Here is a 101,466-nt window from a genome sequence, read left to right as displayed (position 1 = left end):
CTTTTGATTAGAATAAAATGGGGTGTGGGTGATTTTCAAATGAAGGAAAAACTTTATGTTGGTATACTGCCCAAGTAAAGCATTTTTGTAATGTTTTCCTCTTGTAAAACAGAACTGATCCTCACTACACAGCATATAATATTTGTAAATTAAACCTCATCTGCATTTCCCTATTTATATCCTGTTTCCCACCATTTGCTAAAGTAAAATTACATTTCTTTTTGTTAGTATGTACTAGAGTACATCTAACGTACCATTTAGCCACAATGGCACATTGGTTAGAGTGCAGTACTGCAAGCTACTTCTGCTGGCTGCTGGCTACCTGCAATTTGGCAGTTCAAATCTCACCAGGGTCAAGGTTGACTCAGCCTTCCATCCTTCTGAGGTAGGTAAAATGAGGAGCCAAATTGATTGGGGCAATATGCTGACTCTATAAGCTGCTTATAGAGGGCTGTAAAGCACTGTAAGTCTAAGTGCTATTGCTAAGTGCATTTCATTTAATTTCCCCTTTCATAATGATACAACTATGTTATGTAACTATAACATGAGAATACACTACATACAACGATATTGACAAGAATTGATCATTGAGTGCTATCTAACAAAATGAAATTCAATAGTGAAAAAAGTAAGGTTCTACATTTAGGTAAGAAAAATCAAATGCACAGGTACAGTATAAGTGGTACCTCACTCAATCACTTAAATATGAGCCAGTAGTGTGCTGCAGCTGCCAAAAAAGCCAATACAGTTGTAGGCTGCATTAACAGAGGGATAGAATCAAGGTCTCATGAAGTGTTAATAACACTTTACAGTATAATGTCTTGGTAAGGTCACACTTGGAATACTGCATCCAGTTTTTATTGCAATGATATAAAAAAGATGTTGAGACTCTGGAAAGAGTACAGAGAAGAGCAACAAAGATGATTAGGAGACTGGAGGCTAAAACATATAAAGAACAGTAGCTGGAATTGGGTATGTCTAGTTTAATGAAGAAAAGGACTAGGGGCAACATGATAGCAATGTTCCAATATCTTGGGGGTTGCCACAGAGTGGAGGGAGTCGAGCTATTCTCCAAAGCACATGAAGGCAGGACAAGAAGCAATGGATGGAAACCAATCAAAGAGAGAAGCAACCTAGAACTAAGAAAAAAATTCCTGACAGAACAATTAAATCAGTGGGACAACTTGCCTCCAGAAGTCAAGAATGCTCCAACATTGGAAGTTTTTAAGAAAACATTGGACAACCATTTGTCTGAAATGGTAGAGTTTCCTGCCTGAGCAGGGGGTTGGACTAGAAGACCTCCAAAGTCCCTTCCAACTTTGTTTTTCTCTTCTCGCTCCTCCCCTCCCCTCTTCTTCCATCCTTCCAAGGTTGGTAGAATGAGGACCCAGACTGTTGGGGGCAATATATTGATTCTATAAACCACTTAGATAGGGCTGTAAAGTACTATGAAGCAGTATATAAGTCTAAGTGCTATTGCTATTGCTATTAAGACACTGGGCTTGACGATTGAAAGGTTGGCAGTTCAAGACCAAGTGTCAGGTGACAGAGTGAACTTCCATTACTTGCTCCAGCTCCTGCTAACCTAGGAGTTTGAAAGCATATAGATGCAGGTAGATAGATACCACTTCAGCGGGAAGGTAACAGTGTTCCATGCACATTTGGAATATAATGATGGCAGCCAAATGGTCATGGAAACAACTTCGGACAATGCTGGCTCTTCAGCTGTAAGATGAATGCCATCCCCTAGAGTCAGAAACAACTGGCAGGGGAAACATTTGCCTTTATAGGAAACTAAGTAGTGTCTGCTCTCTCTCTTTCTCTCCCCCCCCCTCACAACACACCCTGACATAAATTTCAGGAAGATTTTCTCACCTCTTACTCTTGGTGTGTGTACATATTTGCTCACAACTAAGAGCTATGCCAACAAAATTGACCTGAGGGCTCTGTCTCATTATAGGTGGCCTGCTTGGGCAGTTCAACCACCAAGCTCAGAAAGCAGCAAGGATCCCACTTTCTCCCACCTCCTCCCTCTTTCTCCTTTTTGTCCCCCCCCCCAAAGACTGCAAATGAAACCAGTGTTTTTCCCCCCTAACCCTAAGGACAGGAAAGACAAAGCCACTGGAATCAAAACCATCAAGGCATTGTGGGAAATTATAAAGGACAGTGCCAGGAAGCTCACAGAACCAACAGCCACATCACAATTACATAAACAACCAGGTATCACACAGAAACACACAAAATCTGGCAAAGCTGCCTTGCACCAACCTGGCCTGCCCATAGAAAAGAAGCCACCTTGAGACACATACCATACACCAACCTGTACACTTAAAAGCAACATATTGCATCATAAATAAAACATTTGCAAAAAGGAATAACATTTCTTGTAGTAAATATATTTTATAAACAATTAAAACATAAAAATTCCCAAACAATAATTTAAAAAAGATATTCTATAAATTAAAAAAAATCCTTAAAAACCATTGTTAAGTATTCCACCAGCAATAATTTATACTATAACTATTTTAAGGTATTGTACCAACTGTAACCATTATTCCACCAGCAATAATTTATACTGTAACCATTTCAAACTATTCCACACACAATAATTTAAAATGAAACCATTAAAAATATTCCATACTACAATTAAACAATTTAAAACAATTATATGCACAATACATTTTAAAGTATTGAGTATAGAATATTTTAAAATGGTTTATTTTAATTTATTTTGGATAGAATCTTTTTTTAAATAGTCTAAGACAATTTTAAGAAAAGAATCCACACACAATAAATTGAAGTAAACCATTTTAAAATATTCTACACTCAATACTTTTAAGTAAAATTATTTTAAAAAATTCTATGCACAATAAATAAAATATTATTTTAAAATACATTTAAAAAATAAAAGAAAAAAAGCCAGGTTACTTACCAGCAGGCAGAATCAGCAGCTCTCCGATGCGATGGATGGATGCAACAGGCAGCAGACAGGCAGAGAGGCAGCAGGACAGGTAAGAATGTTTAAGACTGCTTAGGGCTGGTGGGGGGTGGGGCTTTTGGCCTAGCCTCGCGGAGGCTTGCCACGCACGCCAGCCCGGTGCTTCGTATCGGAAAGGCCCAAAGGCCTTTCCGAGACGATGCAAAGTTCCGGGCGGATGCGCCGCCCACGCGAGCACGGCGCTTCATCTCTGAAAGGCCCGAAGACATTTCCGAGACGATGCAAAGCTCCGGGCGGCTGTGCTGCCCACGCGAGCACGGCGCTTCGTCTCGGAAAGGCCCGAAGGCATTTCCGAGACGATGCAAAGCTCCGGGCGGCTGCGCCGCCTACGAGAGCATGGCGCTTCGTCTCGGAAAGGCCCGAAGGCATTTCCGAGATGATGCAAAGCTCCGGGCGGCTGCGCCGCCTACGCGAGCACGGCGCTTCGTCTCGGAAAGGTCCGAAGGCATTTCCGAGACGATGCAAAGCTCCGGGCGGCTGCGCCGCCCACGCGAGCACGGCGCTTCGTCTCGGAAAGGCCCAGAGGCCTTTCCTCGGCCAAGCAAGCCTCCCGCCGGCCGTGCTGCCCACGCGAGCACGGCGCTTCGTCTCGGAAAGGCCCGAAGGCATTTCCGAGACGATGCAAAGCTCCGGGCGGCTGCGCCGCCTACGAGAGCACGCCGCTTCGTCTCGGAAAGGCCCGAAGGCATTTCCGAGACGATGCAAAGCTCCGGGCAGCTGCGCCGCTCACGCAAGCACGGCGCTTCGTCTCGGAAAGGCCCAGAGGCCTTTCCTCGGCGAAGCAAGCCTCCCGCCGGCGCCCCCTCGTGCTTAGTTGCTTACCTGAGGGAAGCAGCAAGCTCCCAGCAAAGAGAAGGGAGTTTTGAAATGGAGGACGACCCGCTTTTAAACGGGTCACCTCCAGCCCGCTCACTGATTGGCTGAACTCCAGCCAATCAATGAGCGGCTAGCTGGGCTAGCTAGCTTAGTGCGGACGGGCGGGGGAGCGAGCGAGCTCCGTTGGGATGGCAAGGGGGATAAAGTGACAGGACTGGTGCCGGTTCCCGGTTACTTCCGGGTCCGGTTACTTCCGGGTTCGGTCTTCAACCGGTTCGCGCGATCCGGTGCGAACCGGTAGGAACCCACCACTGTTATGATGTCTAAGAAGGCACAAGAGGGGATACAGAAAATATGGCATAATACAGTAAATGCTTTTTTTTAAGAGTGAAGATTTGAGGCAGGAAACATTTAACAAAGACTACTGAAACTTCACTTTATTGTTCCATAGTATATAACAGATTCTTGGATTTTAGAGAGATTTTCTCTCTCTAAATCTTTGCCCTCGGCCCCCAGCCAATAGACAAGAGAATCAAGGCATGGCAATCCCAAGAGTTTGTTTTTTGTTTTTCTTTTTTAGGGGCTAAACTTGAGCTTAATGCATTACTGCTTTTGCCTTGCTTCTTCAAATCTATCTTCATATTCCCCAGCGTTTTTCAACCTTAGCATCTTTGAGATATGTGGATTTCAACTCCCAGACTTGGATAGTCTGGATATCTGGCAGAGAATTGTGGGAGTTGAAATTCACAAATCATGAAGTTGCCGAGATGGAAGAACATTGGTCTACTCTATGCCATTATAGCAATTGTTTCTGAACTGAGAAAAAGAAGTGATATCTCCGACACTTTGGCATCATCTGCTACACAGGATAACAGATGGGTCTTCCTTGCTCTGACTAAGGAATTCAAGCTTTACTGCAATTTGTTTATCAATCTTCAGCTTTGACATCATGCTAACAATACAAACCATAGCACCTCCTTGCAAGAACATGTTACAATGGACTTAAAAAGCTAATGGTTAAATTTGAGCGGGCAATATGTTTTCTTTAGCCTGACTAGGTGGCTCAGTGGCTAAGACACTGAGCTTGTCAATCAGAAAGGTTGGCAGTTCGGCGGTTCAAATCCCTAGTACAGTCTCTTGCGTGAGCAGGGGGTTGGACTAGATGACCTCCAAGGTCCCTTCCAACTCTGTTACTGTTTAAGCTCAATGTCTTTCACAAATAAAGCACACATTGTCAGAAACAAGCACTGTCGAGTTTCACAGTTGCTTCCCGAAAATTCTCATAGAAATATAGCTATTCTCCTTCAGAGATTGACACCACCGGCAATTATTCCTGGGGCAGAAACCTTTGTCTTTCTGAGGAGACATGCTGGCTGAGGAATTCTGGGAGTTGAAGTTTTTAAAGCCTGAGACGGCAATAACTGAGGAGACGAAGATCCAACTAACTTTTATTAACAGAATGAGAACTGACTGGAACGAACAAACAACTAATTTGCTATTTATACACGTAACTGTCAGACGGGAAATCAATGGGTGACTTGTTAGTCCCCTAATCATCTTTGTTGCTCTTCTCTGCACTCTTTCTAGAGAAGAGCAACAAAGATGATTAGGGGACTGGAGACTAAAACATATGAAGAACGGTTGCAGGAACTGGGTATGTTTAGCTTAAGAGAAAGAAGGACTAGGGGAGACATGATAGCAGTGTTCCAATATCTCAGGGGTTGCCACAAAGAAGACGGAGTCAAACTATTCTCCAAGGCACCTGAGGGTAGAACAAGAAGCAATGGGTGGAAACTAATCAAGGAGAGAAGCAACTTAGAACTGAGGAGAAATTTCCTGACAGTGAGAACAATTAATCAGTGGAACAGCTTGCCTCCAGAAGTTGTGAATGCCCCAACACTGGAAGTCTTTAAGAAGATGTTGGATAGCTATTTGTCTGAAACGGTATAGGGTTTCCTGCCTAGGCAGGGGGTTGGACTAGAAGACCTCCAAGGTCCCTTCCAACTCTACTATTATATTGTATTGTATTGTTTTTCTCCCGCCGTCCGGCAGGCGCGCCTGGACTAATCAGAGGCATTTCTCCCAATGCCATCTGCTGGCCGTGCCTGGTGGAACATGTGTAGTCCCAGAGATATGCTGGACATCTGTGCACGCGCGGAGATCTTCTCTCCAGAGGTGGAGCCGTCACCGAAGGAGGAGGAGTGCTGGCCCCGTTGGGCTGGCGAATCGGCAGCGAGGGACGCGCTGAAGGCCCGGGCCCGAGAATGGTGCCAGCTTTCAAAGGTAAGGCAACTGGCGAGAACGTAACAGGTATCGCGGACTCGGAGCTAGTGTTTTTGAGTGTCTAGCCGGCAGGTGGCGTTGCCCAAATTTGCCAGGTAGTGCTGGAACTCTGCAGAGGTAAACTGGGGGCCATTGTCAGAGACGAGCACGTCAGGGAGACCGTGGGTTGTGAACAGGGAGTCTAGCACTTGAATGGTGGCCCCTGAGGTAGTGCTCTTCATGTGGAAGAACCCATTTAGACCAGGCGTCGACTACAATGAAGAAGGTGAGGCCGGCCATAGGTCCCATGAAGTCGACGTGAAGGCGACTCCAAGGGGCCATGGGCCATTTCCAGTCCCTGGAAGGCGCGGCGGGAGGCGCCGGCCCTACGTTTTGGCATGGCATGCAGCGCTGCACCCAGGCAGCGATGTCAGCATCCATGGAGGGCAACCAGACATAGCCACAGCCCAGACTTTTCATTCGTACAATGCCTGGGTGCCTTCATGGAGGCGGGTCAGAACAGCATGGTGAAGGGAGGTAGGAATTACGACATGATTGCCCCACAGAAGGCAGCCCTGAAGGACTGACAGCTCTGTGCAGCGGCGGAAGTAGGGAAGAAATTGGGCCTCTCTGGAAGTGGAAGGCCAGCCCCTGCGGACAGCGTTGGTGACATAGGAAAGGACGGGGTCTGTAAGAGAGGAGTGGACTATGTCCGATGCGAACATTGGCAGATGGAGGTCGTCAATGAGGCAGAGAGAGTTAGTGGGGGCAGGATCGGAAACGTCTATGGGCAGAGGGCAGCGGCTTAAGGCATCTGCATGGCCTATTTAGCCACCCGGTTTATGGATCAGGGAGTAAGTGTAAAAAGCGAAGAACTCTGCCCAGCGGGACATCCTGGGGGAAAGGATAGGGGGGGTAGGATGGTCCTCAGCAAGGATACCCAGGAGAGGCTTGTGATCAGTGACCAGAGAGAAGGGGCGGCCGTACAAGTAGTGATGGAAGCGTTTCACTCCCGCAACGGCGGCCAGCGCCTCCTTATCTAACTGGCTGTAGTTGCGCTCAGGTTTGGATAAGGTGCGGGAGTAAAATGCAATAGGGGCCTCTGAACCGTCAGGGTAGGAGTGGCTAAGGACGGCCCCGACGCCGAAGGGGGAAGCATCACAGGCAAGGACTAGAGGAAAGCGTTCATCGTATTGAGCCAATACGGGGGAGCAGTTAAGGAGCGCTTGACAGCCGCGAGCGTATGCGCCTCGCGGCTTATCCAGGCCCACGGAGTGGAGCTGTCCAGCAACCAGTGGAGAGGCTCTGCAAGAGAAGCCTTATGGGGAATGAAAGAGGAGTAAAAGTTGAGGAGACCTAAGAAGGCCTGTAATTCAACTTTATTAGTTGGGGTTGGTGTGGAAAGAATAGCGTCCACTTTGGAAGGGGAAGGGTGAATGCCGTGCTGGTCTATTAGGTAGCCCAGAATGGTAACGGCAGGAACACCCAATTGACATTTAGATTTTTTTAAGTGCAGGCCGGCGGCGCGGAACTGCAGCAAAATGGCCCAAAGTGTCTTGGTGAGTCCTGACCGGTCGTTGGCAGCGATCAGGACATCGTCAAAATAAGGGGTGACCCCAGGAATGCCATGGAGCAAGCACTCCATGAGTCCCTGGAAAATTCCTGGGGCCACACTGATGCCGAAATGTAAATGGCGGCATTTAAAAGCCCCGTGGTCCGTGACAATAGTCTGCGCAGTCGTTGTGGCTTCGTCGACAGGCAGCTGCTGGTACGCCTGCGCAAGGTCTAATTTAGCAAAAACCCTGCCCTGGCCCAAGGAGTGCAATACATGTTGCACTGCGGGCACAGGGTAAGGGTGGGATTGCAAGGCCTTGTTCACAATGGATTTAAAGTCCGTGCAGATCCTAATAGACTTGTCAGACTTTAAAGGAAGCACTATAGGGGTTTCTTAAGGGGAGAAGTCAACAGGTTCTAATATCCCCTGGGTGATGTGCTCGTCAAGCTCAGCGTCAACCTTCGCTTTCAAAGCGAGAGGCAGCCGCCTGGCTTTAAGGCGGATAGGGGCCACCATAGAGTCCAGATTGAGGGAAATGGGAGTACCAGTGTAGCAGCCTAAAGAAGTATTAAAGACATCCTCAAATTCAGAAAGGAGTGAGGTAAGGTCATCCCTGGGAGTAGAGGAACAATTAGTAGAGTGTATGCCAGAGATAGAGAGGCCTAGAGCCCTAAACCAATCGAGACCCAACAAGGAAGCCAAAGGGGTTTGGACTACTAGGAGGGGTAAGCGAGCTTGGAATGTGCCATAGCGGATGAGGAAATGGCCGCAGCCAAGCAAGGGTATGGGATTCCCCTGATAGTCTCTGAGGCGGCAGTTTGCGGGAGCTGGCTGGTGCTGGCGTAGTTGGGGCAGTAGGGAGTGTAATGTGTCCCAGGACATGATGGATCTGGCGGATCCTGTGTCCAGTTCCATAGAGCAGGGATGGCCTTCAGGAAGATGCGGAGATGCAGCTTACCCAGACCTCCCACAGTAGAAGAGGCAGAGTTGACAATCCATTCAGGGCAGGCATCGTCGGAGTCCCCAACGGAGAGGCAGTTTTGACAGCGAGTGGATGGAGTAGCGGCTGGGCAGGGGAAAAATGCAGGCAGCTGAGGAGTGTGAAGGTCGGCAGGGTTAGCGCGGCAGACGGAGGCCAAGTGGCCCTTCTTGCCGCATTTGCAGCACACAGCCGAGCGGTGTCTAGACAGGCTAAGGAGTGTGCTTGAGTTTCAGCCTGACTGCACGTAAACAGATTGTAATTATCTGTTTCTTGGGAATCTCTGGAAGAAGGAAACTAGACTGAGGTTTTTGATTACTGCAGTTTATAACATGCAGTTTAAAAGGAATTCTGACTCTTAAATCTGTTGCTAGCTGCTATCTTAATCATGTCTACTCGATGTTTGTTGGAAAGAGACGTATGATCTGGCTGAGAGTCTTGCGTTGGTTTCCCAGCTAGCAGTTTGAGCTTTGTACTTAAACACAGGTTGAGTGGCCAGAAGTCATGGGACCAAGTTCTAGCTCTTTGTTCAGCTGCCTTTGGCAGGCACACATGAATTGTAATTAATATTTTAACAGACTTTGGAAACCAACACGTACATCCTTTCTCATAAGTCAAAACACACTCTGTAAGTCTTGCAAATGGAAAAAAAGTGTCATCTGTTAAAAATAATATATGTCTTCGCATAGCTGAACATTTACGGACACAGAATATGAATTTATTTTAACCCATTAATCAAGATCACAATAATAAAGACTATTATTTACAATCAGTTTATTCATAATATGCTAGTAGTTGCTTACTTCTCAGTTATTTTGTATATGTGGGCCAATCCTCTGAAAAAACTGTTGAAGTTTGAAGGAATAGATGAGGAGTGAGGCAGCTGAGGTAACCGAACAGCAATTTATTAAGTAACAGCCACAGTCAACTATATACATTGAGAATTCAGCCCCTTGCCCTGCTTGACAGCTATTTATACGGAGCTGTCAAGCAGAACGACCAATAGAATTAGCCAATCAGGCACGGCTGGGCTGTTGCTGGCTGTCAATCGTAAGTCGAGGACCTGTGGCTGGTTGTAAGTCGAGGACTTTAGGACCGGTCGCAAGTCGAGGACTTAGCAGAAAGAAACCTCTATCTTCAAAATTGTTAGGAATTCTAAGCATATGGAGCCAGTAAACAGACTCTAGCGTGGACCCTCCCACAAAATGGCTCCTATGAGAATTCTCTGGTGACAAAATGGCTGCCATGGGCTGTGTGGCTTATCACAAAACACCTAATTTACTAGGGCTACTAGTTTTGATTGCACAAAATCAAGATAGCCACTAAATACCATCAATTGTGTTAGCATTTTGTGTGCAGATGGTGCTTGACTTATGACCATTCATTTAGTGACCTTTGAAATGTATTGAAAAAAATGACTTATGAGTCATTTTCATATTTATAACCATTGCAGCATCTCCGTGGTCATGTGATCAAACTTTGGGCACTTGCTAACTGGCATGGTTGCCTGGGTCATGTGACCACCATTTGCAAACTTGCCAGCTGGCTTCTGACCAGCAAAGTCAATGAGGGAAGCTAGATTTGCTTAATGATCACATGATTCACTCAAGTGAGGCAGTGATTTACTTAACAACTATAGCTAAAAAGATTGTAAAATGAAGTGCAAATCATTAACTGCCTCACTTAGCAACAGAAATTTTAGAACTTCTTTGCGCAACGGCAGCAAATAGCAGCCTTAAAGGGACAAACAGAGCGGGCGTGATTCCTGCCGCAGCCCAAACAGGCTTTTGCAGTGGCACAGCTGGCCGATTGCGGCGGCAGCCGTCTGGGTAGAGCTCTGAGGCGGTCTACCTGGTCCTCCTCCAGGTCATCCAGGGGAACCAGCTCATCAATGAGGCAGGTTCTCTGTGGAGGAGCGAGCAGTTGTTGGTAGCGGTGCATCTCAGCAGTTGATTGTTCAGAAAGCTCGGCAGCTCTAGCTTCTTCCACTGCCTGCTATAGGATGATGTCTGCCCGGGCGAGCAATCTCCGCTTCAGGAGGAGATCGTGAACCTCACAGACGAACTGCTCAACCAAGGAATCATTGAGGTCGACGAATTCGCATTGAACAGTCGCCGTTCTGAGAGACTGTAAGAATTGGCTTACAGTCTGTGTCTTTTTTGTACGCACTGCCTGAAAGCATACTGGCGGGCTATTCTACATGGAGTCGGGGCGTTGTGGTTTCTCAGCTTGCTGATTAGAGTGTCCCAGTTGAGCTCGTACACGGCCAAAGGCGAAGCGAGAGCCCTGGCCATGTTAAACATCTCGGGACCACACGAGCTTATGAAAAAACTGCATTTGCGGTCCAAGGGTAGTTGGTGATTATTATTTGCGATGAGGAAGCACTCAAATCACTCTAGGAAGCCAGCCCAGGATTTGCTCGCGGGCCTGAAGGGTGCAAAAGGCCGCAGCGAAGCCATAGCTGTAGCAAACTTGAGGTAAAAAAAAATCGTAGAAGGAAATTAATTGGGCTTCCTTTTCTCGTAGCTGTTCAGGCTGGAACCTTCAGCATCCCATCCTCATCACCAATGTTAAATTCGTAGTTAAATGAAGAGGCGTGAGGCAGCTGAGGTAAGTAGAACAGCTATTTATTCAATAGAACAGGCAACAACAACTATGTACAGAGATTCAGCACCTCGCCCTGCTTAGCTATTTATACTAGAGCTGTCAAGCAGGGCGACCAATAGGAATGCTTAGACAGCCCGTGCTCAGCCAGCCGGGTCTTAGCCAATCAGGTGTGGCTGAGCTGTTGCCGGCTGTCAGTCGTAAGTTGAGGACTTCCGGCCGGTCGTAAGTCGAGGACTTAGCAGTCATAAGTTGAGGAATACCTGTATAAGAGCCAGTTTAGTCCAGTCATTAAGGCACCAGGCTAGAAATCGGGAGACACTGAGTTTTCATCTGCTTTAGGCATAAAGGTAGCTGGGTGAACTTGGGCCAGTCACTCTCTCAGATGAACTTACTTCACAGGGTTGTTATGAGGAAAATAGGAGTATTAGATATGTTTGCTGATTTGTTTATAAAAACAATGAAGGTGGGATATAAAATAAATAAATAAATCTCTTTGCTGTCCTCTCGCAGTTTAGACGTTTTAAAAACCAGGGTCTGCCAGCCCTGCCTTTACTAGTAATTGACCCCTCTTCTAACAACCCTCAATAACCTGTAATGGAATACAGTTTCCTTCCTGAGCAAGGGGTTGGACTAGAAGACCTCCAAGGTCACTTCCAACTGTTATTCTGTGAAAAATGTATTCTGATACATAAATGATACTAAAAGCAGATCCTTGGCACTGCAGTATGCCTCATCCTTCTCTTCCTTTGTTCTTTTTAATTATAATAAAATAAAATGAGGCAGGAGGCTTGGCCAAGCATCAAAGCAGGTACCCACCAGTACCATGTTGTTCTCTCTCTGGGCTAATTGAAACAATGGTAGAGCAAATTGTCATAATGCCGATCTTCTGCTTTTGAAAACCTGATTGGCTGTAGGGTTCTTCTTCTCAGGCTACTAACCAAGGGACAAAAATCCCAATGCTGTCAGCTCATGTACATGACAATTTCAAGTCATCTTTAGTTGTCCTGGTGCTAAAATGGCATTTTCACCTTACGTTTACAGCAACCAGGTGGAATTTCAAGGTGTGACATGCTATTCACCTCAAGGGCCTATGCTGTTGGCAGCCTAGAGTGGATGAATCAGCCCGGTATCTCCTGGCTGTGTGTAGGTATGAGCCTATTCTTTTCACTGCCATTCTCTTTTTTTCTTTCTTTTCACCCTTCACATGGAAATGGATGGAGAGGCGTCATATTTCACAAGAGCACGATTGTCTGAAATGAATGTGGTTCTTGAAACTTCAATTCTGCAAGTCTAGGCAATACTGTTTAGCAGGCTCACCTGGAAACCATTTGAAAAAATTGTGTCATACTTCTGTAACTCTTGCATATGTTTATTTTTAAAGAAATGTGAAATGCACACTTTTCTGAGATTGAAAGCTTTCAAAGCTCTCTTTCAAAAGGCAGATTTCCCCTGGTCTGCTTAGATTTAACAGATTAACAGAGTTGGAAGGGACCTTGTAGGTCATCTAGTCCAATGCCTCACACAAGCAGGAGACACTACACTATTTCTGACAGATGGCAGTCCAGATACTACTGGTAATCTAGACCCATTTCAACCAGGGTTTAGCCATATTATGATAGCTAAGCCGCACCAGTCATTTTAGTAGCTTCGTGCAGAACTCCTGCTCTGAGGATGCAACTTGAATTCTTTAAGACTTCTTGATGCTCTCAACCAAGCTGGCTATCATCAACTATGGTATCCTTTTGGATTATCAAGAAGGGTTAAGCTTTGGGCACTGTTATGCAATTTTCTGGGTTATGTTAAGAATGGAACACGATATGTGGGGAGGGGGAACTACTATTAGTTATTAGCTTATTAGTTATTTGTTTATAAAACACATGTTTGGTTTTCCAAAGGTTTCCATTCTGTCCCCTGTATTATTCAACATTTGCATGAAACTGCTGGGGAGATCATTCAGAATTTTGGGGTGAGGTACCATAAATTATCTTCCTAGCGCTATTCCCACAGGTCACTTTTTCGATCAGCAAACACCATTTTGCACAATCACACAGCATCTGGGCCCAACTGGGCAACTTTCATGTCTGCTTTATGTCTTGCCATCTTTGCTTTGGCATTCCATGTGGGTGCTAGCCATCTGTGTTAAAGTGGAAGGTGATGCAGGCCACAGTCTAGGGTACTACTCATAGGACATGGTCATACCACTGTATGCATTTCTGTCACATTTTTTTCAGTATTGACACAACACCCATTTGTTGTCATACTGTATCATTGCTGACAAGGTCAAGAAGAAAAATACCTAACGACCAATGAAGCATGAACATCTCCATGGCATGTACATTTGGTGGTTGGCCAGCACTTGGTGCCACATAAAGCTACTGGACGTACCATTGTTTTCTATATCTTAGATTGGCATGCATCAATCGTAGAGCTATCCAAAGATCTCCTTTCATTGTAACCATGCTTTGTTCACTCTCATATGCACTTTGTCATTAACTGAGATTATAAATATATTAATAATATCTAATTATTCTGCTCCTTGCCATCTAAGCGTAAAAAACCAGTTGATATTTTTGAATATAGCCAAATCTAGTAAAGGATCAGATGAAAGAAGCTAAAATGAAACTGATTCCAGACAATACAGAGCTGCTTTTCTCAAGAAGTAACTTGATTTAGGATTCAAAAATCAGTGTGCTTTGGATGCATGGCATTTTCCTTGGAAGAATGGGCCTGAAGTTAAGTTTTTCTTGATTTTCTTCATCATCAGATTCTCAGATGGAGATAAAGATGGGGAATATGTTTGCCCAATTGTAGATAAACTAATGGCTGCTGGCTAATGGATCCTGAGCTAATTAGTTTGGGCAATGGCTATGGACACCATGGCTACATTCTCCCTCAACTACTGGAACATAATGTGTGTGCAGCTATTGTTGAAAAGCATCTGGAAATAAAAACGGGTGCTAAATTCAGCCACTAGACTAATTCATACAAAATAAAGGAATCAAACAATAATTGTATTAAACAATTATTTACTGGGCACAATTTTAGATGTTGGTATTAACCTTCAAGCACCCAAGTGGCTTAGAATCCAACCATGTGAGGGATTACCTCTCTAATTATGAACTTGCTTGGGCATTAAATTTTGAAAGAAAGGCCTACTAAAGAAGCTTCTGCTCTCCTGGCACACAGAGAAGATTTTTTCTTGCATTCCTCTCAGCCTGCAGAATGCAGTCCAGCAACACTCGTCTTTGTTCTCTACATTCAGAAGAGCAATCAAATCATATCTTTTTGCCCAGGTTTCTAGTTGCTAATTGAAGCATTCGTTTTATGTCTTTGATTTTTAATATTTCATATTTAACATTGTTCTGAGTGTAATCAGCTTTTGAGTGCTCAAATTTAATAGAAAGATAATACAGGTGAAACCCAAAAAATTAGAATATGGTGCAAAAGTTCATTTATTTCAGTAATGCAACTTAAAAGGTGAAACTAATATATGAGATAGACTCATTACATGCAAAGCAAGATAGTTCAAGCCGTGATTTGTCATCATTGTGATGATTATGGCTTATAGCTCACGAAAACGCCAAATCCACAATCTCAGAAAATTAGAATATTGTGAAAAGGTGCAATATTCTAGGCTCAAAGTGTCCCACTCTAATCAGCTGATTAAGCCATAACACCTGCAAAGGGTTCCTGAGCCTTTAAATGGTCTCTCGGTCTGGTTCAGTAGGAATCACAATCATGGGAAAGACTGCTGACCTGACAGTTGTGCAGAAAACCATCATTGACACCATCCATAAGGAGGGAAAGCCTCAAAAGATAATTGCAAAAGAAGTTGGATGTTCCCAAAGTGTTGTATCAAAGCACATTAATAGAAAGTTATGTGGAAGGGAAAACTGTGGAAGAAAAAGGTGCACAAGCAGCAGGGATGACCGCAGCCTGGAGAGGATTGTCAGGAAAAGGCCATTCAAAAGTGTTGGGGACTTTCACAAGGACTGGACTGAGGCTGGAGTCGGTGCATCAAGAGCCACCACACACAGACGGATCCTGGACATGGGCTTCAAATGTCATATTCCTCTTGTCAAGCCGCTCCTGAACAACAAACGTCAGCAGCTTCTTACCTGGGCTAAAGAAAAACTGACCTGGTCTGTTGCTCAGTGGTCCAAAGTCCTCTTTTCTGATGAGAGCAACTTTTGCATCTAATTTGGAAACCAAGGACCCAGAGTATGGAGGAAGAATGGAGAGGCACACACTGCAAGATGCTTGAAGTCCAGTGTGAAGTTTTCACAGTCTGTGTTGATTTGGGGAGCCATGTCATCTGCTGGTGTTGCTCCACTGTGCTTCATTAAGTCCAGGGTCAATGCAGCTGTTTACCAGGAGATTTTGGAGCACTTCATGCTTCCTTCCGCAGACGAGCTTTATGGGGATGCTGACTTCATTTTCCAGCAGGACTTGGCACCTGCACACACTGCCAAAAGCACCAAAACCTGGTTTAATGACTGTTGGATTACTGTGCTTGATTGGCCAGCAAACTTGCCTGACCTGAATCCCATAGAGAATCTATGCCAAGAGAAAGATGAGAGACATGAGACCGAACAATGCAGAAGAGCTGAAGGCCGCTATTGAAGCATCTTGGTCTTCCATAACACCTCAGCAATGCCACAGGCTGATAGCTTCCATGCCAAGCCGCATTAATACAATACAATAGTAGAGTTGGAAGGGACCTTGGAGGTCTTCTAGTCCAACCCCCTGCCTAGGCAGGAAACCCTATACCGTTTCAGGCAAATGGCTATCCAACATCTTCTTAAAGACTTTCAGTGTTGGGGCATTCACAACTTCTGGAGGCAAGCTGTTCCACTGATTAATTGTTCTAACTGTCAGGAAATTTCTCCTCAGTTCTAAGTTGCTTCTCTCCTTGATTAGTTTCCACCCATTGCTTCTTGTTCTACCCTCAGGTGCCTTGGAAAATAGTTTGACTCCCTCTTCTTTGTGGCAACCCCTGAGATATTGGAACACTGCTATCATGTCTCCCCTAGTCCTTCTTTCTCTTAAGCTAAACATACCCAGTTCCTGCAACCGTTCTTCATATGTTTTAGTCTCCAGTCCCCTAATCATCTTTGTTGCTCTTCTCTGCACTCTTTCTAGAGTCTCCACATCTTTTTTACATTGTGGCGACCAGAACTGAATGCAGTATTCCAAGTGTGGCCTCACCAAGGCATTATAAAGCGGCAATTACACTTCACGTGATCTTGATTCTATCCCTCTGTTGATGCAGCCTAGGACTGCGTTGGCTTTTTTGGCAGCTGCTGCACACTGCTGGCTCATATTTAAATGGTTGTCCACTAGGACTCCAAGATCCCTTTCACAGTTACTACTACTGAGCAAGGTACCACCTATACTGTACCTGTGCATTCCATTTTTGTTGCCTAAATGTAGAACCTTATTCTTTTCACCATTGAATTTCATTTTATTAGATAGTGCCCAATGTTCAAGTTTGTCAAGATCCTTCTGTATCTTAAGCCTATCTTCTGGAGTGTTGGCTATTCCTGCCAGCTTGGTGTCATCTGCAAATTTGATGAGTTCCCCATTTATTCCCTCATCCAAATCATTGATGAAGATGTTGAAGAGTACTGGGCCTAAAACAGAGCCTTGGGGTACTCCACTGCATACTTCCCTCCATGTAGATGCAGTTCCATTGAGGACTACACGTTGATTGCGGTTGGTAAGCCAGTTACGAATCCATCTGGTGGTGATGCTGTCTAACCCACTTTTTTCTACTTTATCTAGTAGTAGGTTATGGTCTACCTTATCAAAAGCCTTACTGAAGTCCAAGTAAACTATATCAACGGCATTCCTCTGGTCCACTGATTTTGCCACATTATCAAAGAATGCAATAAGATTAGTCTGTCATGATCTGTTTTTGACAAACCCATGTTGGCTTTTGGCTATTACTTTGTTTGCTTCTAGGTGTTCGCAAATTCGTTGCTTGATTATTTTTTCCAGAATCTTTCCTGGTATTGAGGTCAGGCTGACAGGTCTGTAATTTCCTGGATCTAATTTTTTCCCTTTTTTGAAGATGGGAACCACATCAGCTCTTTTCCAGTCCTCTGGTAGTTCCCCAGTGTTCCAGGATCTCTGAAAGATATAATTCAGTGGTTCTGAGATCTCGTCTGCTAGTTCCTTCAGAACCCTGGAGTGTAATCCATCCGGTCCTGGTGATTTGAACTCGTCTAGGGTAGACAGGTGCTCACTTACCATTTTCTTCCCTATTTCAATTTGTGTTCCTAATCTGATTTTTGTGGTGCTGCTTTTGATAGGTTGGACTGTTTTATCCCTTTGTGTAAAGACAGATGCAAAACATGACAGCATTGAGGCTGTAATTGCTGCAAAAGGGGCCCAAACCAAGTACTAAGTACATATGCATGCTTATACTTTTCAGAGATCCGATATTGTTCTATGTACAATCCTTGTTTTATTGATTTATTGATTTCACATAATATTCTAATTTTCTGAGATTGTGGATTTGGGGTTTTCATGAGCTGTAAGCTATAATCATCACAATTATGACAAATCACGACTTGAACTATCTTGCTTTGCATGTAATGAGTCTTATCTCATATATTAGTTTCACCTTTTAAGTTGCATTACTGAAATAAATGAACTTTTGCACAATATTCTAATTTTTCGAGTTTCACCTGTACGTAAATAATAACTGTGGTGGTGCTCAGCATGTTCTTTTTGTGGGGAAATTCTTACATAGTTCTCACTCAGTTTTGGGGACCACTCATATTTTCACCTACTTTCATATCAATGAATCACGTTATGGGATAATAAGGTAATGGGATGCCATTGAAATTTTGGACACTTTTCAAACTTCAAGAACATGGTGGCTTAAGAGCCATGGTGGCGTGTGGTTAGAATGCAATACTGCAGGCTAACTCTGCCCACAGCCAGGAGTTTGATCCTCACCGGCTCAAGGTTGACTCAGCCTTCCATCCTTCCGAGGACGATGAAATAAGCACCCAGATTGTTGGGGGCAATATGCTGACTCTGTAAACCCACTTAGAGAAGACTGTAAAGCACTCTGAAGCGGTATATAAGTCTAAGTGTTATTGCTGTTGCTTGTTAGTTCCCAAATTGGCTGTCTTGGCTAGCATAACTCGTATTTATCACAATACAAACATGATTGCCTTTCATTATTTGGGATGCTCTTTATACCCCAGATTATATATATTTTTTCCTAAAGGGATATGCTTCCAAACAAAATAATGGATTACATTTGTCTACTAATTTTTTTAAGGAATGTCTATGTAACTTCCCAAATAACCCAATAAAAATAAAGATTATTATTTTTATTATGCATTCTTCCTATAGAAATTATTGTTCAAATGAATGAAAAGGAAAACAGGTTGTGGGGTGGGGTGGGGGGCTGCACAGGTGACAGGTTACATTTCCTATCCTTACAACTCGGTGAGAAAATGTGTAAGTTCTCTCCATTCATTGATTTCCTCAATGCTGAAGATAATAGGAACATTTCTTCAAAGTAATTGCTCTTATTTACTCAAGACACTTTAGGGTTAATGCACTCCATGTTTGCAAAGCATCTAATGGCAGAGACCCTGAACTTGGTCAGTGTTCTTGTAGTACAAATGAAAGGTACCTTTAAATGAAACTGGGTAGATAAACAAACATTCTGATTTTGCTGCCCTTGTAGCAGTTTAATATCAAACTAGCATGGCATCATCAGCAAGTTGGGTTCAAAATAAATACGCTGCTCCGACATTCTCCCGTATGGCTACTCGGGAAAAATATTTTACCAGATATTCTTCTAATTAATTTTTAAAAACCTGTTGATTATTCATGAAATATAAAATATCAGACATTTGATTTACACATATCTATGATACATTATATTCATTGTCTCTCAACCTAAGAAGGCCATGGCAAAATCGTTCCAAAACTTTGCCAAGAAAAGTGCAGGGACAAATCTTTATATTCATTTTTGATTTTTTTTATTTGTATTCATTAAGAATAATGGAATGGAGCTAATTCAAATCAGGTATCAAACTTAGGCTTGGAATTTGGGGAGTACTAACTAACCAGAGGAAGAGTTATCTGGCTATGAGTATTGTTTGTGGAACAATACAGCAAATTCTTTGTTGTTATCTTTTAACATCTATGCCTATGTTGTTTTAGGGCAGTGATGGGGAACTTTTTCGGCACCAAGTGCCCAAATCGGAACATGCATGCATGTGTGTGTACATGCGCCGGAGCACCAGAAACCCAGAAACCAGCTAGCCGGTGCACGTATGCCTGTTTTTTGGCCTGTTTTTTGGCTGCTTTCCGGCCTTCGTATTTCGAGACATTTTTCGCACCAAAACCAGCCTGAAAACCAGCCTGAAAACTGCCCCCCAAAAACAGGCGCGCACAAAGACCAGGAAACTAGAAGAGCAGATGGCGACAGTGTATGTGCCCAAAGAGAGGGCTCTGCGTGCCACCTCTGGCATGTGCACCATAAGTTTGCCATCACGGTTTTAGGGTGTATATGTTGGTTAGTCACATCTTGCTGGCATAAAATCTTGGAGTTTGGGAGTACTTTGGTAAAGATTTTGAATGAATTCCTTTATAATTACATTTAGGGTTCCCTTAGGAATATTATTTATTTAGGAATGTTATTTATTCCTTTGGGAATATTACATAGAAACTCCAGTTGAATTTGCAAGTACTGTACATGTTTTGTGACAATGCTAGCATAAAACCAGCATATCTTTGTGAAAAGACACTCACTTTTAGGGTTTGAATTTGCAGGTGCACTTATGCTGAGTAAGCCTCTGGGATTTTAGTTAGTTCCCATGACAACTTTTGCCTCTGGGTAGGAATTTTTTTAATGAATGCTGTTTTCTCCCTCTTTTCCTAAAAAGCCTTGTTTTCCTTTTGCCCCAACGTGGCTTGACATTTTCCTTCTGCAATGCCTTGAGTGCTTATTAGCTGCTGCTGAAGAAGCAAACATCTTAATCCTGTCAAGCTTTTTCTATTTTCTACTATAAAAATTTACTCATGACCCATTGCTTTGGTTTTTTGTTGGCTTGCTCCTTTTGTGCTATGATTCAGTTATATCCGACTGCCCAAAATATGTTTATAGGTCACTTTTGGACTCTGTGTATTTGTGAAAGAGAGAAACTTTGTCTTGCTTCCTTGTGAGTAAACTGCTTCTACTTGGGCCAGTCATTCTCTCTCAGGGAGGTCATAGCAAGCCACTTCCGAAAACATTACCAAGAAAATAGTACAAACTTGTCCAGGCTGTCATTAGGAGTCAAAGTCAATAAAACAAACCAACAAAAATGCTGCTACACAAACTGCAACTACCAAGTACATCCTCCACAACTTGATCCAAGCATTAAGTTGGATTTTAGGACTACCTGATCTGGATAGCAAATGCTTAGATGATCGGTCAGTGGCAACCGTCTATATTTCTTGGTGCCTTCTAGCTGTTACATAGATTTTTGCAGCAAGGTTAGCAAACTTAATAACAAAAAAGATTAGGGTTTTCTGCCATCCCCCGCAAGATGTTTTCTTCTTATCCCCAGCCCATGAAGGACTTTAGTCAACCGAGCTTTACTATTATTTTCCCCTTAAGAAGAATCAATGACAACTCTAAGATGTTTAAAATCTATTATCATTTCCCATCCATCATGTTGGAAGCAAGACAGGTGGCCAGGAATAAGTGACATTTGAGAGGTTCCTATTGGTCATTTCCGACTGATCTAGACAAGTCGCTCCCCTCCTTCCTGGTCCTTGGTTAGCTGCACATAGGATGTTTGCCACAAGGCAATTCCATGAGAAGTGCATCAAGCTATTTATTCTGTCTTCACTAACTGGACAAAGGCATTTGACACGGTAAACTGGGATGCATTCTGAATCATGGAGATGTTATGGATGTGCAAAGAAATCCATAAAGTTGATTCAGCTACTCCAACCTTGGAATGGCATAACAGATTCTTTACAATGATGATACATCAGCTGCATTTGTCATCTCAAATTAGGTAAAACAAGTTGTGTTCTATTCAGTCTGCTCTTTACTTGCATGCTGTCACATGCTGTCCAGGGTCTGAAGAAGGTAGTGTACATCAGATAGTGATTGATGGCTCTCTCTTTGACTTTTGATGCTTGACTGCACAGATGAAATATCTCCAGTCAGTAATTCAAGAACCCTCTGCGATGACACCTGACATACAAAGACAGTGATCTAGAGGTAATGCTGAATAAATCCTCAGATTCTGCTTGACTATCACCTTGAACAAAACTGAAGTACTTTACTGGCTCATGCCAAATACAAAACCCATAAAACAAAAAAAAATGCGGTCGACAATTGACAAATGTAAATAGCTTCAAATACTTGGAAGCATTATCTCAAGTGATGGGCCTTTTGACAAAGAAATTGACTGAAGGATCAGCAAAACCACCCAGGCACTGGGGTGGCTGGATATTAGTGCACTCAATCAATACAAACACCGTATCTCCACAAAGCTGAAAGTGTACATTGCTGTGGTTACCTTTTCTCTACTATATGAGGTAAGTCCTGGACTCTGTATTGAAGACACATCAAACAGTTGTAGAAATTTCACATGTGCACTCTCTGCTCCATTCTTGGTATTCATTGCAAGATCAAGTCTCCAACCTGGAGTCTTGGATCGCAGGGTTTCCACCAACATTGAGTCCCTGATTATCAGAGCGTACATGAGATAGGTGGAACACATCATAAGAATGGATGACTGCCCTATGCCTTGCAAATTGCTCTATAGTATATTGGAATTTAGGAAGAGATTTTGAATTTGACATGCAAGCACTACAAAGACACTGTGAAAGAAACCCAATGTCACTGTCATACCCAGTCAAGGGAAATGGAAATTGTGCCTGCCGACAGAACCTACTGGTGAGTCATGTGCTATGAAGTTTTCATCAGCTTTGAAGACAGGCGCCACCAAAAACTGATAGAAAACCTAGTGTCACAAAATAACACCCACAGTTACTACAACAATGGACTTCCAGCGCCCCCATTGTGCTAGATTGTGTTTCCAGATTGGAAATCTGCCTCTCTCTCTCCCCCCCCCCCCACAGATGAACTGCACAATAGTGTGTCTTCTTTGAACCTAAAGTATTAACTTACAGGCAGTTCTTGACTTACGGCTTCAATTGAGACTGGGATGTTAGTCATTGAGCAAAGCAATCATTAAATGAGACAGCACATGGCTGCTCTAGTGTCTGATCAGAATCCCAGCACTCCCAATTGTGGTTGTTAAGTGATCTTCTGAGTAATTAAACAGATGAAGCAAAAGAGTTGCCTAGCGAAGATAGCTCTTTCAGAGAGAAAGTGCTGCCTCTGCCAGAGATTCAGCTCCACATGAGGCCGAAATCCTCTGAGATACAAAAACAGCTTGCAACCTTCCCTACCAGCTTCTCCAGTGATTTGCTGGAGAAGTCAGCAGAGAAGATTGCAAATAGTCCCCATATGATTTCAACGAGCTTAGCAACCAGTCATTAATATGAACAGGTTGCCAATCACCCATATCATGATCATGTGACCATGGGGTGGTGCAACATTTTGATACAACTTTCCAAGGTCATCGTAATTTTGGATCATTATTAAACATTTGCAAGTTGAAGAGTACCTGTATACATTATAGTTTCTCTAGGCCATCTCAATTATACAGAAAAACACCCATTGAATGCATATTATATGTTGGCTAGATAAAGAAATGAAGAAAAATCCTATATGAAACAACTGTTTGTGACTCAGCGCTTCCTCTACCAGATTTACTTTAAAAAAAATCTTCATTCAACTGAGGTTACAACTAAATCAGATGTTGGAGGAGCAGCACGGGAAGCACACACAGCCTTGCAACTGAGCCTGCCTATTCTTGCTGCAGTCCACTAATTGGTGGTTTTAACAGATTTAACAGATTAACCGAATTGGAAGGGACCTTGTAGGTCATCTAGTCCAACCCCCCACCCAAGCAGGAGACTCTACACCATTTCTGACAGATGGCAGTCCAAATACTACTGGTAATCTAATCCCTGATATGAGTGGTGTCAAGCTGGCCAGGCCCACATGGCCCGAGGTAAAACACAACCCTGATACGGCCCTTAATGAAATTGACACCCCTGATCTAGGGTGTTGACTATTCCTCCCAGCTTTGTATCATCCTCAAATTTGGCAAATTCCCCTTCTATTCCCTCATCTAAATTGTTTATGAAGATATTGAAAAGTACTGGGCCTAAGACAGAACCTTGTGGTACCCCACTGCTTACTTCCCTCTGTGTAGATTTAATACCATCAAGGACTACTTGATGAGTATGGTTTGTCAACCAGTTACAAATCCATTTGATGGTGATGCTATTTATCCCACTTTTTCCTAGTTTATCAAGAAGTAGGTTGTGCTTTACTTTGTTGAATGCCTTGCTGAAGTCTAAGAATATCTTGTTGAAGTCTTCCTGCTAATTGGTGATCTGCTAAAGAAAACTACAGAAGGCCAGAGAATTAATACTTTTACTTGTGCATAATCAGAAGAGCACTTTTTGGCAAATGGAAATGGAAGAGGCAGGATAGGGAGCAGTAGTTGGGGGCAGTACATTTCATGCCAGTATTGGTTTCTGCTGACATGCGAATAGTTAGAGCAAATGTCATAACAAAATGAATCATAGCTGTTTTATCAAGAGTTGCAGAACAGCATTGTTTTGTAAATATAATTTGTAAAAAAGTTTTCATATTTAAGATAATAAACCAAGAATGCAACAGCAGTACTTCTTCTAATAACTTGTCTTCACTATGCTGCTTGCTAACAGAAGTATTGCCTATTCTGTTTTATTTGCTTCATGTTATCAGATCAGAACCTAAACACCTCTAGACATGCTGCAAAATTTCTTAGAGCCATCATTGCTTTAGGTAAGAAAGTACTGCCTTATAACTATAAAGTTTTACTATGTAATTTTTAGATTATTTTATGCTGTTTCTTTTTTCATACATGATTGATTACTGAAGGCAATAAAGCTATTATAATTATTTTTCTAGGAAAATCAATGATCTAGAAGTGATGGAAGGTTTCATACTGCTAGGAAAATTCCTAGAAGAATTAGACAAACAAGACACATGCTTTTCTTGGATTGCAAGAAACTTGCTTCAGCTGTAGTTTTGCAACATAAAATTCCTGGAAAACTCTCTAGCTTGTAATATGATACAAACAGCTTTGCACTTCCTTGAAAACATCTTCAAAAATACAACAGCCACAGACATGTCCTAAAATTATACAAACTTCATCCTATACATATGTAATCCTTCTGTGTTCACTGACTCTTAAACCTAGGCAAGACAGTGAATAAAATTAATTCACCTTGGGCCCCAACCTGTAAATGTAGGTGTTTATGTAGCCACATATCTCTCTCCCATGTTTCATAACAACCATTTTAGGAATGAACAAGTTCCCCTCCAAGGTAGCCAGAGTGTTCTCACTATGATTGGAAAATGTGTTCACTTACATAGGTAAAGGTTTCCCTTGCACATATGTGCTACTCGTTCCTGACTCTAGGGGGCGGTGCTCATCTCTGTTTCGAAGCCAAAGAGCCAGCGCTGTCTGAAGTCGTCTCCGTGGTCATGTGGCCGGCATGACTAAACGCAGAAGGTGCATGGAACGCTGTTACCTTCCCACCAAAGGTGGTTCCTATTTTTTCTACTTGCATTTTTTACATGCTTTCGAACTGCTAGGCTGGCAGAAGCCTGGACAAGTAATGGGAGCTCACTCCCTTATATAACGCTAGGGATTTGAACTGCCAACCTTTCTGATCGACAAGCTCAGCGTCTTAGCCACTGAGCCACCCGTCTCTTGATATAAGGCTCTGCTAATTCCTTCATGGCTTTGCCCTCTGGGGTCCTGCTCTCTCCAAGTGAGGGAGAATCAAAGACAAAGAAAAATTCACAGCCTTCTCTATTCACATTCCTGTTTCCGTGAGCCAGTGATACAGACAGGTCTTGGGGGATGAGACTAGCCTAATTATGTTTGCTCAATGGCCTCCTAAAACCTGCTGCTGACAATTTATAATTTGTCTGCAAGCAGTTAACTTGTATTTACCCATTTTCATCTTTCATTGCCCTGCAAAAGCCATAATTAAACCACAAGATCACTGCCCATAAGAAAGCTTATTTCCCGTCTACATGAGTTGCCAGACTCTCTTATGAGAAGTCACTTTCTACTCAAAGCAGAGTAACCCAAACACACTCTAGGATAGGGGTCTCCAACCTTGGCAACTTTAAGCCTGGAGGACTTCAACTTCCAACATTCCACAGCCAGCTTTTCTGGGAGTTGAAGTCCTCCAAGCTTAAAGTTACCAAGGTTGGAGACCCCTGCTCTAGGATACTACTGCTCAGCCAAGCCACAACCCTAGGGAAGGTTTGTTTGTTTGTATGGCTTCCCAACTGATACAGGGTTATAACGGGTCCCCTGCTTTTGAGAGATGAAATCTCTGAAATAAAAAAAAAAAAACCCCACAAACCCTTCATTTTGTTTTTGACACGTACTACTTCCCACTCATCTCTGGCAAATCGTTCATATTATATTTAAAACCAGTGTTCAAATGCAGCACAAGGCAACCTGACATGGATTTGACCCTTTTTTCAGAACAGTATGGTATTGAACATGGCTCAAATAACTCCCTGCTCAAAATGCCAAGTCCGGTGGGATTTCTTAAGCAACTTCCACTGCAAGTCAACTCCTAGTTATTACCAAAAATACCTGTCATTTGTAAAAAAAAAAAAAAAAAAGCAGCCATTGCTGTTCCCGGGTTCCTTTCCATTTCAAATCTGCTGCAGAGAGGAGGTGAGATGAGCTGTTGTTCTTGCTGTGACCTGTCCCCTAATTTCTGACTGCAAGCTGGCATAGCTGGCATTTCCAAGAGCCAGTTCTGGTAGGCATGTGTGTTTGCTCCCTGACCCTTGTCTGGGTAACTCAGACAGCTGAAACCCAAAGCTTTGGGTCAGCTTTGGAACAGAGGAAAGCATACATCCCAAGCGCCACAAGGTTAGTTGGAATCTGAATGCTCCCCAAATGTCAGAGTTTGGCCAAATTGTAATAATGTCGCAGAAACATACAGCTGGAAAGTGTGTATTCACGGTGTTTAATTTTGATTCAATTCATTTTTCCCTTAAGCTCATTTACTCCTTTTGGAATTGGGGTTCCCAGCATACTGTGTGGCACTTAAGCTTGGAAAAAGTCCAAAATCAAAGGGCAGAAGGGGAAAAAAATCCCTAAAGGTCAGTCTTCTGCTTCTTAAGGGCTCTCAACTATGGCTATCTCCTTACCAGGCTTTGACCATTGCCCTCCCATGTCCAGGAGCAGTCTCAGTCAGGCTTTTCTTACATGTGTTCAAAGTATTGTTAATTGTGAATCTTCTTCATAATTGCAAATGCCAAGAGTAAGATCAAAATAATCACACAATATGCAATGAAGGAAGGAAGGAAAATGCCCTTTTCTTATTCTCTTCCCAAAAGCTCAAAATACAAAACAGGGGTTTTAATTCTAGATTCCTCTCTAACTAGAAAGAATATTTAAGGACCTGGACTTAGAAATTACCAAGCCAAATGAATAAACTAGTGTATATCATGATAAAGCGAATTATGTCTTCATAAAAAATATGAATAGTCACTAGACTATTTTCTTGCTGCTAAATCTACCAACAATTGCTTTTTCTTTCTGATCAAATTAATGCCACCAATCTCAACATGACGTTCTTTGGATGTGCATAAACTCTACATTCTGCACATTGCCTCAACCATGGCCTACTGTGACAATAAGAGATCTATCCTCAATATACTGAGAAAGCTGGTATATTGTATATTGATGCAATTCACTACTAAGTTATTTATAAAGACATAAAAGTTACAGTTAATTGCATACCTGGAAAAATACTGCAGGCCTACTGTTTGTAAATTGGATGAAACAAGAAATCATGTTTTAATACGGTATTTGTTTAATAACCAAATGGCTTAATAAACTAACATTTATTAATAAAAACCAATAGAAATAAAACTTTTGCTAATATATGGAATAAGTCAAGTAATATTTTCCATTAATTGGACCTCTTTTTTTTAACCTCCTCAGCTTTATTGCCTCAACTTTGTTTTTGTTTTTTTGTCTGATTCCCTTCTAAAGATAGTCCTCCACTTATGACTAGTCACTTCATGACCATTTGGCATTATGACAGACCCATGAAAAGCTTACAACCAGTTTTGAAATTATCGCTGCTCTTCAGGACCATGTGTTGTGTGAACAAAATTCAAGCAGACTCAACCTTATGATCAACCGCAGGATGACACAGCCCGACACCCATACCCCCATCTCCCATCCATTCCGCCTTGCTGATCCCTGCAGGCCCCGGGTTGTTTCCCAGCCTTCTGGGTCCTATACCCCTCCTCCCCACCCACTACTCCCTTACTTGCACTTGAGCTCTTGTTGGGAAAGGAGAGCAAGATGCTCTGCCCCTCAGCATCCCAGAAGTGGGCAGCATTTTCAAGAGTTTCCCAAAGAATTGTGGCCATCTGAAAATGGCACCCCTGTCTGGGACAGCGCCACATCATCTTAAGGCAGTGGTTCTCAACCTGTGGGTCGCAACCCCTTTGGGGGTCAAATGACCCTTTCACAGGGGTCACCTAAGACCATCAGAAAACACATAATTTTATGGTTGGGGGTCACTACAACATGAGGAACTGTATTAAAAGGTCGCAGCATTAGGAAGGTTGAGACCCACTGTCTTAAGGGATACCGAGGGGTGGAACAGCCTGCTCTTCTTTCACAACCCGAGCTCCTGAGCTCTATGGAATGTGAGTGATTGGCGATGGGGTATGAAGAGGGAGTGGAATCAGTAGGGGTGAGAAAGCAAGTGCAAGGCCTGTGAACTCCCTGAGGGACAGGAAGCAGATTACATGGTCCCTCAAGGGCAGGGGAAGGCATTAGGAGGTCTCCCAAGTCCTTCCCCACCTGAGGCATCCTGTGCTCTGCTTAATGATACATGCCACCACTTAAGGACTGTGAGAGAAGGAATGGGGGTTAAGTAAGGCAGTTAAGCATGCTCCACAACAAGCTTAATAATTGCAATAAGTTGCAATTGTAATAGGCAGGCTCCATTATGGCAGTAAGTTCTGGACTACAGCTTCTCATTAGCCAAACTGTGTCTGCTTTATTTTCTTGGCAGCACTATTTTGCCTATAATATTCCAAGATTTGTTTGTACATTAAGATAGTCAGTGGAGCCTTAAATTGTTGGAGTAGGATTGGGGGAGATGCAGGTTTAAGTCCCTGTTCAGCTACAGAAACTCCCAGAATAATTTTGGGCTGGTCACCATCTCTCATTCCAACCTATCTCACAGGATTGTCGTAGAGAAAAATAGAAGTGAATACTTTGCACACCACTTTCAGTTCTTGTACAAAAATATATCAATTTAATAAATAAAAATAATCAATTTCAAAATTATAGAACGGAAAGAGGTATATTACAAATTATAAGCTATTCAACATTTGTTCCATGAATTGTTTTTAAAAGGAATATTGATACAGTGGCTAAACAATTTGAATATAAAGTCCTGCTGCAATAATATCTATTTCAAAAGCAAGAAAAATATTTGTATCGGAGAATAATGTTCATAACCTAAACACCATTTTCTCAAATTGCCTACTGCACTGCTTATGCTCAAAACATAAATTCTTGCAAATGTGCTACTATAGGAAAACAATTTAACATTAAATGGAAGGTGAGTGAACTGTTTTTTTAAAAACAGCGCAGACCTGAACTGAGAAGTGGTCTACATTTCAGAGCAAAATCATTGTAAAATAGAATAGGACAAGAAAAATGAGTAAGATTTTTCTAATGACCCCATTTGCCTGTTTTGTTCTCTCTCAAGTGCCTGACAATGAACTTTTTAAAGTGAGGACATATTCAAACAAACCGCTTCACAGACCTTCAACCGCAATGAATTCATAAAACTTCATGTCCTAAATCAAAGCAGTTAGCTTTAACTCCTAGAAAAATATACTGGCCTTTATATGGAGATAGGTGGAATCTAGAGAAAAGTAGTGAGTGAGAAACTCTTTCTTTTTCTTTTCTCCCATTATTTTGCGCCAGTAAGCATTTCATTTGAATAGAAGGGCCAGTGTCTCCCTGTCCAGTTGTAAGGATTAGCAGCAGCAAAGATTCTAAAAATTCTAAAAAGTTCTAAAATTAAAAACACGGTCCATGTCAGCTCTGGGGTTCCTATGCATCCTATGGTATTTAATCCAGGCTCAAGTTGTGTGTATATTATACACGAATCCCATGGAATTCCTACTCCTAGAGCTCCTACTCTCCTAAAATCCCCTTTGGGAACAATCTGTGATTAAGGTTAGTAGAATTTAACTTCTGAGCAAACGTCTTTAAATATACAAAACGCCGAGTCCTTAAATAAAGAAACCTACTGAATGTAAATATCCCAGTCTTTGCAATCGGGAAGCAACTTCTTGCAAAGCGGGTTGCCGTTTGCGCCTTACGGAGCAACTATCTATAAATAAAATGCTGCCTCCTCCTATTTTTCCGAAGAAAAGGGCAGCCTGTAACTTTTTGTTTTCAACTCGAGGCCAGGAGGAGGGCTGCCACAGCTTCGAAGAGGCCGCCGCGCTCATCCCGGCCCCTTGTGGTTGCGACCCAGATGTGGCAAAAGCGAGGCGGGGCGTGGAGAGAGAGAGAGAGAGAGAGAGAGAGAGAAATCCGGGAGGACAGCGCCTTGCGCGCCGCACGAGCTCAAAGCATTACTCACGCTGGGCGGGGCTTCGAAGGGAGGCCGCATTGTTGCTGGAGCGCGGCGGGAACGGCGATGTCAACCCACCCCAAGCCGCGTCTCTACGCGCGGACACGCCTCCTTTCTAGCGCTCCCCTCTCCCTCCCCCCCCTCCCTCGCGGGCATTCCCTGGCTGGCCGCCGCTCACTGACAGACGGCCGCCCCGCCCTTCCCCGCCGCTGCCGGCCCCGCCTTCCCTCTCTCTCTCTTTCTCGCTCTCTCTCCTCGCGCCGACCTTTCCCCTAGTTTCCAGAGGGTGGCTCGCCTTGGCCGCCGCCGCCGCCAAACGTGCCCACGAGGGTCCTTTCCTGCTATCAGCATAGCTGCACGAGGCTATCACGCCGCCCGAGGAAATCCATTGGCTGACCGAGAGGCAGCTCGGATCGCGATTGGCGGAGCCCTTCTCCCCGTCCCCTTTCGTTCTTTTCCTCCCTCCTTCTCCGCCCCTTCCCAGCTGCTTCGCTGGATGGAGTGTTTTGGTGTGCTTCCCTCTGTTTTGGCTGCTCGCCTCCCCTGGAAGGAGGGGCGGGAGGGGGGAGGAGGGAGGTGGTTCTGGACGATTGCTTCGGCTGGCTTTGTCATACAGCCGCTGCTTGCGGGAGACCTCGCCATGCACACATCTCCTCGCAGCGAGGAGATGGGAGATGCCCCTTCCGTGAGTACCACTTGTTGCTGCACCGGGGCGGGACGGGGACGCGGCAGACAGAACAGGGTCTCCCTCGTTCCATGCCTTCCAGGGCTGAAGAGGCTCGGCGTGTGACGTGCCCACTCTCCCTCCACCCCTTGGGATTCTGATCTGATCGGCGGGGCTTTCCAAGGAGGAGCAGAGGCCAAGGTGCTGAGGATGCACCTCGGGTGGGAGCGGGAAGCAGAGGGGCTCCCCACTTTTTCTTTGCAACATGCAGTTCGGGGGGCGATCCGAGATCCCGAAGTGTGGGGCTCGAGAGATACCGGAGCGCGCTCTCATTCAGCCCCGGGGTCCGGGCAACCTTCCCCTCTTCGTCCACCCGCGGGTGGGACCTTCTAACCTGGCCGGGGGCGACCCTTCTGATGCCACCCTTTCCTGGCGCTCGCTCTCTAGGAACTCGGGGGCGGGAGGGGGGCTCCCTCAACTTATCTGGACCGAGTGACGTATGTGAACTAGGGGTGGGGGCGAGATGCCGAACGCCGCTTCCTTCAAGTAAACCCCGCTTGGTAGACTATAGATTTTAAGCGAATGTTGTGGGGGGATATGCGGCGGATGCTTCTCTTTCTCCCAGCCAATTCCTTAGGCATGCTTGCTTAGAAGTAAGTCAGAGTGGATCGAGGGTTGCAGTTTTTATTGGCCCTGGGGTGGGGGTGCGGGGTTGAGGTTTTGCTTTGGGCATAGACCTGGCTAGATGGCTGATGTGGGCAGAATAAAGTGCTTTAGCATGAGTAATCTAAGCTGACTGTGATCCACAATTCCTTGCTAATGGCATGACTTCATGCCCTGGAGATTACAGTAAGTGCTCTTCTTTCAGCTGGTAGGTTGGGAGGGGCATCCTTATCTTCCTTCCTTTTCTCTCTCTTCCTCTCACTCCCTTCCTCTCTCTCCCCCCTTTCTCTGTCCCTCCCTCTCCCGTCTCTTTCCCTTTCTCTCCCCTCCCTCCCTCTCTCTTTCTTTCTCTCGCCCTTCCTCTTTATCTCTCCCACTGCCTCTCTCTCCTCTCACTGTTTCCCTGCTCTCCCCTTCCTCTTTCTCCCCCTCCCTCTCTCCCTCCCTCTCTTTCTTTCTTTTCCTCTCGCCCCCTTCCTCTCTCTCTCTCACTCCCTCTCTCGCCCCCTCTTCTCCCACTGTTTTCCTCACTCTTTCCCTCTCTCCCCCTTCCTCTCCCCCCCTCTCTTTCCCTTTCTCCCCCCTCCCCCCTCTCTCACTCCCTCTCCCCCCTCTGTTTCCCTCACTCTTTCCCTCTTTCCTTCTCTTTCTCACATACAGAGCTTTGTTGTGAATGCCTCCCAAGATAAAGCGCCTTGGCTCTTGTCAGGATTCCCTGCCCTGTCTGATTTGAGGGCAGAGCTACTGTGCCTTAAGAGGGCTTCCCAGCACTGGCTCACTCAGGGACCTCCACCCATTCTGCTCACTTGGCTATTTTGATGCATGACGTCTCCCCACTCCTTCCTTTCCACCCCCAAACCTTGAACTATATTTGATTTCTCTGGATCCCATGGAGGTGGGAAGCAATCCTCCCACCTCCATTAGGAGGAGGTGCTTCACCTCCTTCTGGCGGTGTAGTTTTGACTAATCTTCATGTTAGTCGCCTTCTCCGTCCTCCTTTTTCCTTAAAGCAGAGTAAAGAAATGGGCATGGGAATAGCATGGGAAGGAAGGAACACATGTAAAAAAATATCATAACCGTTATGTAAGAATGCTTGCTTGCTGTTGAGTACAATGAAGCAGAGTTTCCGATATTTGTGCGGCTGTAGTTTGCAGCCGCTTCTTGCATTGTGTGTCACCTCCTCCAGTTTGCCACTGCAGTGTCTGGGTGAAAGGAGGTGATCTGAGGACGCACTAGGAGGCTCTTGCACTTCCGCTCTTGCATTTCTGTAGGGAAATGAGGCCCCAGCTTGCTTTCCCCTTTTTTTTCTTCCTTCCTTCCTTTCTCTTTCTCTAGTTATGAATCTATTTTACAGTTCAAAATGTTCAAGAGGATCTAAAGAGCCTTCTTCTCAATGTTTGTTTTCTCCAGTAGTATCAGCTTGGAAAATATTTTGATAACTAACAAGAAGGTCCCCTTAATGTTAATTATTTATATGGCTTAATATTATGGTAACTTCTACTTCATGTGAAATCTGTTAATAGTTGGATGATTTATAAATTTGTTTTGGATCATTACCATGAATTTAACATTGAACAATAGCATCAAACTGTAATTGAGTACCAAGTTTTACTTCCAATTTTCTTTCACTCCCAAATGAAGTTCATTTATGGACTTGGATATTACAATTTAAGTTGCAAATTCCATATAGATTTCACTGAGTAAAAGATATTTTTTGGCATCACATATATATGAATCAAGAATCTACTACTCTATTTGGTGCCCATATGTACCTATTTGTGTGAACTGTGATTGGCAACTTTTTCATGGTATATACATCGAAGGCTATTTGGTTGCAGCTCTATTTACTTGCATACAGCTGCCTATTAAGAGATAGTCTGTATACTTCAGTATTTATTCAAGTGTCTGTATGATATCTGTAGATAGTTTAACGGAGCATTAAAAGATTATCTGTTCTAGGTATTCTTATGAGGCTCATTACCAACTGGCTGATTAATTTTTTAAAATCTAAGATTCAGCCTAGGGGGTATCTTCAGTGCAGTTAATAACTATAATCTTTTTAGCTACAAAGGTAGCATTTAGTTAATCACATTTGATCATAGCCTATAAAAGGGGAATGTTTCTATTGAACCAGGTTGCCTAATATGCTTTGGACCAAGGGCTAGGTATTATATTCTTACATAAAAATGGATAGGGATTCAGACAAAAAAGTGATTTAATTAAATGCATTTAATATTATTGTTCCCTCAGTATTACAGAAATTTTCACTTTCATTCAACATCACAGCGTGGCTACAGGTTTTGGTGGATTCTGAGGGATGTTTTGAAGACTTTGGGGCCCTGGGACTAGAGGTTGTAGATATTTTAGCACAGATAAAAATCAAGTGCTCAAAAGCCTACTGGCTTAGGCTTATTCTGTATTTTGTGTTGCTGTGATAATAATGACAAAGAGTTAAAGTGCAGGTTTCTAGACCAAAGGTTCTTTAGGAAATGAGTATTTAGAAATAGCAATAATCAAAATGCAGGAAACCTGCTAAGGGTTGACACAAGTCTGTTTTATTTGTGAGAGATTGTTGCATTATACAGAGTTAATTAATTAGCCCTTGTAACCCAATGGGTAGAAAGTGTTAAGAACTAGCATTGGCACCCAGAGTTCCAAAGAGGTTGGTTAGGATGTTGAATCATGGGATGAATGTTTAAGCAAACAGTGAAAAAGTATTCACTTTTCTTCTGAATGATTAAAATGTGGTGATTCATCTCATCTCAAGGTTGATATTGTGGACATCTACGAATCCATCCGTGAACGGAGGCGTCACGACAGTGAAAGATCTACTTGTAGCACCTTGGAACGGAATGACATAGAAGCAGTTGAGACCCTTGTTTGTATGAGCTCCTGGGGTCAAAGATCACAGAAAGGCGACTTATTAAAAATAAGACCTTTAACTCCTGTCTCAGATTCTGGGGATTTTGTAGTGCAGAATGAACCTACATCTGAGATGTCCAAGGATTATAACTTTTTATCCACACTGGTAAGGAAAAAGAAGAAAACATGTGAAAGAAATTGAATATGCATGAATTGGCTCTTCCCAATTAATCTCCTTAGTTCTTTATTGATCTTGAGGGATGATGACTTTTTTTTGGGATAATGGGTATCATATATTTTTTTACATATTATACATACCTTTTTTGCAAATGCAGTTGAAACAATCTGGTGCTAATTGTTTTGGTTTATTACATCCCATGTTTTTCTATGATTCCTTGTTAACTTAGTTTAAGACAAATCCTTGTCCAGCATACAAATTACAGCTACGACATGGGGAAATCTGAATCAAATAGTTGTTGCATGATTTTCTGAAGGAGATGGATGGGATTGTTCCACTGAACCCCACCAAGACACAGGAGTCATCTGAGAATATTGCTTTCTAAGCACCATAAGATTGTGATTTTGGAAGGACGAATGTTGGAACATACAATTATAGGACAGTATAGAATGAAATAAAAATACAAAATTGGGAGTAAACATTCTTTCACATTATAGTTTGAATTAAAAAAATCCCAGTATCTTGAGGTCTGAGAGAATATGAATTATAAACATAACTAGTTATGGCCATAACTATGGTTAGTCATGTTGATCTATGCGTGCTGATTTACTTCTTTTTCCTTTTTAATGTAGTGCATGACCCCACCATACAGTCCTGATTTTGTTGAGCCTTCTACAGCATCACTGCCCTCCTCCCAAACTACTTACTCAAAACCTAGGGCAATCAAGGCAAACATACCTGCCAGCGTAGTCACTCCCCCAGGTTGTACTCTTACTGCCACCCAGCCATCTGTTTTGAACATGGAGAAGCAATCCAGCCAGATGCCAGCAAGGACTGAGCAACCTGTTCATCCGCTTTGCAGAGCCATGGCAACTAGTGTGATCCGTCACACAGGCAACAGTTCTGGTTACTCCCGCATTCCTGGTGTGCAAGTGAAATCAGAAGTTTCATCGGGCTACAGTGGGCCTGCAGACTGGCAAGAGGCCCAAGGCCAGCAACATTCCAGAGCTTCCCGGGATTGCAGTATGGCAGAGAACTTGACTTGTGACACTTTACTTGCACACAAATCTTCCTCGCATGTCTCAGGTTGCCCTAGAACTGCCAATAAAGGATGTGAAATTCCAAGGCTTGCTTTGCAGCAGTCTCTTTACCCAAAGAATTGTGAACATGATATGCAGCAAAAGACCAGCTCCCTTCTACCCTCCCCTCTCTCAAACCCACAGGTGATCTGTCAAATGATCCCCTTGGATGGACCAAGAGGTATGGTCCCTGCTCTATTAAAACCTTCTGCTCAGACTGCAGGAACTGTCAAATCCATCTTGCCCCACACGGCTCCAGTTTCTCAGCCTGTCCTGATGGGACCTTCTATGCCTCAGGGGACTGTTATGTTGGTTCTTCCACAGGCAGCTGTTGCCCAGGCACCCCCCTGCCAACAAACTGTGATGTCTGTGGGGAACACCAAATTATTGCCTCTGGCCCCTGCTCCAGTTTTTATTGCCTCTGGCCAAAGCAGTACGCCTTTGATAGACTTTTCCCGGAGGAGGAATTATGTTTGCAACTTTCCTGGCTGCAGGAAAACGTATTTCAAAAGCTCTCACCTCAAAGCCCATCTGCGTACTCATACTGGTATGTATAGAACGGAAGGAATGTGATGTACCTTATAATCTCACTGATGATGCTTGTCAAGCATCAAAAATGAGCATTGAGATTGTAGTGGTGTGAGACTCATTAGTGTAAGGGTGTCAAACTGGTGGCCGGATGCATCACACGCAGGCCATGCCCACCCCAGTTGCCCGAAATGGGGAAAACATTGCAAAATGTCACATGCCAACAACATGACACGGCGAGTTGGACACTCGTGCACTAGAGTACTCTTCGCAAACATATGCTGCTCTCCAGATGTGGCATTGCAGTTTTTTAAATTGTGGGAATATATTTCCATTGTATCTTCGTAGTATCATTTTAGGGAAGCTGAGGAACAATGCAAATGCCTGGGATTTAGAGGCAAAGGAAGATATTCAGGCATGCAAAAAAATGCAGTCGACTCTTTACACGATGTGTAGAGGGAAAGGGGGAGGGTATTTACAGATCCCATTTCTTGACCTAACTACAGTAGAAGAAGTAGATGGGGGAAAAACACATTGACACTCCAAAAAATTGAAAAACTTGTCATGGTGGAATATTCTAAAATCGATTGACTTCAGAATGATCACATTTCAAGGTCAAACCACTTTGAGAATGTTTGGAGTGGCCTTTGGAGTTGTGCAGAACATTTTGTAACAAAATGTTTAGTGTACCTGTAATTTTTACAAGAGGAGCACAAAATAAACTTGTATAACTTACCATTGATACTATGTTAATATACCGTGTTTCCCCGAAAATAAGACAGGGTCTTATTTTCTTTTGACCCCCTGAAATAAGTGCTTGGCCTTATTTTCGGGGAGGTCTTATTATTTTTGAGGTGCAGGAGGCAGCAAGTGGTCACCTCATGGCTGCTGCTGTGTTGCAATATTTTCGGGGTGGGCTTATTTTAGTGCATGCGCTCAAAAGCCTAGTTGGGCTTATTATCCGGGGAGGTCTTACCTCAGGGAAATAGAGTATTACAGGTAGTCCTTGACTTACGACCACAGTTGAGCCCAAAATTCCTGTTGCTAAGCGAGACAGCTTTAAGTGAATTTTGCCCTACTTTATGACCTTCCTTGCCACAGGTGTTAAGTGTATCACTGCAGTTACTAAGTCAGTATCATGGTTGTCAGAAGTTCACCAGAGGTGATCACATGACTCCGGAATACTGCAAGCGTCATAAATACATACCAGTTGCCAAGCGTCCGAATTTTGATTACTTGACCATGGGGATGCTGCAATGATTGTAAGTGAAAAATGGTCATAAGTCACTTTTTTCATTGCTGCTACAAGTTTCAATGGTCAGTAAACAAATGGCTGTAAGTCAAGGACTACTTGTACATTAAGAAGATTGAACTTCCTTTATCTTATCAGTATTTGTAAAATATACTCCTGGAAAAAGTTTTCTTTCCCCAAACAACCTTTGTAAGAACTGCAGCAAAATTGTGATCTATTTTACGGGATGGGAAAAAGCTTCCAGTTACTTCTGTTTGTTCTTTCGTTTACTTGATAGAACATATTTAATAACTTCATTGGAGAATCCAACAAATTTATTTTTGAATTGTCTTTCCTTCTCTATCCTGCTATTCCAGGAGAAAAACCTTTCACTTGTAGCTGGGAAGGTTGCGATAAGAAATTTGCCCGTTCCGATGAGCTTTCTCGCCACCGCAGAACCCACACAGGGGAGAAGAAGTTTGCCTGTCCAGTCTGCGACCGCCGTTTTATGCGTAGCGATCACCTGACAAAACATGCACGTCGTCACATGACCAAGAAGGTGCCCAGCTGGCAAATGGAAGTTGGCAAACTGAATCGGATTGCAGCTCTAGAGAAGCCAAGGAATGAGAATGCTCTGAGCATGCTCCTCCCAATGTTATCGCCAGGGTAGTAGGCCAGCTGGCTAAAACACATATTTTGTGATGAACTTTATTGTTCCCAAAATTACCGCTTTTACTGATTTTTAACTTAATTTCTACGTTAGGCTTTGCTGTTGGGGAGGTTAGGAAAGTATTTTTCTCTTCTTTTTCTACCTTCTTTCCCTGCTTCAGTGTTTGCCCTACTTAATGTTACATTATCTTTCCTCCCCTCCTTTTCATTCTGCCAAGATTTTGGGAGAATCACCAGCACTTCAGAAAAAGAAAATATATTTAAGGGTGGGGTGGGATAGAATATTAGCAAATTTTCTTTGAAAATTTATCTTTACTTGAGTAAGAATAATAAAGTGAAGCAGGCTGACTTGGTTGTTTTCAGTTTTACACTAGTTTCCTGTCTATTTTGTACAAATGTAGCTGCTATAGCCTGATTCTGCATTTATCCTCTGAAAGCAGTGGAATGGGAGATTGAAACTACCTCTCAGAAACTGTTCTCCTTGGTGTGAATACAGTCCAAACTAATTATCAACTTTGGTCAGAACTTCAATTTCATACCTGAGGCAATCTGCTTTAGGATTGCCTGCCATATCAGTTACTGTTTGGAATGCTCTTTCTGGAGATAGATGCCTAAAGATTGTATTTAAAGTTGGCTTATTCAGGTAGCTCAGGATTCACTTTGTTGTGACACCAACCATGTGCATCAAAGCTGACAAGACCTGGCCTGCAGTGGCACTGAATTAATTCCCCCCTGTTCATTATTCCATACTGCTGTTCAATATACTGTATATGTGTTAACAAAACTTGTTGGCATGCGTACAGAACTGTGCCTATGGTTATCAGCTGTTTAAATATGGGTTTAATATGTGACTCAACTAGCATCAAAATCAGATATTTAATACAGAATTTCAGGACACCTCCTACATCACAGTTGATGTCTTGAATAGTATAAACACAATGACAGTTGCTATTAAAAGTTTTGACATACTATGAAGGAAACAGTGACCTGTGATAATACATTACTTATTCATTATAATTGTTAATACTTTAATTATTGTAACTGAGAAGTAGCCTCTTTCATTTAGTATGGCTAACTTAACAGAATTGTGGGCTGCATCTCATCAACAATATAATTCAGTCAGAAACTTGCATTTCCATAAAAGGAGCTAAGTGCATCCTTAATTCTACCTTTTTAAATTTAATAAGCACTAGCTGCATAACTTAGTTTGGATTATGCCCTTGGTGTACCTGTACATAAAAGCAGGAAGGCCAAAGTTAAAAATGTACTCCTGCTTGCACTAGTTTTTTTAATCATCTAAACCGGGAGTGGGTAACGATAGCCCTTTTATGACTTGTGAACTTCAACTCCCAAAATTCCTGAGCCAGCCATGCTGGCTCAGGAATTCTGCAAGTTGAAGTCCACAAATCATGGACTATAGCTCCCACCTCTAATCTAAACATACAACTAATACTTCTCACCACCTCACTGTTGATTGATCAAGAATTTTCACATAAGCCTTTCTAGGAAGGTCAGCAGAGCAAATGAGGCTGTTTGATTTGCAGAATTCGGGCGGAAGCATTTTTTGATCAAATCCAATATTGGTACTTGTGCAATGGAACTTTCCCTTCTTCTCTACCCCTGACACTCCCCAAAATTTATTCTGGATAAAGGCAAAGTCAGGATTCATGAGGTAATTTGTCTCACTGAAGGATGCTATTCTGTGAGTGTGGGAAACACAGTGGGGGGATTCAGCTGCACGTCTTGCACTAAAGTCTCTTGAATTGCAGTACTTAATGCTTTTAAAATAAGGGGGAATGGGTGTCACTTGTGGTCTTATGTCAAATAAATAAAAATAGACTTACCTAAAAGTGATAATCCTGTATTTTAAAGCTGCCTTAAAAATTCTTAGTCTTGGAGCAAAAATGCTTTAATTTTTTTTTCTTTTCTACTTGTTCTACAGCATTGTATTAACTAAATGAGTAACTGAAGTAATAGATAATTGTTACTTGTCTTTTGGAGGGTCCTGTGGGAAATCAGACTTGTCATGAGATATCATCTATGATGACATGCCAAATACTGAATCTCAAGCTGAGAAAATTGTTTTTAACGAGTATATGAAAGCATGGTGTATATGTATGGAGTATATCTGACATATCATTACTATCTTAAACTAAATAGATCTTTTACAATTGCAATATACGTTGGTTATCTTTGTTAAGACAAGCTTGCAATACTTTTATTTATTCTGAAGCTATCTGAGATATTTCTGTGAATGATAGGAATTTGCTGGAATGAGTGTTTGAAAACTACATTTGCTATATGTTCCAAAATAACACTTTGGTAATATTAATGTTTGGTCAGTTGTTTTATTAGCTTTATTTTACACCAGTAGCAACAGCCTGAGACAATCAGGAGGTTATGATTTCCCTTCCACTTCATCCCAGGGAGCAATTCATATTAAAAACAGCATGACATCTTCCAGTATGGGGAAGAGGAGGGGAGGGTGACTCTAGGCAAAATTAACATGTTTTGAAAATCTGCTGGACCGTCATTTTAATGATGCCTTTCTAAATATTTATCTAACTATCTGAATTTGAAGGGACTGGTGTTCATGAAGCAAACCGTATGGATCAGGAATTTCCTTCTCTTAGAACATAGCAGCTCTTGGATAGATGAATTATTATCTTCAGTTGATGGGAACATTTCATTTTGGCTTGCACTCCCAAATCAAGTGTAAGTAGGCTTCCTTTGAAATGAGATTAAACCAGGTTGTCATGCATATATAGTCCTCAGCCATATATGATAGTTTGCCTGGTGCTTGAAAGCTTTTGCATTATTGCAACTAGTTACTGTACTAGTTGAACTAGTTACTGTAAATGCTAGAACAGAAAGCTGTTGGCAATGATGGGTCATAGTGACTGGGCTGCATTTGATTGGTCACTAGATATGCAAATAGAGGAATATTATAAAAAACTGCACCTCAATGTTTGTGTGTATATATATGTGTATGCGTGTGTTTGGGTATATATATATATATATATATATATTATGGACATGCATGTGTGTGTATGTTTTTTTCTCTTACGCTCATAATATTTGCCAATTTGAATTATTGAAGCTAATTGATAAATCTGCAGATCACATGGTTTTCTCCCAATTTATTCTTAATTTTTAATTAACAAAAGAAAAAGAATATCCTCATTAATTTTTAAAGCTTGTAAGAATAGATATGTTAGTGGTATAAATTCAGTTCATATAATCAGACTGCAAGTTTGGTTAATTTGAAACTACCTTTTTCCCTTTTCTACAATACACAGAGTCCGCTTTTCCCTTTCTGGGCAATTTTATGACCTAATTATTGGCTATTTGACTAGGGATTATGGGAACTATTGTTCAATGTAGTAAAATTTTGTGCCTAATATTTTATATGAATAAACCTTATTTGTTACTTTCTGTTCAGCATTTATGGTGAAATCCTTGTTATTTGTGTGAATATACATACAAATACTCTTTTATTTCTTAAAGGGCTGTGCTGTAATTCCTCTTCTAGTAAAGTGGATATTTACATAAAGTTTTGGTTGTATTTTCTCTTCCCTTGTGTGGACAATCTTCTTAATGTGAAACAGTACCATAAAGAAATAGGAGAGTTATGGTATCCACTGCTAATGTTAACACTTGGCTTAAATATATAGCATTTAGGTTACAATCCAATGTCTGCTTGAACATAGGAATCTCCAGATATTTCCTCAGAGTCAGAGATGGGTTATAAATGTGATGGTTCCAGAGGACAGGCATGACTACAAAGAAATTTCACTTCCAGTGTTCTGAAATACGTTATTTTTTAATCAATGGAATCCACAGCACAACAACCCTAACAGATTGAACTCCCTGGACAGATACCATTATATAAATCATTATATAATAATAATACTATTGTATTAAAAGACTTTTGAACATGAAAGTACATAGTACATGTTGGAAACCCAAAACAGTATAAATAATCTCCACAGTTAAAGTCTTTCTTATTATTATATTATCTGAGTATTAACTCAGTCCATCAGCAATACATGAGCAGGAACCATTTAAAGTATATGCTAATATTTCCAACATTTATATTCTAATCTTGCTCAAATGTTTCAGAATCCTGCTAACATGAATGTTGACAGATTTCTTCTCCCCCCCCCCCCCAAAAAAAAGGGTAGATATACCTTCATACGACAGATGCGGAAACAAAAAGAAATCAAGAGAATAATGTTGTTAAAAATATAATTAAAAATCTAAAAAGGGGAAACAGGATCATTTGTGTTTGATTCCAAGGAAACAAAAGTGTTTGGAGCATGTGTGAGCATGCACATTGCATGTCAGCAACTCCTTGGATGATGCAAGTACAATATTCAGTTTTGCATTGTACCTTTGGACAGAGGTGGTGAGCTTCTCCTTCCAATCAAACAGATTAGATAGCCATTTGTTGTTATTTTACACTAAGCATTTTACTAAGCATTTTACACTAGATATCTTAAATGGCCCTTCCAAGTCATTGAGTCTGAGATGAGATTCACAGATAAGCAAGCGAAGTGACCACAGCACATGAGCCCCCCTGGTGCTCTTTGCATCTACTAAGATGGACAAAGAACATTGCACCACTAACATCTTTAGGAAGAGAATCTTTTTGTTAACTTCATGCTTCCATTTTGCATGCAGACATCTGACAGGAATGTGATTGAGAAGGAACATTTTTGTCACATATTATCTGTAAGAGGTACTTCAGCCTATGAGATTCTCTGCAAGTGACCAGTGGAGTTGGTTGGCCACTAATCTAAAGTGATCACACAGGAGTATCTCAGGCAAAATAATTATTGCCATCCTGAGATTTTCTCAAGGATATTTCCATTACGGCACTGTGGCATTAACCAGTATTGTAAAGATAGGCCACGTGACCCAAAACTTCAGGTGCAGGAGTAATTAAGGTCTTACTGATTTATTGGTATTGTCATTATTATTAATATTCTGCAGGAAGACCCTATGCAGTAAGACCACCCAAAGTTAATGATCTTTAGTTTCATTAAAACATGGAAAAATGATTGCTCTTTCACTACTTCACACCTCAAGCTTTAGGTGAAGATGAACATTTGTGTATATTTTTTTCTCTTTTCCACAAAGAAAAGATTCTCATTTGGCTCCATAGGAAATGTTCAGATAAGAGAGTTTCCTGTAGTTGTATCCCTCTGGTCAGGGTTCTGAGTTGTCTTTCTGCATGCCATGCTAGTAGACTTTTTCTCAGAAACACTGTAGTTTTATAACCTAGCGCCTAGGTAAATTTGTTTATGGTCATATCGGTATAGCTGTGAGTGGCTTCAGCGACAGTACTCTTGCTCTATTGTTGCCATCAGCTCCTCTTCAGAGCAGTCGTAGGATATCTTGGCCTGTCTCTCTGGCTTCTTGAGAGGCAACCTGCAGATTTATGGGAGAAAGCAAGAATCAGGACCAAAAATAGTAAAACAAGTTAAAATTAGGCCCAATTTAGCTAGCAACATGTTATCTTCCCATTTCTCCTTTAATTAGCTTGTGTACACAATTCTCACAAGGTTTTTGAACAGGTTGACATCATTTAATTTTAAACAAAATGGAACTCGTTACATGGAAGAACAACAGGATTTGAAAGGGGCCATGAAAGGAGAAATGTGTGCCAGTTCTATGACTGATGGCAAATCTTTTGGGTTCAATGCATCAAAAATTCAGAAAATGCCTAACTTGATTTTGCTGACAGGTCGCTGCTTATATCCCCCAACAAAAGAAAAACAATTTTCTATTTTCTACCCCCCCCCCGCCCCTTCTAGACTACTCTGAGCAGCAGCATTCAATGGCAGGGCCACATTATGTCTGACGTAGAGGCCCAGGCCTTGACCTCAATCCTAATGCCACCATTGCCACTCAAAAAGGCTGCCTTGTGCCATTCCCCAAGGCATATGAACCTTGGGGAACAGTTTGATTATCCCCGTAGCCCAACATTCTGCAGGAACTGCTGCATGCTGCTTACCTTCAAGCACAAGTCTCTTTCTACTGACAGGCCTGAGGCCTACCTGGGTCACATGTTCTTGAAGTGGCTTTGAAGAATTCTCTTCCATGCCCTCTGCAGCCTCCAGAAGTGCAAAAGCATACCTTATTCTTGCACTATTTCTGGAGAGTCCAGATGCTGTGTGAGAGCACATACCTTTCTTGCATTACCTCCATTGCCTCAGAAAATTGTGAGAGAATGGGGCATGCTTTTAAGACACTCAAGTTGTTTGTTTGCCAACACTTGCCTCGGGCAAAAATCTCTGACTTTTTCTAGTTAAGGAGTATCCTTGGAAAGTTGAGGATGGACAGGGGCACATTGCAAAAATTGCTCAATGTAGGCTTTCCTATATAAGTATCCATCTTTTTTTTAAAAAATAAAAAATAAATCTTTGTTTTTATTCTGGAATCTCTTGCACATCCCTTCTCTAGTACCCAAAGGACTACAGCCAGCAACAATGTGTACACCATGCTGGTAAGGAGACCAAGACAAAAGCAGAATAATTACCCTGGACGAATAAAAAGACTGAAATGTCATGCTACGTTGGAAAACCTTCTTTAAACTGTGATCATAATTAGAATCCCATAAATGAAAGAAGAAATGTACCGATAATGTTCAGGAAACAATTCTAAAATGTTTCCTTCTTGAAAGAAAGAAAAAGAATGCTAAAAGAAATCTAAGCTATAGCAATAAAGATTTATAATCAAATGGATGGCCAATGCATGTGATCATCTTCAACCATTCCATTATCTAAATTAAGAAAACAATGTTGTGATTAAATTCAGCCCCTCCATCAGTTTTCTTCCATAAGCATATGGATGGTCTGAGAGATATAATAAGAAAAGGAACAATTTAATCTCGTTAAGCTGCCATCGAAAGAAAAAAAAACCTTGCTACAATATTTCTTACAGAAATGCTTGTAGGACAATGTGAAGAAAATTATTACTGAACCATGTTGAACAACTGATGAAAGTACAGGAATGAAAACTCTTCTTTATTTCTGCAAAGGAGTACATTGATGTTGTCTCCACTCCCGGTTATTTGATTCATGATGACTTACTGATTGGCAAAGTTATTGCTCCTTGGTGTAGATCTTGTTAAGAAGCACTGAAAAACACATGAAGATAATAACACTCAGATAGCCGATAACAAAGAAACAGATTTACCCCTGCTAGTAAATCTCATAAGGATACACATCTCTAAAAGCAAAAGTAATTTTTGACAAAGAAGATGAGTAACTCTGATATTCCTCTATGTAAGCATTCTGATTGCTGGGATTAGAAAAGTTGATGACTGTATACAGTATACAATGGATAATATACATTTACCTTTCCTAGTTCTAAGACAAGATAATGAGTAGGGGATTCACACAGACACAAGCAAGAAGAATACTGTTGAGTTGAAGAACATGCATGATTACCTTACCAATAAAAATCCTAAAGTGATATTAAAACATTAGCAGGAGAGCAAGTATGATGGGAAGATGGCAACATACACATATTCATGTGTGCACTCATGCTAAGAGTCTGAGATAGGGATGCCACCTCTGTTCTCCTTACCAGTTACTAGATCAAGGTTATGTACACCAATGGCACAATTTAATCTAAATCTTCCTGCTATTCCAATGAATTTAGATTAAGAGATGTGCTGGAGTCCACTTTACTGAGCAAAGTTATCAGGTTCATCTATCCTTGAAAATGGAATATGATGTGGGTTACTTATTTATTATTTATTTATACATCAAACTTCTTAACCGCCCATCTCCCACATAGAGATCAGATTAGCAATCATATTAACAACCCTACCTGTGAGAAATTTAAAATCACATGTGTTTGTATTCTTATTGGCACTTTTTCCACACTGCTGAGCTGAAGGGCAGATTTTGCCTCTCAGGACAGTGCTGGTTTTGGAACAGATCAAGGCAATGATGTTGTGGGGACACAGCAGAAAAATAATGCTGCCAGGGCATGCTTGTGCAAGTGGGCCTTTAAGGACAATGAAAAATACCTCATCTTTTAAACTATATTTGAGAGAGAGTACCATATCTCAGGACTGGATTTTGGGCACCCTGAATTGAACTGTGTAACATCTCTTTAAGTCCAGTCAATCATTCAGTTTCCCCCCTTTCCTGTAGGCCAGGACGATCTCTGCTATCAGTGTTTGAAAATTTTGCAAGTACAGAACCTGTTATTAAACAAGTAACAATTCTAACACATGAATGGAAAAGCTGAATAACAAAATAAACTCCATGCTGTTGGTGTCACTGCTTTCTTAGAAAATGTCCTATTTTCTGCTGGTATATAGTACTACATTTCAGCCCATACTGCCATGATCACAGTCTATTTGTTCACCTATAGTTTAAAGTGGCACCTTAGCATGCAAACAATCTCCTATTCTCGTGTCCAGTGCATAATAAAAAGTAGTCCTTGAATTATAACAATTGGGACAGGGAAATTCATTGTTAAGTGGCAATATATGACCACACCTAATTTTCTGACCTTTTTGCTATGGCTGTTAAATAAGACATTTTGTGATTGAGATTTGAGACCTTCCCTGCCGGCTTACCCACTGACTTTGCTTGTCCAAACTGGCTGGGAAAATCACAAATCATGATCAACTGACTGCAGGATGCCGCAACCATCAAAAATGTAAAATGGTTGCCGAATCACAATCATGTGATCACAAGGATGGTTTGCAAGTCACTTTTTTCAGTACCGCCATAATTTCTCACTAGTTAAACAATTGTAAGTTAAGGGCTACTTACAAATCCCTTTGTGCCTTAGATTAGAAATTGTTCTCCTTCCTCAATGTGCTTCTACTTCTCCAAGGTGCATAAAATCTATAGCATATTGTCACCTACTATTATTACCATGTAGACAAAGTATGCATATAACCAGAGCACAGTTCAGGAGTTCGTTTCAAAGTACAGGCTCACTTCCTTCCCTCTGATCACTAATTGGTATTCACCATCACCCACCCACTCCTTGGGATTGGGTCACAAGATCTTTTCCTGGGCGGGGGGGGGGGGCATCTTTCTTGGTTTTCAGCCAGAAAAACAACAACGAGAGGTCCATAGAAGAGAGAAGATCTGCTTATAGGAATAATCACTTTCCCTAGTGCTGTAATAGATGAGGTTAGCAGTGGCCAATTTTAAATACTTAGCAATCCAGAAGTCAAGTTGGCCTAAAGTTATCTTCAGCACATAACATAAATACCAGACTCTGGGTCACAGGCTATTTCTGCCATAGGATGTCCCTAAGCATGTGTAATTATATCTGTCTGACCTGGAATCTGTTTTGGGATTGGTCAGTTACTTTGAGAGCCAGGTTAAATTATATTTAATTCATTTACATTTTAAAAAATGGCTACACACAGAGATTAATGATTGGGGGCCATCTCCTTATGTCTCCCTTTCATCCTGCTTTATGTCCATAAAGTGTTCAAATGGTGAGTAGAAGGAACAGTCAAGGAATCATTACCGAGAAGCCAAGAGAAAGAGTGATCCTTGGAATCTGACCTTCCCTTTGGACCAAATTATACCCGATATGAAAATAGATATTAATATTTGTACCTCAGAGTTGACATAAGGGGTCCTTGGTGCTCTCTGAGCTTGTTTTCTTGCAGGTGTTTCATTACCCAAACTAGGTAACATAGATATATCCTGCTGGATGGTGATGTGCCAAGAGCTGGCTGGCTGGGTAGGTAGGAAGAACCAACTAACAGAGCTGTGAAAACTGGTCCATTTGCAAATAAAAGGAATACATTTTGGCAAGGAATTGCAACGATTGACAGAGGCCTAGGAGAGGCCCCTGTGTTAACAATACTCTGTTTTAGACAATTTTGTATATAGGACTTTAAACTTATACTGCAGTAGGAATGTGCCCTCCTAGGAACGCTGAGGTATTGTTTGTGTTTTCCATCCCCAGATGTTTTAAGGAAACTACAGTATTTCTGGAGTATAGTATCAGGTTCATACAAGAAATTCAGATTTTTGTAATACATTATGGAACCAAGTACTGATTAAGGAAGTAGCCACAAGAGGGCACTGCTTTATAAACACTCTGCTAAAAGAAAAAAAAAAGGATTCATTCCACCAACAAAAATCTAGAACTAAATTAAGCATATTAGTTTGGTTTTCAAAATCCAAATGTCATTTTCATCATTTGGTGATTAATAAAGGCCTCAAAGAAGTCCTTTGACACATGAATATCTCCCCTAAAAAAGCATGGAATTTTCGCATTAATTACATCCCAAAGGCAAACACAGACTTATAAATAGTTAATAAGCTCTCAGTGATGAGTCAGAATTGTTTCTAACTGACTAGGTTCTTTCTTCCTTTTGCTTTCAGGACACCAAGTGTTCTCAAATGACAAATATGAATAACTGCAGATATGCAGGATATTAAATTACTTCCACATTGTTGCCATGAGAACAACATAGATATAGTCATGTAGTTCCCAAGAGTCTAGCTTGGCTTGAATGAGTCTTTGTTACACATAAAGAAGAAAGTCCCAGGGGTTAAACTGTTCTAATTAAATAATTAGCTTTTTGAACCAATTTCAGTCTGGTCTAGGGAGCAAAAATGACTTATGTATGCAAGATGAGTGACAGTACATTAAGTTGTACAAACCGTAGGGTAGAATTCATGTTTTACAGTATACAGAATACACTGCTATTGCATGGTGTCCTTGTGGTGTCTCAAAATTTCAATATCCAATGGAAACTTCCATCAGCAAGAAGTGATTTCCTTTCCTGCCTACAGCCCATTCAGAAGCTCCAGAGAGTTTGAGGACCTTCTTGGAAGCTGATAAGGACAAAATTGTGCAGCAAGGAATTATGATCAATCAGTTTGCCAACATTATATTGTACCAACCTGTCAACTCAGAACCCACAACAACATATCAGTGAGAACTATGCAATCTACTACAAAATCCCTATTCTGTGGATGGAAACCTTCACTCCTGAATGAAGCTTCTGCTAATTTGAATCAACAGGTGCCATGAACCTAATGCTGTTCTAGTGATGCTGCTTTCCTGATGACCTGTAAGACTTTGCTTTACTAAGGTATGAAGTTGGGAGCTATAGCTCCAAGCAATACTTGGAATCCTGGCTTAATAGTACAGCCTCATCTGAGAGATGATCCAACCGAGAATCAAGCAAATGTGGAATTGGAATAAACAAGAAACTCACAGTCATGGTTTGAGTCAGTCTGGGGCCAAATTGTGCCTCAGATGAGAAATGTCTTTTGCATCACACACAGACTTTCTAATTTGCAATTATTTTATTTGTAGCCCATTTCTTTAATACACATTTTATCTACAATGATTTACATTCATGGATGTTTCTCCCATATTAAAAAAAAAAGTTAATACAGTGGCCACAGATAATTGGCTTGCCACTTCCTGTGTTTCAAGCCTGTTTTAGATCAAAAGGCTTGGACATAATATAACAATCAGATTTTGTGTTTTATTTATATTTTTTATTTTATTTGAGAAAATAAACATAGCATAGGTCATTCCTTTCCTCTATGTCAGGGGTGTCCAAACTTGGGAACTTTAAGACTTGTGGACTTCAACTCCCAGAATTCCCCAGCCAGCCTGGCTGGGGAATTCTGGGAGTTGAAGTCCACAAGTCTTAAAGTTTCCAAGTTTGGACACCCCTGCTCTATGTTATACTCATGATAAATCACAGTGGGAGGCTAGACTAGTCTTCAATTTGTGTTAGCAAATTTCATTTTCCATCAGCTTCAAACGGTGTGGCTATATTCAAGAATACTGTAGCAGAGTTGAAGTTTGAAATATCTCAAAGAACTATCAGGTTCAGCTGTAACAGGTACCTGGCTGATCTCAAAAACTTAAGCGGTGTCAGATTTGGTTAGAAATTACTACAAAAGTGGCTAGGGGCTTGGAAAAACATTATAAAAGATAACAGCAAACCATATGGGTATTGGTGCCAAGAAAACAATTTGGACAGACCCATGAAGTGACTAGGAGTGCCCCCTCAGGGAGGCTGTTTTAATTAAATATGGGAAAACTAGCTAAGAGGTCAATGCCACCAGTTGTGACTTTGGTGGCTGTACAGTACAGGTAGTCCTCAACTTACAACAGTTCATTTAGTGACTGTTCAAAGTTACAACAGCACTGAAAAAAGTGACATGACCATTTTTCAGTTATGATCTTTGCAGCATCCCCATGATCATGTGATCAAAATTCTGATGCTTGGCTATTGGTTCATATTTATGACCCTTGATGCATCCCAAGGCCATGTGATCCCCTTTGGCGGCAAGCAAAGTCAACCGGGGGAAACCAGATTCACTTAACAACCGGGTTACTAACTAATCAATGGCAGTGATTCACTTCACATTTGTGGCAAGAAAGATCGTAAAACGGGGCAAAACACCCTCAACCAATGTCTCCCTTAACACGAGAAATGTGGGGCTCAATTGTGGTCCCAAGTCGAAAACTACCTGTACAACTGAGGGTCGCCAGATATTGGGCAACACTTTCCAGCAACCCGGCCAGCCTAGCCAACGCATCTAATTGCTGGATGTTGCAATTAGCCCAATCTATAAAGACACACATCTCTCCGCTCCATCTCCTGTTCTTTCCCGCACACATTTTACCCAAGTCCCTCCCGCCGCTCGGCCAGCAGGTTTACCTCCGCCGCTTCCCGCTGCCTCCCGATCTCCTCGCCGCCGCCCTCTGCCGGGTGGGAATAGCAGTCTCCGGAGCCTCGGCACAGAGGCCAGCGGGGCGCGGCAGCGGGCAGGAGTCGGGGACCGTCTTCCTCGCACTCCTCCAGCACCTGGTCCAGGAGCTCCGAGTCCGAGTCGGGCTGCTCGAGCTGCAGCGAGGGGACGAGCGGAGAAGCCCGGCCCGCAGCCCTACCGTACTCCGCCTCCCCGTCGTCCGCCGGGCCCTGCCGAGAGGGGGCGCTGTGACTGCCCCTGCCCGGTCCGGGACCCCGCCAGTGCCGCGGCGGGCTGAAGGTGCGCGCCTTGCCCTCCCTGCTGCTGCCGGTGCCCATAGCGCTTGGCTTTCCGTGCGGTTGCAGCTGCCCGAAGCCGCTTTGCTGCTCCCGATTGCTTTCCAGATGGTTCTGATTCTAAAGCCCAACTGTTGCGGCTTCCTGGCGGGCGGCGGCCCAAGAGGGTGGGATCCATCCTCCTTCCTTTTCCTTGTTTTCCCGCTTGTCCCAAGAATTTTCCTTGGGGTTTAAATCTCTTGGTTGCGGATTCCCCCAAGCCCACCCCGAAATCTCCAGCCGCTTATCCGCTCCCCACCGCAAAGTGCTAAAAGGGAGAGAAAACGTATTTAAGTTTATTTAATTTTCTTATTCCCTCTTTTCTAAAATCTCAAGCATTTGGTTTTGGACAACTGTGCATGGGTGTAACCTCGGAATGAGGCTAGATTTCAAAAAAGGAAGGGAATGCCAAAACGCTGCTCTTCGGCCCTACTTGGCCTTGGTTTAGCCGTAGATAATAAAAGAAAAAAAGCAGTAACAAAAAAGGGTATCTAAACGATTCAAGATAAATGGGCTTTTGCAATAAATATTGTGGGACGTTTGGTGACAGGATACTGGCCGTATATCTCGAGTTCCAAAAACGTTTTCTTTTCATAACAGCTCAGGAATACAGCTCGTTTGTTTTTAAAAGTTGTTCATTATCTTAACCACATTTGTCAAAGTGAATTGCATAATGATAGCTAGCCATTGTAGGTGTCTCTACATTCAACAGAGCATTCTTTGGAATAAATGTGCATTTGAATAAGTCTCTCCCCTTGACTGCCACTTCCTTTTTTTATTTTAATGGCAGGGCTTAGAGGTAGAGCAAAGAAAAACAAAAAGGAAATATATTTTAAGCATGAGAAGATTGTTATTACAAGCAAAGAAAACCATAGATCTAGAGGGGGAGGTATGTTTGAAGAATATATAATTGCACGGTTATTCTGGTTTCCAAAGATTAAAATTTGCTTCTGGGATTTCTGTTTTACTGTTGTTCACTTTTAATATAGTTGAGAATTTCCAGACCAGTTAGGTCAAATTGCAGGATATTTTCTGGGGAGAAAAAAAAAGAAGAATAAAGGCTAGATTATCATTGGAAAAACACTGCTGTTGGAAAACGAGCTGGAAAACAGAAGCACCAAGGAGATTTGGACAGAATTTTTACCAGCTGTAGAATAACACTTTTTCTGGCTTTAAGAACCTGATTGGTTAAAAATAGATCTCACATAGCTATTTATGTAGACATGAGCTATTAGAAGTGTTTTTTCTCCAAAATAAGTTTGGCAACTGTACATTTTCCATTCTTTTCTTCGCATTTAGAAAATCTGAGAAGGGAGACGAGACTGCATAGGCTTGGTTCCAATAAAAGGGACTTTCTTTACCTAGGACCTAGGTAGTCTTCAACATACGACCATAATGGAGACCTCCATGTCATAACAACCATTAAGTGAAGTGTCTCACCTAATGCCTCCCCATCCCTGCTTTCCCCATTAATTGTTAATGACACTTGTGGGTCGTAAACGAAGTGTGGGATGCCTTAGGGGTGGGGAGGCACTTGAAGCCTTGAACAGCCTAGGCCTGCCTGCCTCCCCCCCCCTGGTGTTCCCCACACCAGAAGACACCCCGTGTTTTGCTTCCTGCCTATTGGGTCCCCACAGGCTTAATTCCCACCCCACCAGGCCAAATACCCTCCTCCTCCTCACTTATTTTTAAAGACCTCCAAGGCCAGAGTGCTAGAATGATTGCTTCTTTGGGTGGCCACATGGCATGAGTCCTGAAGTGGCGGCTGTATTCAGGTTGTCTCTGCACGGCTGGGGAACAAACTGCTTTGTTTTGCTGCCTTAACAAGGTCTGCACAGCACTGAAGAAGCTTTCTGCAGCATGCAGAAGCTTTTGCACCACTGTGCAGTCCTCATTAAGGCAAACAAAATTAAGCAGTTTGTCCAGTGGCTGCCATTTTGTCCCTGCCCACAAGCAGGTGAGAGAAAATGGCTACATTCTGGTCACCACTGCACAGCCCAGTTAGGATAAAAGGGCAGTAACTAAATGGTTTAAAATCTAGATATTCTTCGACAATGTATAGCTAGATGTGCCAGACAAAACCAAATGAGCGTGCAGCTTTCAAACTCATGTTGGACAACCATTTGGAATGGTATAGGGTCTCCTTGAGCAGGGGATTGGACTGGAAGACCTTCAAGGTCCCTTCTAACTCTGTTAGTCTAATTCATTGCAAAGGCTTGGGGTTGTGGAGAATCTATCTACTACTACTGGTGGTTTATTAGATTCTACTACACAACTTTGGTTTGTCTGTCTGTTTATAACCTTCAGTTGGATGCAACAGTGCATCACAGGGCAACATTTTTTGAATCAACATATTTCAAATGAGCTAACTTGAATCCAAAATACAGGGCTCATCACTCCAGTGGGATTGAAATTTGGCAAAGTTGTGGCTGCTTCAATACTGACATGTGATTGTAATTTCCAACATTTCCTGCCAGTTTCCGTCAGTAAAATTCAGTGGTGAAACCACAAGGAAGTTGGAGGTTGTTTCTGTCCCCATCACGTCTTTGCCATTCTGTTGATCTTTCTGTTCCTATGTTTAGGTAAGGAAATATCTCTGAAATGACAATTCAATGAGGCACTGGTTGTTTAATAGTATGTTTCTTCTTAATTCTGATATAAATCAAACAACTTTGTTCCATCCCAGAATTAAGAGATAGTGAATGGTGTTATGGAATGGTTAGAAAGAATGGGAGATCCTTGTCTTTGAACATTTTTGTACAGTAGTACTACACAAGCATGTTCATGTTGATAAAATAATTTTTGGAACTGCTAGATTAATAGATTGCAGGTTGTACTGCAGCATGGGAAATTGATGGCTCTCCAAAAAGCTTACAATAGCTAGAGCAATGATTATGATGATGCTATGCCAACGATACAGCAAGTAGGGTGGTGATAATACGTGCATCATGACATATTGTGCAATTGATACAAAATATGTAATTGAGCCATGTTGACGCAGTGGTTAGAATGTAGTATTACAGGCTAACTCTGCTGACTGCCAGCAGTTGATTCTCACAGTCTGAAGGCTGACTCAGCCTTCCATCCTTCTCGGGTCAATAAAATAAGGACTCAGATTGTTGGGGGCAATATATACCTGACTCTGTAAAGGGCTATAAAGCACCATGAATCAGTATATAAGTCTAAGTTATATTGCTACTTGTGTCAGGTCATAAAGTAAAATGATGAATGTATATAATTTATGAAATTTGTATTTTGTCATAACAAACCCAATGTTTTTTGATGGCATCTTATCAGGTATGTATATTTTATCATTAGTTCAGCAGAATCTGGAAAGCCACTGCTTTTTTCACTGAACCTGTCATCTAATAATTGTAGAACTGAGATTAATTACCATATTTTTCAGAATATAAGATAAGAGTATAAGAGTAAGATAATATAAGAGTATAAGATGCACCAAGCTTTTGAAGAGGCAATTTTTTAAAAAAGTGGGTAGATAGATAGAGGGATAGAGAGGGAGAGAAAAAGAGAGAAATACAGTAGCTAGGTAGGGAGAGAGAATAGGTAGGTTGGTAGGTGGAGAGAGAGAGAGAGAGAGAGGGAGAGAGAGAGAGAGAAATACAGTAGATAGGTAGGGAGAAAAAGTAGGTAGGTAGATGTTTCCAGGTGTATTTATCCATGTGCTGGAGAAGGAAATCACTGACAATCTGCAGCACCTAAGACTTTGTTTCTGCTGGCACTGCACTTGATCAATGTAATTCTCATCAATCAGTTAAAGAGCTTTCCAAAAGGCAAAAAAAAGGTTTTTGCACTCTGCAAACCTCCGGGCCTTTTTTTTTAAAGGCATGAATAGCCTTGGGGGGGCTTGCAGAGTGTTCCTGGGGGGTGGGAGGGACAAAAATGAGCAAAAAAACGGCCGTTTTTTTGCAAAAACGGGCCCGTTTTTTGTTTAAAAAATTGCATGCATAGCCTTATGGAGGCTTATAAAGTGCTGCTGGGGGGGGGGCAAAAACGCCCGTTGTTTGCTCATTTCTGCCCTCCCCAGCCCCCAGGTACTCTCTGAAAGCCTCCATAAGGGTATACACAGCCATTTTGGTGAAGGGGGCGGGGCTTCGGGAGGCAAAAAAATGCTGTATTCGATGTATAAGACGCACCCAGATTTTCAGCCTCTTTTTTGAAGAAAAAAGGTGTCTTATACTCCGAAAAATATGGTACTTAGTTTGCAATTAGAAAATAGTGAACTACAATGCTGATTAAAATCTCCAAAAATTGTAAGTCAAATCAATGAAAATTGCATGTACATTTTTGTTTCCATGTTTCCATTCATGCATTTCCCATCATTAATCATGTGCAAATGTGTTATTGAGGCTATGGATCTTGGCCTTCTTGTTGATCTTAATACTTTTATTTTTGGGCTGGTAGAATAAATTTGTTTCACATTGATTGCTCAAGCATCTAAAGGATTCAGAGCGTAATTCCTTTTGTGTGATACATTCCTCTCTGAATAGCACACTACCCAGAGATTAGCAGCAAAACACTCCCCCCCTTTTTTTTTTGCTACAAAAAGGCTGCAAAATCTGCTTCATCTTTTTCAGCAGTTTTCATCAGTGCCAAATTAAGGCAGCAACTTGTTTTCTCTGGAATGGATCCAGAAGCTCAAAATTCAATAATGAATGACTAACCCCTTTCTTATTAGAATTCACATGGTGTCTTGCAGATTATTAGCAAAGCCAAAATCAACAGACACCTTGGGTTGTTTTTAAATCAGAAAAAAAGGGAAATAAACACATTTTCTCTCCTTCAAAATAAATAGCAGTTATTCCCCTGGAGACTGTATTCCTGCAACAGGGGTGCAAATGTTGGTGGTTATTCCAGTAAATTCACATATTGAATCCTTATTAGCAAATAGAGATATTTAAGTATACTGCTGTTTAATGAAGTTAACAAACAAGAAAAAGAGGAAAACAGGCATGGCATGTGGAACAACTTAGTCTAAAGTGTAGAAAGCTATATGGTTAAAAGTACCATATTTGCACCTTGTTAATGCTTTTCCCTGTTGAAAATGGAACAGGTGTATTCCTTTTAGATCCAAGAGAGAGGAGCAAGGGAGAGCGAGCGAGCGAGCGAGCTTCAGATATAGCTTAACACAACTGAAGGAGAGTGGATGGATCAGAAATTCAATAAATAGGCAGCTAAATAAAACCACATAGGCACTGCTTCTTTGGAATATCAGAGTACAGCAAAACGTTCTGAAGATTATATGAATGAATGTTATTCACTATGACAGTTACACTTTTCTTTATTTAGAAAGAATTGTATTTATGTAATTGGACTCATTGCCTTTGCTTCTTCTGGTGGCCAGGAACCACACAAAGCTGTGTGTTTACAGTATTAAATGTAAACGAATGTTATAGAAATATTTGCTCCAGCAGCGGTTTAGGACCACCACGATCCTCCTGTGTCAAATTCAGTATATCAAATTCAGCTATGTGCTCTTTTGTGGATACAAAAAAATAACACAACATGCACTGCTGAGGTTGTTTTAGATATTTATGTATGTATTAAATGATATACATTAACTGAATTGGATTTACAGTTGTAAGCACCAGGAATACCTGTCATGGTTCAGTGGCTCTGGCTCAAAAAGCATTATTTGTAACCAGTAGCTTCAAACTTTCTTTGACCCAGCAGCTCCGCAGCAGACAGTGGCTCAGCAGTCCTAGATAAATTGTCTTATCTGCTCTGCTCTTCTATGGCTGCCTTTCACAAATTTCAGTAGATGACAAACAGCAGCTGGTGTAACCCCAGGGATGCGGCTGATGGCGCCGATCTAAAACCAGAGAAGGCAAAAGAGCAGGTTTTATAATATAACTGTGACGAGGCTATTAGATGCACAAAGACAGAAGACTACAGAAATACTCAAAGAAAGGGGTTATGAGAATGACAGAGCTTACAGAAATGGTTAAACTGACCTGCTTGATTCAAGAAGAAGTAATTACTACCTGTCAGGCCTGTAGTTATGTTCCTTTTAGGATCTTTGGCCTGCCACACTTTCTATTATTTCACTGTACTGTTTCATTAGTGTAGTATTTGGAAGGGGAATAGAAAGGAGTAGAATTGTGGAATGTGTTGTTGTCATTCCTTTCTAGAAGCCCACGGTCATCTTTTGTCTCTGCACCTGACCAGAACCAGCTGGGTGGAGATGCCAGCGTGGCCGAAGAAGATTGGACCATGTAATGGATTTATGGGTGTGAGGATAAGATCATGAACTTTCAACTGGGTGGAATCCCAGGAAGCTTTAGATTTGGGATTCCAGTGTTTGTTGCCAACATGTCTGTCTTATTAAATTAGAACTTTAAGGATAGCTCTGCCTTGGACTCTGATTTAATTCTGCATATTTGGAATGCTGACACTACCTTTATAAAAGATTGGAAACCCTTTATGGTCTTTTTTTTTTCAAGAATGAATAAAAATGAGCTGGTGAAGTCCAGATTTACTGATTAAAAAGGGGGTGTTTATGGGAAGATAACCAAGATGAACAATTTGGGAGAGTGGACATAGCAACTATTATCTCTGTAACTGCTACAAAGTAGATTGGAAGTATTTCTTTAGATATATTTCTCCTGTTTTATTTCAAATAAAGGCAGACAGGTTGTTGATTGAGGTCTACTTGTACGTAACACATTTGAAAATTTCCAACTCTTCCAGAATACACATAACACAGTTTACACAGTGTTCATTAAGCTTTCTGCCTCCTCCAGGACTTTACCGTTGGGGGGCGGTGGGCATGCAGTATCTCTCGCACTTCCTGGGATAGAGATACATCAATAGTGAGATAATCCAGGTCCTCAGGTAAACGGAGAGCCTCATCTTGACGTACTTCCTCTATTTCCAGCTTTTGATTGGCCACATGGAAACCATAAACAGCTTGTAGGAAAAGCCATGAAAATAATAATTAAAAAAAATGATTGAACCAGCAAATAATAGGGTACAGGAAAAAACCCCTCAACTGTATACTCTGGCAATTGCTTAGGATTTTTTATTTATTTCTTAATGTAAATGGAGAATAAATGCCTTCTCATGAGCAATAATACCACAAGAAAAGTGATGTGAGTAAGCTTGGCTTTTTTCAAAGCCAGAAGTTAAGGTTGGAAATAATTCCATTATATTCAATTTTGCTTTTTCCATAGTTCACATAATTAATTACCTTCTGCATTGCAGAAGAGAAGGAACAAACATTTTCTTTCTACAGCACCTTTTTTTCACAGAAATTTAGTGTGCCCTCAGTTTGACAAGACTTTACGGCCTATGTCTTGGGCTAAATTGTTGTAAAAGAAATTCTATGACTATTATAATTATGTACCACCAATAAAATATTCTATACCTTCTATTTTCAGCCTTTCTGCCAGTGGTTTGCATTCAGTGATTTTTTTCATGGATTCTGGGAGAGCTCTAGCTAAAACATCCATACTGATCTCTGGATTCTGGAAAATTTCTAGAGCACTAAACAAAAAGTAACAAACCATTCCATTATTAAGCAGTGAAATAATCTCTAAATAAATGAAACAAGTATACCCAAGAACTTTTTTCTACTTTGAAATTTTGATTACATTTGAATCACAAACTTTCAGCAGATTACTCCACTTTTCCCATAAAAAAGTATTTACTATAGTTCCTACTTCAGATAACTGAAGTTGTCAGCACACAGGCCCTGATCCTACCATCCTACTAAGGGCCATTATTTAGGTGATGGTAAAGGTTCCCCTTGCACGTATGTGCTAGTCATTCCTGACTCCAGGGGGTGGTGCTCATCTCCGTTTCAAAGCCAGCGCTATCCAAAGACGTCTCAGTGGTCATGTGGCCGGCATGACTAAATGCTGAAGGTGCAAGGAACACTGTTATCTTCCCACCAAAGGTGGTCCCTATTTTTCTACTTGCATTTTTTACATGCTTTCAAACTGCTAGGTTGGCAGAAGCTGGGACAAGTAACGGGAGCTCACACTGTTACACAGCACTAGGGATTCAAACCACCAAACTGCCGACCTTTAGATTGACAAGCTCAGCGTCTTAGCCACTGACCCATTGTATCCCTTAAGGACATGATTACATAAGGATGTTACTTGAGGAGTTCCTTTTCCCATATGTACCTCCTTGGGTCTTCAGTTTTTCCAAGGGGAGGCCTCCTTGAAATCTTCCCACCAAAGAGGTAAAGTGGGTCTAGACCAGGAAAGATTGCTTCCTCTGTGATGGCACGTCACTTATAAAATGCCCTCCCGGAGATGCTCAAGTGACACCCACATAAGCACCATTTTGACAGCAGATGAAGAAGTCCTATGTATTTTCTCAGGCTTATTAATTGGCTTTTAATTGCATTTTAACTCACATTTTTTTAGAATTGGAGCGAACACCTTTCTGTTGCCTAGTTTGTGTGTGCTTTTATTTTACATTTCATTTCATTGGCATTTTTATCCAATTTGCATCTTTTAGTGAGTTTTATTATAAATGCCCGGAGAGCTTTGGCTATGCATGGGGCAGCTTAAACTTTTAAACAAACAATGTTCAATCCCTCATGCATCTGGGCTCATTCAAATCAGTGGTGAAGGAAATGTATTTATGTTTTCGAAGATACACCTGGACAGCTTTGTGCACTAAAAGAACTTCTTCAAATCCGTACATATACTAGATTGTTCCAGGAAAAGGTGAGAAATGGAATGCAAGAATGATGGTTATATGCCTCAGTAAGCAAAACTCTAGGATAAGAAAGCAATAACCACAACCTGCGAGGGAAATTATGGTGATGATTCATTCTGGCCTCTGGAACGAGCTGCCGCCACATTTTATAGCCAAACCGAACAGACTTCAGTGTTTCCATTCCTTCTTTCAGCATTTCTTTCATCAAAGAGGCTTGTTCATACCGCTTTTGTGACACACAACCAGCTTCGTGGTAGCCTTGAAATGTATACCAAAGAAAGAAAGAAAGAAAGAAAGGAATGGCACCTGGAATGAGGACAGAATGAGGAGTGCATCAAAACAGAAGTTGAAGGAGTGACTACCTCGTAAGGTGAGCCTGCTATCGGCATTATCTGGTCGCAGGGACATCCGAAACTCTGCCCGGCTGGTAAACATCCGGTATGGCTCTTTGGTGCCGAGAGTGGTAAGATCATCAATCAAAACTCCAATGTATCCCTCGGTGCGACTGATGATAAAAGGAGGCTTCCCTTGGATCCGCAAGCCTGCATTGATTCCAGCAACAACACCCTGCAAGATGACCATGGCCCAATAGGAGTTATAAGGAAAATATGACTGGATAGCAAATATTATTGGTCTGTTTGATGGATGCTGCTGCCCAGAGCTACTTTATCTGTAGAGCAGTAGGGGGCAGCAATGATTCCTATATGGCTCTCCAATGTCCTGTCTGGGCCCCCAAAGGCACATGGTCATCCTATAGACGTTTGGCAGCTATAAGATTGAACTGTGACAAAAAAAATTCTTCAGTACTTCAAAAACAAAGGATGAGACATGGGTGTGAGAAGCCTACTGATGGGAAATCACTTCTGTTCTTATCTTTAGTGTTCTGTCTCTGTAAATCAATAGTCTATAAACATTTACATCCGTCTAGTCACATCTCCATATTAGTGGTAGGGAGAGACAGCAGGTCAGGAGACTGAATTGAAACATGTAATTCTTTACAAATTGCCCACCTCTGCCCTAGAGAGAATCAACCTGAAAGACCTAGAAAAGTTTCTAGGAAAAAAATCATGAGTTAAGGATTCCAGCAGAAGAAAAACTGAAAATCTTAAAAGAACGCAAACAAGGAACAGTTCAGAGGAGGAAGAATTAAGACCCACCAGAGAGGAAAGCTGATGCAATGACCAATAGCTATGTAGATGATGCCAACAGAGAGCAGAAGCTCAGGTTCACCTTGTTACCAATTAAGATGCTTTCTAAATGCAAAACAGTCTGAAATATTAGCAAGTGAAGCTGGTCAAGTGGGGAGAGGGATGTGTTTATAGGGCTAGCCATTAATGTCTGGTTAAGTAACTATTGACTTGAAAAAACGTTAATGCATCAAACTGTGTGCAAACAAAATAATTATTTGACACATGCCCAGTGACATCCCTGTTCTTTTGTATAACTGTTCTTTTAGAACCAAGGATCCTTTTATTCAGAAAAATATAGTTAATTTTTCTTCCTTTTCAATCTGTCTAAGCCAGATTCATTTTTTCACTGCCATTATTAATACTAATACAGCTTTCCAAAACAATAAAACAAAGATCCCTGGCTTCACCTTTGTTACCCCTTCAAGGGCACTTCTGCTATTCAACCCAAATATTCATTTGTTAAACATGTTTCCTCTTGAATATTAAGATAAGTGCCTGGACCTAAGGCAGCCAGAACTCCAGATTTTCTCTAGGACAAGAGTAAATTTCCTCATCGCACTGTGTGTTCCAAGAAAGCCCTGACAAGAATGAGGAACAGTCGTTTAATCTGAATGAACTAGTAAAGTGTTTTGTGGCTAAATGTCACTGATGAAATTAGTATCAGAGATGCTGACTCTGAATCTTGGTCCATTTCCTGTATGCTTTTCTCAAGTCACCCACCTGGGCTGCAGCTTCCTCATAGCCTGTCGTGCCATTGATCTGTCCCGCAAAGAACAACCGCTGCACCAGACGAGATTCCAGGGTAGCGCTCAGCTGACGTGGATCCAGATAGTCATACTGAACTCCATACCCTGGTAGGGATAAAATGCACAAAATAGGTTCGCGGACAATGTTTGTCAAATGCACTTAGAAAACATAACTCGACAAATCTAACTCTTAAGTATTTCTATGGGTGCTGAACAACATGCTGATGTACAGGTTGATTAGTGAACCATTTCTCTGAAAGGAGGAAAAGATGCCTCCACAGTGAACAGATAAAATCCCTCTATGAGTAGGAGGACATAGGAAGTAACACGATTTCCCAAATCAAACTGCTTACCCCAAAACCTGACCACCTTCCAACTTCTCACCTGGCTGTATCATCTTAGCATGTTCCAAGCCTCTGATAAGACTGATGATTTTTTCCTGGATCTCACAAGGCAGGGTCAGGGACATTCCCTGTGGGTACATGACATCGGAATCCAGGCCTTCAGGCTCCAGCCAGACCTGATGCTGGCGATTCGGAAAACGTAGAACTTTAGACTCAAGGGAAGGGCAGTATCTAGATACAGGACAGACAGCTAAATCAGGAGGTCAACACCATCAGGAAACTAACTATTCACGCAATTCCCAATTGCTCTAGGCAGATTGCAAATAAAAACATAAAAAATATAATATGAAACAAACAAACAAAGAATAAGAGATAGCTAAAATGACAGAAACAGATGAGGGAACAGAAAAAAGAAAGAACTCCATGCAACCCACGTGGCCTTCACTCACACCTGAAAGGCCTGGGAGGGACTAGTGAGAGTCCCTTCTGCCTCATCTTTGTGGTGAATTCCTCAGCTTCTAATACAGGGATGCATAACACTGAAGGCTTTGTGAGCAGAACACCAAGTCAGTTCAAAAGCTGCCATCAAAATTGTAATGTTTAATTGTAACTTTAGGAAAAAAAACAGGTTATTAGAATATTAAAACTATGATTAAATTTATATTAAGTTGTAGTTATGGGATCATCTAGTTTTTAGAATGCAGCTCATGGCATCCTGCTCAAAAGCAAGAGGAGATGAAACTGTAGAAATCATGACTCAGTATAATGCAGTTGGATTTGTGCCTCTTTTTTCTTGACAGCTATTTTTTCCTTTTGGCTGCACGGACTAACATTTATATTTTAAGCTCCTCAGCATTTATGTTTATCTCTTATTTTATTTTATGCCTTTAATATACTCTGTCAAGCATCACAGAGATTAGTGGTAATGCTGGGAATTAGTAATATGGCATCTATGGAATAACTAGAAGGCATCCAATATACAGTCTTGTGAAAAAAGCGTACACCCTCTTTGAGTTCTATGGTTTTACGTATCAGGACATAATAAATACCATCTGGTCCTTAGCAATTCTTAAAAGAAGGTAAATACAACCTCAGGTGAACAATAAGACATGACACATTACACCAATTTGGTGTGGCTTATAATATAGTAAAAATGTTAAAATAATAACAGAAAACAGCAGTAACACTCAGACTGAACAACCAACAGCCAATACATATTAATTTCTTAAAAGAAACTGAAAGCAAGCACCATCTTTATTCCCAAAGGGAATATGCTGGCTACTGCTCATTTTTAAAAATAAAAATTTTATAAGACATGTTTAAAACCTTCTTTTGGTTTCTACAGTGCTATACAAAATCATGACAGTGCTTGCCATTTGGAAAAGTTGCTGAGTCTAGCACTTTACACCTGAAGAAATGTAATAGAGACTCACCGGGGTCCTTTTACTGTTTCTTTGATGTGATTGCTCAGGTGAAGATTTTCATGGATGATCTGCTCTACCTCAGGGTTGGTGTGGGTCAAATAACAGGGCAACTGATCTTCTGGCTGTAAAAGAATTGTCAGGATTTGGTGAATGCATTAAATAATTTTTATACAGGCCAAAAATACACTCGGTGGACTTTGGATTCTGCCCACGGGAAAAATAATAATCAAAAGCTAATTAGAATTCCTACGCCAGCTAATGCAAAATGTAGCTGGTCACTAGAGGAATCAAATGTCATTCAGAAAACTGAGCCTCTGGTTCTTTCCAATGGTAATCCATTTTTAAAATTATTCTTTGCTCAATAAACAATCAGTTAAATACAATCATGGGTGCAAAGTCCCCAAACATTCTTCCCATTTCACTAAACATACTTGATTTTAAATATATAATAATGAACTTAATTAATTTATGGTACCTCTACCCACCAGTTTTTAGATGATGACTTGAGAATACCATTCAAACACTTAGTGAAACCTGAAAAGTTAGGACATTTTATATATATGTTACTGTGAAAGACAGAAATTGGTGAATGTCGACTTTCACCGGTGAATGTCAACACATACCAAATACGTAGGGTTAGGATTAGGGTTAGGGTTAGGGTTAGGTATTTAGTGTAAGTCATAAATAAGGGTATTTAGCAAATATTTCGGACATACACCAAGCGACTATGTGAATGTTGAAACCCTAACCCTAACCCTAACCCTACGTATTTGGTATGTGTTGACATTCACCAGATTTCTGTCTTTCACTGTAACATATATATATATAATCAACAGGCAGCTCTAACGTCAATGCTGCTTTAGAGAAATTGCTTCTGTAAATCTTAGCAATTCCTAACATAGCGGTAGAGAAATACCATCTTCAGATTCCTCCATTCCACATATAGAAACAGACAGGAAGAGAAGGGAACTATAACCCATACACCCTGCTTTGAGCTATTCTCTGAGAACTGTCACTGACTGTTGCATTAGATGTGCTTTGGCCCTGATTTAGGAGGGGTTCTTTTATGAAATCCCCTAGCCATTCAGATCCCTTCCAGATGAAAACAGCCATGTCTTTTCATGTGCTGGAAAAGACTAGGACTATATGGCTACACATGCACTTCCCTGCATTTTCTGGCCCACCTTAATCCACACAGCTTCATTGAGGAAACTGAATGGCACAGGAGGGTTATCTGCCTCCTGTTTCTTAAGATGAGTGAAATCAATGGAGTCTCTCAGCAACCGTGGAGGAGTTCCGGTCTTCAGTCTTCCCATGGTAAATCCAATCTTCTCCAGCGTCTGAGCCAGGCCAACGGAGGGCTGGTCTCCCATTCGCCCCGCAGGATGCATTTCCAATCCAATTAGAACCATCCCTCTCAGAAATGTCCCTGTAGTCAGAATGACACTCCCAGAATGGACTTTTGTTCCATCTTCTGAGGATGGAAAAAGAAAATGAAACAGAGCATGTATCATACTAATTTCTGCCCTGATAGTAGAAAATCATTATTTTCCAGGCAAGAGGATTTAGATCAATACAGATAGCCACAATTTAGAAAAGAAAAAAAAATCACAGTTAAAATTGTTTAAAATCCTAAAGCAGCTCTAGTATTTTTTGTGTACTATAATTATTTTTGTCTCTGCATAATTTAAGGATATTTCTGTCAATTTGAACCAAATTTCCAGGGAAGCTGTCTTCATACTTAGAAAAAAAAAACAACAAAAATAGCTGAAGAAGAGCTGAAGAAGCTTCTTGAATGAAAAGCAAAACATCTTCAAAGACCAGTTCAATGGCATTGTGACTTCCCAGAATCCAGGGGTGAAATTCAGCAAGTTCTGGAGAATCGGTAGCAGAATTTTTGAGTAGTTCAGAGAACCAGCAAATACTACCTCTGGCTGACTCCAGAGTGGGGTGGGAATGGAGATTTTGCAGTATCCTTCCCCTGCCATGCCCACCAAGCCACACCTACAGAACCGGTAGTAAAAAAAATTGAATTTCAGCACTGCCAGAATCACTATATTTGCTTTCATATGTTTTGTTGGATTCTTTTTTGTTTGTTCCATTCATTGATCACCTGCATTCTACTATTTAAAATACAAGATTGTTTTTCACTTAAGCCTAGAAACTGCCCCGAAATTAAACCAGATGAGGTCCTCTCTTGCAGATTAAGTGGTGACAGAAGTAACTATCAAACAGCTACTCTGAGAAGCAGAAATTGGAGTCAAGAGGAGTGAAGAACCAGAGGGCCATTGGGCCAAAAGTTTTAAGATAACTTAAAGTTTTCTCACTCTCATTACATTGACTGAGAAATAAGCAAAACTACTGTCTATGGTTAACTGAGTTAATTTCTAAATCAAATTCCACCTGCCACCATGTTCTCATGCAAATGAAAGGAAACAGATTTTCTTATAGATTACTTTACAAAGCGGTACCTGAAAAAATAACCTTTGGGTGTGGGTGCATAGTAACTGTGAGAGGGATCTTGGAGTCCTAGTGGACAATCATTCAAATATGAGCCAGCAGTGTGCAGCAGCTGCCAAAAAAGCCAACACAGTTCTAGGCTACATAAACAGAGGGATAGAATCAAGATCACATGAAATGTTAATATCACTTTATAATGCCTTGATAAGGCCACACTTGGAATACTGCATTCAGTTTTGGTCGCCACGATGTAGAAAAGATGTGGAGACTCTAGAAAGAATGCAGAGAAGAGCAACAAAGATGATTAGGGAACTGGAGATTAAAACATATGAAGAACGGTTGCAGGAACTGGGTATGTCTAGTTTAAAGAAAAGAAGGACTAGGGGAGATATGATAGCAGTGTTCCAATATCTCAGGGGTTGCCACAAAGAAGAGGGAGTCAAACTATTCTCCAAGGCACCTGAGGGTAGAACAAGAAGCAATGGGTGGAAACTAATGAAGGAGAGAAGCAACTTAGAACTGAGGAGAAATTTCCTGACAGTTAGAACAATTAATCAGTGGAACAGCTTGCCTACAGAAGTTGTGAATGCTCCAACACTGGAAGGCTTTAAGAAGATGTTGGATAGCCATTTGTCTGGAACAATATAGTGTTTCCTGCCTAGGCAGGGGGTTGGACTAGAAGACCTCCAAGGTCCCTTCCAACTCTGCTATTGTATTTGTATTTAGAAGTCCTAGTCATGAGAACCTCATGCACCAATTATTACTGGCAGCAACTAGCCTTCTCCAGTCCCTGGAAATAGATTTCCACAGCAATGATTCTCAGTGGAGATGGATGGAATCCTTGATTTAGGAAGCAGCACTTTCTTCCAATACTAACCCAGAATGACTCCACTGATGGAGAATTTGCCAGGGTGATTTTGCTCTGGTACAGTCAGCAGCAGATCTTCCACTGAAGCTTCACAAGTAGTCAGGAGTGGGGTTTGCAGAATTTCTTTCTACTGGGGAAGGAAAAAGAATTGAACACCCTCGCTTGGTCAAGAATGAAAAGCAAACAAAATATGGAATGAAAAGCAAACAAAAACCTTACAAGTACTAGCATGGAACCTTTCTTCCATCTCAAGGATATCCACTGGGTAAAAATTCAGATTCTACATCTACCATGTTTCCCCAAAAATAAGACAGGGTCTTATTTTCTTTTGAAACCCCCCCCCCAAAAAAATAAGCATTTGGCTTATTTTGGGGGAGGGCTTGTTATTTTTTAGGTGCAAGAGGAGGCAAATGTGGTCATCTCATGGCTGCTGCTGTATTGAAATATTTACTGGGAAATAATTTTTGGGGAGGGCTTATTTTAGTGCAAGTGCTTAAAAGCCCTATTGGGCTTATTATCCGATTGGGCTTATTATTTGGGGGAAACAGGGTACTTTGCTACTGATAAATAAATCTTTTTTTTTTTTTGGTTAAGGATACCTCAATTGCACTGAGGAATTTTCCACGTGACTATATTAGGATGTAAGCCAATTGATAAGCAAAATATATTAGATTTTGTTAGTTGGTTTATTGCACTTTCCTAAAGATTTACAATTTCACTATTTACAGTTAACTAGCAACATTTAAGAAAGCTGGACAAACCATCCGAAAGGATATTTCATGAAACAAGAAAAGCTTCCTTCCACACTTTTACCTTTATTTACCTTTATTTCGATTTTTATACCGCCCCCTCTCCCCAAAGGGACTCGGGGCACTTGCAGCTGGAAGCAGCATTGTTCACTATGCTTTGGTGGCAATTGTGGCAGAGCTGTTTTTTGTGCATGTACATGACACTCAGAAGATTGAGAAGCAAATTCCCAGCAACCACATAAAGTGTTTGGGAGATACATGAGCCCTGGCATCTTAAGCAATAGGATTAGACAAATGCTTTGTTCACTTTACAAAGTGCTCTGTTAAAGGATTTGTACAGTGGACTACTGATAAATTATAAAGAAAATTTAGACTCTGCAAGAACAAAAGAGCCCCCTTTCTATTTTTTTCTTTTTGAGAATAAATCAGCATTCCTATTAAGCAATCAACCTTGATTTTTTTAAGAAGAGGTCTTTTCAAGCTTTTAACTTTCCCGTGTGTGTGTGGTTAATGGGGAAAATAGAATAAACCACACCTATGAATTAAAGGCGGTCTTCTAATCTAAACCAATGGAGCAATTCTGTTAATAGCACAAAGATCGCTGCTTGTAAATTGTGCCCTACAAATTCCTGTAGAGAAATTGGAACCATTTGGAATAGTGGAGGAGAGAGTTCTTAGGGCTGCAAAAAAGGGGAGGGGGGGCAGAAATTGGTAAAAAGCTTTCCAGATTGAGTTATAAATTTTATAAAGTACAATTATAAAAAATATGAAGAGACATTTTCCCTATGCATTACAGCATGGACTTCTCACATGAAAGCCTTTGTATCTGAAGCCTTATGTATTCCTTCAGTATCTTGTAAGAAGCAATAAGTACATTTTTAATAAATGAGATTAATGTACATTTTCAAAAATCTCTCAGAACTAATACTATAAGAAAGACTGTTTTTTTATACTTGGAGTCCACAATGAACTCATGTATCTTTTATTTACACATTTAGCAGTTGCTTTTTTTCATTTGACATCTAGTAAATCAACTGGATATTAGACTTTCTTCCTGGAAATAAAATGATAGTCTAGGATAACCTATTTTCCTACTCTGCTTTTTCCCATCTCACCTGCATGTGCTCTTTGTAGAGCTTTCGGTCAATCTGTGCCCTGTAACCCCAGACTGCTGGTCCTTTTCTTTTGTTTAGCACTTTGTAATGCACTCCAGACTGATCGCAGATTCGACCACAGAGCCCATCCAGTGCATCCACTTCTCTTATGAGATGTCCTTTCCCAATTCCACCAAAGGAAGGATTGCATGACATTTGTCCTGCACCAAATACAAAGTTCAATTTTTATATAGAAGTATATATAAAGGCATACACACACAAAAAAAATTGGTGTAAAGGCTGTCAGGCAAAAAAAATCTCAGTTCTTATGGGTTGGAAAAGCAACTTCCTTACAATTTAGTACTAGGACATGAGTAACAATATATTTATTAACAAAGTATGACATACAGCAAAAAGGTTAACAATTCCATACACCTACAGTTGTGTTATGGACACCACGTTCTAACATTTATTACAACATTCTACATTATTGGGCAATTGGAAGAATTGCGAAATAGTCTACATTTGAAATGTAAGAAAAAATATTTAGCAAACACTGTCGGAAAGAAGTTTGAAAGTAAAACATAGGTAGTCACATAGCATGCTTCTCATGCTTAAATTGTTAACTGGACCATAGTTTACACAATTAATCCAATTACCGTACTTGGCTATGCCCAATACAACAAATCCAACTAGCTATAATGGATGGGATAACAGAGATAAGCACCTTAGAGTCCCAAAAGTGATTTTTTTCAATGACTTTCTGATTTTTCTTTTGAAGACGTTTCATTTCTCATCCAAGAAACTTCTTCAATTCTTCTTCAGCTATTTTTGCTGTTTTTTTCAAAGTATTAAGACAGCTTCCCTGGAGGTTTGGTTCAAATTGACAGAAATATCCTTAAACTATGCAGAAACAAAAATAATTATAGTACTTATAATTATAGCTTCTTCTTGGATGAGAAGAGAAACGTCTTCAAAAGAAAAACCAGGAAGTCCAGTTGCCCCTTGAAAGAGCACCTTCGGGACAATCATGACCTGGATGACTGAGAATCTCCATAGAAAGACTTGCTAGTCTAATGTGGTTGACAAGCTTATGTTCAAGTATATTCAGGCCGTGTACACATCCTCATGCTGCTTAAAGGGGAGGCTTTACCTATGGAGTCTATTTTCTGCGTGATGAGCAAAGTCTGGGCTCCCACTCGGGCAGCCGCAGCAGCAGCCTCCACGCCAGCATGGCCCCCACCGATGACAATGACGTCATATTTTGACGTGTCCGACTCTTCTGCCGAGGTCCCGCTGCTCCGCGCACGCTGCAACCGCGACCCGATGACCGCCGGTACCGCGAGGCGGTGCAAACTGCGACCGAAGGGCAACATCCGAGAGGAGGAGAAAGGTGACTAAATCACCGAAGCGTCGGGTAAACCGCGGCAGAAACGGAGTTAAATTGAGAGCCCGGGAATGCCAGCACCATTTCGTTCACTGGACGCCACCATCTTGCCTCTGACGACAGAGGGACCTAAGGCTTGGGAAGGTTTGCGCGTGCGCACTGGCCGGCCGAGCAAGCGGGCAGGATGAAATGTTTGGGCCGGCCTTGCCTTCCTCCCTTAGGGATTATAACTTTCGTTTAGGAATCATGCTGGATCTGGTCCGTATTTTGAACGATCCAAGTGGTATTATTTGCATTTGGCACTTTTTGTCAGCCTTAAGCTATCCTAGGGTTAATTCGGGCTCTATTGGGCTAGAAAGACGGTGCATTTTCCTGAAAGTTAATGGGAGCTTCCACGCTCCCTTTCAGGAAAATGCAATGTATTTCAAAGCTGGAGGCTCTATTTGAAAACCACAGACACATCAGAATTCAGTTTGTAGACTTTGACGTCGGATTACGGCTCAGGTATAAACAAGTGGATTTGAGATCCATTCAGGAGGCTATATTAATAATCAGTCACATTGCTGAAATTGTGAACAATGTCTAGCCCTGACTATTGTGGTTATTATAAAATGCTAGATTGGCAGGTGTCAATGCCTAGGTGACCTTGCCAATGCTGATAATTAAATAGGGAGATTTGGATGGGAAACTGTCTGTGAATTCAAGGGTATTGGCTAGAATAGGAAGGGAGAAAGACAATAGCGTCTCTAACACTGACAAGAGAAGGATGCAAACATCAGGTGTCAAGCTTGATTTGAAGGCACCTTGACCCTTTTAAAAACACTTCCTGTGCAAACCATACCTCTAAACCTGCCAAGTTGGACAGTTCTACACATTTTAAATTTCCCAGAGTTGCTTTTGAATGCAGCTGCATATCAATGGATTTGATAAATAAATGCCATAAAATTCAACCTCTCCAATTCTGGACCTTCAAGCTCCTATTCACTAGCTCAAATATACATCCTCCAAAATGTACTGGTCTGTCAACATACTGAGACAACTCTGTGGTTGTCATGGAGCCTATAAAATGCCTTCCGCGTCAATGCTGATGTCCTGCAATTTTCCACTTAGGATCCCTAATGTATCCTACACCTAGTGCATATACCTATTGAGGGGTATGAACTACCAGCTAAACAAACCAGCTAATAAACATTACTCTATAACAGGGGTGTCCAACTCGATTTCATTTTGGGCCGCCTCAGGGTTATGTTTGACCTTGGAGGGCCAGGAGATGGGGTGGGATAGGACCAGAGATGGGTGTGGCCAGGGTGCGTGTGGTCATGATGAGAGTTTAACACAGACTCAAGATGCATTTTTTCCCCCTTTGCATTCAAAACAGGTATTCCAGACAAAGGGAGATTTACTTTCTGGTACAAATAGTGTCAATTCCATAATGTAGAAATTAAAGACATGTAGAGTCCCCAGCTGCTTTGGGGCTTGACTCTTTTGTATAGGAGCAGAGCATAAATGAACTGACAATTTCTTCAGATGTCTCTAAAAACTCTGTCCAACAATCTATCAATCTTTTTTGCTACCTCTGACACAGCCCTAGAGGAGGACTTAATATTAGTAATAATTTACGAAATTGATATACATACCACCCAATTCTCAATGACTGGATGGCTCACAACAATAATTTTTTTTTACAATTAAATCAATCACAAGTAAAAGATTAAGATAAAAGACAGCAAACTCAGTGATATGAGGGGACTTACTCTCATTCATCAAAGACCTGGGTGAAGAGCCAAAAACATCTGGCTCTTCTGAGCAACAACTATCCAGATCTTGGAGGGTACCTAGTTCTAGTTGGCAGATGCTGCTAAAGAGAAGGTGAAGAAGGTGCTGCCTCCTGCAGTACCCTGTTGGCCAAAGCAGGTTGTGTGGTGCCTCTGCCTCCTGCCCACGGGGCCCGGCCTGGAAATATCAAAGGACCGGCCCTCAGTATCTCCACCCCATACCTGATAGCGTCTTCCTGACACCAAACAGTATCAGAAAGACATCACCAGAGTAAAAACAGTAAGTATCATACATGATAGTAAGAAATTAGAACAACCTCTTTAAGTGAGATTTTATAATGCATTAAAAGTTAATTTTTATTGTACTTCATCAATTTCTTTTTACAAAAGTTCTCAAAAGAAACTGAGAAAAAGAATGACCTGGTAAGGCCTCTGGAGCAGGCAAAAGAGGGGGTGGGTGAAGGAGCAGAGTACAAGCCTTGGAATTGTGTGTTTTTTTAAAGTGATTTCTCAAAGTAGACATGTGTCTTTTGCAAAGCATATGAAAACCATCAGATCAGCATATAGGTGCCACAATACAACTAGCAGAGTGCGGGGAAGAATTTAAGAATAATGTCAAAAAAAGAAAGCAGCAGTTAAAGGTATTTAATAGGAGGGTAGTATTACAGCTGAGTGTTTACGATGGTTGCAGTGCAGAGGTGGGTTGCTCCCGTTTGGGCCCGGATCGGACGAACCGGTAGCAGCGGTGGGAGGCTCCATCCACCCGCCCAGACGCTTCTGCGGATCCGCAAGTGCGCGCACACTCATGAGCAAACCAGTAATAAAAAAAATGGAAACCCTGAAATATCATGACCTGGCCATCGAAACTACACGGCTATGGATGAAGCATGTAACAGTGATACCCATTGTCTTTGGGGCACTTGGCACTATGTCCAAAAATTTTACAAGATACATCAACAAATTGCAGCTTCCTGCAATAACACCAGCGGAACTGCAAAAAACTGCGCTACTCGGAACATCTTATATTTTAAGAAGGTACTTGGTTGATACCTAGAATGCCGGCAGCAAACCATATCAACCATTAGCAGCAGACACTGGTATTTGTAATGCATTTTTGAATGTTCAGTTGGCTGAGTTTCATGTTCAATGAATAAAGTAAATAATAATAATAATAATAATAATAATAATAATAATAATAATAATAATAATAATAATAATAATAATAATAATAATAATTTAGGAAAAATTTGAAATCTAAATTAAATGGTGGAAATACAATCAAGGCCATAAATACCTGGGCAATACCAGTTATAAGATACACAGCTGGTATAGTTAACTGGACACAAGCTGATTTGGACATTTTGGACCGAAAAACCAGGAAACTAATGACAATGCACTACAGTTTACATCCACGTGGTGACACTGATAGACTATACCTGCCCCGAAAATCAGGTGGCAGAGGACTATTACAAGTGAAGCAAATAGTTGAAGAAGAAAAACATGCACTGGCTGATTATTTAAAAGAAAGTCAAGAACATCTATTAATCGAAGTAAAGAACAAAAATCTACTGAAGGCCCAACAGACGAAACAAGAATACAGAAAAGATGTGATAAAATCAAGAATGGAGAGTTGGCAGAACAAAGCATTACATGGTCAATTTCTGGAAAAAATAAAAGATAAAGTGGACAGTGAAAAAACTTGGTTATGGTTAACAAGAGGTACATTAAAGAAAGAAACAGAGTCACTAATCCTGGCTGCGCAAGAACAAGCTATCCGAACAAATGCCATTAAGGCCAAAATCGAAAAATCCTCTGATGATGCCAAATGCAGACTCTGCAAAGAAGTTGATGAAACTGTTGACCACATACTCAGCTGCTGTAAAAAAATCACGTAGACTGATTATAAATTGCGGCACAATTCAGTAGCACAAATGATCCACTGGAATTTGCGCAAAAATTATAATATTAAAACAACAACAAACTGGTGGGAACATAAGCCTGAAAAAGTCACCGAAAATCAGATGGTCAAGATCCTGTGGGATTTTCGTATACAAACAGACAAAATACTGGCGCATAACACACCAGACATCACACTGGTTGAGAAAAATAAGGTTACAATCATAGACATCGCAATACCAGGTGATAGCAGGGTTGAGGAGAAGGAACATGAAAAAGTCGCAAAATACCAGGACTTAAAAATTGAAATTCAACGATTATGGCACAAACCAGCAGTGGTAATTCCAGTGGTAATCGGCACACTGGGTGCTATTCCAAAAGCACTGGAATTACATTTAAAACAGTTAAAACTTGACAAAATCACCATCAGTCAAATGCAAAAAGCTACACTGCTTGGATCTGCACGTATACTACGAAAATACGTTACAACATCCTAGGCTCCTGGGTGGGGCCCGACTAGTAATCAATGCCAAATCCGGTGAAACAACTGGCCACTGTGATACAATCGTATAATAATAATTGTGGATTTTGCGGAGTCCATATATGCATGGAGTGGCTTCCCTGGGGTAGCCACTTCATGCATATAGTTGTTGTTGCAGGAAATAGATGATCTTTTTCTTATAACTGCTGATAGGATTTCTCTTCAGAGTCTCATATGTAGCAGTGTCCTTCACAAAAATGTCCATCTTGGCATTACAGTCATTTGTGTTCAGGAAAATCGTGCATCGTTTTATATATATATATATATATATATATATATATATATATATATATATGTGTGTGTGTGTGTGTGTGTGTGTGTGTGTGTGTGTGTGTGTGTGTGTGTATGTATGTATGTATGTATGTATGTATGTATTTGTGCTACAACCCCTGGTATGCCTAAATATGGGAGGAAGGTCACTACTCCCTCTTTCTGTCCTTCGGCTCATCACAGAAGACCATGCAGGCAGAAAACCATATTTTTATTTTTAATGTTGCCTTTTTATATTTGTGTTGTATTTGTACTGATAAATAAATAAAGGGAGACTAGTATAGATCTATTTCTATATTTCTATTCTTTGAAAATGTGACAAAATCAGTGGACCAGAGGAATGCCGTCAATATAGTTTACTTGGACTTCAGTAAAGCATTTGATATGGTAGACCATAACCTACTACTAGATAAAGTAGAAGAATGTGGGTTAGATAGCATCACCACCAGATGGATTCATAACTGGCTGACCAACCGCACTCAATGTGTAGTCCTCAATGGAACTGCATCTACATGGAGGTATGCAGTGGAGTACCCCAAGGCTCTGTTTTAGGCCCAGTACTCTTCAACATCTTCATCAATGATTTGGATGAGGGAATAAATGGGGAACTCATCAAATTTGCAGATGACACCAAGCTGGCAGGAATAGCCAACACTAGAGAAGATAGGCTAAAGATACAGAAGGATCTCGACAAACTTGAACATTGGGCACTAATAAAATTAAATTCAATGGTGAAAAGAGTAAGGTTCTACATTTAGGCAACAAAAACGAAATGCACAGGTACAGTATAGGTGGTACCTTGCTCAACAGTAGTAACTGTGAAAGGGATCCTGGAGTCCTAGTGGACAACCATTTAAATATGAGCCAGCAGTGTGCAGCAGCTGCCAAAAAGCCAACACAGTTCTAGGCTGCATCAACAGAGGGATAGAATCAAGATCACGTGAAGTGTTAATACCACTTTATAATGCCTTGGTAAGGCCACACTTGGAATACTGCATTCAGTTTTGGTCACCACGATGCAGAAAAGATGTGGAGACTCTAGAAAGAGTTCAGAGAAGAGCAACAAAAATGATTAGGGGACTAGAGACTAAAACATATGAAGAACGGTTGCAGGAACTGGGTATGTCTAGTTTAATAGAAAGAAGGACTAGGGAAGACATGATAGCAGTGTTCCAATATATCATGGGTTGCCATAAAGAAGAGGGAGTCAAACTATTTTCCAAGGTACCTGAGAGTAGAACAAGAAGCAATGAGTGGAAACTAATCAAGGAGAGAAGCAACTTAGAACTGAGGAGAAATTTCCTGACAGTTAGAACAATTGATCAGTGGAACAGCTTGCCTCCAGAAGTTGTGAATGCCCCAACACTGGAAGTCTTTAAGAAGATGTTGGATAGCCATTTGTCTGGAATGGTATAGGGTTTCCTGCCTAGGCAGGGGGTTGGACTAGAAGACCTCCAAGGTCCCTTCCAACTCTGCTATTGTATTGTATTGTATATATATGCAAGATTAATATTGTTTTAAAAAAATCTATCTAGGCTAGAGGATTAAATTTTTATCCCTTACTGATTTTTGCAAAAAAGGGAAGGACAGCAAAATCATTATTCCCAGCAGCTTAATTTCTAATCAGCATGTTTAATGTTGCTGCTAACAATCTAAAATTACCACTCCCCGCCCCAATTTTTTGTATTTTTAAAATAAAATCAAACAAAGTCATCTTCCATTACAAAATTATAGAAAGTGTGTCAATTGGTTACAAAGTTTTCATGCATCCCTTCCACCGTCATCACTTCTGATTCATATCAAATTATCTATTTTACATCACATATGGAAGGGATGCTGGAAGAGGAAAATCAAAGACTTGCCAGCAATATGGCAAGCATTGTGAAGCAAACCAATGAAATGAAGATCATGCTCCAATAAACTGAAAAAAGTGACTATTCATTTAATTTTATACATTTTAAATATTTTCATTTTTAAAATGAGAATGATTGATTTCATGTTAAGTTTAATTTACGAGTACTAGTTATTCTGATTTTTTTTGCCAGTTCTTGCTGAGTTGACCAATGATGACATGGAGAGGCAGAGGCAATGCCAGCTGGATAAAATAGAGGCGGAAGTAGAAGATATTTTCTGCCAGGTATAACAATTCAAAAATGTTTAACCAAAATAGACAAAGATGAGATGCCATTTCTATTGGACCAATGTGAAATAATCATATTGAGAAGCTATTGCTTCATGGGATACTTACATAGGAATCTCTCCCCCCCCCCCCCCAAGAAATTAAGAAAAAAAAATCTCTGATTCCTACCCTCCCCCCAGCTTTTGTTTTATTGAGACTTCAAATTCGGGTGTGTGTGTGTCTATTTCAAGAAGCCAACAAATTCAATCAAGAAGCCAAAAAAGGGGAGAAGAAGACCAGAACAGCTCCCAACCAGCAATCAGATCTCAGATGAGCATAGATTAACATCACACCAACAATTAAGAAGTAAATAATACCCCAATTAAGGAACTGCCAAACAAACTAATAGTAAACAGCCTAACTAAAGAAGATTGCACAAACTGACTACAAACAATGGCATAACAAAGTAGCAACATTGGTGCTTTGCAAGCTTGGCAAGAAATACCATTTGCCTGGAAGTAAAAACTGGGGCGATCATAAAATAAAGACATAAAAAATGAAGAAACTAAAGTGTTCTGGGACTATAGAATTCAAATAGACAGGACCTGCTGTGGAACAAGCCAACTGTCGATAAGAAAGTCAAAAAAGTCTAGATGGTACACAGGACAGAAATCACTTCTCAGTGGAGAAATCTGGTTGGCTCTTGTACTACATTCCTATCAATGTTTATTCAAAATTCTCACTGAACGTAATGATAGTCAATTCCAAATATGTTGGCATATATTGTGCTAGACTTTGGCATCAGGATTGGCATGTTCTTTCCAGGTTCTACAATCATTTCTAAACCAGCAATTTCTCTGGTTATCTAGCCATCACTGTGACAATTGATCTCCTCAAAGGACAGACTGTCAGAAGGGCTGGGTGGCGCTACAAATAAATATCTTCCCAACTGCATAATTCTAAGAGATAATGGCTTAAGAAAAGAAGTTTTACAAAGTAACTGCCTTGCTTCTTTTCCATTAAAATTGCCAAAGACAAAGTTTTTGGCTTCTGAAAAACAAAAAAGACAGATGCAATTAAACATTTCTACCTAATCATCCATTACATAATTTTAGTTGAAGAGAGTGAATCATTGCAATGGATAAAAAATTGCACGTTTAACAGTCTTTTACTGCCACCTTTTGTGATTTTGTGTCACTGCACATCAGACTAGAGATTACCACAATACCATTTCCCCATCCTAATCTTTATTTGTATCCTGCCTTTGTTATTTTTACAAATAAACCCAAGGCCAAATCCATATCCAACACATTTTCCTCCTCCTATTTTCCCACAACAACAACCCTTTTAGGTGGGTTGGACTGAGAGTGAGCGACTGGCTCAAAATTACCCAGTTGGCTTTCATAGCTAAGGTGGGACTTGGACTCATGGTGTCCCGCTTTCTAGCTTAGTGCCTTAATAAGACTAAATTGGTTTTAATCAGTAGCTTCAGCAAACATCATTGCAGTGACAAAGAAAAGAGATTGTATATATCATGTAGAAGGCAAAATACAGTGCACTTTTTCTGGACCCTATGGCAAACCCTTCTCCATGTCTGTCAAAGATGCCTCATCCAAGACTTTGCATAAATCCCAGGGAACTCCTAAAGGAATTCTTGGAGAAGAAATGAGCACCTCTGAAGAAGAATGAAAGGCAAATAGGATTGAACATATTTAAGTGCCCTTGATAAGAATTATCTCTTAGTGACAAAAATGGTAAAACAGTTTTCCCACTCCTACTGCATTCACAGATTGCCAAATGGTAGCCATATTTCAGGGGACACAGTCCCTCTTGGGTAGGGAGAGGCCAGAGAAGCATCAGTAGGACCGGGGTGGCATAAATTGAATAAAGTTGTTCCGATTCATCCAGGCTGGATTCCAACTGTGCAAGTTCTATGATGTTGACAGACGCAGATCTGACTACTAGATTATTTGGAAGGAGATTGAATCTCTTGATTCAAAGGAAGTGGACAGTGTCCTCAGGGCTATGAGGGCAGCCACCTATATATTAAAACAATGTCCTTCCTGGTTGCTCATGGCTTGATAAAAGATATATGGTTGGGTCCAAGCAGAAAGAATTGATATCTGATGAAGGGTCTGATAGGAGATACTAATATACCTTTTACTCAAGAAGCCATTGCTTGGACCCAACAATACTGGGTAATTGTCATCCTATCTCCAACCTTTCCTTTATGGCGGTGAATATACCTGTGAATGTTCTCTGGCAAAACTTAGGATAGGGTGATGCATTAATCCTGATTCTCCATTATCTCTCAGCCTCAATCATAGTATCCATCTGGACTGGCAAAATGGGCTGAGAGTGAGAACTAAGGTATTGCAATGGTTTATTAAAAAATAGCTTTAAAAAAAGGGAGGAGAGGGAAGGAGTCAGGAGAGAGGAGAGAGGTGAAGGAAGGAGAGGGAAGCAGAGGGGAGAAGGGAAGGGAGTAAAGGAGAAGAAAAGAGATGGATTGTCGTAAAATCAAAAATGCGATGTATTATAAAGGAAAATGTATAGTAAAAGCATTTTAAAAAATAGCTTTACCAAATCTAAATCTAGCAACAAACCTATTGCTATTTATCCAACATTAATGATAGGTTTAATTGCAGTGCCTGGAAAAACCTACATTTGAAAAGTATACTTTAGTATACTTTCTTTCACTGCATAAATTCTTAGTGCATATAGAGGGGGAATTGTCACGCCATTCTCTCTTTTTTTCATTGTAAACATTGTGAGAAGTGTGAGGACATTTCTTGACACGATTTTGAAGAATTCGCCCCTATAACCAATACAATCGCATTTAATACATTATTTCATTCATTTATGGAGATTCTCAGTCATCCGGGTCTGATTGTTCTGAAAGTGTTTTCCCCCCAAAACAACAAAGTCCAGTTGCAGTTCTTTAAAAAAAGCATATTTGGGGTATTACTACTCCTTCCCGCATTCAGCAATCTCGCGTTGCTTCGCGGGCTAATTCAATACACACTCAGAAGACGAGGCAGGGCTTTGCTTCAGATTCCCGCGTTTGGGGCACAATGGGGTGCGTCGTTCAGCCAATGGCAAGGCGGAAAGAGGGCTTCCAATCCTTTTGCGATTGGGCGACCCAGTGTTCTGGCGCCAAGTTCGAAACTCATATAAAGCGGCGAGCGGGCTCGCTTTCGCATTTCTCCGCTTGGCTGTTTCCTTGTTTCACTTTCTTTCGCAAGCTTCTACTATGTTCTCTACTCGCAACCCTCTCTCCCTTCGGAATGAGCAGCAGCCCCAGTTCTCCCCTAAGAAGAAGGTGGCTTTGAACGACAAGGAGAACACGGTGAGGCTAAAAGGGCACTTAAATGATTAATCTCCCGGAGGGCGAACTTTTTAGGACAGGGAAGAGAAAGAACCCCTTTGTATGGGTTGGAGAGAGTGGGGGGAGAGAAAGAGAATCCGGAGGTCCAGAGATTGGGAAAACGAGTCAGAAAAGTTGTCTTAGTTTTCTTGAGAAACTTTACTCAGACAGCTCTAGCGGGAGACGGTGCAGATTATATTTGCAACACAAACTGAGGAAAGGAGGGGGTGGGGGGAGGAGAAGGCGGCTTTCCTGAGCCCATAATTTGGGCAATTAATGTGGCTCCTAAGAGACGCCCTTTGTTAGACAGCCGCGGTATTTTGCTCGATTCGCTTGCAATTATTTGTGGGAGCGATTTCTCGGGATAAACCTTCACCAGGGATTCAAAATTCCTGCGCCGGGTCGTTCAGGCAATGCTAATGTATCGAACTGCAACTCCCGCCGTCCTTTGCTTTTTGGCGGTTCTTAACTGGAATGACGGGAACAGATCCCTCCCAAATGCGAAGGACGCCGAGTCCCTGCTGACCTCGAGCGCGCCCTCCCTGAGGTTTGGCCCTTTCTCAGCCGGGGAAGAGTCCTAAAAGTCCACGCCGGAGGGCTCGCGCGGGGGAAAAAAAGCGCTCTCGAAAGGGCCTGCGGAGCCCTTTCTGGCTTTTCCCGCCTTTGAAATCCACCCTGACCTCGTTTGCCGTCTCTTTTTCATCTTCGTAGCCCCCCTCACTCAACGCCACCCGGGTCCTGGCGACCAAGACGGCGCGGAAGATCTTTCGGGAGCCGGACGCCGAAGCGGTGAGTCTTCGTGGTGAGAGACGAGCGGTTCGTCTCGCCGATTTTGGAAAGGGGGTGATCGTTCGAAGGGTTCGGAAGGGGGACCGGTAGGCTGTGGGGATGGGAGGTAGTCCTTTGGGTGGAAAGGGTGGAAACCCCAACCTTCCACTCTTCCCGCCGCATAGGAACGAGTGAGGGCGGGACTCAATTGTCTTCTCTGCAGCTTTGGCGCCAAATGCCCCATTACGCAAAGAGACAGGCATGTTAAGTGGGAAACAGGAGAGAGTAAATCTTTGGACTCTTTTCAGCAGGCCCTAGCTGGCTTTTTTCCCCTTTGAGGGATTAAAGTTTATTTTTTTATTTTCTTAGGTTTAGCAACACATTTAGAATGCTTTGTGAGATAGTTGAATCAGCTGAGCAAACAATAGTTTAAAGGAGAAGACAGATTTCATTGCCATTGCAATTTTTCTTGGGGCCTCATGTCCTGTCCTACTCTAATTTCTGACCTGGCCACTCTAACTTGCTTGGTATAGATTTAATGTTGTATATATACACACACAGTTTTTTTTATACAGACAGCTTTTGTACATAGGCAGGAATTGAATGGTCCACAGAGGATTTAAAAGAAATTTAAATTTAGAGTTTGTCTTTCTTTTTTCTCTTTTTAGTTCATCTTGTTCTTTGCCCTTAATCATTCTTGTGCTTTGAGCCTTTTGCATTCTAACTATTTCCTCTCTGGACCATTCAATTCCTATCTGTATGCAAAACGCATCTATATTTTTATGATTCTTTTTTAGTATGTAAAGTGGAATCTAAGAGGTTGGTCTTTTGTTGTTCTCTCTCTTAAAAAACTCCCAAGATTCGACATGGTTTTATTACTGAATTTGTCTTAATCTATAACTATTGAAAACGTTTTTCTCATAGGAATGCTTCTAACATGGTAATATATTCCACTTGTACTTTTCAGGAGGTGCCTAATGGAGTGATACCACTTCCATCAAACAGTGTGCAAGATGAGCCTCTCTTAAGGGACAATCCTCGCCGTTTTGTAATTTTTCCTATTCAATACCATGACATCTGGCAAATGTACAAGAAAGCAGAGGCATCATTCTGGACAGCTGAAGAGGTGAAGGCCTTTTATTCTCTCTTTCCTTTGAGGTTTTGCAGTGGCGATAGGAGCAACACTAACAAGATAGGTGTAGAATAACTGTCAAGAGAGCCAGTCTGATCAAATTGCTGGATTAGGACTACAAAAAATAGGTGTAATCCTGAAGTCAGTCATGGAAGCTCACTAGATTGTCTTTTAATTAATTACTATGTGCAATCCATCTTGGATTTATCTCAGAGGAGATAAAATGGAAGGAAGAGTGCTACTTAAATTATTATCCTTTTAAAAAGAAAAAAAATGTTTTTAAATTAATTGCTTGTATTGTGACTATTCTCACTGGCTGTTTGGTGTATTTAGGTGGATCTTTCTAAAGATCTTCAGCACTGGGAGTCCTTAAAATCAGAAGAGAAGTATTTCATTTCACATGTCTTAGCATTCTTTGCTGCAAGTGATGGTATTGTCAATGAAAACTTGGTAAGCATGTTCAAATTTTATATCCAATATGCCAAAATAATTATCTGAATTTTCTGTATGTAGGTATATTAATTGCCAGTAATCTATAGCATCTCTACAGCAAAGGGTCTTGAGTGATCCTGTCTACTTTAAAATAGCAATTCAGATATGCTACCAAAAGAAGCAAGCGGTAATGTTCTAGCCTTTTAAAATTCTTCCTAGACCTGAAGTATAATGCTTTTATTCTTCCTAGATGTAACAACGCTTCGAGTTCTCGAAGCAGGTAGTGCTTATAAGCAGTATCCTGAATAACAGGAAGCAAGCTTCCTCTAATCTCTGCTGTCTTTACCACACTCTATGGATTTTCTATTTAAGGCATTGCTACCACCAAACCAAACAATGATGCAGTTTGTTAAAATGCTCTCAATCATGTCTCTAAAAAGTGGCCAGGACAGAAGGAGAAAGATGTGCTTTCCTCCTCTGACGCAGGAAATGCAAACGCTGATTTGCATACTTCACTAAAGATATGAAGAGAGACCAAGTCAGATTTTTGGTTATCTGCAGCCCCAGATACTTAATGCTGTTTGTTGACTACCTCCCCAGCTGCAGCCTTGATACAAAGTGGAATGTGATTATGCTGGCTGTTTCTAAAATCAACAATAATACAATACAATACAATACAATAGTAGAGTTGGAAGGGACCTTGGAGGTCTTCTAGTCCAACCCCCTGCCTAGGCAGGAAACCCTATACCGTTTCAGACAAATAGCTATCCAACATCTTAAAGACTTCCAGTGTTGGGGCATTCACAACTTCTGGAGGCAAGCTGTTCCACTGATTAATTGTTCTCACTGTCAGGAAATTTCTCCTCAGTTCTAAGTTGCTTCTCTCCTTGATTAGTTTCCACCCATTGCTTCTTGTTCTACCCTCAGGTGCTTTGGAGAATAGTTTGACTCCCTCTTCTTTGTGGCAACCTCTGAGATATTGGAATAATGCTATCATGTCTCCCCTAGTCCTTCTTTCTCTTAAGCTAAACATACCCAGTTCCTGCAACCGTTCTTCATATGTTTTAGTCTCCAGTCCCCTAATCATCTTTGTTGCTCTTCTCTGCACTCTTTCTAGAGTCTCCACATCTTTTTTACATCGTGGCGACCAGAACTGAATGCAGTATTCCAAGTGTGGCCTTACCAAGGCATTATAAAGTGGTATTAACACTTCACGTGATCTTGATTCTATCCCTCTGTTGATGCAGCCTAGAACTGTGTTGGCTTTTTTGGCAGCTGCTGCACACTGCTGGCTCATATTTAAATGGTTGTCCACTAGGACTCCAAGATCCCTTTCACAGTTACTACTACTGAGTAAGGTATCACCTATACTGTACCTGTGCATTCCGTTTTTGTTGCCTAAATGTAGAACCTTACTCTTTTCACCATTGAATTTCATTTTATTAGATAGTGCCCAATGTTCAAGTTTGTCAAGATCCTTCTGTATCTTAAGCCTATCTTCTGGAGTGTTGGCTATTCCTGCCAGCTTGGTGTCATCTGCAAATTTGATGAGTTCCCCATTTATTCCCTCATCCAAATCATTGATGAAGATGTTGAAGAGTACTGGGCCTAAAACAGAGCCTTGGGGTACTCCACTGCATACTTCCCTCCATGTAGATGCAGTTCCATTGAGAACTACACGTTGAGTGCGGTTGGTCAGCCAGTTACCAATCCATCTGGTGGTGATGCTGTCTAACCCACATTCTTCTACTTTATCTAGTAGTAGGTTATGGTCTACCTTATCAAAAGCCTTACTGAAGTCCAAGTAAACTATATCAACGGCATTCCTCTGGTCCACTAATTTTGTCACATTATCAAAGAATGCAATAAGATTAGTCTGGCATGATCTGTTTTTGACAAATCCATGTTGGCTTTTGGCTATTACTTTGTTTGCTTCTAGGTGTTCGCAAATTCGTTGCTTGATTATTTTTTCCAGAATCTTTCCTGGTATTGAGGTTAGGCTGATAGGTCTGTAGTTTCCTGGATCTAATTTTTTCCCTTTTTTGAAGATGGGAACCACATCAGCTCTTTTCCAGTCCTCTGGTAGTTCCCCGGTGTTCCAGGATCTCTGAAAGATATAATTCAGTGGTTCTGAGATCTCGTCTGCTAGTTCCTTCAGAACTCTGGGGTGTAATCCATCCGGTCCTGGTGATTTGAACTCATCTAGGGTAGACAGGTGCTCACTTACCATTTTCTTCCCTATTTCAATTTGTGTTCCTAATTTTGTGGTGCTGCTTTTGATTGGTTGGACTGTTTTATCCCTTTGTGTAAAGACAGATGCAAAACATGAGTTAAATAGTTCTGCTTTCTCCCTGTTGCTTGTCACCTTCTTGCCACTTTCTCCTAGCAATGGACCAATTGTTTCCTTAACTTTTTTCTTGTTTTTAACATGTTGGAAGAAGCTTTTTTTGTTAATTTTTACTTTTGTGGCAAGCCTTTCTTCATTGTGAGCCTTAGCTTTCAATGATAGCCTTCATTTTGTTAACAATGATAGCCTTCATTTTGTTAACATTCAAAACTGGGTACCTCCACCGAAGTCTTCACCCCCACTTGCATATAGTCTCCCAGCCCTTCTATGCTCACACCATGCTGGCTACTCGGGTGCCTCTTGTGGACCCTCATTACCTTCCCCACCCAGCAGCAGCTACTTACCTGCTTGGGATTTTCAACTTCCTGCCAACTTCCTCAGTTATAGGAAGCTGCTTTACCTAATGACCATAGGATTTGGTTAACAGTGACAATTGGGACTCCAGGGATTGCCATCAATAAGCAATGTGGTTGTGCTTTTGGCCTTGTTGCTTAGCAATGAAAACCTAGTTTCTATTGTAAGTTGAGGACTACCTGCACTCCTTAGTTTTAAAAATTGGTACCAGAATTGCTGTCACTAAGCAACACAGTCACAAAACATGATGCCATGTGACTACTGCTTAGCAATGGCAATTCTGGAACTCCTGTTATTAAGGGAGTCTCCATTGCTTGTTAAACGAGAACATTCTGCCATTTGTGGTGGTCTGCTGGTTCCCCTCCTGACATTGCTTGTCAGAAGCTGGGCAAAAAAAAGTTGCAAAGGCTACTGTAGGATGTTACAGTGACTGGAACTCCGAGAAGTCATTCAATGCCATTTGAATAGGTTTGGATGGTTGCTGATCCTTAAAGGATGACTGGGTGTAGTATAGATTATGTATAAATTGATCATTAGATAGTAAAAAGATTGGATAGTATCTATAAATAAGCTAACATAGGCACACACTAACATAGGCACAATGCTACATAAATATCTCTTGATGCAATGCTTTTTAGAAGGGCTGGTTATGTATTTAGATTGTAGTGAGTTGTAGAAAATTAAATTTGTTGATGAATATGAACTGCATATGGTACATGTAGAGAAAATGGAAGAAGGTAGTTTGAGTGACCTTTTCTTTTAGAGGCACAAAAGCAGTAATACATTTAAATTGAGTATGAAAGAGATACTTTTGGGTGCTCTGCTTGAACTAAAGTAGAACTGTTTTGATGCCTGCATGGACTACAATGCTATAGTGTTCCATGCAGAAGTGGTTGGGAAGGAATTTATCATTGCCAATAGCTCTGGGCAGAGAGGAAAGGGCAAGGCTAATGTTTGTGGTCTTTTCATTTAGCCCACCAGCCCTATCATTCCTAATCTTATTTATGATTGTCTTCCCCTCTATAAGAGAGTAGGCTACAACCAGTAAAATCTGAGCCAGATTGACAGGCTACATTGGGATGATAACAGTGGGGAAGTGAAGAAATGATTGCATTTGTTCTATCTAACCCCTTGCCATGCAGAATTTCCAGCATGGTGTGTTTTATTCTGAGTTTGAAACAAGCATTGTCATGTACTTTCCTAATTTTAGCAGAATAGATTTTATCAAGAAATACCTGTCATATGTTGTGTAGGCTAGACTGGGAAGTTGCAAAACAATCTGGAAGAAAGCAATGACAAATTTCTTTCATAATTCCAAGAAAAATACATGAATCAGCCTGATTCAAAAACATTTTCCTTTTTTTCACGGTGCAAATTTGAGTTCCGTTCATCTATTAATCTGACTTTAGATGTAATAAAATGAGTAATTAAAATGGAAGGGGAGCAACTAAGATTGATGCCTTAGCTTATTAAGCAAGTAAACATGAATGTGTTTGAGTATTTGTTTAATTTTCAAAAACTAAATTTAATAACAGTCTATTGGCAGAACTTGGCATATTTTTGGAAGATAAAGGACATTTGTATTACATATGCAGGAAACTAGTCAGAAATAACCTAATCAAATGAAATATATGCATTGTAACATATTGTAAATATCTATCCTCTAGGTGGAGCGATTCAGCCAAGAAGTACAAATCACAGAAGCACGCTGTTTCTATGGCTTCCAGATTGCCATGGAGAACATTCATTCAGAAATGTATAGTTTACTTATTGATACTTACATTAAGGATTCTAAAGAACGGTTAGTACTGTTTCCAGACACATACTTGAGCATGCTGCACTAAATATTTATTGAATGTGCACAAAAACACTTCAAACATGAAAACCATAGCTTAGTTTTATAGAAATTCTGCAAATAAGGAGTTTTTTTGTCTAACGATACAAGAAAAGCTATGTATTCTGTTTTGTAAAACAAACAAGAGAATCCTATAGTGCCTAAGAGAACTATGCAGAGATCTGAAGGGTGGGGAAGTACCTTGGTGTCTGAAAGATGAGAGTACATCTTTCTGTTGTCAGCTCGAATCATTTTTTTGGGGGTGCCACAAGGGTTAGAAAAAAACGACAGTTTTTTTTAAGGAGTTGCTGATGTAATATAAGTATATTTGCATATTCCTGTACACATTCTTCCTTTCATATCTTGATTGCTGCAGTGCAAATGTAAGTGTGTTAATACTGAGTCTTCCGAACAGCTAGCCTTTCTGTTGCTTAATCTTTTCCAACTCCGTTTAAAACTTATCAAAGATAGAATGAGACATTAGTGAGGGAGAAGATCATGTCTTGAAGCACCAGTTACTAGCTATATCCAAAGGTGCTGGATTAAAATTGCATTTCTCCGTTCTTGCATTAAGCAATGCCACTGGCATCATAATACAGTAGAACCTCTGGCCACAACCATAATTTGTTCCATAACTTTAGCTGCAAACCGATTTGGTTATGGAATTTCCACCTAATTTTGGAAATTTGGTGCTAACAAAAAAAAAAATGGTGCGGAAGGGGAAATTGCTGTGGGAATTTTTTTTTAAAAAAAATCAGAACCCCTGGTCAGAAGTATTTGTGACCAGAGGTTCTACTGTTAAGTTCTGTCACAAATCTCAGTTTAATCAACCAGTGGGATGGTAGGGAGATTGTCATTTGTTTTTGTTCAAATGATAGACTGCCCCAACATCTGAAAAATCCTATATGTAAGCTGAAAAGTGGTTTGAATTTGTTTATGTAGTTTTAGGGTGTTTTTCCAAACTTTTCAGTGCCAATCCATACTATGACTGAGCAGTTCCAGACTACCTATTCTCTTTCAAGAATACAAATGGACATTGTGCTGAGAAGAGAAGTTTGACTTTTGGACTCCTCCCCAGTTAGTGTAGAATCTCCTGCAATTGGCTCCTCTCAAGAGCAGTTATGAGAAGAGAGAGGTTGCAGCTCTCAAAATACGCAAATCGGGATAAACTCTTACCACTTTTAGAATAGCCAATGAGACCAATTGTGGCGAATTTACCTTCAAAAGGATTGGCGAGCCAAGGAGAAGAATCGGGCCAATTATATTTATTTATTTCTTTTTCTAACTGGCAGGTTTTTTTTTTTAGAGAAAGTAATGCATTCAGGGAGGATTATTTATTATTTAGCAGAAATTATAGGCATGATAATTGCAGAAGCATATCAATTGGCACTATCTTGTTTTAGGGAATTTCTGTTCAATGCTATTGAAACCCTGCCATGCGTGAAAAAGAAAGCTGATTGGGCCTTGCGATGGATTGGGGACAAAGAAGCTACTTATGGTGTGTATTGTCCTAGATTGACTTTCCAGGTGTGTTTCCTTTATGGCATTTGAACTAGTCTTCACGTCCACTGCTTTTTTTCTCTCAACAGGTGAACGTGTAGTAGCATTTGCTGCAGTTGAAGGAATCTTCTTTTCTGGCTCTTTTGCATCAATATTTTGGCTGAAGAAACGAGGTCTAATGCCTGGGCTTACTTTTTCTAATGAGCTGATTAGTAGAGATGAGGTATGGCTTGTTGATCAAGGAAACAAAATGTTTGATTCCATCAGAGAGTTAGTTCTGTAAAATTGAAAATCTGTAGTGTCAACGCTTAATAGCAATGGTAATTGTGTTTGCTTTATTGGTGGTAACAGTAGTGAAGAACATTGCCCTAACTGATTACCGTATATACTTGAGTATAAGCCGAATTTTTCAGCCCACTTTTTGGGCTGAAAAATCCACTTGGGCTTATACTCCAGTGAACAAAAAAAAAAAAAAAAGTGGCTCTTTAAACATTTTAATGCGGCTCTTCTGTGTGCCGGGCGCCCGCTTCCCTCCCTCCTCTCGGGCTTCGGAGGGAAGCTTCTGCATAACCCCGGCGAGTGACAAGTCTCCCAGGCTGTAATTTGCCGAGCTGTACGCGCGCGCCTGTTTTCCACGGTGTGGTGTAGCGGCGAGATTCTGGGCGGCGAGCGATGATTCCGGGGGCCATCAGTGGGGGGGGGCAGGGTCCCCCCTCGCGTTCCTCATCTTCCCGGATGGCCCCTGGAATCATCGCTCGCCGCGCAGAATCTCGCCGCTGCTCTACGCCGTGGAAAACAGGCGCGTGCGCACAGCTCGGCAAATTAAAGCCTGGGAGACTTGTTGTCACTCGCCTTTGCAGAAGCTTCCCTCCGAAGTGTTCCGAGGGAGGGCTGTAAACTTCCCTCCGAAGTCTTGGGATGTTCTGAGGAGCCCCCCAAGGCAAAACGCCGCTGCCAGGTAGTTAAAAGTACGTCTCTGATTCGTCTCTGTCAGTCTCTCTCTGATTCCCTCTCTCTCTCTCTCTCTGTTCCTCTGTCTGTCTGTCTCACTCACACACACACACACTTAGCAATTTTATTGTTATCTACCTGTATTTTTATTTTTGAAATTTACCGTGAGCTGCTGCATTTCCCAGCCTCGGCTTATACTCGAGTCGGCTTATACTCAAGTATATACGGTATATGGAATTTTTGTAAAGTCTTTTGTGTGCTATTTTTTTTTTATAACACATATATACAGCTTCTTCCAATTGTTCTTTAAAATATCTTCCAATTATTCTTTACAGGGCTTGCATTGTGATTTTGCTTGTCTAATGTTCAAACATTTGGTGCACAAACCAACTGAGGAAAAAGTAAGGGAGATCATCACAAATGCTGTCACAATAGAGCAGGTAATTAGCAGTTCTTTCTGGTAATGCTAAAACATTCTCACATGAAAGTAAAAGAAGCTTAAAACTTAGCAGGGCATTTAATTGTCTCTAAGGTGCAGTGTTCATGTGTTAAGATACTTTGTTTACTTAAATGCAGGAATTTTTGACAGAAGCATTGCCTGTAAACCTAATCGGCATGAACTGCATTTTAATGAAGCAGTATATTGAATTCGTAGCAGACAGACTGATCCTGGAATTAGGTTTTAACAAGGTAAGTCTTGTGCCCTGTTTCTTAAGAACTACCCTGCAATCTGTTTATATTTAAGCCTGCCTTTTTGCCATTAAGTAATTGGCTTCTGGCTCTTTTCTTAGTACTACTTCACGGTTAAGCAGAGCACTGTTGCAATGATACCCCTTATTTATCTCAATTTATAGTAAGCTCAAATGAACTCTGTGCAAATGCATATTAATGCTATTGCAACTTTGCACCGTTGAGCCATTTTGTTTAAAACAACCATTTCCAGACTATCTCCGGCTTTTAAAGGTATTATTGGACTTTTGTACCTTTCCAATCTTCACATTCAAAGTGTTAATGGTGGATTTAAGTAGCATGGTGTACTTCCTTAATAGCTCTTGTTTTATACTAAAAGTAGAACCCACATTCTGTTCTGTTTTCAGAGTAATTAAGAGATAAATTATGAACCCTATTCCACTTTTATATTAAAAGTGGAATAGGAACAATGCTGTGATGCATTGGGGAACACTAGTGAATATATGCATTTGGGAAAAAAAACCTTTTCATTTATCTTTAAGAAATAATTCTAGTACGGAGAATTATATGCAGAAGGTAACTGAAAGACATTGCCAAGGTAGAGCTTTGAAGAAAAATTGGGATGTTGTGGAATAGTTGATAATAGCTGTTTGAGATGGTTTGAAATACTAAGCAAAAATGGCTTATATTGTTTTGCTTTAGTAATAACCATATGCCTGAATTATCAATTTCAGATATTCAAGGCTGAGAATCCATTTGACTTTATGGAGAATATCTCTCTGGAAGGCAAGACTAATTTCTTTGAAAAGCGTGTAGGAGAATATCAAAGGATGGGTGTGATGTCAAGTCCTGCAGATAACTCATTCACTTTGGATGCAGATTTCTAAAGGAAGTAAGATTTTTAGCTGGTTTGAAGTGACTGGCTAGTGATTTTGGCAATAGTAACAATTGTAAAGTGGTATGTTCTGTTAACTTAAAGCAAGATTTCTATTCCTGATATAAATCGCAGCAATGCTGATGAACATGTAACAGTAATGCCCAATACAGGTTTTAAATATTTACTATTAATAGTTTGTACATAAACATAGCACTTTAAAGGTCTAGCCTATTGTTTCTCAAAAGGGCTGGTATTGTGAGTTTGGAATAAACTCTTTTAGTCTGCATTATGTTAATTTGTTTTACTTGCATGTAAATTAAATCAATGTACTGAAATGGAAACTTACTTGATATGTATTTTACTATTTTGGCGGAGTACTTTGTATAGAAGTAAAACTTCATTAAATTCCATTTTTCAAACTGCTGGATCCAAATATTACTGAGTTGTTTTCTAAGTAAAAGCTCCCCATCCCAAATTGTTTTCCCTGCTTACTTTTTATCATCAGAATTTTTTCCTTTTTAGCTGGTACCCAAACCATTAATTTAGGATACAGCCCAAAAGTACATTTGAATTGGATGAGCTGCATGTACCATAGCGCTTATTTGATAAAGGAACAGGGCCTATACCCGGCGGCCCCAGCTATTTTCTTCTGCTTACTCTGATCAGGCATACATACTGCTATATTAGCAGATAAGACAAAAGCCTGCTGGTTAGGGTTAGGGTTAACTCTAAATTTTTTTCTGCACTGAAGAAATTAGAACATTTGCAGCACTTTACTAGGTTGTCTTTGATTTTTATCATTACAAAAAAAAACTTTTTTCATTTATGCAATTTTTAATTTATTAAATTCTATGTTGCTAGGCTCTCAACAAATACTGGGTGGTTTACAAATTGTTAAAAACACTTAAGGAACAAAGACAGCAGAGATAACACATCTAGATAGGAAAAAAAACAAAAGGGGGCTTTAAACATGCTTGGCCAAAGGCTTGGGTGAAAAGCCAGACCTTCAGGACTTATTGGACTGCCAGTAGGGTGGGAGCCATATGGAGTGGGCTCATTTTAGAGGGAAGGTGCTGCCACATAGAAAGTGTGCTTTTGGAGTTCCAATAGATGGCAGACAAGTACAAAGAGAGAAAACAATGGGAAAAAGAGATCTATACTGTAAAAGATAGCCCCCCCCCCTTCCTTCAGACTATAAACAACTTCAGTAACTTAACACCTCTAATATTAATTTTAAAAAAGTCTCTTTCCATATCTTATCTCTTATCAATAATTAAATTATAAAAAACTGGCCATTGAGTCCTGATAAGCAAAGATCTGTTAAGAGCTATCACAAATAGTAAAGTAAAGATAAAGGTTCCCCTTGCACATATGTGCTAGTCATTCCCCAAGTCTAGGGAGTGGGGCTCATTTCCGTTTCAAAGCCGAAGAGCCAGCGCTGTCCGAAGATGTCTCCTGGGTCATGTGGCTGGCATGACAACGCTGAAGGAGCACGGAACGCTATTACCTTCCCACCAAAAGTCGTTCATATTTTTCTACTTGCATTTTTACATGCTTTCGAACTGCTAGGTTGGCAGAAACTGGGACAGATAATGGGAGCTCACTCCGCTACGCAGTACTAGGGATTCGAACCACTGAACTGCCGACTTTTCTGATCAACAAGTTCAGCGTCTTAGCAAGTGGGCCACCGCGTCCCATCAGAAATAGTAACTCATATTTTAACCTTACTTAGATCAATTTTATATTCCAACTTAACCACTTTCTCTAAGAAAGAAGCAAAATAAATCTCCATTTATAAACAGATCTTTAAAGTCTCTTCTTTCACTCCTGGTCAAAAAGAAACTCCTTTAATAGCTACCAGAAACCACACAATTGATATTTAACCCTAGTTAAATAAGTTCCTTATGTTTGCTTTTTAAAAGCCTTGATGTTTAATCTTGTCAATGTCCCCAGATTAATTTCTTATAATTTTTCTCTTTGTCTCCTTTCAGGAACAGCTTCAATAGTTTAACATGTCTCTTTAGTAAATCTAAAATAAGAAAACTTTCCAAATCATTCCAAAAATACTTTATTATTTGTCCCCTTTAGTTATTAAGACATCAGGTGGTATCAAATAAAAATCTATTGTGGCATCCTTTTCCATATCACTGTTGTAGCATTTTTAAATCCATTTTGAGATCTGCAGGATCTTTTTGGATCTCACTCTTGTAGTCTGGTATCTTTTAAAAAATCAAATTTGCTTTAGTCTGTTTTACCTAGTAAAATTGTTTGATGTCTTGCTACATGCGTTTTTATAGTATCAGACAATCTTGTAAGTACTTTACAAGCAATTAAGAGCCAGTTTAGTGTAGTGACTAAGGCACCAGGCTAGAGAGCGGGGGACCATGAGTTTAAGTCCCACCTTAGCCACGAAAGCAACTAGGTGGCTTTGAGCCAATTATTCTCAGCCCAAATCACTTCATGGATTTGTGGGGAAAATAGAAGGAAGAAGGTTTGGTGCTGCCTATGTTCACCACCTTGAGTTGTTTGTAGACATAATAAAGGCAGGATACAAATTGCTGAATGCCTTCAAAATTACAACAGACACACCCCCAAGAGCTAACTTTGTTTCAAAGTTATGGCTGCTGAAATTAATTTGTTCTTACGGCCACAAGAGAAGTTGCAGCATGCCCTGCCTACCTCCCAGTCATCCCACTCTGCTAGGTTCCTGCAGGCCTTGGGCCTGCTTCCCATCTGATGGCCCCACACCAGTGGTGGGATACAAGATACTGTTCCGGTATGGCCCACCCACCTGTCCACCCTCCTTACCTGTATTTGAGCCGATTGGGGCTTTTGCGCACGGAGTGTACGGCGCCTGCAGGTGGTGGACGCCCGGCCTTGTTGCAGCGTACCAGTTGTAACAGGATCCGGAACCCACCACTGCCCCACACCCTCCCCACCACCCCACACTGACTGTGCCTATCTTTGGAAAATCTCCAGAGCTCACATTGTGGAAGGAGGGCAGGCCGAGGCATCCCTCTTTGTATCCTTATTGTGGCTCGTCCAAAAATAGAGACTGCTTGGGGAAAAAGCAGTTTGGCCTAAGGACACAACCTTTGCAGACCTGTTTTCCCCAGAAGTCTACAGATCCACTTTTGATCTATTTATTTAGAAATGAAAAGGGGCAAAGTAATGTTTATGTAACAAGATGTTTATCTTTGCTAGACATCTTTTATCTATTAGGCATTCCCACACACCAGAACTGATTAAAGCTGTTGGAACAAGTTGTGTTGGACAGCTGATGGCTAGACATGGGATCTGTGGTTGTCAACATGCTGCTATCCTTTCTAACAAACTACCAAACTGACTGTTGGCAGTTATGACCCGGCAGATTTGATAAGCTGCAAAGTTTGCAAATCTGTCTCGAACCGATTGCCCATTAGAAGCATTCTATCCAGTCCTATTAATTCTTTTCTCATAATACTGATATAGCTTTGTTCTGTGGTATCGTAAGCATGTTGCCGAGATAGCTTTAAAGCCAGTGGAAAATGCTGTAAGAAGAATTACAAACTGCATCTTGTGTTGATTCCTTGAGAGTTGTAACTGGTCCTTTTACTACATTTTAAATTGTTGATTCCCACCCTCTTTTTCGTGTTTTAGTCATTGGGGTGTATGTAGAGATGCTTGAAATTAAAAGAACCCCAAGCAGTCCAAAAAAACAACCACATTGTTTTAACAGTTTTACACAGAGGCATTTAGAATCCAGAGAAACTGATCACTGCCGGCCACATTTTATTAAAACCCCTAGCACCTCTGGAGCAGCAGATAAGAGGCTGAGAACCAATGAATGCTTATGAGCCTCTCATCTTTTACATAATTCATGTAGCCTCGGAATAATCGGTTGCCCTCTGGATATAATAGAATGTCAAATGCAAAGGGGAATAAACAGACCAGGACACTTATTTGCAAAACCTCACCTGCCGAATTGCTTTCTAAATAACAATCCTCTTATATGGCCAATCCCTCCATTCAGGCTTGCTGAGGCCAATAACCTGGGATTAAGTTTTACACTGCCTTTCTTGTCCACAGTATTGGTGTTGCCTTCACTGCCTCCAAATCTAGCTATACCACACTTCCTTCTTACCCATTGTTGAACAGTGATGTTGCGGGACTGCGATAGATGAAGAATGGGGCTTGTAGAAGCTGTAATTTGGAATTGATTGCAACATTAGTTGATTCCAGGTTGCTGGTTTATGTCTGGGACACTTATTCATCTAGTAACTGGACGTCTAGATCAAGATTCCCTAATCCAAGCAACTTCCAGGTGTCTGAATTCAAACCAGCATTTTCAGCAATGCCTAGGCTTGCCAGATAATTCTGATAGTTAATCCTGTTTGAGAAACAATCTGGGTATAGGTAATTCCTGGGTTAACAACCACAATTGAGCCCAACATTTATGTTGGTGAGATATTTGCTAAGTGAGTTTTGCCCCATTTTATGACCTTGCCACAGTTAAGTGAATCTGGCTTCCCCATTGACTTTGCTTGTGAGAAGGTCGCAAAAGCTGTACATGACTCCAGGACCCTGCAATAGTCATGAACCAGTTGCCAAGCATATGAATTTTGATCATGTGACCATGGAGATGCTGCAGTGGTTGTTAAGTGAAAAAAGGTCATTTTTCAATGCTGTTGTATGTCGAGGACTACCTGCAGTACTGTATGGGAAACTTAAGACTGGCCTTGAATCTTATTTCCTTGCTATCCAGTCATTCAGTTTAAACTGAACATTCACAGCACTTTACACCTGATCAAGGGATTATTCCAGTGTAGAGGAAAGCAACATTTTCCACGCATGAGCATTCCCTGCAATATATAAAGCTCATATTTCATTATTTAAAATATTTGAACATTTCATCAATGTGATATACAAAAGGAGATCTCCAAATTATCAGACATAAAATGTAATACAACAAACCATTAAAATAGGGAGAACAAAGGAGGAAAGCAAATAATATAACCAATGAACACAGTTCAAAAAAGTGCCTTCGTATTTGATCCTATTGCAGTAATGAGATAGACCGAAGAAAGGTGATGCTGAAATTAAGCTACCTCCTACCCCAAGAGAATAGGGGGGGAAAGCAGGCAAAGTACAGATTTTTCACTTTGTCAATTTAAATTTGCCAATTTACTATTCCTGCTCAGATTAATAGCCTGTAAAATAAGACTGTTCACAGAATTAATCCCCATCTGCATATTCCAACTATTCTTTCTCATCCCCATAAACCATTTTAAGCTGTGGAAACGCCCTGAGTCCTTTGGGAGAAGGGCGGCATATAAATCCAATAAAAACAAAAAAACAAAAAACAAATAAACATACACCCTAGCAGTGACAATAAGCAAGGCAAAGGAAACTAGGTGATGGGATAAGGACAAGAGTTAGTGCAACTACAATGGAAAAATAAGAAAAAAGAGGCTTGAATTTACAGTACCAGGCAAAGAATTCATCCCAATAGCAGCTAATTTTAAAAGCTTAAATTTAAAAAAAATATATATTTTGCACCATAAATATCTGGAACAATTGCAACTTTATCTGGCCCTTTGTTTTCAGTCAGAGAAACTTGTTATCAGAGAATAAGAATTCCCAACTGAATTCCCAATTTACAGTGAATCATTGGAGGGAACTCGCTACCACAATACTATATACTTACAGTATGTTACAGATTTTGCTATGTCTAAGTATAATGGTCGGTTACAGTTGAAAATTCCAATGATTTCTACTTATTGCAAGTAGACAGGTCTAAATCTGGCTCGAACTCATTGCTACCCATTCTTCCAATTCCAGAAGCAGAGTATGAATGTGTTCGTGCGGATGATGATAAAGCTGATAATCTTTCATAAGAATCAACTGATACTAAGTCCAACATGCTTCAGAGACCTGTCTCAATCTCAGTGATGGTTTCCTATTTAGTTCAAACAATAGGGTCAATCAGTTTGTGAAGTTCATTCTAATAAGATGGGAAATGGTGTCGTTCAAGTGAATAGAGTAACCATATCCTTGTACTGCTGCTTCAGTCAATTTACTGACGTACCAGATTTCCATTTAGAGAGATACTGCTATGGCTGCCTTTTGTATTCTGAAATGCTGTATGTAGCAAGAGCAGGATATTTTGATTCTTACATTCATGCACTAGCTGACCAGGCAAAGTATTCAAGGATTTGCCTAACAGGATTACTTTTAGCATAATCTTTACAAAAAACACTTTTCCTTGTCAAAATGAAAGCCTTCCTCGGGTGAAGGGTAGACAGGCTGGTTCATTAACTGAGAACAGACTTAGTCTTATACCTTCTTTATATGTTTGATAAAAGGTTTTTATACCCAGTCTCAGAAAATTCAATTTATAAAAAGATACCGGTAGGTAAGAATGACCTGGATTTTATTGTTAGAGGAGTTGCTAGATTCATTAAGATGGTTTAGAAGTTCAAAATGCTTCTTGTAGATCCAGAAGAATAAATTCTTATGCAGCAGTGTACGTCAAGATTTCTCATTATGTTACCCTCTAGTTGCACTGGATCCATTTCTCTCATGCCCATTTTACCTCTGCTGGATAATGATAACAAGATTTGAATTTCAGCCCATTTGACAAGCAGGTATGGAGAAATCTACTGGACATCTATATAGGTAGAACTCGACTTAATGACCACAATTGAGCCCAGAATTTATGTTGCTAAATGAAAAATTTGTTAAGTACGTTTTGCCCCATTTCATGGCTTTTCTTGCTATGGTTGTTAAGTGAATCTGGCTTTCCCATTGATTTTGGTTGTCAGAAGGTCGCAAAATGGAATCACATGACCCCAGGACACTGCGACCATCATAAATATGAACCAGTTGTCAAGCATCCAAATGGAGATCACGTGATCATGGGGATGCTACAATGGACATAAGTGTGAAAAAATTGTCATATTGTAACTCCGAGGGGTCACTAAATGAACTTGTAAATCAAAGATTACAACTTAGGAACACAATTGAGCCAACAGATTTCGGTTGTAAATCATTGTGTTTCTTAAGTGAGGCATCCACTGTCTTGCTGCGTGATCACAATTCCAGGTAAATGACTTCAGGGAGGCCTCATTTGGCTAGGCCAGCGATGGCGAACCTTTTTTGGCTCGCGTGCCACAAGTGGGGGGAGTGCAGGGGGGGTCGTGTGCGGGCGTGCCACACCCATAATGCAACGCGCGACCCTCCCAGTGCGCATGCGTGCACAACACGCAACCCCCCCATTTTTACATGCTTTTTTCGCCCTCCCCAGGCTCCAGAGGCTTTATAGGAGCCTGGGGAGGGTGAAAAGAGCCTCCCACACCCCCCCGGAGGCCCTCTGGAGGCTTCAGGGACCGTCCGGAGGCTTCCCGGAAGCCTTCGGAACGCTTAAAACCACCCTCCGAGCAAACCGGAAGTGACTTCCAGGTTGCTCGGAGGGTCATTTTAAGTGCTCCGAAGGCGTCAGGGAAGCCTCCGGACGGTCCCTGAAGCCTTCGGAAGGCTTAAAACGACCCTCCGAGCAACCCGGAAGTCACTTTCGGTTTGCTCGGAGGGTCGTTTTAAGCCTTCCGAAGGCTTCAGGGAAGCCTCTGGACGGTCCCTGAAGCCTCCGGGGGAGGGCGGGGGAGGCTCTTTTCGCCCTCCCCAGGCTCCTATAAAGCCTCTGGAGCCTGGGAAAGGCGAAAAATAGCTTTTAAAAAGGTGAACTCAGGTGGCCAGCGCGCGCATGCGCGCTGGCCAGCTGACAGAGCAGCGCCTTGCGTGCCCTGACAAATGGCTCCGCGTGCCACTTGTGGCACGCGTGCCATAGGTTCGCCATCACTGGGCTAGGCCCACTGGTGGGCAGGCCTTCTCCCCACCCCATCACTCTCCTGGAAACCTGCACAGAAAGGGAAGGGAAGTGGATGTGTGCCCGTTGGTGGAGAGAAGGTCCTGGCCTTCTGGGAAAGTGATGGGGCAGGGAGAAGGCCCAAGTAGCGATGTGAGGGGAAGGCCTGCATGCCAGTGGGCCTAACCAGCTGATGCCTTACAGCATGCGGCAGATTTCCATGTACTGGTGAGCCTAGGTCAGAGGATAGCAACCGGCGGCTCTGGAGCCACATGTGGCTCTTCCATCCGCCTGCTCCGGCTCCCTGTTGCTCAAAATATGTGTCACAACTGCCAATGTGTGACATCCGCCAGCACACAATTTATTGAGCTTTTAAACCCCTAAGACAAGTGATGGCGAACCTACGGCACGCGTGCCACAGGTGGCACGCGGAGCCATTTGTCAGGGCACGCGAGGTGCTGCCCTGTCAGCTGGCCAGTGCGCCAGCTGAGATCACCCTTTTTTAAAGCCATTTTTCACCCTCCCCAGGCTCCAGTGGCTTTATAGGAGCCTGGGGAGGGCGAAAAGAGCCTCCCCCCCCGGAGGCCCTCCGGAGGCTTCATGAGCTTCCCTGAAGCCTCCAGAGCGCAAAAAAACGGCCCTCCGAGCAAACTGGAAGTTTGGGAACGGACTTCCTGTTTGTTTGGAGGGTCGTTTTGACTGCCCTGGAGGCTTTAGGAAAGCATCTTGAAGGTCTCTGAAGCCTTCAAAGCGCTTAAAATGACCCTCCAAGCAAACAGGAAGCCCATTCCCGAACTTCCGGTTTGCTTGGAGGGTCGTTTTGAGTGCTCCGAAGGCTTCAGGGAAGCCTCCTGAAGGTCCCTGAAGCCTCCGGAGGGCTTCCGGGGGGGGGCGGGGGAGGCTGTTTTTGCCCTCCCCAGGCTCCTATAAAGCCTCTGGAGCCTGGGGAGGGCGAAAAAAGCATGGAAAATAGGGGGGGTTCGCGCCTGTAGTGCGCGCATGCGCACTGGGGGAGGTCACGCATTTCATTATGGGTGCGGCACGCCTGCACACGACCCCCCTGCGCTCCCCCCACTTATGGCACGCGAGCCAAAAAAGGTTCGCCATCGCTGCCCTAGTAGGTTTTGTGGCTCCCGGTGTTTTCTTTTCTATGGGAAACAGATCCAAATGGCTCAAGATTGTTAAAGTTGTGAGATTCGGGGGGGGGGATTTCTACCTCCCGCATGATGTAGGTGTCAAAATTTTCTATACTTATTTACCTTTTTCCTTAAAACATTTGTAAAAAACCAATAAAACTTTTACAATAATAAAAGATTACCGACCCCTGGCCTAGTTGATTGAAATCTCCCCATCCATGATAAGTAAAGCAACCCTTGTAGTACTGAGGGCCCATCTTGTTCATTTTGCTGATTTCTATCCTAAACTCTTACCCAGGTAGCTGCAAACTACATACGACTTTGGACATGCAATGCCTCTCTTTTTATTTGGTTCAATTTCAAAGACGGTCCACTTCTTTAACCCGGAACAAGGACCAATATATATAACTGTTTTTCAGAACAAGCAAGAATTTCACGTGAACATCTTTAGTACTGATAAGTTATCTCAAGAAAATGTAAAACCCACTCATCTGCTTAACTGTTCCATCATTTTCATTACAGTATTCTATAATGAAATACAAATTATTATTTTTTTAAGCAAGTCACCTATAGCAAATGGAATATATGTCTGCCCGTGAGCATTTTTCTGCATGATGTGATATACTGAATCTCAGTAACATAGTTTTTCTGTTCTCTTCCAGTCAACCAAATGGTTGTTAATTCAACAAATTGAGTTGTTAGTGTTGCATTTGGTATCACCTGCTCCAGCTTATACATATTTAAAGAGGAGAATATATCCTAGCAACAGGCAGGCTAATCTGCATTATATAACTTGTATAATGACAGCGTTCTTTGTTCTCAATAAAACTAAATGTTTGGATGAAATTGCCCCAGTGATAGGTTCCGGAAGCCGCTATTGCCGGTTTGCTCAGGGACGTGCTGTGCATGCGCTGCCGGGAGAATTGGTTTGGGGGCGTGGCAGGCCTGGGTTGCTCAGGCCGCCAAGCTACTACCGGTTCGACTGAACCAGTCCGAACTGATAGGAGCCCACCACTGAATTGCCCATGTTGCTCTTCTAAGCCGCAACATCAGTATATAAAAACAGTGAATGGTTGATCTCTTTTATCCTCCAATCAATCTTGTACAATAGGTGAGGGGGAATAACTTGTTCAAGACTCTCTGTGAAGGATTCATGTCTCTGAACAGGAATTCCAGCTTGGGATTCTCAGATCTGAAACCCAACCCTACTGCTGTTGTCCTACAATGGGTACTGAGGACATAAGAAAGCTAGGAGAACAGACAATTTAGGCCAGGAGTGTCCAACCCACGACCTGCAGGCTGCATGACTCCCTCGATAGCTAGAACTGAGGCCCCACAAGATCATAAGCTTCTAATATCATTTATACATAAAGTATATATACATTAACTATATTGTTGCATTTGTGCTGATAAATAAATAAAGGGAGGCTAGTATAGATCTATTTCAAGCTATTTAGCTCTCATCAGCTAGCCATACCCTTACTGGGATTCGAACCTGTTTTTATGTTAGGCAGTTGTACTAGCCTCTTTAAGGCAGTTGTATTAGCCTCTTTAACATTAACTATATTATATATTTTATGTGCAGCCCAAGACAATTCCTCTTCACTCAATTCAGCTCAGGCAAGCCAAAAGGTTGGACATGCTTGGTTTAGACAAATGTTATCAGATTTGTACTTTAAAAATCTAGATAAGAAAAGATGATAGCAACAGA

At 41.3% G+C, this 101,466-nt stretch overlaps 4 protein-coding genes across 7 annotated transcripts; 2 read left to right on the top strand and 2 right to left on the bottom strand.

Annotated features, from left to right (window-relative positions):
* Positions 1 to 30,532: 30,532 nt before the first annotated feature.
* On the top strand, positions 30,533 to 41,463 carry KLF11 (KLF transcription factor 11; the record flags this gene model as incomplete). Of its 4 annotated transcripts, none has more annotated exons than XM_081944660.1 (4): positions 30,533 to 30,721; positions 34,131 to 34,391; positions 35,036 to 36,029; positions 37,619 to 41,463. In XM_081944660.1, 4 exons carry the CDS (start codon positions 30,533 to 30,535, stop codon positions 37,909 to 37,911), a joined length of 1,737 nt encoding a protein of 578 aa, XP_081800786.1. In that variant the 3' UTR covers positions 37,912 to 41,463. The 4 variants fall into 4 exon arrangements, with proteins under 4 accessions (XP_081800786.1, XP_081800788.1, XP_081800789.1 ...); XM_081944662.1 differs by lacking the exon at positions 30,533 to 30,721 and adding an exon at positions 31,200 to 31,353; XM_081944663.1 differs by lacking the exon at positions 30,533 to 30,721 and adding an exon at positions 31,397 to 31,549.
* A 177-nt stretch (positions 41,464 to 41,640) lies between these two features.
* CYS1 (cystin 1) lies at positions 41,641 to 51,109 on the bottom strand (the record flags this gene model as incomplete). The annotated part of the gene is given in 5 exon segments (XM_081943017.1): positions 41,641 to 43,343; positions 45,008 to 45,054; positions 50,605 to 50,978; positions 50,981 to 51,001; positions 51,004 to 51,109. Coding segments are annotated over 5 exon segments (645 nt in total). The 3' UTR covers positions 41,641 to 43,246.
* Positions 51,110 to 56,476: 5,367 nt separating this feature from the next.
* MTO1 (mitochondrial tRNA translation optimization 1) lies at positions 56,477 to 70,055 on the bottom strand. The gene is made up of 12 exons (XM_081943016.1): positions 69,690 to 70,055; positions 68,558 to 68,757; positions 66,703 to 66,820; positions 64,550 to 64,839; positions 63,375 to 63,487; positions 61,982 to 62,172; positions 61,572 to 61,702; positions 60,024 to 60,228; positions 59,748 to 59,919; positions 58,355 to 58,473; positions 57,740 to 57,897; positions 56,477 to 56,800 (listed from the first exon to the last, which is right to left on the bottom strand). Exons 1-12 carry the CDS (start codon positions 69,910 to 69,912, stop codon positions 56,690 to 56,692), a joined length of 2,031 nt encoding a protein of 676 aa, XP_081799142.1. The 5' UTR covers positions 69,913 to 70,055; the 3' UTR covers positions 56,477 to 56,689.
* A 9,550-nt stretch (positions 70,056 to 79,605) lies between these two features.
* On the top strand, positions 79,606 to 91,195 carry RRM2 (ribonucleotide reductase regulatory subunit M2). Its single transcript, XM_081944496.1, has 10 exons — positions 79,606 to 79,873; positions 80,603 to 80,680; positions 81,627 to 81,785; positions 82,125 to 82,241; positions 86,592 to 86,725; positions 88,162 to 88,256; positions 88,348 to 88,481; positions 89,545 to 89,649; positions 89,786 to 89,899; positions 90,634 to 91,195. The coding sequence occupies exons 1-10, from the start codon at positions 79,778 to 79,780 to the stop codon at positions 90,784 to 90,786; spliced, it is 1,185 nt and encodes a 394-aa protein (XP_081800622.1). The 5' UTR covers positions 79,606 to 79,777; the 3' UTR covers positions 90,787 to 91,195.
* The last annotated feature ends 10,271 nt before the right edge of the window (positions 91,196 to 101,466 follow it).

The sequence above is a fragment of the Natrix helvetica genome (genome assembly GCF_964273705.1).
Source record: "Natrix helvetica genome assembly, chromosome: 2".
NCBI classification, from domain to species: domain Eukaryota; kingdom Metazoa; phylum Chordata; class Lepidosauria; order Squamata; family Natricidae; genus Natrix; species Natrix helvetica.
Note: the sequence above shows the minus strand (reverse complement) of the source record. Positions and strands in the feature narration are given on the sequence as shown.

Coding starts and splice junctions, on each gene's coding strand:
- MTO1 (XM_081943016.1), bottom strand. CDS start 69,912: ATGTTGCCCTTCGGTCGCAGTTTGCACCGCCTCGCGGTACCGGCGGTC. Junction 59,920..60,023: donor TAGCAGGCTCACCTTACGAG/GTAGTCACTCCT, acceptor ATACATTTCAAG/GCTACCACGAAGCTGGTTGT. Junction 57,898..58,354: donor AGAAAGGCTGAAAATAGAAG/GTATAGAATATT, acceptor TTTTCCTACAAG/CTGTTTATGGTTTCCATGTG.
- RRM2 (XM_081944496.1), top strand. CDS start 79,778: ATGTTCTCTACTCGCAACCCTCTCTCCCTTCGGAATGAGCAGCAGCCC. Junction 79,874..80,602: donor TGAACGACAAGGAGAACACG/GTGAGGCTAAAA, acceptor TCATCTTCGTAG/CCCCCCTCACTCAACGCCAC. Junction 88,482..89,544: donor AGCTGATTAGTAGAGATGAG/GTATGGCTTGTT, acceptor TATTCTTTACAG/GGCTTGCATTGTGATTTTGC.